Source organism: Macaca nemestrina, chromosome 8 (assembly GCF_043159975.1).
Source record: "Macaca nemestrina isolate mMacNem1 chromosome 8, mMacNem.hap1, whole genome shotgun sequence".
In the NCBI taxonomy this organism is placed as follows: Eukaryota; Metazoa; Chordata; class Mammalia; order Primates; family Cercopithecidae; genus Macaca; species Macaca nemestrina.
The window spans coordinates 5,964,620-6,108,798 of NC_092132.1; the positions used below are offsets into that span (position 1 = coordinate 5,964,620).

Sequence of the window (144,179 nt, forward strand, 5' to 3'; positions counted from 1 at the left end):
TCCTATGTCCCCAGCAGTTACAGTAGTTAGAACAATGTCTAGAATACAACATTTCTTTGATAAATATTTGTTGAATGGATTAATGAACAAATGTTGATGCAAGAGACATATCTCAAGAATTAATGATGTCAAAGAATATCTATTCTCAGAATGATGACTGCATAGACAGTTGGGATTAATGAAGTAGGCACCCTGGGGACAATTCTGGGCAGTTTTGTCCTCACTGGGGTGAGCTGCTGTGTTCCTCCAGAAGCTTCTGCTTCTGGTTTTTTAGGCCAAACTCAGGGTGGGTGAGAAGTTTACATCAATTGATCCAACAGCATGGTAGAAGTTTGCATCCAGGAGGAACAACTTAACACATAGTTTAAATAGTCACAAAAACTAGGAAGACAGACATGCACAGAGGCCCCTCCAGACAAGCTGGATGCAAGGTCAACAGTAAAGTCCCTGTATGTTACTGCTGTACCATGTGGTGTGGAAGCTGAAAAGCACGCTGACCCTGCGTTAGTCTCCTAGGGCTGCATAACAAAGTACAACAACTGGGTGGCTTAAAGTAGTAGATATTTATTATTATTATTATTATTATTGTTATTATTACTATTATTATTGTTTTTGAGGTAAGTTTTGCTCTTGTTGCCCAGGCTGGAGTGCAATGGTGTGGTCTCAGCTCACTGCAACCTCCATCTCCTGGATTCAAGCGATTCTCCTGCCTCAGCCTTCTGAGTAGCTAGGATTACAGGCACGCACCACCACTCCCAGCTAATTTTGTATTTTTAGTAAAGATTGGTTTTCACTCTGTTGGTCAGGCTGGTCTTGAACTCCCGACCTCAGGTGATCCTCCCACCTCGGCCTCCAAAAGTGCTGGGATTACAGGCGTGAGCCACCACGATTACAGGTGTGAGCCACAAATTTATTATCTTATAGTTCTAGAGGCTAGAAGTTCAAAACCTAGGTGTCAGCAAGTTGGTTTCTTCTGGAGGGCTCTGAAGGAAAGGGTTCCAATCCTCTCGTGGCTCCTGGTGGGTGCCAGCAGTACGTGGCCTTCCTTGGCTTGTAGTTGCGTCACTCTGGTCTCTGCCTCTGTCACCACATGACATTCTCCCTGTTTCTGTCTGTATCTCTTTTCCTCCTTCTATAAGGATTTGAGTCATGTTGGATTAAGACCCATTCTGATGACTTCATCTTTACCTGATTATATCTTCAGAAACCCTAATTCCGAGTAAAGTCACATCACAACACTGGGGGTTAGAACTACAGTATATCTTCTAGGGGGACAGAATTCTACCCATGATGGACTAGGACTTCCTGGAGCCTAAGTATCATTGTGGAGGCAAAAGGAAAAGGCCGTTGTGTAGACATGTGGTGGACTTCGTGTCAGTTCTTCAGAGAGGGTGCTTTGCAAGGCAGAGAGGAAGGTCACCCAACCACAGAGTAGGGAGGGAGAACTTGAGATCAGAAGGGATTCTGAAAGCAGAAGATACCCAAACTGAGTCTGAGAAGATGAGAAATAATTAGCCAGAGGCTGAAGATGGGTGTGGCAGACAGGTCTTGCGGGAGTCAGGCACTGCTTGACTGCTGGGCATACTGAGAAGAGCAAAGTCACAGTCTCTTGAGGAAGGTGGCACTGTGGCAAGTGTCAGCTGGAGGTGCTTACAAGATGCCATGGGAACCTAGAGGAAAGAGAGAGACCTGGCTGAGGGCTTGGGCAAGGCTTCCTGAGACAGAGGTTGTGTGCTGACTTGGAAAAGTTCTAGAAGCAAAGCTGGATATTAAGGGAGGAAAGGATATTCCCAGCAGAGGAAAGGTCAAGAACTAAAGCCTGTGACCTAAAACCTTGGTGTAAAGGAAAGTAAAACTATCAGGACCCCCAAACTTCTTATGCAAAAGGGAATGTTAAGCCCAGAGACTGAGTCACTGCCACACCTTCTTCCAAAGGAAGCTGTTATAACATCATTCACCAGCTGGATCCCCATGTAAAGGTAATAAGGCCTTGCAGATCATTCCTAAGTAAATTCTTTGCAGGTCTCCCATACATAAGGACATGCCAATTTAGCTTTAGGTTTACAATCTACATCTAGTTCCTAAAACTCAAGTCTACTGGATTCCACACTGATAATATCCATTACAAGCTTATCTTCCCAGGTACAGAACAAAGACACGACTCCTTCCACCTATCCAGAGACATCTGCATAATTGACTTTTACTTTATTCCCTTTTTCTTTTCAAACAGTGTCCTTATCTTCACCTTATCTTATATAAAATGTAGATTTACTGGGCACTAATTAAAATCTCAGAGGATTGTTACCATTTGCCTAACTGCCTACCAGCTCCTCTTCCTAAATGTCTTCCCTCCCTTAAAGGAAATGTATAAATACCAAACCTCCTGAGAAACTCTTCAGAAAAACAGTCACAGATGTGTCTGTGGCTCGTATTTTTGTGAGATGCATCCTAGAGCTGGTGCATGCCTCAGTCACTCATTTCCGTTGTCACTGGCTTACAGGTGAACTGCAAACATCTTGGTTTTAATAGAGCCGAAGAACTGGGAAGAGTATTAGTCTGTTTTCACACTGCTATAAAGAACTGCCTGAGACTTGGTGATTTATAAAGGCAAGAGGTTGAACTGACTCACAGTTCAGCATGGCTGGGGAGACCTCAGGAAACTTACAATCACGGTGGAAGGTGAAAGGGAAGCAAGGCACCTTCTTCACAAGGCTACAGGAAGGAGAAGTCCCAAGTGAAGGGGGAAGAGCCGCTTGTAAAACCATCAGATCCCAGGAGAGCTCACTCACTATCATGAGAACAGCATGGGGGAAACTGCCCTGTGATCCAGTGACCTCCACCTGTTCTCTCCCTTGACACATGGGGATTGGGGGATTATAATTCAAGATGAGATTTGAGCAGAGACACAAAGCCTAAACATATCAGTAAGGGACCCTGCGAAGAAAAGCAGGTGACAGCTTTGAGGGCCAAGTTTCAGAGCTTTGACTTTATGGTGCAGGAGAAAGTGAGCTACTGATCCCTTTTGAAATTGTGGGGTGATAGGTGATCTGATATGATCTGCATTTGCAATAGACCAAGCCAGCTGCCCTGTGGAAGCTGGAGTTAAAGCCCCTGCCCAGGGCAGAGAGAGAGAAGATGAGAGTCTGTAATTGAGACAAAAGGAAGTGAGGCACTAGCCCAGAACAATAGTGGTAGAAATGAAGAGGCAAGGCTGCACACAAGAAATGCTGAAGCAGGCTAAATGATCAGCGAGAAGAAGGAAGGACTGGGGGGCAATGAGGCCAGTGGTTCAGAAAGAGGAAAAGCATCAGGAAGAGGATGTTGTGGTCCAGACCAGTTGCAGGAGGACGTATGGAAGCTCCATGTGGAGATGAACAGGCAGTTGCCTATTATAGCTTCTTCATTTCAGAGCTGCAAGTGCAGACTGGAAAAACATCATTTTTGATCAGTGGTGCTGAAGTTTGCCCCTTAGAGGACATTTGATAATGTCTGGAGACACTGGGGGTTGTCACAACTCTTGGGGGCTTAGTACACGACTGGCATCTAGAAGGTAGAGGCTAGGAATGTGGCTAAACATCCTGCAATGCACAAGGCACTGCCCCCACAAGAAAGACTTATTCAGCCCCAAGTGTCAGTATTGCTGGAATTAGGAAGCACTGGCTGAGAGGTAGCTCTTGAAACTCTAGATAGGCACCATGATTAAGCCCTGGAGAGTGTGAGGAGGAGAAAAAAGTGCTGACAAAGAACAAAAGCAAAGTAATCACCAGCATTTACCAGGCAGACCAAGTACAGAAGATCAGAACATGGAGTAGGGAATGAGAAGAGAAGGAGGGAATTTCCTTTGAGGGTCTGAAGCACTTTCAAATGGAAATGATTATCAGTTGGGAGAGAGCTATTGTATCGTGCTGAATGCTTTTAAAGCAAAAGCTACATGTTGCAACAATAGGATTATATATATATATATATATATATATAAATATATGAGATGTATTATATTATGCCTAATCCATAATGTATATTATATACTAATAATATACATTATTAATATAGTATTAATTGAACACTCGATTTCTTGCAAACCAACCTTATTCCCAGGTTCAATTTTGAGATAGGAAATTCACCATGTTAATTTCACCATGGAAACATCCTCTTTCCAAACATAAGTCCTGGGCTTGCTCTTTAGGTCAACCTTTAGGAAATGAGGGGAGGAGAAGTTGAGGAGCAGAGAGATCCTCCTGAATCCAGCTTGACTCCAGAGACACCAGGGCTTAATTAGCAGAGAACATAATGTGGGCACGAGGAAGGCAAGGCTTCAGGGATGGACTGAAATCAGTATGGTGTCTGTGCAGAGACCATTGCCGGTCCACATAGTGCTAGAAAACTACAATTAGACAAGAGAGCTGAATTGCTCTGTGGACACACTTTGGTTAACATTCCAGGCAGGGTTTCTATCAAGCTCACTTGCAAGACCACAGATGACCCCTTGAAAGAGGGACTGTCTTACAGAGAAAGAAAGTCTTGTCAAGGGACAGGAAATAGAATGACCTAGAAGACTTGCCCTGTGCCACTCCAGGGAGAAAGCGTATCGTAAATTACAACTATAATAGGATATGACTGGTCTTCAAACTGGTGCTCCAACACCCAGATGCATTGTGTCCTTCAAAATATTGCCCTTTGGTCAAAACCCTTACTCCAATGAAACAGCCCTGGCAGGGACAGCTTTGGAAGCTCTTCTCCAGCCAAAGGGTCCCATTTGCAGAACTCCTGTTGGTCCCACCTCCCCAAGAAGCTTTTCTGACTCCAGTACCTACTCTCCTTTTCTTTCTCTGAAATCGTATGAAATATAAAGTCTACAATTCAGAACTTATTTCCAAGGAGGTATTTAATTTGTAAATTAGTCCCTCATTTTATTGTAAGCCACCAGGATTCAGTGGCAGGGAAGAGCGAGTTTTTTCACGGCTACTACCACTGCTGCTACCTAACACCTCTCAGTGATTTAATAACTGCTGGGCCCTGTTCTAATCACTTGTACTAACCCAAGCTATCACCTCAAACACCCTCTGGAGCAGGCAGAGGGTGGTTACATAACTTGTTCAAAGTCATCAGGCTAGTAAGGGACAGTCAGGATTTAAACATGAGCCAGATGACTGCAGTGCCCACATTGTGAACTCCTCTGCCACACTGGGCGTGGGACCTGACACTGTCCGTCATGACAGAATGACTTGAGCTAGCTCCTTCAAGCCCTTGAGCTGCAGGTTTGTATCAGGCCGATCCCAATCTGCCTGTAGTGCTCAACTTCTTTATAACAGCTTTGTTTGTATAAATGTATGAGGTACAAATGTAATTTTGTTACATGGATATATTGTGTAGTGGTAAAGTCAGGGCTTCTAGTGTAACCACCAACCAGATAATATACATTGTACCCATTAAGTAATTTCTCATCATCTACCTTCTCCTTCTTCTTCACCCTTTCAAGTCTCCATCATCTATCATTCCACTCTACGTCCAAGTGCACACACTGCTTAGCTCTGCCTCACAAGTGAGAACATGTAGCCTTTGTCTTTCTGTGTCTAAGTTGTCTTACTTAAGATAAGAGACTCCAGGCCGAGTGCAGTGTACTCTCATGCCTGTAATCTCAGCACTTTGGGAGGCCAAGGCAGGTGGATCACTTGAGGTCAGGAGTTCGAGACCAGCCTGGCCAACATGGTAAAACCCCATCTCTACTAAAAATACAAAAATTAGCCGGGTGGGGTGGCAGATGCCTGTAATCCCAGCTACTAGGGAGGCTGAAGCATGAGAATTCCTTGAACCTCATGGAATCGAGGAATTGATAGGGGGAGGTTGCCATGAGCCAAAATCGTGCCACTGCACTCCAGCCTCATGCAGCCTCGGTGACAGAAGGAGACTGTCTCAAAAAACAAACAAACAAACAAACAAAAAACCAGATAATGGTTTTCAGTTCCATCCGTGCTGCTGTAAAAGACATGACTTCATTCTTTTTTAAGGCTGAATAGTATTCCAGTGTGCCTATATACCACTTTTTCTTTATCCAATCCTCCATTGATTTAGGGTAGTTGTCTCTGCCCACAACCCTGAGTATGGAGTGGCACTGAGCCATTTGTTAGGTAGTAGTGTCTGAGAAACAGCCAATAACTTGAAAGGCTGTGTCAAACCAAGAAGATCAGAGCTCCTTCCTTGTGAATTTGTATTAGCAAAGACATCTGTTTTTGGCAGTTGAATTTCAGTGGTAGGGCCTATTTATCCTGGTTGCCACACGCCCCTGTCTAAGAGGTACTGACTAGCTGGAGAGAGTACATGGAGCTTGGACCCTCTGGACAGGTGAGCCAGGTCGACCATGTGTGAGGCCATTCCTGGAAAGGAAGGGGGCTGTGGTGGAAAAGAGTGGGGTGAGACAGAGAGTCCAGGGGCCAGAGCCCTACTCTCCCTGCTTTCTGATAGGCAACTGAGGAACCTGAAAATTCTAAATTCAAATGGAGCCTGGTAGGTGGTTATGACTGCATATTTGTGAGTGTAGGAGAGTAGAAAACATCTCACTAACAACTTGGGCAAGTAACTTGTAACGTGGCTTGTAATTTGTAAATACTTAGACTCAGGGGTCCTCCTTTGCAGCCTTGCTCTGGATCTAGTGCCTGTTGGGGGCTGGCTTGGGTAAGAGCTGTGAGGAAAAGTACACCAGGGCCGGTAGAGAGTAATGGTGCAAATGACTATTTTAGACAAGTTGGTCGGGGAGGATCTCTTTCTAAGTAGAGACCTGGAGGGAGGGAAGGAGCCATGCTCAGGCGATCTGCAGAAGACAGATGCCTGGCAGAGCAAGCACCAGGACTCTGAGATGAAGGGAGGCTTGGCAGGTCTGAAAAGGAACAGACAAAGCAGCTGTTGTGAGTGTGGCCAGAGAAAGGGAGAGAAGGGGCAGGTGGTAAAGTATGTGGGAAGCAGTGCATTTGGAAGTGAGCTATTACACACAGCATTGAGGAGGTTGGTTCTGTATTTTATTCTGAGTGGGGTGGAAAACCAACGGAACGTCTCTTGTTGTTGATTTTTTACCATTTAGCTTTCTAAGTCATAAGTCAACAGAGGAGAAGCGAGCAAAGTAAAAACATAACCCAGCACAACAAGAAAGTAATTATAGACTCACAAAGGGCTTTTGAAACGATGACTTCGGCAGGCAATGTTTCAGTGGTTGGAATAGAAATGATTCCAACGCACATTATGAATTTAATTTCTCACTATCAAATTTGATAAATTAGGGGCAGGATATTTGGGGCAAGATGACTTTTGGAATTTAGGACACTGCTTTATGTAGATTCAGAATTCTTGGTGTTGCCAATTATCTTGGCCAGTCAACAGGGAGGGAACTCGAGCAATGAGTCCACACAGGGGACCTGACTTGTGAACATGGTCTCTGAGCCTCATATTGCTTTACTTGTGGTGTATTTTAAAGGTGCAGGAAAGAACAGAAAGCAACATTAAGAAACAGATGTGTACTCACAAGCCAGTTCTGTTAAACTGGAACATCTTGCCATATTAGCTACAAAGGACTTTAAAGAAATGAAATGTTGTAGATAGAGTGGAAGCCTCTGCATTGTAACAACAGTAACAACAGACAACCGTGAGTCTCTTGAGATGTGCTGGACACTTCACAAATGTTGATCGGCTCATTCAATCCCTGCAACTGTTTGAGGTGAGTGATCATAGAATCCTTATTGGGTAGAGGGAGAAGACGAGGTACACAGAAATTACAGAACCACCACCATCTCACTTGTTGGCAGGGAAGCTGATATCTGAAATTGATCCTGAGTTCTTAACTACTATGCTCCACTGACTCTAAATATGTAGATTTTTACATCTTTGCAAACTCTATAAAATTGATATTATACTATAATTTTCTTAATGCAAACTGTTCATTCTATGTGAGAGTCAACCATGTCAATGCTTTTAGGCATATGTCATGCATTTTAAAACATTGTATAGTATTCCAATGTTGAATGTTTTATTGGTAGATATTTACATCATTTTCATTTTTTTTCTCTTACAGGTGGTACAAAGAACATTCTTGTCACCCTATAAACATTTGTAAGTGTTTCCACTGTGCCGTGTTTCTCAACAGAGCTGTACATTAAGGAAGAATTTAAAAATGAACATACCTGCAGGCACCACACCTGGGCAGTCTAATTTCATTAATCTGTTTTTTGTTTGATTTGGTTTGGTTTGATTTCTAGCTTGCCTGGCAATTCTGTTTGTTAGTTTTCCTTCTAACAGTCAGGACCCTTAGCTGTAGGTCTGTTGGAAATTGCTTGAGGTCCACTCCAGACCCTGTTTATCTGGGTATCAGCAGCAGTGGCTGCAGAAGATAGAATATTGCTGAACAGCAAGTGCTGCTGTCTGATTCTTGCTCTGGAAGCTTTGTCTCAGGGGTGTACCCTGCCGTGTGAGGTGTGAGGTGTGAGGTGTCGGTCTGCACCTAGTGGGGGATGTCTCCCAGTTAGGCTACTCAGGGGTCAGGGACCCACTTGAGCAGGCAGTCTGTCCGTTCTCAGATCTCAGCCTCCGTGCTGGGAGATCCACTGCTCTCTTCAAAGCTGTCAGACAGGGTCATTAACATCTGTTGCCTGCCAATTCTAATGTGCATTCAGGTTTCAGAACCATTACCTCAAGCAATATACTTCCACATGGAATTACATGATCTTCACATTTCATCTATATGACCAAATTGCCCTTTAATGTCCCAATTCGTACTGCCATCAATGATGTGTGAGGACCTGTACTTACTGCCTCCCTTTTGGTTCTCGATGTTGTCATTCATGTTCATGCTCTTACTTTCTCTGATTGGAACTGCTAGAAAATTGCTCATTTTATTAATATCTCCAAAGAATAACTTTTGGCTTTGATTTTCCACTGTTTTACAATTGTTCCTTTTTCATTGATTTTGGTTATTTTTTCATTTCTTCTTCTATGCTTCCTTTTTTTTTTTTTTTTTTTTTTGAGATGGATTCTTGCTCTGTCTCCTAGGCTGGAGTGCAGTTATGTGATTTCAGCTCACTGCAACCTCTGCCTCCTGGGTTCATGGTCTCTGAGCCTCATATTGCTTTACTGTGAGATATATATATATATATATATATATATATATTTTTTTTTTTTTTTTAGTAGAGACAGTGTTTCACTATGTTGGCTAGGCTGGTCTTGAACTCCTGACCTTAAGCCATCCACCCATCTCAGCCTCACAAAGTGCTGGGATTACAGGTATGAGTTACCAGGCCTGGCCTATGCTTCCTTTTGTTTTCCCTTTTTCAATCTTTGTTTTCTTTCCTTTTTTTTTTTTCCCGAGAAGAATTAGATAAATTATTTTTTTAAGCTTTCTCCCTTTCTAATCTATGCATTTGAAGCAATATATTACTCTCTAGGGACTGCTTTAGTTGCACTGCAAAAATTTTGTTATGCAAAACCTCTTATCTTTAATGTTCAGTTCAAAAATTTCTATTATTTGCTGTGATGGTTTTTTCTGTGACTCATAGATTATTTAAAAGTGTATTGCTTAATTCACAAGTAGTTGGTGATTTTAAAATTCTCTCAGTATTTCTATCTTAATTTTACTGTGATCTGAGAATACAATGTGAATGGTTATAATTCCTTGAACTTTATTGAGGTTGACTTTGCAATCCATTATATGGTCAATTTGGGGACATGTTCATGTACACTTGCCCAATAATATGGTCCATGCTGGGCACAGTGTTCAATGTGTCAATTTGTCATTTTATTTTGATTTTCTTTATGTACATTTTTCCTGTTTGATCTATCTGCTGTTGTGAGAAGTGCGAAATATTCCTATCATCGTGAATTTCTCTATTTCTTCTTTTGGCTCTGTCAGTTTTGCTGTGTCTGTCTTGAAGCTATATACAGATTCAGAATTCTTATTTCTTCCTGATAATTTGACCCCTTTTTCATTATGTAAATGTTACTTTTCTTTAGTAGTGTTATTTTGCCTTAAACTCCACCTGATGAGTAGTATATGTAGCTAAACCAGTTTTCTTTTGGTTAATATGGACGTGGTACACATGTTCCATTCTTGTATTTTGTATATTTCTGTGTCTTTATAATAATTGCATGACTCTTGTAAGCACAAAATGTTGTTCAAATTGCTTTTATATCTAATCTGATGGTCTCAGGGTTTTAATTGAAATATTTAATAGGTCTTAAAATAAGCACAAATATACTTGAAGTTCAATCAACCTTCTTAGTATTTGCTTTCTATTTGATCAAACTATTTATTTTATATTCCTATTTCTCTTCTTCTCTTGGCCTTTCTTTAGATTAACAATCCTTTAGATTATTCCCTTTGTCCCTCTATTAAGTTGTTTAATTTGAGTATCGCAAGGTCCTAGCACTATGAAGGAACTAGTAAAAGGAATAGTTTGTATTAGATTTGTAGTAAGTCAAGGATGTGTGGAGTAACCATTAAAATGGTGAAAGGAAACAACTACTGTCCTATAATTCCAAGTCCAGCAAAAGTAACTTCAAAGATGAAAGCAAAATAAAAATACCTTTGGTAAAATTAAGCGCTAACTTACTATCAGTATACCTGCACTAAGCACCAAAGAAGGCTCTTTGGGCAAAAGAAGATGATCCCACATGACAATATGGAAATGCAGGATAGAATGAACAGCCAGAGTTTCATATAAATGTCGAACTGAAATTCCTAAACACAATACTGCAAAACATGGAGCCAGGGGTGGTGAGTGGGGCACGGTACAAAGTCAGAGCATTTTAAGTTTCTCTGTTTATGGGGAAGTAGGATGCAACTAATTTAGCATTTGAGCTTTCCAGCTCATACAGCTTCAGAATTCAGCAAATGTCTTGAGCAGAGCAGTGCTTTCAGGAAAGGGTCAGACAGTAAACACTCCAGGCTTTGCAGGCCATATGGTCCCTGCTGAAGTCCGCTGTTACGGCATGGAAGCAGACATGGACAATCTGTACATGTATCGACATGGCTGTGTTCCAGCATCACTGACTTGAAATGCCATGTTTGGTAGATTTAGTTTGGTGTGTATATATAGTGCTTATATCTGAGCGTGTCTATTTCTGAAAAAGCTGTGTCTTTGGACTATTTGTTTATATCTTAGTTACTATGGCTTTAAAATTAATCTTTATAGCTGTTAGATAAAATCCTCCAACTTGTTCCTCAAAATTGTCTCAGCTATTCTTAACTTTTTGCTCTACCGTGTGTATTTTAAGATCAGTTTTGCCAAGTTCCTAAAAAGCCCTGCAGGGCTTTTCAAGGGTAATGGAAGTCTTGCTCGGGGTGGTGGTTACACTGACCTGGATGTTTGTCAAAACTCATCCTACTGTACACTTGAAAATGGGTAAATTTTATTTAATGTAAGTTAATCTTAATAAAATTTATTTTAGAAGAACAACCAACCTAACTAACTAAACTTGTGGGGATTACTATTGGAATGGCAATGACTGTATGCTTAATGTATGGGAAGAACTGACATATTTCCAATGGATTCAATCTAACTAAGATATAGGGAGAACCTAGTATATATGTTAGACAATTTTGCAGGTCCTGATGATAAATCTTCCTATTATTGATCATGTATATATGTGTATATGTGTATATATACATACATATATATCTCCATTTGTGTCTGTAGATGTGTGTATATGTCATATACATGTGTATATACATAGACAGACAGAGAGGGAGAGAGACAGAGACAGAGAGAGACAGAGACAGAGTCTTGCTCTATCGCCCAGGCTGGAGGGCAGTGGTGCAATCTCGGCTCGCTGCAACCTCCACCTCCCAGGTTCAAGCAATCCTCCTGCCTCAGCCTCCTAAGTAGCTGGGATTACAGGTACACAGCACCACGCCCAGCTAATTTTTGTATTTTTAGTAGAGATAGGGTTTCACCACATTGGCTAGGCTGGTCTTGAACTCCTGACCTTGTGATCTGCCCACCTCGGCCTCCCAAAGTGCTGGTATTTTATATTTTAAATAGTTTTCTTATATTTTTGTGATGAACTTGCATGTATTTGGTTAGATTTATTCTTAGCCTAGGTTTTGTTGCTGTTACTGACTGAAGCCTTCTTCAAATGTAAATGTCTAATTAGTTTCTATTGGTGCTTGGAAATGCTATTGATTGCTGAGTGAATTTCTTTTTGAAGTATCTATTTCTCAGGACTTCGTTTCCTGCAGTGGTAAAATACTCATGTTGGATTGTTTGAACTGTAAGGTCCCTTTCAGCGACATGATCCTATTTTTCTCTTTTCTTTGGGCCCGCTAAAACCTTCACGAATGTCAAGGACACATTTAAAATGACATCATCAAAAGGCCTTTCTATTTATGTTTAAAGCATGCCCAGTTCCAGTCTGGGTCACATTAGGGCAATTTCCTTTGCAATTTATTCCTATTGTCTGAGAAGGCATCATCTGCAGAGATTTTGCTTTTAAAAAGGAAAACAAAACACACTTTATTTTCTTCTCAGAAAATGCAAAATGTACTGATGTAAAATATCTGTAAGATATAGAAATGTATCACAGGAAAGTCAAAATCCTCCTGAAATCCCATCTCACGGAGATAGCCACGTGAATCAACTCAGTATCCACTTCTCCCCATGTTTTTGTTGCTTATCCTACTTATGCATATTTCAACAGTCAATAGGCATTTGTTGATTTCTCATCTTGAAAGGCAAATTTTGGTCTCATTTCACAACATAGAGTGGATCTGTGAGTTTAAATACGTCCCTGTACTTCTAGTCCAGTGTGGTGATCAGCAAAGATCCTAAGTAAATATCCAGCCAACATTATCAACTTATCAAGCCTCTTCTCAAATTATTATTTACAAAGGATGAGAGGTTTCGTGAGATGATTTCTAAGGTACTTTTAGATTTGGAGAATCTGTTCTGAGACGCTGGGCCTTGGGTGGACCCCAGGCCTTCCTAGACATAGCTCAACCCCTACGCTGAACTGCTTCCAGCAGAGAATGGGATGGGGGAGGATGGAGCGTCAGCAGCTGTGATTGTGTGATGGCAATCTCAGGTCTGCTTGGCTCTACATTGTTTCTCAGACAGTGCCCCATGCATTGTAGATGTTTTCATATGATGGCTTTCATTATTATTTTCTTCCATCAGATAGGGCTGCCACCTTATTGTGACCCTTGCTTAAAGCCTCAAGTGGCTTCCTATTGATTTGGGATGAAGCAGACATCTTTCCAGGGTCCAGCACTTGACTCTGTAGCCTCCTCCATCCCCGGCTGTTGCTTAGCCTCCCTGACTTCCCTTCAGTCCCTTGCATGTACCATGACCTACCCAATGCAGGGCTTCTGAGCTTACAGTTTCTCTCCCTTAAAGACTTCCCTCTTGTACTTCTTTCCATCTTTAACTCATGTCAAGCCTTCAGGCTTCAGCTCAAGTGTCATTTCCCCAGCTTGCAGTCTGGTATCTCTCTTACTGAACAGATGTACCATTTGATTTCTGAACTCTGCTAGATCCAGCCGTCCCTCCCATCCCATCCACCATTGGCCTCAGCCTGAGACCTCATTCCTGTTGTTACCTGCTGACACATGCCCCGATGCCTTCCTAAATGTTACCCCCTTCTAGAATCCTCATGACTTCTTTGGCCTTTTCTGGACTGGGATGCTCTGTCTCTAGTACAATCATGTGCCTCTCACTGGGTGCCTTAAGGCTGGGGAGAGGTTTGATGGCAATCTCAAGTCTGCTTGACTCTACATCGTTTTTCAGGCAGTGCCTCATGCATCATACATGTTTTCATATGATGGCTTTAACTATTTTTTTTCATCAGATAGGTCTACCACCTCTTATAGGCAGGGTTAGGGGTCAGCCCTGGACTCTTCAGTTAATTCTTTATAGCCTCTCACAATATGACACATCATCTAAAAGCCAGGTGATCCCTGACATTGGCATCTGGGATTTGCCTCTGGTTCCTGCTGTTGAGAGAGGCCCAAGGCTACTTCTCAGGAAGGCAGAATAGCCAACCTGGAGTTGCCCAGAAGTTGGCAGATCGTGGAATCATTTTTGTATTTTCTGTTGACTTTGGAGAAAGGCTATAGTCTACACACACTTCTGGAGTTTAAAATACAAATCTAATTGATTTCAGGGCCAGAGCAAGAGATTATATGTTATACATTGCCAAACCTTTGTGGTATTTTTAGATCCATCTCTGTCTTGCAATGGCAAGAGCTGAGGTCCAGGAGACAGGCAGTTGAGGTGGGGGGAGCTTCTGCCAGGAGGCAGCTCAGCATAGGGGGCTGAGCTGTGTCTAGCAAGGTCTGGGGTCCATCCCAGGTCTTCTGCCTCAGAACAGATTCTCCAAATTTAAAGCTACCTTAGAAATCATCTTGCTAATCCTCTCATCCTTTGCAAACAATAATTTGAAAAGCGGCTTGATAATGTTGGCTGGATATTTACTTAGGACCTTTGCAGATCACCATGCTGGACTGGAAGTCTAGGGAAGTATTTGAACACAAGGATTGGAAGGTAAAAATGCTACATTAAATCTTGCCCCCACCCCTCAACTGTGTGACTTTAAGCATGTAATATACCTTTTCCAAGTTTGTTTCCTGATTTGAAAAATAACAGGAATAATAGTGGCTTCCTCATAGGGTGTTACGAGGATAAAATAAGCCAAGTGAATATGAAGCATTTTGCACAGGGCCTCCTGCATAGTAAGAGAAAGCTGAATATTAGTACTCCTATTTTCCAACATTTAAGAAACTCGCCTCAATGCCCGATTTTCCTGCTCAGTGGTTTTCAGATGTCCTGCCTAGAGGAGCTGCACAGGTCCACCAGTGAAGGCAGAGGAACCTGCAGTGTTTCCTGCAGGAAGTGAGAGCAAATGGTGTCACAATAACCAGAGGACACCCACACCCAGGGTCAGTCTCACTCCAGAGGCACGTGGTGTGATCCTCTGAGCCCTGGAGGAGCACTCTGTGGAATTCTCAAGTAGAGTCTGAATGGATAATTTAAATGTTGGATTTTGCATATATCAGGTCAGCAGGGAAACAACTCTGCACACTTGGAAGGGCAGATGTTTGCAGGGCGTCAGATGTTTGCAGGGCATTTGAGCTGGAAAGACTCTTGAGAAACATCTAGTTCAATCCAGTGATGCTACTGAGCACAGAAAGGAAAAGTAATTTCCCTAAGAGTGCACAGTAAGATACAGAAGAGCCAAGAGTAAAGTATACATCTCTTGATTCCAAATCTGGTTTCCCTAGCATCATTCTTCATAGCTTTGGTTTTCTTGCTCAGATAATTCATGCCATGATTCTTTGGCACATTGAATAATCCTAAAGACAATGTAAGGTTTTAAATGAGAATATCTAGGTCCTAGCATTGGATCTGTTGTCAGGAGCTGTGTGGATTTGGATGCGGGTGTTAGCACAGTATATTGGAGGGGACACTGGATAAGAAGTCAGAGGACCTGGCTTCTAATCTTCATCGTGCCCTACATGCTGGGTGACTTTGGGCAGGTTGCCTTGTCTCTCTGATCTTGAGTATTTTTATGAAATGAGGGAACTTAGTTAGCTCTGAGTATTCAAAGATCTTTCCGACTTTCTTAGCATTTAAAAAGCCCTATCAATATAGCATGTGCCTAGAGTGGAATAATCAATTTTAAGTGCGCAATTCTATGAGTTTTGATAAAGGTACATGCCCATGAAACCAATGAAGACACAAAAAATATTTCTCACACCAGAAAATTCTCTTATTTTGCCATCTAGTGAGTGCCCATCTCCTGTAGGCAAATGGTGTTACGATTTCTATCATCACAGACTTATGTTACTGATTTTGAACTTCATATGAGTGGAATGGTACCATGGACACCCTTCTTGTGTGTCTGGCTTCTCATTGAGCACATTACCTGTGGCATTGATTCATATTGTTATATATATATATATATATATCAGTAGGTGATTACATTTTGTTGCTGAGTAGTTTTCCATTGTAGGAATATATTACAATATGTTTCTCTTTATTGAATATTCTGGTTGTCTCTAATTATTGGCTTTAATGAATTAAGCTTCTATAACTACTCTTGTACAGACACTTTTTGTGAACATACTATTTCATTTCTTTAGCTTCTAGGAGTAGAACTGCTGAGTCATATGGTAGCTATGCATAATTTTATAAGAAACTGACAGTTTTCCAAAGTATGTCAACCATTTATATTTTAACCAGAAATATATGTGCCACATACTCACTTATATTTCGTGATATCAGTTATTAAATTGTAACCATTCTAGTGAGTAGGAAAACATATCACTTGTGATTTTAATTCACATTTTAATGATAACTAATGATGTTGGACATTTTCATGTGTTTCCCCGCCATTTTTACCTCTTCTTTTTTTGAAGTGTCTGTTTAAGTTGTTTGCCCATTTTTAAATGAGGTTTTTTTGTCTTATTGATTTGAAGTTCTTTATATATTATGGTTACAAGTCCTAGGTGCATTTTGAATACTATTTTCCTAATCTGTTATTTATTTTCATTATGTTAACACTGTATTTGATGAGGTCAAACTTTTAGTTCTAATGAAATCTAAATTAAATCTAATCCAATTAATTTTTAAAAATTCTTGATTACATATATCTTATTCAAAATATTTTCTTATCTCAAGTTTATAAGATTTCTTCTATATAGTCTTCTAGAACCTTTATAATTTTAGCTTATGTTTATGTCTACAATCCATCTTAAAATAATTTACCCATATAGTAGGAGGAAGGGAGTTGATACTTTTTTTCGTATATTTATCCCATTCTTCCTGCCCTTTACATTGAAAAAGTATGTATTTCCTCCTTGGAATACCAAATAACGTGTTATATATGACTTGACCTATTCCATTGTTCCTTCCTTCATCCATGTGTCTATGTTTTTTCTTTTTTCTTTGAGACAGAGTCTCACTCTGTTGCCCAGGCAGAGTGTGGTGGTACGATCCTGGCTCACAGCAACCTCCCTGCCCTGGGCTCAAGCAATTCTCCAGCCTCAGCCTCCCAAGTAGCTGGGACTACAGACATGTACCACCATGCCTGGCTTATTTTTGTATCTTTAGTAGAGATGGGGTTTCGCCATGTTGGCCAGGCTGATCTCGAACTCCTTACCTCAGGTGGTCTGCCCACCTTGGCCTCCCAAAGTGCTGGGATTACAGGCATGAGCCACCACACCTGGCCCATGTGTCTATTGTTATACCAATTCCACACTTTCTTGAATACTGTAGCTTTATATTTAGTTTTGTTATTAGATAGTTTGAGTACTCCCGCTTTTTCTTCTTTAAGATTTTTGTTTTCCTATTTTAAGTCTTTTGCAGTCACATATAATTTTAGAAACAATTTAGCTCATCTTAACAATAACCTTAAAATTAGTAGCACTAAATATTAATAACAAGTATTCAATTGAAATGTTACTATGTGCTGGACAATACACTAAGCACTTCAGATACATTATCACATTTAATCTTTAATATGATCCTTTGAAATAGGTAATATTATTGGTATGATTTTACAGATGAGAAAACTGAAAGTTAAAACAACTTTCAAGTTTTAAAACCATTTATCTTTCTCCAAATCCAGTGTTCCTAAATCCTATTCAAAAACTCATCTGGAACCTTCAACCTTTTCCATTATTTACTATTTTAACAGGGACTTGATTTTATTAATCTCATGTAAATGGAGTATCACAGCCATCAGGGACAGAGAAAAAGTCAATGAAATTAAACACCTCTGAGGATCTTGAAAAAGGTGACAATAAACAAATAGGTATCAGCAGCAGTAATTAGCACACTCATTGCTGAAGAAAAGTCAATGATGATAGTTTGTGAATTTCACTGTGAAAATAAAACATATTCTTTTTCTCTCATAATTTGTGCAGCAAGCCTGTTTCCACTTTGAGCCTACATTTAGAATTAATCTTAATTCTAAATCACGGAGAAGGTTTTCATGATAGTTTTATGTAAGTTAGTGAAGGGCTTATAGAATAAATAGTGGCAGAAAAATAAAGTTCTTAAAAATGATTTTAAATTCAACCAATAGGTAAAAATCTGGGATTTTTTTATTCTAAACTTTTAGCTTTGCCCAGGCCTCTGTTCCTTCCAGAGTGAAATATGATTAAAGATTTTGTAGAACCAAGTATTAGCACCATAATGTATTTTCTAACGAGTTATTTTGTAGGATAGATTTCATTTTCCATTAGCTCCATGGGGTATTTAGAGGACACACACTGTTTGGAAACAGCACATATACTTGCAACCCGTGGAAATGACTCCTTACAGACTGCAATAAGGAAGGGAAACCTATTTCCAAACGCATACCTGCTAGACGCAGAGTTTGGAAATATCCTGTTGAAAACCAAGATCTCTCCTCTAAAATACATCTGAGAAGCCAAGAGGCAGATACTTGAATCTCACCACATTGGTCTGAACTTCTACTTTGGGTGAGCTCTCATTGTGAGAACATTCTCCCTTCCATTCATCATAGGTTTATGGTGAATGGAATCATATAATATGATATTTCTTATTCTGCCCCTTTGGATGGAAATGATAAAGACGACTACCTTTCTACATGGCAGGCCTTCTCCTTCGCTGAAGAGCATGATCAGGCTTCCCAAGACGTCTGTGTGGCCCCTTGCCATACACCATGGCCTTTTTCACTGGGTATTTCATTTCCTACTCACAAATACCCTGTGGCATGCTTAGGTGGTGTCATAATTCTCCCCATTGTATTGATGGAAGGGGGTGTTTTTGGTTGCAGAAACATGTTTGAGAAAAATTCTGGGCTAAAGATATAAATTTGCGAGTAAGTAGGGCATAGATGTTACTAGAGTATGGGGAACCACCGGTGTCTACAGACCAAGGGTTTAGAACTCCCTGCGATGGTGATCTGCAGTTTCATATATGCATTTATGGCCTTTCTTGGTGAGGGGACCAATATTCCATCAGATCCTCAAGAGGGGAGCCATGAGCCCGAAATAGGAGAGGAGAGTGCAAAACTTGGAAGCCGAGGGGCACAGCATTGAAGGGTCAGGCGGAGCAAGGATATGAGGCAAGCTGAAGTTTGATCCGAGAGGTATTTATTAAAATGATTGTTTTTTTTGTAAATATGAGCAAGGAAATGGGCAGGCATTCCTGCTCCTCCCAGCTCCATCATCCTCTTAGTCTGATCCTAGATTTCCTGACATCAGACTCCTCTCTCTTGACCCTTATTCTTTCCTCTTCCCTCTCCTAAACAGCTCAGGTGATGGTGGCACTAAAAGCCTAGACTTTGTCACTACTTAATATATCCATGTAACAAAACTGCACGTGTACTCCTTAAATGTAAACAAATTTAAAAAAAGAAAAGGCAGATATAAGCATACTTTCTTTTTTTTTAAAAAAGTTGCCTCTAATAAGTGACCCCAAAGGGAACATATCTCACCACCCTTGGTGGAAACTCTTTCCAGCCACCCCCATACCATGCTGGCCGCTGATCTCTGCCACCAGCCTCCTCCTCATCAGCTGGGTGGGAGACTGGAGTCAACTCCATTATCTTTTATCTTCACCCTGCATGGCCCGGCAGACATGTGTTCAAGGAAAGAGAATAGGATTCTGAAGCAGCACTTCAGTCAGACTCCAGCTTCATTATTGGCGGGTGCACCTGAGGAGGAACCTGAACCTGTGAGGTTGCATCTTCGCGTGTCTAATGTTAGCACTGTCTGCAGTGGCTGTGTGAGTTGTTTAGAATTTAGAGCCCAGCGGCTTCAGGAATCAGAAGTCAGACCCTTTCCCCTCTTTGGAACTTACCTTCCTTTTCTGTAAGGTCAGAAATTGAACTAGATGTTCTCTAAGATTGCTTCTAGCTCTTAGATGCTATCTATTTTAGCCATGCCATCGTTGAGATTAAAAAAAACAGACAGGATGAGCAATTTTTCCAAGATTGCACAGCAAGTTAGTAGAAAAGCCTGTATGGGAACTCAGGTATATTAATGGTAAGAACTGACTTCTGCAAAGAGAGACACTAGACAATTAGCTTGGAGAGTTGAGTTTTCAAACGAGCTGAAGCACTTCCATTCTTGTCCTCACCTTCTCAGCATGCAGTCAACTTTATTATGAGAAAAAAAGGCAATTCCCATAGCAAATGATCCCCACATCTCAGCGACTTATTGAAAAGCTTCTGGTCTACAAATTATCTTTTTCAACAAGATGAGACCCTCAGTGAACTTTCATGATTGGAAGATCCTTTATTCAGATGTGACTGTCTTTAAAATAGTTTCTTCCTGCCCAGCAGCCACACCACCTCTAATTCATTTAGTAAAGGGAACTGATGCCGGCCAGGGATGATGTATGAGCTATCAACAGCTAATAATTTATCTTTTTAAAAATTTTGAGATGCAGTCTCACTCTGTCACCCAGGCTGGAGTGCAGTGGTGCAATCTCGGCTCACTGCAAACTCCACCTCCCAGGTTCAAGTGATTCTCTTGCCTCAGCCTCCACTACAGGTGTGTACCACCACATCTGGCTAATTTTTGTATTTCTTTTTAGTAGAGACAGGGTTTCACCATGTTGTCCAGGTTGGTCTCGAACTCCTGACCTCAAATGATCTGCCCTTCTCAGACTACCAAAATGCTGGGATTACAGACATGAGCCACTGCACCTGGCCCAGAGCTAATCATTTATCTTAAAGGAAGGCATGGATGTTGACTGAGTGAGTTAACTGTGCGATTCCCCTCTCATTGCCTCATTTTGTCTTCACAGAAGCCCCCAGGGATGCTATTTAAAATGCAATAACTACCTGTAGGAAACACACAAACCAATCAGAATGGATGCCAGCCTTAAACCATCATCAGACTTTACCAAAGGGAAGAGGACAAATATCAGGCCTCCTTATGCCCACCTGAAAGATGAGGAAATGGGGTCAGAGAGTTTTCTTGGCAAGGGGATCAACAATTTTCAACAGATTTCCAAAGGGGAGATCCATGACTCCAAAAATAGGAGAGAAGAGAGCAAAGGTTGCCAACACCCCATGGGGAGGCAGAGGGCAAACTGAAACTCAGGTCTACCTGAACTGAGCCTGCGTTCTCAGCATGACCCCACCTGCCTTTCTGAGAGCAGAGGAGGTTGCGTGTTTTTTTTGCCAGGCCAATACTTTCTGGAGGATTCAGGGCTGGGAAATTTGCTAATGAGCTTACTTTTTAGCTACTGTTCAGTTTCTCTGCTGGATACTATCTCATCTCAGGCACCTGAGGACATTTCCCCAAGTGCCAGCTTCAGAGTAAAGGAGATATGGACCCTGCAGCTACGCTGTTTTCCAAGCCAGCTTCTCAGAGCCTTTGCCATTGCTCCTTCATCTTTAGGGGAGAGAGAGCCCTTCTGCAGGTCTCTTCTGAGGCTGCTATGACCTTACAGTGAGCTCCACCAGGGAGCTCCCATGTTCTGAGTAGACAGGATTCCAGATTGCATGTCCCTGCATATCACTCTCCCTGGAACAGTGACCAGGAGTGAGGTGAGCAGGGCCTCCTGTGCGTACTGATGCAATAAGTATACCAGACCCTCTACCCTATACAAAGACAGCACTTTACAGCACACAGAGCACTTCACAAGCTCCTCATAATGCTGTGACTCCCATTGTGACACCAGGGCATCGTTATGGGCTCAGTCCCACATGGGTGAAACCAAAGCCCAGGGAGACCAACGGACTTACCCAATTTCACAAGGGAAGTAAGACCACACTTGGAACCTTACAGCTCCGGATAGCGTGATTTACAAAAGAATAGGGACAGCCTGGAGTTTGACTGGAGGAAGGAAACTAGGGTTATGGTGGATGGGTGAGCATATTCGGTTCATTCATTCTTTCATTACCCACCAAAGCCCTTCTCCTGGGGTTCAATACCAGTGTGTTGGGGTGAGAGGAGGACCAGGCATACACAGACACATACATAGTTAGATGTCAGGCAGAAATAAGTTCTGTGAAGGAGAATGGGGTGTGCGGAGAGTAGGGGAGGGAGAGTGCCACCTCTGCCGGGTGGTCAGGCAGCCCCTCTGAGGAGGTGACATTTGAGCAGGGGTCTGAGTGAGGACAGCGATGGCAGGGAGGACAGAAGACCTGTGGGTCCTGAATGCTGGCTCTGAAGATTCCTGGAGCAGCGGGAGCCCAGGGAGGCTGGATGAGAGTGAGGAGGGAGCAGTGGAAGGGATGGTGTCAGAGTCCGCTGGAGCGGGTCACTTGCAGCCTGGTAGGCCAAGGCAGGGACTTTGGAATCTGTTCTGGGTCACTGAGAAAGCTTGGTTGGTCTTAAGCAAATGTGGATAATTTGGAGGCACTGGAGTTGAGGAGTTGGACATAATGAAGTGTCTCAGCTCAGTGATTGCTACTGCATACACCTGATGCTCATTTACCAGACAGGGACTGGGCATTCTTTTAGGTCCAAGCAGCAGATAGAGGAGAAAGGCAAGAAAGCCACAGGGAAGCAGAATGTTCCTCTCTCTGTTGAACCCAAATCTAATAGTCAGACTTGTCAAAGATCAAATGGGTGACTTCAGGAATCAGTCACAAGCTGTTGCCCATCGGAGATGTTCCAGCAGAGACCAGATGGCCCCCGCTAACCACCTAACAGAAGTAGTAGGGCGTTTCTGAATTGAATGGGTAGTCAGGTACAACAGTCTTACATTTCTGGCCCTATCCATGGAATTTCAATAGAGTTCTCCATTCAAAATCCCTAAATCACATTCTTGGGATGCATAGGTTGACTATTTTCCTTTGTCTTGTATTTCCAAACACATGGCTAACAGTCCTAACTACCTGCTGCTAAAACAAAAGGTAACTTATTAATCAGACAAAGGCAGGAACAATCCACATTACATGCACTCTAAAAATTGCAAATCAACTGTCCTGACCTCTACTGGCATTTCCTGTTTGCCACTGTTTAGAAATCACTCATTAGCCATAGCCATCTGCCAATCAAAGCATAGATGGATGAGGTCAGCCTCTTGCTGGCACATTGATTTCATTGTGCCTTTCCAAGGGATAAAGGCCACCATCTGTCCTGAGTGGGGTCGTTATGAATTCTGAGTGTGTGTTTGCCTTTTGCCCTCAGTGTCTTAGCCAGCATCGCTGCCCTAGAACTCCCTCAGCATCCGGAGTTATGATATAAAACCCTGCAGCACTGCTTCAGGCCAAGGACCCACTGTTTAGTAAGGAGACAGAGCAGTGGGTAAATGGTTCATAGAATTTACTGGTCCTGTTATGTGCCATGCCATCTAGAAATGGCCTACCTCACAGAGCCCTCCAATGACCTTAAGAGATATTGGAGGCACCAGCTTAGAAAGGCACCTCTAACCCAAGCCAACAGCCATGATATGATGCTGCACCTCCAATATGTAGAATCCATAGCTCAGGGAACCTAGGGGTGGAGGTAGGAGTGGTTCTGCTCACTATCACTCCCCATGACCCATCTGGGAAAAATGTCCTCCTGTTTCTGAAAATTTAGGCTCTATGGGTCTAGAGGTCCTGGTTCCCAGAGAGCAAAAGCTTCCACCAAAGGATGCAATGAGTCCGACTAAGAGCTGTGGTTTCTGCTTGGTCACATCAGATTCCCGTGCCAGTTGATTAGTGAGAGGACAGGTGTGATTGATGCTGACATTATGAGATGTGGTTTTGTCACCACATAGGGCAGGGAGGAATATGTTAAGCACTCTGGTAATCTATTGGAGAATCTCTTGGTAGTCTCATGCCCAATTTTAACTCTGTAGTTGAGGTGGGAGGCCAGCAGGACTGGTCTCCAGGCCAGAAGTTTGGCCAAAACTGGGAAGAGGTGCCGAAAGCACCGCCATTGGTCTTGCTGCTGAAGACACTCCTGCCAGCTCCATGACAGTTTACCAATGCCATGGCAACACCCAGAAGTTACTAGCTCGTGCCACAGCAACACCTATATGGTACTGCCTATTTTCCAGCTATTCCTTAATAACTCCTCCCTTAATTAGCATGTCATTAAAAGTGGGTATAAATATGACTACAAATTGCCCATACACTGCTAGTCTCCACACACTGCCTGTGGGTAGCCCTGCTCTGCCAGGAGCAGTCACACAGCTGGTGCCTCAACAAATTGCCTTCCTCCACCACAGACTTACTCTTGAATTCTTTCCTGAGCAAAGCCAAGAACCTGCCCTGCATCATGGTAACCATGGCTTTACAATGGCAGGCTAACTAGGAACTCAGTCTGCACATGGTGAGGCTCTGGATCACTCCACCAGGGCAGCCATGTAGACCAGAACAAGCACTAACAGAGGGAGAGAGGAATCTAGAGAACATGGCAGAGGAGGGAGATCATGAAAGTGCTTTATGGCCTTGGGACCAACTCCATCCTCAAAGGCTTTGCTTGTCCCATTAAACTTCCTGGTTAAACTTTACCCAGAAATTATAAGCCATCAGAACTCTGGAGAAGTTGTTACAACTTTGAGTGGTCCTGATGTGGGAAGAAAGTGGACATGAGTGGTGCTAGGAGTGGACTGGAGTAGATGCTTTGAAACCTCCCCTCATCCCCTGCCCACATACCCACCTCCATCTGCCATGATGGTTGTCTGCTTGCAGCTCAAGGGACGCCATTCTCTAGCAAATTTCCCTTGGTCTGTGGGCTTCTTTTGCCCAGGTGTACCTTGCCAGGTATACCTTCCCCTAAGGGTGCCCAGAAGCCGGTGACTGGCCGCTGCAGGGGTGAATGCACGATGCTCTTGCCTCAAGGTGGGACGAGCCACCAACGCTACCTGCAGTGTCTGGTTGAGGCTGGACTGCCGTTGAATTGTTGAATTCATGCCTTTGCTTTCCTGGCCTATGCTGCTTCCCTCACTTCCTTACAGTTTCTTACATGAACCCTTGCTGCTGCTCTGTCTGTCATCCTGTTGTGCTAACTAAATCGCCCCAGCTTTCCCTCGAGACTGGTAACCAGGGCCCAGGCAGTTAGGAAAGGAGAGAGACTGAGGCTGCAAAGCCCTCTCTTACCACTTCAGGGTGCTGCCCTATTTGCACACTGATTATCAGAGTGGATGATACTGGGAGGTGGTACCGGTCCATGGCCCGATAGGAACTGGGCTGCACAGCAGGAGGTGAGCAGCCAGTGGGCGAGCAAAGCTTCATCTGTATTTACAGTCGCTCCCCATCACTCACGTTACCACCCGAGCTCTGGCTCCTGTCAGATTAGTGGCGGCATTAGATTCTCATAGGAGCGCGAACCCTATTGTGAACTGTGTATGCGAGGGATCTGGGTTGTGTACTCCTTATCAGAATCCAATGCCTGGTGATTCACTCTCTCCCATCATCCCCAGAGGGGACTATTTTCTTGCAGGAAAACAAGCTCAGGGCTCCCACTGATTCTACTTGATGGTGAGTTGTATAATTATTTAATTATATATTACATGTAATCATAACAGAAATAAAGTACATGATAAATGTAATGCACTTGAATCATCCTGAAACTATACCCCCTGCCTCCCCTCCATGGAGAAATTGTCTTCCACAAAACCAGTCCCTGGTGCCAAAAAGGTTGGGGACCGCTGTACTAGGAGATGGCCATGTGGTCTTTGGTTATACGTTTTCTGTCAGCTGAATCTAAAGGGCAAGAAAATCGGGTTGCACAATTTCCCTGGGTCTAAAAGAAATAGAGTTTCCTAGTGTACCTATAGAAAGTTGGAAATTCTGTGGTTGTAATTACTCAGGCCTTCTCCTATTTAAGTGTTTAACCAACTGAGGACAGAAATAAGAGGGTAATGACAATCGGAGTAGAGAATTGGTGGTGTTGCTGGCTTGGCAGGAGCAATAACATCCAAATACGGTGTTCCTTGTTTTTGGTGTTGGACAGCACAGCTAAAGCCGGAGGCTAAAAGTGAGTCTTGTTACTTACCCCAAAGCTAGACCTTAGGCCCTTTCCCTGGGGAGAACTGAAACCACACCCACTCCCTGCTGTCTACATGGCACTTTCCAGAATACCCAGCAGAAACACGAGAAAGGCCAGAGCCAAGCATCAGGGCCTCAGAATGCTGCAGCCACATCCCTGGCTGATGCGTCTTAATGTCAAGGTCTGTCTAGTTTACTGACGAGGTGAGTTACTCCTGCTCCCATGGGGAGGGGTGTGAAGAGAAACTAAAGCTGTTCCCTGCAGTGCTGTCTCTCCCGGGGAATGCCATTTCCTTATGGAAGTGAGCCAAGTGGATGATGGCTTCCCCCACCACGGCACCTGACTCAAGTGAGATGCTCTGGAGCAGTCACTATGAGACTAAGTGACTAGGATTATGAATAATGGCCTCAATTGTGTTTCCATTAAGAAACACTGCTGAACAGTATAATTTCATCTTGACCCTCTATAAGAACTGAAAGTGATACAGCAGTGAACTGTAACATCCTTAAGTTACTTCGGCAGGACCCTCAGACGACACGTGGCAGAGAATGGCTTCTCTGGATCTGACTTAATGTAGTCTCTGACTTTTCTTGGAGGTCATGATGGCCCTGCTGCAGTCCACTTGTTCTTGTGATTGAAGCTCCTCCCAAACCATTCTCTTTTGGCTCTTCGACTCAGTGCGGAGGAAAGTTCATAACCTTTTCCTCCCTTCTCCTCCATGCCTTTGCATGTGCTGTTTGTCCCAGCTGGGATGACTCTCCTCCAATTTTCCAAAAGTGAATGTCTTCTCCTATTCTAAGACTCAACCCCATAAACTAATCATCCCTTCTTTCCTGAAGTCTTCCCTGAGTTGGAAGCTGTGGTGGGCCGAATAATAGCCTCCAAAGATCCAGATTCTAAGCCCTGGAACCTGTATGTGTTACCTTATGTGGCAAAGAGATTTTGCAGATGTGAAAATTTTGAGATGGGGAGATTAGGTGAGCCCTGAATACAATGATAATTGTCTTTATAAAAGGGAGGCAAAGGGAGATTTGACATAGATGGAAGTAGAGATGTGGCCACTGAAGCAACACACTATGCTGCTGGATTTGCAGATGGGGGAAGGAGCCTGGAGTCAAGGATGCAGTTCTGGGAGCTGCAAAAGGCAAGTTAACGGATTCTACCCTACAGCATCCAAAGGGAGTGGGCCCTCCCAAAACCTCGGCTCTAGCCCATAATACTGAGTTCACGCTGCTGACCTCCAGAATTCTAAGAGAGTGAATGTGTGTTGTTTGAAGCCACCAAGTTCGTGGTGATTTTTCACGACAGCCACAGGAAACCAACACAGAAGCATTCTTCTCTGAACTTTCAAAAGATGCATTTTTTTTTTCTTCTATTTCTTGCTTACCATAGTTTGAATCAAAAGCACTGTCAGTATCATGTATTGAGTCCATGCTGCATGCCAGGCGAAGAGCAGAATGCTGTATTCTTACGGTGTTGTCTTATTGCATCTTCACACCAATCCTGAGAAGGAGATAGTGTCAATTTCATTTGCAGGCGAGACAGTCAACAATCACAGCTGCTGCTGAGGGTCCCACAGCCAGTCCATGACAGAATACTCAGCTGATGTGCTCAGTCCCAGAGACCTGCTGCTGGCCCACATGCCCTACTGTTCATCTGGTGCCCCTGCATCACACTCCCTACAGCCTGGGACCTCCTCGAAGGCAGGAAACATGTCTTTTCCAGGTGGGCGTCCCCAGATCCAGTCCATGCTGGAAGGAATAAATCAACAAATCTTGATTGATTCAGGCTGAGCTGAAGGGACCCGAGGTTCCAATTAGGAACGCCTCATGGAGGGCCTCATTGCTTTGTGCCTTCTGAGGCCTCACATCAACAGCTCACCACACGTGAGGGTGGAATTTGTCTCCAAGGGGTACGGCATCTGGGGAGAGGCTCAGATAAAACTGTCGAGAAGGCAATTTGGCAGAGCCATCCAGTGATGACATAGAGTGCCCTAGGGCAAGCCTCACCCTGTGTACGTTTCTGCCTGTGTCAGAGCGAGCAGCCCTTTCCCAAGCCGTCTCCTGGCACACTGTGTTAACGCCATCACAATGCTTAGAGAACTATGCTGGTCTAAATATTTTCTTTATGGTTTCCCCAATAGTCTTGGAGCCCTGAATTCATTCATTCTCTCATCCATCCATTCATTCATCACATTTGCTGAGCACAAATTTTATGTCAGGCACTGGTGTAAGCACTGAGGCAACACCAGTGAACAGAAAAGACAATTCTTGTGCACATGTAGTTAATATGAGGAGGTGGGGGGAGATGGCCAATAAAAACAGAAAACATATGTAGTATTTTGACTATACAATAATAAGCAATGGTTGGAATGAAAATTATAAATGCAAAAGAAGAAATAATGTGGGATATGGGCTCCTGGAAATGCAGGGAGGAGGCATACTGTTTTCAAGTGTGCTCAGGGGCCGGGCATGGTGGCTCACACCTGGAATCCCAGCACTTTGGGAGGCCGAGGCTGGTGGATCACGAGGTCAGGAGATCGAGACCATGCTGGCCAACATAGTGAAACCCCATCTCTACTAAAAATACAAAAAAATTAGCTGGGCATGGTGGCGGGTGCCTGTAGTCCCAGCTACTTGGAAGGCTGAGGCAGAAGAATGGCGTGAACCCGGGAGGCGGAGCTTGCAGTGACCTGAGATCGCGCCACTGCACTCCAGCCTGAGTGACAGAGCGAGACTGTCTCAAATAAATGAATGAATAAATAAAGTGTGCTCAGGGTAGGTCTTTTGAGACAGTAACCCATAGCAAATATGTGACTGAGAAAAGAGAGTTGCACCTGCAGACATCTGGAGGGGAACCTTCCGAGCACAGGGACCAGTCAGTGCACAGCCCTGCTATGGGACAGTGTGTGAGGTGTTTTAGGCCAAACAGGGAAGTGGCCACAGGGGAGTGAGAAAAGGGACAGCAGTAGGAGATGCATCAGAGAGAGAGCACAGGGCTTTCCAGAGATGAATCAGAGAGCACAGGTCTTTCCAGGCCCTTGCAAGGACAAGGGATTTGAATACAAGAGAAAGCTTGAATTAAAGAAAGCTTGAAAGATTTTAATCCAAGAGAAAGATTTATTTATTTATTTATTTATTTATTTATTTATTTTATTTATTTTGAGACAGAGTCTCGCTGTCACCCAGGCTGGAGTGCAGTGACGTGATCTTGGCTCACTGCAACCTCTGCCTCCCACGTTCAAGCGACTTTCTTGCCTCAACCTCCCGAGTAGCTGGATTACAGGCGTGCACCACCACGCCTGGCTAATTTTTTTTGTATTTTTAGTAGAGATGGGGTTTCGTCATGTTGGCCAGGTTGGTCTTGAACTCCTGACCTCAAGTAATCTGCCTGCCTTGGCCTCCCAAAGTGCTGGGATTACTGGCATGAGCCACCGCACCCAGCTAAGAGATTTTAATCCGAGAGAGCTTAACAATTGGTATTCTTGACAGAGAAGTGACCTGCTTTTAGAGGAAGCCATGTGAGTCGGGAACTAGCAGGAATTAAGCTTCAGGAGTGCCCTGGCAGGAAGTCTCCCCTAATGCAGGTGAGGTCCAGTGTCCCTCTTCGGGCCCCCATTCCCCTGGATCAGGGTACCACATGGCCATTCCATGCCGTACCTCTGCCTGTGCCTGTCACTCTGCAAGCCTGACAGGCTGCCCTCTGAAGGGGGCCCCATGCACCTCCTTGCCTCGGGGATGGCCATGGTGCTCAGAACATAGTAGGTCCTTGGCACGTGGCAGGTCCTCAGGAAAGTGGCTGTCAGTGAAAGCAGAGTGAAGAACTATTAGCAGTGACCTTGGACTCCAGGACAGAGGAAGCATTCTCGTGAAAGATGAAATGGAGAAGGGGCCTTTCTAAGAGAAGAAATCCTCACCTTCATGCAAGGGCTGTGGCCTCATCTCACCCCCTTCCCTCCCAGCTGGACTGGAAACCAGATTGGGTAAGTGGGAGACAGTCCGGCAGTTGTGTTTCCCCAGCTCAGAGCTCCATAATTAAAATGTCACTTGTGTGTGCAGTAAGAGAGTGAGCATAGCAGGAAAACGCAGTTGTGAATTCTGCTCTGTAATCTTTTTCCACGTCACCATTATGGCTCCAAGAGTCACTTGATTCCAAGCAACTGTGTTGATTTCATTTCCTCCTTTTAAGTTGTTATTGTTTTTTAAAAACAACAGGAGACTATATGACGTCTCAGTTTTTCTTCTGTGATTTTGGGGGAAAACCTCAGGAATAATAATTTTTTAACAAATGCATAAACTGAGCTGCTGCAGCATTCCAGGGAAGTTGGTGAACTGTTTTCCAGAATAATTATCAACCCACGCTGCTGTCTTGCTTTCCTTTACCCCAGCACAGACACTGAACTCAAGGAGTATTTCCCCAGCACTGTAGTTCAGAGGAAACGGACTCCCGGGGGTGCCACACTCAGGACTCAGTGTGGAGAGTCAGTGTGTGGCTGCCAAAATTCAGCCCAGTGCTTCTCTGAGTCACCCAGGAAGAGGGTGCCTTGGGGGAGTTCCACACCCCTCCCCAGGTGCAGCTCACAGCCCGTGACTCGTCCACCCACAGGGCTAAAGGGCAGATCCCTTGGCCTCAAGTGGAACAATCTTGAGAGTCATCATCCTAGTTCCAGACCTCACTATGGATACAGGGACCCCATGGAGCCCACACTGCATTTCCGTTTTTCTCTTTGCCTAATCCTGTTCTCTCCCCTTCTCACATGGGGTTAGATCCTGAGAACCTGTCCTGATAAACTTCCTGTTTGCAAATCCCCATCTCAGAGACTATTGCTTGGGAAACTGTCCTGAGACCAAAACCTCAGTTAAATCCTGGAATTGCCACTTTCTAGCTGTGGGATCTCAGCCCACCAGATGTATTCTGAAGGACTGTCCAGTCCACAATTCTTGGGTGCATGCTACTATATGTGCTAGGCATGGTTCTCAGCACTGGAGAGTTGGCAGTGGAGTAAACAAACCCAACTCTTTGCCTTCATGAAGATTACACTATCATCTAATTCCATGATGTTGGGTCCAGACGATTGGACAGAAATAAATATGCACCAGGTGGTGCTGAGAGTCATGCAGAAAAACAAAGCCAAGAAGGCCAAGACGGGGCACAGTTTTAAGTGGAATGGTAAGGAAAGTCCCCAGTAAGCAGGGCACACCTGAGCAAAGATCCAAGGAAAGTGCCAGAGGAACGTCGATGGGGCCAAGTATGAGGACGAGGGAGATGGGCATGCAGAGGTTCTAGGGGGATGCCCGCTGTGGGAGGAGCTCTTCTGGGGGGGCTGGAGGGGCTGGCAGGCAGGACAGTATGGTAGGGGAGAGGGACCAAGGTAGAAGGGTGGAGGCGTAGGGTGCCAGGACTGTGGCTTTTTCTTGGTGGGAAGGGAAACCTCTGGGGGAGGGCGGAGGTGTGAGCTGTGGATTTACATCATAACAGAATTGCTTTGGTTGTAGTGCTGAGAATAGCCTATTGGATGGGTGTGAAGTGATGGCGGTAGGGAAGGTGGTTGGGAATCTATAAATGAACAAATTCATCCCAACATTTTAGTGGCTAATCAAGAGTGTGCAGGTGCACTAGTGGCCCTGTTATATCTGACATGGGGAAGGCCATCCTCCTTCAACTTTTAGAGCCACCCTCTGGGACACACACCTGGAAGGGAAAGAAGCCTCCATGGAAGGGAAAGAAGGGAGCAGAGCCCATGTCTATTCTTCAAGGCCACCACCTGGAAGTGGCATGTCATTCCCATGTACAGTCCATCAGACAGAATTAGTCTCTGGTGCCACCTAACAATAAGGGGCTGCGAGGCACAGCTTCTCCAGGGGACCACGCAGGAGCAGAGGACTGGTTCTGTGTGAGACCTAGCATTCACCACCTGAAAAGGCATGTCAGGGGCCTAGCACAATGCCTGACCCATGGCAGGAACTTACCAATGGCCGTCCCTTCCCTCCTTATGTCTGGTTTCTGTCCCTCAGCTTCCTGTTTCAAGCTGCTCTGGGTCTTCCTTCACCCTACCTACCAGAATAACCCACTCAGAGCTGCTGAAAAACATGTCATCACACACATTCAGGGTAATACTAGCAACTCTTAAAATGTGCACAACAGTTTACATTTTACATTTTCCCAAGCACAATTGTATTTAATCCTTGTAACAACCCCACCCCATATATATATTTTTTTTTCTTTTTTTTTTTTTTTTTTTTGAGATGGAGTCTCGCTCTGTTGCCCAGGCTGGAGTGCAGTGGCCTAATCTTGGCTCACTGCAACCTCTGCTTCCCAGGTTCAAGCGATTCTCCTGCCTCAGTCACCCAAGTAGCTGGGACTACAGGTGCATGCCACCACCCCCAGCTAATTTTTGTATTTTTAGTAGAGATGGCTTCACCATGTTGGCCAGGCTGGTCTCGAACTCCTGACCTCAAGTGATCCACCCACCTTGGCCTTCCAAAGTGCTGGAATTACAGGCGTGAGCCACCGCTCCCGGCCAATAACAACCCTTTAAAGAAGGCAGAGACGGCATCACCAGCCTTCAGCTCACAGCTCTGGTCTTAGTGTCATATATATAGCATGTACTTCACGAATTTGCTGAGTAGATATTTACGAAGAGAAATCAGAGGCTGAGAATAAGGTAGGGATTGATTGACCCACGGACCTGTGATTTTGGATGAAATGTTGGGACTAGAAATGAAAAAAAATAAAAGCAAAAACAAACCTGAACGTTTAAATTGAACTAACTCTGTGCCAGGTACTCTTCTACGTTTCACAAATGTTAATTGGTTATTCCTTACAATAACCTAGTAAGGTGAGTTTGGTGATCCTCATCCCTGTTCAGAGATAAGGCAGCAGGCACAGAGGGCACTGATTGCTGAAGGTCACAGAGCAGGCAAGGGGCAGACCCAGCTCTGGCTAAGAATCCATGCTGTCCTCGCTCATGGTGCTGCTCCTTGATCAATCACACAGCTTCCATCAGAGTATTGGCAGATTCCTTTATGCTGGCAAAGGGTTAATCGTTATCATAGCAGCTGCTTATCATTTGTGCCAAATTACGAGGCATGGACAACATCGATGGAGTGTGTCATGGGCATATGCGCGTGTTGCAAGATCACAGGTCAAGCGAGTGTGTGCTGGTCCTGGAAGGGGGTCCCCTTTGTGGCGCTGCTGCCCACTCTCTGCTGCACAGCTGCTCATCAAACATGGTTTATTACTGGTTGGTGAGTTTGCCTTCCTCCCACCTCCCTCCAGGCCTCTTCTCCTAAAGTCTTGTGTTTGTGCCCTTTGTACACACCTATGTCTACCAGGCTGGCTGCCAGCCCTTGTAGCCCAGTCCTAGACCAAACGGCACCTCAATCTAGGATCCTACTGCTGGTCTAATGTGGTGAATAGCTGTGTGGATGGCAGCAAACTGCACCGTGTGTGGATATCCATGTGGATAGACCAAACAGCACCTAGACCAACAGCATCTAAGATCCTTCCGTTGATCTAATATGGTAAATATCCACGTAGATAGCGGCAAATCAGACAACCCCACAATGATGGTGTTACGGGCTGAATTTTGCCCTTAAACCCACAAATTCCATGTTGAAGTCCTAACCCCTAATACTTGAGAATGTGACTGTATTTGGAGATAGGGTCTTTTAAGAGGTCGTTACATTAAAATGAGGTTTATGGTGGGCCCTAACTCAGTATGACTCGTGAACTTATAAGAAGAGGAGATTGGGATACAGACACACTGATACAGAGGGATGAGCATGTGAGGACGCAGGGAGAAGACAGCAGTCTACAGGCCAAGGAATGAGGCCTGGAACAGATCCTTCCCGTGCTGCCCTTGGAAGGAGCGCCCCTGCCAATACCTTGATCTCAAGCTTCTAGCCTCCAGAATTGTGAGAAGATAAATTTATGTTGTTGAAGCCACCCAGTGTGTGGTAGTTTGTTAAGACAGCTCTAGCAAACGAACAGAGGTGACTTAGACAAACACAGGCTTATTTTTACTTGGAGGTGGCCCGCCCAGAGCAAGGGTCACTAGCCATCAAGGACCCAGAATATTTCATTCCTTTTAGCTTTTATTCTTATGGTTGCCGGATGCCTGCTGCTTTTCTGGTAGTTAGAAAGGGACAGAGAGGAGGAGGAAGGGTTTCTTCTAGTGTGGCTTTATCCATTTTATCAGAGAAGGTCCAGTCAGATTAGAGACTTCTCAACTTTGATTGGCCAGAACTAAGTCACATGGTCACTGTTGCTATAAGGAGTCTGTCCTCATTCCCTCCCCAAATATCATAGAACTTCCCTAAATAAATAGGGGCACAGTTATGGGGCAGACAAATGACAGGGTCTGCAGTGTGAGTTAAGGGTACCTGCTAAAACACTAAGCTCCTGCAGCAAGACCTCGCCATGGGGTTGGGGCTGCCTGTTAAGCTCACAGGACCATCTGCCTGTGAAGCGGGCTCAGGTGCTCTCGTGGCAGGTGGCAGGGCCAGGGGTTCACCCATTGGGGTCATCTGACTGCTAAGCTGGGCCGTCTCTTCCTATGTGATTCTGGCCGCAGGCTCCCTTGGTCCCATAGGATAGTGAGCCACATTTATTTGCACATGAGAAATTCAAGCCCAAGGGAGGCTCTCTCAGGACTGGAAGAGAGGAGGACTGGCATTAACTTTGCTCTAGCTCCTTTAGAGTTTTTGGCCCCTCATCAATGTCCAGTTTGGCCATTTATCCTCCTGAAGCATATCCACTCACACTCAGGTGAGACAGGGTAAGCTACTCAAAAGGGAGGTTTTGGCAGAGGCACGACCCTGTCTACCCTGTCCCCAAGGTGTCCCCAGGATTAGAAAAGCTCCTCTCTAAGCTCCAGAGTGCATTAGGGCTGATGCAGGGAGACAGCCACTCATGAATAAATAGGACCATTAAGTGCGGTGCCCACTGCTGGCTGGGTGTGGGGGTTGGGGAGCCTTCGGGGTTGGTGTGGAGTTGGAGATGGGATAGAGGTTGGGATCCCCACAAACTTACCCGAAGTCCACTGGAGTTCAGAGAATTTCCGCTCATGAATGCTGCCTTTTGGGTCATTTTAGCACTCATCCAAGTGACGTTTGCAGCAAAGAGAGGGCAGCAGCATAATGCTCCCTTACTTCTTTTGAGAAGGGTGGAAAGAGCTTCTTATTATCTAGTTTGATCCTTTTTTTTTTCTTTCTGAGACTTCATCTTGCCAACTAGATCATCTTTGGGCAGTCTAGTTGTCATCCCATTTACATAACTGGCCCGGTGTTAGGCTTCTCCATTTGGATGTGAATTTGCAACAAGCAAATTCTTTTTGGTGTGTCACTGTTACCTGCCATTGAAGTGAAGCGCAGGTCTTCCATAAATCTCTAGATTGCATTACCTGCCCCCTCTGTGCTCCCATCAAAGCTTCCATCTCCCTCTGTCACCACATCTCACGGTGTTCTCACTCTTGGCTCTGTATGTATCTTCTTTTCTGGGCTGGAATTCACCATGGCAACCTGGGAGGCAGCAGCCAAATCCCGTCACCTTGCTGGATGTCACCTACAAAGTGGAGACAATAACAACACTGTTCTTCCTCCTTTCCTTGTAGGTTTCTTGTGAGGATTAAATAGAAGAATGTTTATGAAGGTAAATGGAGAATAAAGTTAAAAGAAGAGAAAGGATGGATTTGCAACCTCTGGGCTTTAGTTCCGTCTTTTGAAGTTGGGATCTACTCAGGTTTCTCATCCTGAAGTCCACATTTCACTGGGAAATAGGGTAATGTGTTCAGCAGCTCATGACTCTAACAGAACAAATATCCAGTGTGGATTTATATGTGGAACATCAATTTTTTTTTTTTTTTTTTTTTTTTGAGATGGAATCTTGCTCTATCGCCCAGGCTGGAGTGCAGTGGTGCATGGTCTCTGCTCACTGCAAGCTCCGCCTCCCGGGTTCATGCCATTCTCCTGCCTCAGCCTCCCAAGTAGCTGGGGCTACAGGTGCCCGCCACCATGCCCAACTAATTTTTTGTATTTTTTTTTAGTAGAGATGGTGTTTCACCATGTTAGCCAGGATGGTCTCGATCTCCTGACCTCGTGATCCACCCGCCTCAGTCTCCCAAAGTGCTGGGATTACAGGTGTGAGCCACCGTGCCCGGCCAGAGCATCAATTTTATGTGTAGATTTTGGTGGAAAAAATTTAAGGGATTTAAAAATATTACCTGGATATGCCAAATGAAGGTTGACATATTTTGAGTGAAATATCAAATATGTATGCATTTTTCAAATAACAGCATACTCTGCTTAAAAATAATTTACTTTTCTGGGTGGTCCTCTTAGGTTCCCCAACCCGGATGCAGGGGAGGTTGTGACCCCCTCCCCGCACTTCAGTTGCAGGGCTTTGCAGGAGGCTGTGGGAAGCAGTGGAGGGAGGGGACGTGGATTCCAGCTCCTATGTTCCGGGATTCTTCCAGCAGGTCTTTGCCATCTGTCTCTGATTGCTCCCAACCCAGCCTCGTGTCTGTCGCCACAGCAAGAGGCAGCATCCTATGAACATGACAGAGTGAGAAGAGATAAAAATAACGGCAGGGAAAGGGAGTTGAGATGCTGGAATTTTGCACCATTTTAAGGTTACCATAAAGACCTGACTTGGGAGGAAAATAATGCTCCTCACATTCTTGGCACAGAAGTGGCATCTTGCATCCCCATAGTCCTTACTGTACAAAGAGAACCAAAGGAAGCCCTTGAGAACTCAAGATGCCTGAAAGCTGTCTAGGATCACTGGGCTCTGGTGGAAGGGACAGGGACAAATGTCGGTTGAGCACTAATGATGTTCAGTGCTGGGCATGTGTATGATTCATTATATCATTTAATCATTACACCCCTGAGTAAGCACCGTTGCCTGCCCTGGCAGATGAGGAGCAAGAGGATTATAAGAAATTCATTAGTTTGCTGGAAAGTCACACTCCTGTGGTGGTGCAGCTGGGATTAGAACACATATGAGTCTGACCCTTGCCTACCTCATCCCTTCCCCATGGCTGTCTCCAGTGCTCATGTCCTTTCTTTCCCCTTCAAAGAGAAGGAAACAGTCTTGCAAGTGCCTGGCACATAGCAAGCACTCAATGCATGGCACTTTCAAGATCTGTTGGAAAGAACATAGATGTAGCTGCCAATGTTCCTGCATTTTCTTTATTCTGTGCTTTTGTTCACATTTTCCTCTAGACTTGGAATATCCTCTCTATTGTCTCCCTGACCAGTCCTTTCTTCTTTCAAAGTTTTGGTCAATTGCTTTCTTTACCAGGAAGCTTTCCCAGTTCCTTCAGGCCAAAGGCACCTCTCCTTTGCTTATTCTTTATTCATTTTTTTTTCTAGCACACATTTTCTTCCTCCTCCTAGTATCCAGCCATTCATCACGTGTTTTGGGGTGCTCTTTCTTGTTGCTGGACACTGTGCTGGTCACTGGGAAAGGTACAGTAATGAGTGAGACTGTGCCTTATCTCTGGAGGGTGGCAGGTCCCCGATAGAGAGAGAGGATGGGCTAAGTAAATTCAGGGTCCCTGCTGCTCAGGGTAGAGTTCAGTCAAAAGCAGTGACTTGCAATAGTTCTCAAAAATGATCTCATCAGCATTTTCATACATTTCAAAGGCCCCTATCCTGGACTTGGACAACGTCATAGGCTTGCATTTTACGATATCCATACTGGAAATGAGGAAAGCAAGCTTCCATAAAAAGTTTGAGATCTTTATCAGGAAGGTGTGCAATGGTTCAAAATCCAAATCTTTCTTGTTAGCTTTAGCTAATGTGTTAAAAGAACCAACAAATCGTCTAAAAAGTACTTTTACGTTTTCTCTCTCACTTGAGCATCATAAAACCTTGCACATCACACAATTGTATCTCTATTCCATCTAGGACAACACTGGAGGCCAGATGTTCACTTGTGGCAATAGACAAGGTCCACGGTAGAGCAGGGACAATGTTAGAGGGATTACCGATTTGCTTTCTGAGCTGCTTTCCTGTTCCACACTCCCCCAAACCCATTCACCTCAATTCAGTGCTTCATCTGATGATAAAAGCAAAAATTACAGTCCATCTTTTTAAAAAGTTTTCAGCCTTTATTATCCAGCATCTCTTGCTGCCTTTGAAATGGCCACTCAGGCCTTTGAAAATTCTCTTCTACCCTAGCTTCCTTCATTCCGCCTTCTTCTGATGATTATCATAATTTTTGAACATTTCTTCTCAGTTTCTTGGATGGGTTCCTCATCCCCTTTGTTCCTTTAAGCATCAGGGTTCCCCACGGCTCTATCTTGAGCCCACTGCACTCAGCCATTCTCTGCAGCTGTCCTGAGGATCTCACCTGTCCTCAGGGCTTTGGTTCTCCATGGGAGCTGGATTCTACCTCCAGCTGTCTCACCATCTCTAGTTCTGCCTAATGAGCACCTGCACCTGGGTGTGCCAGATGTGGAACCAACCAATTACTACCCTTTCCCTAGACCTGCTCTCTGTGCCTTACCTTTCCTTGAGTGTGCAGGAGTGGGTGGGGGTCTGCTTCATGACTTGGGACACCTTTTTTCTGGTCTTTGTTTTTCTATCTGAAATGAGTTCTTTAAATCCCATGATTTCTCATTTTCCTCTTCAAGTTAAAGGTCTTTGTCTGATGCAGCATAGCAAAATCAAAAGTGAGATCTTTCCCTATGTTTTCAGAGGGACATGATGATCATACTCCTGAATTCACAGAATACCATCATTATCTCCATCACTGGCTTCTACAAGAACTCTTCCCTGATTTTCCTGCCTGGATGTATGCATGTATAGATTGTTCATTCATCCATCTCCATTTATTCATAACTTACATTCCATTCCCTTCGCCACTGCACTAAAAACCTGCTTGAGTTTCGTATGTATCCTTGAGGAGGCTTTTGCTATGGTGAACTTGGTCTTTTAGAAAAAAATCCTAATGAGTGAAAAAAAAAAGGAGGGGGGCGGAGCAAGATGGCCGAATAGGAACAGCTCCAGTCTCCAACTCCCAGCGCGAGCGACACAGAAGACCAGTGATTTCTGCATTTTCAACTGAGGTACTGGGTTCATCTCACTGGGGAGTGCCGGATGATCGGTGCTGGTCAGCTGCTGCAGCCCGACCAGCGAGAGCTGAAGCAGGGCGAGGCATTGCCTCACCTGGGAAGCGCAAGGGGGAAGGGAATCCCTTTTCCTAGCCAGGGGAACTGAGACACACAACACCTGGAAAATTGGGTAACTCCCACCCCAATACTGCGCTTTAAGCAAACAGGCACACCAGGAGATCGTATCCCACACCTGGCCAGGAGGGTCCCACACCCACGAAGCCTCCCTCATTGCTAGCACAGCAGTCTGTGATCTACCGGCAAGGCAGCAGTGAGGCTGGGGGAGGGGCGCCCGCCATTGCTGAGGCTTAAGTAGGTAAACAAAGCTGCTGGGAAGCTCGAGCTGGGTGGAGCTCACAGCAGCTCAAGGAAACCTGCCTGTCTCTGTAGACTCCACCTCTGGGGACAGGGCAATAACAAACACAGCCGAAACCTCTGCAGACGCAAACGACTCTGTCTGACAGCTTTGAAGAGAGCAGTGGATCTCCCAACACGGAGGTTGAGATCTGAGAAGGGACAGACTCCCTGCTCAAGTGGGTCCCTGACCCCTGAGTAGCCTAACTGGGAGACATCCCCCACTAGGGGCAGTTTGACACCCCACACCTCACAGGGTGGAGTACACCCCTGAGAGGAAGCTTCCAAAGCAAGAATCAGACAGGTACACTCGCTGTTCAGAAATATTCTATCTTCTGCAGCCTCTGCTGCTGATACCCAGGCAAACAGGATCTGGAGTGGACCTCAAGCAATCTCCAACAGACCTACAGCTGAGGGTCCTGACTGTTAGAAGGAAAACTATCAAACAGGAAGGACACCTACACCAAAACCCCATCAGTACATCACCATCATCAAAGACCAGAGGCAGATAAAACCACAAAGATGGGGAAAAAGCAGGGCAAAAAAGCTGGAAATTCAAAAAATAAGAGCGCATCTCCCCCGGCAAAGGAGCGCAGCTCATCGCCAGCAACGGATCAAAGCTGGACGGAGAATGACTTTGACGAGATGAGAGAAGAAGGCTTCAGTCCATCAAATTTCTCAGAGCTAAAGGAGGAATTACGTACCCAGCGCAAAGAAACTAAAAATCTTGAAAAAAAAGTGGAAGAATTGATGGCTAGAGTAATTAATGCAGAGAAGGTCATAAACGAAATGAAAGAGATGAAAACCATGACACGAGAAATAAGTGACAAATGCACAAGCTTCAGTAACCGACTCGATCAACTGGAAGAAAGAGTATCTGCGATTGAGGATCAAATGAATGAAATGAAGCGAGAAGAGAAACCAAAAGAAAAAAGAAGAAAAAGAAATGAACAAAGCCTGCAAGAAGTATGGGATTATGTAAAAAGACCAAATCTACGTCTGATTGGGGTGCCTGAAAGTGAGGGGGAAAATGGAACCAAGTTGGAAAACACTCTTCAGGATATCATCCAGGAGAACTTCCCCAACCTAGTAGGGCAGGCCAACATTCAAATCCAGGAAATACAGAGAACGCCACAAAGATACTCCTCGAGAAGAGCAACTCCAAGACACATAATTGCCAGATTCACCAAAGTTGAAATGAAGGAAAAAATCTTAAGGGCAGCCAGAGAGAAAGGTCGGGTTACCCACAAAGGGAAGCCCATCAGACTAACAGCAGATCTTTCGGCAGAAACTCTCCAAGCCAGAAGAGAGTGGGGGCCAATATTCAACATTCTTAAAGAAAAGAATTTTAAACCCAGAATTTCATATCCAGCCAAACTAAGTTTCATAAGTGAAGGAGAAATAAAATCCTTTACAGATAAGCAAATGCTTAGAGATTTTGTCACCACTAGACCTGCCTTACAAGAGACCCTGAAGGAAGCACTAAACATGGAAAGGAACAACCGGTACCAGCCATTGCAAAAACATGCCAAAATGTAAAGACCATCGAGGCTAGGAAGAAACTGCATCAACTAACGAGCAAAATAACCAGTTAATATCATAATGGCAGGATCAAGTTCACACATAACAATATTAACCTTAAATGTAAATGGACTAAATGCTCCAATTAAAAGACACAGACTGGCAAACTGGATAAAGAGTCAAGACCCATCAGTCTGCTGTATTCAGGAGACCCATCTCACACACAGAGACATACATAGGCTCAAAATAAAGGGATGGAGGAAGATTTACCAAGCAACTGGAGAACAAAAAAAAGGGGGTGTTGCAATACTAGTCTCTAATAAAACAGACTTTAAACCATCAAAGATCAAAAGAGACAAAGAAGGCCATTACATAATGGTTAAGGGATCAATTCAACAGGAAGAGCTAACTATCCTAAATATATATGCACCCAATACAGGAGCACCCAGATTCATAAAGCAAGTCCTTAGAGACTTACAAAGAGACTTAGACTCCCATACAATAATAATGGGAGACTTCAACACTCCACTGTCAACATTAGACAGATCAACGAGACAGAAAGTTAACAAGGATATCCAGGAATTGAACTCATCTCTGCAGCAAGCAGACCTAATAGACATCTATAGAACTCTCCACCCCAAATCAACAGAATATACATTCTTCTCAGCACCACATCGTACTTACTCCAAAATCGACCACGTAATTGGAAGTAAAGCACTCCTCAGCAAATGTACAAGAACAGAAATTTTAACAAACTGTCTCTCAGACCACAGTGCAATCAAACTAGAACTCAGGACTAAGAAACTCAATCAAAACCGCTCAATTACATGGAAACTGAACAACCTGCTCCTGAATGACTACTGGATACATAACGAAATGAAGGCAGAAATAAAGATGTTCTTTGAAACCAATGAGAACAAAGATACAACATACCAGAATCTCTGGGACACATTTAAAGCAGTGTGTAGAGGGAAATTTATAGCACTAAATGCCCACAAGAGAAAGCAGGAAAGATCTAAAATTGACACTCTAACATCGCAATTAAAAGAACTAGAGAAGCAAGAGCAAACACATTCAAAAGCTAGCAGAAGGCTAGAAATAACTAAGATCAGAGCAGAACTGAAGGAGATAGAGACACAAAAAACTCTCCAAAAAAATCAATGAATCCAGGAGTTGGTTTTTTGAAAAGATCAACAAAATTGACAGACCACTAGCAAGACTAATAAAGAAGAAAAGAGAGAAGATTCAAATCGACGCAATTAAAAATGATAAAGGGGATATCACCACCGACCCCACAGAAATACAAACTACCATCAGAGAATACTATAAACACCTCTACGCAAATAAACTGGAAAATCTAGAAGAAATGGATAATTTCCTGGACACTTACACTCTTCCAAGACTAAACCAGGAAGAAGTTGAATCCCTGAATAGACCAATAGCAGGCTCTGAAATTGAGGCAATAATTAATAGCCTACCAACCAAAAAAAGTCCAGGACCAGATGGATTCACAGCTGAATTCTACCAGAGATACAAGGAGGAGTTGGTACCATTCCTTCTGAAACTATTCCAATCAATAGAAAAAGAGGGAATCCTCCCTAACTCATTTTATGAGGCCAACATCATCCTGATACCAAAGCCTGGCAGAGACACAACAAAAAAAGAGAATTGTAGACCAATATCCCTGATGAACATCGATGCAAAAATCCTCAATAAAATACTGGCAAACCGGATTCAGCAACACATCAAAAAGCTTATCCACCATGATCAAGTGGGCTTCATCCCTGGGATGCAAGGCTGGTTCAACATTCGCAAATCAATAAACATAATCCAGCATATAAACAGAACCAAAGACAAGAACCACATGATTATCTCAATAGATGCAGAAAAGGCTTTTGACAAAATTCAACAGCCCTTCATGCTAAAAACGCTCAATAAATTCGGTATTGATGGAACGTACCTCAAAATAATAAGAGCTATTTATGACAAACCCACAGCCAATATCATACTGAATGGGCAAAAACTGGAAAAATTCCCTTTGAAAACTGGCACAAGACAGGGATGCCCTCTCTCACCACTCCTATTCAACATAGTGTTGGAAGTTCTGGCTAGGGCAATTAGGCAAGAGAAAGAAATCAAGGGTATTCAGTTAGGAAAAGAAGAAGTCAAACTGTCCCTGTTTGCAGATGACATGATTGTATATTTAGAAAACCCCATTGTCTCAGCCCAAAATCTCCTTAAGCTGATAAGCAACTTCAGCAAAGTCTCAGGATACAAAATTAATGTGCAAAAATCACAAGCATTCTTATACACCAGTAACAGACAAACAGAGAGCCAAATCATGAATGAACTTCCATTCACAATCGCTTCAAAGAGAATAAAATACCTAGGAATCCAACTGACAAGGGATGTAAAGGACCTCTTCAAGGAGAACTACAAACCACTGCTCAGTGAAATCAAAGAGGACACAAACAAATGGAAGAACATACCATGCTCATGGATAGGAAGAATCAATATCGTGAAAATGGCCATACTGCCCAAGGTAATTTATAGATTCAATGCCATCCCCATCAAGCTACCAATGAGTTTCTTCACAGAATTGGAAAAAACTGCTTTAAAGTTCATATGGAACCAAAAAAGAGCCCGCATCTCCAAGACAATCCTAAGTCAAAAGAACAAAGCTGGAGGCATCACGCTACCTGACTTCAAACTATACTACAAGGCTACAGTAACCAAAACAGCATGGTACTGGTACCAAAACAGAGATATAGACCAATGGAACAGAACAGAGTCCTCAGAAATAATACCACACATCTACAGCCATCTGATCTTTGACAAACCTGAGAGAAACAAGAAATGGGGAAAGGATTCCCTATTTAATAAATGGTGCTGGGAAAATTGGCTAGCCATAAGTAGAAAGCTGAAACTGGATCCTTTCCTTACTCCTTATACGAAAATTAATTCAAGATGGATTAGACACTTAAATGTTAGACCTAATACCATAAAAATCCTAGAGGAAAACCTAGGTAGTACCATTCAGAACATAGGCATGGGCAAAGACTTCATGTCTAAAACACCAAAAGCAACGGCAGCAAAAGCCAAAATTGACAAATGGGATCTCATTAAAATAAAGAGCTTCTGCACAGCAAAAGAAACTACCATCAGAGTGAACAGGCAACCTACAGAATGGGAGAAAATTTTTGCAATCTACTCATCTGACAAAGGGCTAATATCCAGAACCTACAAAGAACTCAAACAAATTTACAAGAAAAAAACAAACAACCCCATCAAAAAGTGGGCAAAGGATATGAACAGACATTTCTCAAAAGAAGACATTCATACAGCCAACAGACACATGAAAAAATGCTCATCATCACTGGCCATCAGAGAAATGCAAATCAAAACCACAATGAGATACCATCTCACACCAGTTAGAATGGCGATCATTAAAAAGTCAGGAAACAACAGGTGCTGGAGAGGATGTGGAGAAATAGGAACACTTTTACACTGTTGGTGGGATTGTAAACTAGTTCAACCATTATGGAAAACAGTATGGCGATTCCTCAAGGATCTAGAACTAGATGTACCATATGACCCAGCCATCCCATTACTGGGTATATACCCAAAGGATTATAAATTATGCTGCTATAAAGACACATGCACACGTATGTTTATTGCAGCACTATTCACAATAGCAAAGACTTGGAATCAATCCAAATGTCCATCAATGACAGATTGGATTAAGAAAATGTGGCACATATACACCATGGAATACTATGCAGCCATCAAAAAGGATGAGTTTGTGTCCTTTGTAGGGACATGGATGCAGCTGGAAACCATCATTCTTAGCAAACTATCACAAGAACAGAAAACCAAACACCGCATGTTCTCACTCATAGGTGGGAACTGAACAATGAGATCACTTGGACTCAGGAAGGGGAACATCACACACAGGGGCCTATCATGGGGAGGGGGGAGGGGGGAGGGATTGCATTGGGAGTTATACCTGATGTAAATGACGAGTTGATGGGTGCAGCACACCAACATGGCACAAGTATACATATGTAACAAACCTGCATGTTATGCACATGTACCCTACAACTTAAAGTATAATAATAATAAATAAATTTAAAAATTTAAAAAAAAAAAATCCTAATGAGAAAGTGAGCTCATGGCAGTCTGCATTCGTGTAGGACAGATAGCAATATGCATTTACATTCTCACCCAAAGCCATGTGAATCTTACATCTCCTTCCATCATACAGTCTGAAGGGATCTAGATCATTCGGAAATCCCAGAGAATGTGACCTTCTTGACTATATATTGATGACATCAGACCAATCAGACTGGTTGAGCAAGAAGCAGCAAGTGTGTTTTAGACATCGGTAAGATAAATGCATTCCATATGGTGAACGTTCGGTCAATGAAGATGGAAGAGCCTGCCGTAACAGTCAAGTTTCAAGTTCAGTATATACCCTTAATCAAGGTTTGTTACTCTTGGGACTATTCACATTTAGGGCCAGATAATTCTTTGTCATGAGGAGCTGCTCTGTGCATTGTAGAATGTTTAACAGCATCCCTGGCCTCCACACACTTTATATGAGTAGAAGCACCACCTCCCCTAGATATCCCTTTATGGTTGAAAACTATTGCCTGAAATCAAGTACCATTATACGGTTCTGTGACCCAATGGGGAGGCTGAGGGTCTGGGAACCAATGGGGGAAGATGGCTGGCTCTGCTTTCCAACACTCCCATTCCCACCACCCTGGGCTCTGTGCATTTAGAGGGTTTGGCTCCTAAAAGGGAAATGCTTCCATCAGTGGTCATAGAAAGAGCTGCATGTTTAAGTCATAATTGCTGCTTGCAGGACCAGCTTCATAGCATATAAACTGTGCAGTTGCAAAGGACCCCATGCCTAAAAGGGCCTGCACTGGATTAAGGTTCTGCCATTGCCAGTTTGAAATTCTTTAAATAATTTTAACAATTTTGCACTGCCCCCCGCCTGCCACTATGTAACCAGTCCTGCTATCTAGTCACTCATGACAAAAATCTCTCTCTCTTCTTTCTCTCAGTATGTCTTTGATTTGGTTTTAAGGGTGGGGGAAGAGATCTCACTTTCGAATTTGCTATGTGGCATCACACAAAGACCTTTGGCCTGAAGAGGAGAATGAGAAATGATGGGATTTAAAGAACTCATATTCCAGTAGGAACATAAGGAGCAGAAAGAGGAAGTAAGGTGTCCCAAATCACGAAGCAAAGCCAAGATAAAGTCACTATTTTTCAGGCTTTCCTGTTGAGAGGCATTTCCATTCATTCATTCAAACCAGAATGTAGGTGTTTTAAACATAGGACCAAGAGAGTCCTGTTATGTGCCATCCAGCAAGATAGATGTGGCCAATAGGGAAGTGAATGAGACATTATTTCAAGAAACTCACAGTCACCTGGGCAGACAAACACACACTTAGCTAATGACGAACACAGCATGAGGTGCCCCAGGGTAACATACAGGACAGGAGAGGTTCAGATTCTGCAGCTGTCAGTCAGTAGCTGGACAGACTTTTGCAGGTTGACTCAACCTCCATGAGCCTCAGTTCTTATACTCATGTAAGGAGATGATGGGACATAAACTCACGAGAGGGTTTTGTAAACCGTAAGGTGCTTCCCAGGATTGGAACTTACCTTGAAGCTTCACTTTTGAGAATTAGGGATGCAAAGCAGGCAGAAGTGTGCCCACCTGGCCGGAAATGCCCAGGTTAGAGTCAAGTTCATGGTGTATGGAAATGAAGATTGAACATACCTCTGATAGTCAAGTTCATGGCGTATGGAAATAAAGATTTGAACATATCTCTGATAGTCAAGTTCATGGAGTCTGGAAATAGTTTTGAACATACCTCTGATCCAAGGTTAAGTGCTTCAGGTCTTTTCTAAATAACCATATTTTAAAATATTTTAGTTTAAGTTCTGGGATACATGTGCAGAATGTGCAGGTTTGTTACATAGGTATACGTGTGCCATGGTGGTTTGCTGCACCTATCAACCTGTCATCTAGGTTTTAAGCCCCACATGCATTAGGTATGTGTCCTGATGCTCTCCCTCTCTTTGCCCCCCACCCCCGACTGTCCCTGGTGTGTGATGTTCCCCTCCCTGTGTCCATGTGTTCTCATTGTTCAACTCCACTTACGAGTGAGAACATGCAGCATTTGGGTTTCTCTTCCTGTGTTAGTTTGCTGAGAATGATGGTTTCCAGCTTCATCCATGTCCCCGCAAAGGACATGAACTCATTCTTTTTTATGGCTGTATTGTATTCCATGGTGTAAATAAGCACTTTTAAACAAATTATGCATTTTTAAAAATCTGCTTAGAAGAAAAGGTCTCCCTGGAAAATCATCGGTATTTTTAAAGGCACCTTCAATTAAACTTTTCAATAATTTTGATGGTTCTCCTCCCTCCTATGGCCCACAGTGGTTTATTCCAAAGTGTTGATGTATTTCATCTTGTGCTTTGGTTCTGGGCCCTGCAGGATTAGTGGAAGAGGGAGATAAAATGAAAACGGCATCCCAGCTTTGGGCCCCGACTGCTCTAAGATCAGGACTTGGACATCTGTTCATAGCAGTCATTTCTTATGTGACAGGAACTCAGGAAGAGAGGTTTTTCTCAGCTTCTTGGGAAACTTTGTTTATTCTATTCTCCACCATAAAGAAGTTAGAGGTCTGGCAGTGGAAACAGACACCTTCCTAGGCCATTTGGCTGTTGTGGCTTCATTTAATTAACTGAGTGTCTGAGGAGGCTTGACATACGAGGCACAGAGATCAGAGGCTGCTTGTGAAACTTGGGAGAGGCAAAGCAATCAGTGATTCAGGTTTGTGGGTACTTCCCCTCCTTTGCTCAGAGAATTACAATGCAGACAGTTCCTTCACACTGTGTCCAGGCAGGGGCTCCCCCTCTTTCTTCTTCTCACCTTATTTTGGGGGGCTCATGCTATAGAAGAAATCCAGGGTCAGGGTGTAGGTGGCCCTGCCTCTAATGAGACATTTGATCTTTGGCAAGTCTCCTTGTCCCTTAACTTCAGTTTCCTTAGACATACCAGGAAGGAGTTCGTCTCTGTGATCTATAAAGGTTCTTTCACCTCTTACCTTCAGGAGCCAGGCCCTGGGGTGGAAGCTGGAGGTTTTGTTGCAGTGGAATTTACCTTTTTAATGTGGGGACAGAAAACACAAGAGTAGTTAAGTTAAGGTAAACAGCATGATTTGAGGGTGTGGCCTGTGCTCTGAATGAAATAAAGGAAAGAAAAGGGAGTCCAGCAAATAGACACCTGACTTCACTCTCCTTCCACCCTCTTACCTCCTTTCAGCTAGCAGCCAGCGGGTCACAGAGCCAGTTGACATAGTTCTCATCTCTCAGTTTCCTGGACAGAGAACAGGGTGAAGGAAGGATGGCGCATAGACCTGAAGGGGCAGACAGCTGATAACTTCACATCCCCAGAAGAATCTGAAATTAAATCATGTTCTAAATAACTCATGGTTTAAAGAAGAAATGGCAATAGTAAATTGTCAATATTTTATAAATTGCTAATAATGAAAGTTTTACATATGAATGATGGTATTTTACGTTGGGAAAAAGGAAAGCTTTACTGTTGGTGAGTTAAAGCATCAAGAAGTCTAAAAAAAGGATAAGAAAGTAACTCTTCCCTTGCCCAATACATAAGAAAAATCTAAATATGAGACTGAAAAATAATGATGTAGGAAATAAATAGAAGACAATCTTTGTTTCTTTGAAATACTAATAATATGGACATCTGATAAGACTGATGAATGAACAAATGCTAAGATATTAATAATAGTATAATAAGAATGCAGTATGTTAATAAATTTTAAAATAGACACAATGAAACATTTCCTAGAAATATAGGACTCAAACGTCTCCACAGCCCAGAATCTACCAAACACTGAGGAATATATAATTCCAAAGTTATACAGATGCTTCCTTAGGTTAGCACTTATTCCCCTAGCACATTTGCAGGACATGTGTCATCTTGGTACCCAGCCAGATAAGGACACTGTAGGAAGGAAAAATTCAGATCAAATTCCTCATGAATATAGATGCAAAAATACTAAATAAGATATTAGTAAACTAAATCTAGATGAGGAAGTAAGGAAGAGAGAAAAATTTAGTAATTTGTCCAAGAGCTCATGGATTACAGGTGATCAAACCAGGACAGAACTCCAAAGTCAGGGCCTTAACCCTACCCCTTCCTGCCTCTCATGTTCAGCTTGACGGGGGTGGAGAGATCTACACTTGTGTAAATCAAGAAGAATGAGTTGTATTCTCACACAGAGACAAGAGTTCAAACAGATTCTTGGTTTCTGATACTAGCTCTTTCCCGGTCCATTTGATGATGGGATAGGGGACCAACTTGTCCCCATTTGCCTGACACTGCTCCTGTGTTAGTACAGAAAGTCTCACAGCCTGAGATGGACTCTGTCCTGGGAAAACTGGACTATTGGTCGCCCCAGATGGGGCAATCTAGAATGATTTTCCTGATAAGTTTCTCCAGCAAAAAGGATAGAGTCTAAGGAAAACTCAGTTTGGTGACTGATAGCTGGAGAAAAAGACAGAGACTCACCATGAGAGCACTTACAGAAAAGACCTCCAATAATGCCAAGTCTACTACATGCTTTCTGGGCCAGAACGTGGGGCAGGCCACCGTGTACCCTGGCAAGGATCATCACAAGGGACCCATTGAGCTAGGCACTGTCACCCTCATTGTGTAAAGAAAAAGGAAATGTTAAATGGACACAAAAGTAAAAGGGAGGAAAGTGAATGAATTAATCAGTGAATAAAGTATTAACTTCACTACTTCCATTAAAGTGACAGCCCTGACTCATATGGTGGCACATGGCCTTGCCTGTGCTCATAGAGATCACCAGAGCCTGAACAATGAGCTGCAGCTCCCCATGGATGAGGCATGATTTCCCTCCCTGGGCCCGGCTGTCACCTGAGGCCCTCCCTAAAATTTCCCCTCTGTTCTTTCCTGAAAGTAAGCAGGTGGCCTGGCCTGTTGCTGGCTGCAAATCAGCAGAAAATGTTTCCTTCTCCTTAAACAGGAAGAGGTGGCCAGGCAGCTCTGGCAAAACTCCAAGAGTTCCTGGGACACCTGGCATGAAACCCTTCTGCCTTGTGGATTCGTGCTATCATCCCGAGGACTCACAAGTACTTTTTCTATGAGGCCAGGGCTTGGAATTTTTCAGAATCATCTGAATCCCTTGGAAACTCAGGCCTCTACCCATTTTACCGAGAAGAAAACTGAGAGCTAGCAGTACCTGGAAGCCTCCGATGCCATCGTTAACTCAGTGACTGCTACCTGTCTGTGAGGTTTTTTTAAATGTCTGTCATAGCAAACAGTTAATATTCAGCAACCAATTCAAGGGGACATCTAGGAAGGTTTGGAGAATTTTTTTCTCTATGTAGCTCCATCCTTTCCACTCTATCCCCCAAATACCAGCTGCTTCAGCGTTCTCCAGTTGGGATCTCTGTCTCCTCGACTCAGAGCCCACTGTGTTCTGCCTGAGATCTCCGCCCTAGAACTTGTGCCTTTAGGCAGAAAGTCTGGGTGATCACAGGGCCCACCTCATTTGTTTCCCCTAAGCGATCACTGTTGTCCAAAGTCTGAAAACCAACTTTACATATTATGTGTAGTTTTCTACTTTCAAAATGCTGATAGCAGAAGCTTCTTCTCACCAATTTGCGCCTATTTTATGCCAATTACTGAGAGGGTGGTGTTAACATCTCATACTATGATTGCACATTTATCTTTTCCTCTCTTTCGTTCTGTCAGATTTTGCTTCCTATATTTTGTAGCTCTGGTGCTATGTGAATATACATTTAAGATGATAACATCCTCTTGAGAAATTGGCCATTAATCATCATTAATTGACCCTTTTTACCTTTGGTAATCCTACTTGTTTAAAGACAATTTTATCTAATTTTCATAGAGCGATACCACCTTTCTTATGATTACTGTTTGCCTGCTTTATCTGTCCTTTTAATTTCATTGAATTTGAATAGTTATTTTTAAGTACATCTCTTGTAAACAGCATGTAGCGGGTCGTGCTTTTCTATCCAAACTGAAAACACTTTCCTTTTAATGAGAGTGCCTAATGTTTGCATTTAATGTTATTAATGGTATGCTTGGATTTATTAATATCTCTACAATTCTTTTAAGTATTTTCTGCTTGTTTCTATTCTATTTCTTTCATTTTCCCCTGCCTTTTTTGGGGTCAATTCATTATTTTAAACATCTCTTTCTTCTTTCTTTCACTTTAAGCTATGTCTGTTTGCACTTAAAAAAAAAATCTTGCTCTACGGATTACAATATGCATGCTTATATAATTCACCTTGCATTCATATGATACAACTTCAGGTATAATGTGAGATTTTCACACAAGTATAAATCTATTTCTATTCTCTTATACCTGGTGCTACCGTGGTCAGATATTTTACTTACACATACATACCCTCAATGCCTTGTTATAATTTTTGCTTTAAGTGATCAATCCTGTTTTTAAAAATTAACACATTTTTGAAATATTTATTGTACACTTAATCTTTCCAGTGTCTTCTAGTTTTTAGACCCAGATTTCCATTTGGTCTTGTTTTCCTTCACCTTGAAGACGTTTTAAATCATTTCTTATAGTTGGATCTGCTGTCAGTAAATTTATTTATTTTATATGAGAATGTCTTCATTACTTCTTCATTTATTTTTAAAGAGTATTGCTGGATATAAATTCTAAATTAATAAATTTTCATTTAGCTCTTTATAGATTGTGTCCATTATCTTCTGACTTTCATTGTTTCTGATAAAAAGTTAACTGTCTAGTTTATATTTTCCCTGTATATTACATCTCTTTCTTTTTTATACATGTACTTCGAACACTTTTTTCTTTTATCTTTGATTTTTAGGAGTTTTACTAGGTTTTCTGTAGTTGTTATTGTCTTGTATACATACTACTGGGGATTCACTGATCTTTCTGGACAGTGGGATGCTATTTGTTTTACCACATTTGGATAAAACTCAGTCAATAGTTCTTCAAATATTTTTCTTGCCCTACTCTTCTTCTCCTCTTCTGTAATTTCAATTACACCTAGATTAGTGTACTTGATGTTGTTTTACAAGTCATTAAGTGTCTTTAATTCTTTTTTCAGTGAGTTTTTTTCTTCTTGAGCTTCAGTTTGGATGATTTTTTTTTTTTTCTTTTTGAGACGAGGCCTCGCTCTGTCACCCAGGCTGGAGTGCAGTGGTGCGATCATGACTCACTGCAACCTGCACCTCCTGGGTTCAAGTGATTCTCCTGTCTCCACCTCCCAAGTAGCTGGGATTATTGACATGTGCCACCACACCAAGCTAATTTTTGTGTTTTTAGTAGAGATGGGGTTTCACCATGTTGGTCAGACTGGTCTCGAACTCCTGACCTCAGTTGATCCACCCCACTCAGCCTCCCAATGCGTTGGGATTACAGGCGTGGCCCAGTTTGGATGATTTTCATTCATCTCAAGTCCATTGATCCTTTCTTTTATTATTTCCAAAGTGCTGTTCATATCATTACAACTTTGGGTTCAGATGTATTTTTAGTTCTAGGTTTTAAATTTTGTTCTTTTTTACAGTTAAAGTCTCTTGTGAAATTATCCACGTTTTTTGTACTATATAAAAATATATGTATGAATATATATGTGTATGTATGTGTGTGTATCTGTATATATTTATATAGATTTATTAACATATTAATTATACTTATTTTAAAATTATGTAAGCTAATCCCAATGTGTCGATCATTTTTAGGTATGTTTCCATTGACTCGATTTTTCTCTTAGTAATTCTATGCTTGTTTTATAATTTTATAATTTTTGATTATCTTACATTGTATCTAAAAGAACAATAACAGCTGGGGCAGATTATATGGGGGAAGAACTGATCATTTTGATGTAAATGGAAGGTTAGCAGTTTTAGGTCATGGTTTTGTCTTTATTTCCTCCAGAAAGGGTGTGACTTCAAGCACAAGAAATATAAGGAGTTTATTTGTTATTTTTTTACCCCAACCAATTCCTGTACCACCAAGGAACTGGTATTTTTTATTTCCTTAGAAGTTTAATTGGGTAGAATTTGATTGGTCTTTGATTAAGTGTAGTTTACTACTGGCTTAAAACAATTTTAAAGTGAGTTCAGGCCTCTTTCTCTGGTAAGTCTTTGGATTCAAACATTGTAGGACTGAAAATCCTTGGAATTGAGAGGGCTCATATTTGCTCTACCGCAAAACTGCTAGGCTGCGAGACACCTAGATATTTAAATCTCAAAGATCCTGTGGCCATGAGAATTCAAGATATTGAGACTATAAGATTTCTAATCATGGGTCTTTGGGATTTTGAGACTATCGGCTGCCAGACTTAAGAGATCTCAGGAATAGGATACTATGAGACTGTGAAATTACAGACTAAGGAACATGGGGCCTCAGGACCATGGGATCATAAGACTAAAAGATCATAAGACTAAGGCATCAAAGTCAATAGACTTCGAACTGTGAGACTATGAGATGACAAGTGCAAGAGTCTCTGAGCTGGCAAGCTCTCTTTCTGCTTTTTAACACAATTCCTTATTCAGCAAAATGCCTATGTAAGATAATTATTTGAAGAATTATATTTGTGTTCAGGCATCTTCCAGATCCAAATCAGACATGCCAGTCCCCAAGTTTGTCAAAATTTGGCAAAGTTTGTTTTCTTTCTTGAACAAAAAAAAATGTCCTTCTCTGGCAGGTCCTATCTCTGTCCATACTACCCCAAATCTCAGAAGCTGACCCCAGATGTAAAACTATCCTCTGTCTCTTGCTCATGGGTTCATTCCTCTAGAGTTTAGAATTTGTAGATTTAATTTTGTCCACAGCTCTACAATGGCCTTAAAGTATGATTCTTATATCCTACTTCAACACTCTCAATATCTAATCTCACATAGCTCCACTCAACCATCCTGATCCTCATTTCCACTGCCACATTTTAAATTAATCCTGCAACTATTAATACTTCTGGATACAAGCTATTTCCTCCTAGGGTAGAGGCTTTAATTCCCTATACAGCCCATCCTAAAATATAACTTTAGTTATTTTCCTGGAGGCAATGAGGACATATGGGTGCAGGGCTTGATAGGGAAAAAAGTCTCTGAAAAAAGATACCTTGTAAGATACATGCCTCGACTGATTTTTTTTTTTTTTTTTTAGAGACAGGGTCTCACTCTGTTGTCCAGGCTGGAGTGGAGTGACATGATCATAGCTCACTGCAGCTTCAATCTCTTGGGCTCAAGTGATCCTCCTGCCTCAGCCTCCCAAGTAGCTCAGATTATAGACATGTATCACCACACCTGGCTAATTTTAAAAATTTCTGTAAAGATAGAGTCTCTATGTTGCCCAGGCTAGTCTTGAACTCTTGAACTCAAGCAATCCTCCCATCTCAACCTCCCAAAGCACTTAGATTACAGGCATACTCCACTACACCTGGCTCAACTGAAATCTTTTTTAGGGTCCGTGCTAGGGGGAGCTTCTCTTCTGTAGCAAGTGGAAAGAGCTTCTTCTACAGGCTTAGAGGATTCAGGAAAATCTGGGGTTCAAGTTTTGTATGCAAATTATTGAACTGTCCCATTTCTTGCCTCAGTTTATCTTCTTATATGAGTCCTAACTTTGACATGGGAGACATGTAGAGACTGTGCATTCAAGGACCTTTATATCTACTGTTATTCTTACCACTGGTCCCTAGGCTTGCCTTTTAGTACACTATGCCTTGCATCTCCTGAAATAAGAATTATCTTAAGTTGTAGACTGGAGTCTTGAACTCATGTTTGGTTGACCCAAGTCGGTCATTTTCTTTACAAGGCTTCCAAAGCAGTTAACAAAAGTGAGTTCCCTTGACAAACTTTATAGTCACCGCTGCTTTCCTATCATTCAAATGTCCTAGCTGTTACATGATCCAATGCTTCTCCCTGTATCCATACCTCATCCCAATAACAGCTACACGAATACCTTTGCAACTGTCATTGTACTGTATGCTGGTGGGTTACCAGCCACCAACTTACCACCAGCAATGGGGTCCTGTTTCCATCTGGGTGGTGAGATGCCCAGGTCAGAAATCCTATTCTGAGGGTTTGTGTTGAAATCCACTCCTTTCTAAGAGAAGATTAGCCTGATTTCCATAAAAAATAGAATCAGAAACAAAAGATGATGTGCAAATGTTTTATTTGGGATTTTGATCGCATTGTGCATGAGTGAGGGACAGCAGGAAAGAGGGAAGGGTTAATAGAAGATCCCAGGAAGGTTGACTACATCCTCTACCTGTCAAGCATCCTGCGAGGGGCATCTCAGGCCCGTCTGCCTGAGGAATGAGCCTCGGAAGCACTGATTCATTGGTTTCCATGCTCCACTTGTCACGGAGTCCCCCAGAGTTATGTCAGCTCCTCCAGAGTCCTGGATTCTGAAAGTATGAATAGGAAGCATTGACTGTCCTTACCCCATTCACTGAATTGGTGAAGCCCTGGGCCCAGAAGCCAGAGGGGTGACATATACCCCATGTGGGGCCTGGGGTGCTGCCAGGCCATGTGGCAATGAAGACAGTGGAAACCTGTGCCATAGCTTCAAGTGGAACAACATGTGAGGCCAAGGGCTTTGAAATGGAACACAAGAGGCGTCCCATGCAGTAATACACATAATTGGAACATCCAGGGGATGCTGCTTCAGGACAAGACCTCTGTCTCTTGGCTCTGTTTTCTCTGCATTGGTTCTACTCAGGCAGACTCTTCCCTTATAATGGCAAGATGGCCAACAGGAAACTTCAGCTTTCACATCCCATCTGCTCAGCAACCTCAGGAGAATGACAGTGCCTTTCCAGGAGCAGTTCTAACACCATCACCAGCTGCACACCTTCCTCCTAGTCTTACAAAGAATGACTGGAGGGAATCACCGTAGGGAACCACGGGGTCCAGCTTTCTACTTCCTTTTGTTCATCGACCGTCCAGAATCTTTGAGTCTCCTATGCCTAGTCCTATATCTGAATTTAAATAGACACTTGATAAATGTGAGATGAAGTAACAAATAAAGGAAGAAAACACTCTATAGTTCTTATGTGAATTTTCTTTTCATTAAGGAGCAAAAAGAAACCCCAGTGATTTAGGCCAAATCACTTTGGCAGAGTGGGTCAATTCTTTGAGAAACTTCTCAAACTGTATTGACCCTTCCAAGCTTTGGGCACACTATTGTATATAATTTGTCAAATTATTGTTCATTGTGTAAATTACTATCTATTTCGTAAGTTCTTGGCCGTCCCAATAGCCTTCTCAGATATCAAACGGAAGCTTGGATTGGGGTTGATTCATCTCATTGGGGCTGATTATTTTTAAAATGACATTTAAGGCAACATCTGGAGAAAGGCTCAAAATCACCAACAGTTATATTTAGAGTGCTAATGAACAATTACTCTAGATAAATGGGGCACCTGTGCTAGGTCAAATATAATGAACCAGGACTAGTGACCAGCGTCAGGTCAAAGGGCAATTTGGATGCAAAGGAGGCAAACACAAAGTGTTAAAGCCAAGAATCCAGCTTGTCATCCCAGGTAGGAAGAACAGCCTCAACCAACCGGTCAAGTCATTGCCTTAAGGATTTCCTACACCAGAAAGAAATAAAAAGTCTGGAGGGACTTCTGGAAAGGCCAATGAGGGAAGAGGCAAAGACTTCCATCCTTATTCCAAATTCCTTATTTCCAGATGAGCAGAACTACACACTCATTCATGGCCACTCCACGCTTTTTCCAAGTCTTATTCTTTGCACAAGAATTGACAGTAATTTTTAAATTGTCCCAAAGTCCAAAAGAATAAACTGATTTTCAGATGTTTTTCAGCAAAGTAACCCACTCCACCTGCCTGATGTGCTCCACACCACTGGAATCTTACTACTCTTTAAGAAAATAAACTCAGGTAGTACTCTAGAAGAATGTGTCGTTCATTTCTTTGTCTTTTCACCCAGGATTTATTAAGGGACTATTTAGCCAAGTACTATACCAGGCACAGTGATTCAAGGATTCGGGGATATCAAAGAAGGAAGGAAACAGGGTGGTCAATTTCCATGAATCTCGAAAAACGTTTTAAGGTTCCTGGGTGGGAAAGCAGTTATTTGGGGGGCAAATGAAGGTACACAGCTGGTGACACTTGTTGGAACTGGTCCTAAAAGGGCGTTTTCTCTCTGCTGGGGTTGTCGAGTAGACAGCATGTGTAAGCAGAGGTTTCGTGTGCCATCTCACTGAGGTCTGGGAAGAGCCCGCCTGGCTGACACCAGCATAGGAGATGGGGCTGAGAGATAGAGCTTGTCGGAGTGATGCTATTTTTGCTTGGACCCAGTTTGAGTGTTCCTTCCTCTCACTGTCTACACGGTTGAACTTAGCTTTCAGAACTTGGGTTTAATATGACCTCCTCCCTGATGCCTTTCTATAACTCTTTCAGAGTTGATTTCTCCACTGAACTCACTAAATTCCCTATTAGATGGTTGTAGATGTTAAAGGAAACTGCTTAGCACCAGTACTGCATTAGAACACTGAGACTTGCTAGTTCCTATGGAAACCCTACATAGCGGGTGATGCTCATTATATAGAAAGAGAACAAGAGATGCTAAGTAACTTGCCCAAAGTGGCACAGAGAGGGAATGGTGTGCTCAGAACACCAACCAGCACATAAAGGCATTTAACAAGATTCGGGACTGTCTGTATCCAAAGCCTGTGCTTTTGTGACAAGCTGGTCATTCACGTCTTTCTCCTACCAGGTGGTGAGACTTCTAAGAGTAAGGACTAGGATATTTGCATCTCTGTGTTTTCCGAGTCAAGCACAGCGTCTGGTGCCCAGGGATGCTCAGTAAGTGCTTACTTTCTTTTCTGTCCCTCTTCCCTTCCCCACCTAGTGTTTCTGGGTGTGTGGGCCTGGAAAGCAGCCTCCACATAGCAAGGGTGAGGCATGAACTTGACCTATCTGTGCAGGTGCAGACCCTGCCATGCTACTGTCGGGGGCCTGTGGAGACTGGGGAGCACAGACTTTGGAATGTGGATTCAGTTTTTAGGGATTTGCTCATAGACCTCAGAACAATCGCTGTAGATCTCATTTTTCTTATCTGTGATATGGAAGCTACCTACTCAGTTTTTAGAATTAAAAATATTGCATTGAACAAAAGTTATTCCACAAATGATTTCCACTTTTGAATAGGTTTAAACTTAAATAACTTTTTAAAATGGCGTGATTTCTCAGTGCTTCTCACAGTCTAGTGGATATTATAAGCATACAAAAGGAGCCTATAGTGAGTCACACATGCCCTGTGGACCTGGGCATTACAACCATTTACCAAGGAGCATCTCGAAGGACTAGTGCTCTTGGAGCACAATTTAAAAATACAAAACCCTTGATAGGCACTAAAAGCAGTAACTTCTCTTAGTATTATTGTCATAGTTAACACTGTGATTTTATTGTTGTTTATCAGCTGAAATAATACAGGGTACCTGGAAGTAAACTACCCCAAGATCATATTTCAAAATTCACAATTTTCTAAGCAGACATTCATGCTGGATTCAGCCAGGCCCATTTCCTATGAATTTCTCTCTAGCTTTAGAACACACAAATTGAAAGTAGACCAATCCCTTCTCTCCTTGCTAATTAGGATGACAGATTGTGGAGATGGGATCATGCTATGTTGCAGCAGAGAGAATGCCATTACTTTTAATTAACTGTGCAGGGATTTGAGGGGTACAAAAATGTGGAGATGACCCTCCAGATGCACACTGCATACTCACATCCCAAACACACCAAGCCTTTAAGGACTGGTGACAAAAGAAAACAAGGCATTTCTAATCATCTCTCTTTCCAGGAGAAGCAGCAAATAAATACAGAGAGAAAATGGGAGCCTCACAGCACTCAACAGTGCCGGGCTTTCTCTAAGGCCTCCTGGGCGGGGTGGTCTCTACTCCTCACACAATTTCAATCACTAATAGTCACTTAACTGATATGTGATTTTCCATTATCGACATTCAACATTCTTGTGCCTAGTCAGTCCTGCTGGCCTTTAAGTCCATGTCCAACATCTCCAGGTCTCCAGCAAGCCTGGAATTCTAGAAACAAGCCCTAGGCTGGGAGTTCATTACTGGGTTCTCAGCGAGAGTCGGCTATTAACTTGCGGTGGGATTTGGAAAAGTCCCTTCGCCATTCATCTCCCCTTTCCTGGGGGTTGGGATTGATTCTGTTGTGAGAGTGCTTAGGCTGTGGCTGATGTGGAAGCCCTGACTAGTTTATCTCAATCCAATAAATATTTGATGATCTCCTCCCTAGGTTCTAGGCCCTGGGATATGTGGAGAAGCCTCTGAGTCTCCTGACCTCAAGGAGCTCACAATCTTGCTGTCTAGGTAAACATGGACCCATGGATGTCATGTGTGTGCTACGTAACTCCAGAGGGGCTCAGTTGTCAGAGAAGGTGTCAAAGAAGAGGTTAACACCTGAGCAGGATTCAGAGAATTTATGGGCATTTGTCGGTGGGAGCCGGTGTTTTGCCACATCCTCTTTCCGCCCATCCACCAGCTTGAACACTTCCTGAAAGGGACAGGCCCCTGTCTTAGTCCTCTCTCCATTCCTCTGCAGCTACTCAATTCAGGTTTGGGGAGTGAATATTTCCTCCATGCCTCATTCAAGGACAAACCAGGAGAAATAACAACATTTTGTTATTATCGGGATAGGTGGAGGTTAAGGCTTCCTGGATAGCGGGAAAAGAAACTGCAAAGGAACAGAAAAATGAGAAAGTGTAATTTACGTGGAGAAGTGAAATCAATCATGTATTGCTGTGACATCATGTGTGCCTGTATGTGTGTGCACACGTGTGTGTGTGTGTGTGCATGTGTGTAGGGGAGTGGGTATGTGGGCATTGTAGGGACAGGTAGTTGTTGCAGAAGACAAGATGCACCCACAAGCAGAGGCACGATTTTAGAGGTCCTTAAAGACCATGGGTTGAAAGGTCCTTAAAGATCCTGAGGCCAAGTGTGGAAGCCAGAGAATGGATGATAGGTGGATTGAATTAGAGCCAAGGGTGGAGACAGTGAGCAGACAGGGATTTGGGCTACATTTGAATGAAGCATGTCTCCTAAGTTTTCTACTAGAGTAGATGCCATTTACTGGGCTGGGGATATTGGTGTGGGAGCAGGCTTAACAGAGTTTTAGAACCAAGAGCTGCTTGGATTTGTTAAGTTAAAGTCCGCAGCTAATTGCTTTGTTTCTGAGCTCTCAGCCACTGCAGAGGCCCTGCAGAGACTCATTTTCAGCAAAAACCTTGCACGCATCCAAGCCCACCAGTTCTGTAAGGGTAGACAGCACCACTTTGGATTCTTGCCTTCAGTCTTGCCTCCTCTGTGTTTGCTGATATTGAAGAAAATGAATCAAACTTCCCACATTCAGTTGAAAAAGCAGCCAGCACGAAGGAAAGATATCTGGGGAGATGGGGACTTAGCTGTACTTTCAGTTGTGGAGAAGGCAGGAATGTAGATCAGGGAAGCTGACCTTGTTTCAGTAGGCACCAGGAGCCTTGCACTTCATGCACAAGTGAGCACCTTCTGTTTACCCCCCACCGTCTCCAGTGTTGGAAAGTGATGTTTCAAAAATGCAGTTCTGGCCTTTGAATCATTTCTCAGGCTTCTCCTTGTTTTAACCAGTGTAAAGTCCAGACTTCTATGCTGACATACCCTGATCTGCCCCCAACCCCTCACCAGCCTCATCCCCTCTCACTGCTGACCTCATTCCCCCAGTGCGGGGTACTGTCCACTCACATCTTCGCTCTTTGTTCCTTCCACCAAGTATGCTTTCCCCTTGACCTCCACTCACCCAGTCACTAAATGACCGCTCAAGTTGAAACACGGATGTGTCTGATCCAGGGCCCTTTCCCAAGCCCCTTGTCCAGGTTAGCTATGAGTGAGGTGATCATAAAGGGTTGTTGGCCCTCCCCTCCTTCGACGGCGTCCCCTGCAAGGGTCTTCCATTCTTAGGATCCTGTATTTCTTTATTTTATTTATCCATTTTTCTCTCCCATTGTCTTGCTAGAGGAGAGCTCACCCTGAAGGCCCCACCTGCTAGAGATCTTCCGGAGGAACCTCTTAAATACATTCAAGATGGCGATGGATGAGAACTTTAGATTCTGAATTAGGAGGTGCAGAGTGAAAGCAAGACCAGGAGATAATAAGGAATACAGCATGTTTTTATGTGATCTCTGTCTCACCAAGGAATGGTAATGTCCCTGCACCCCATGCCCTGTGAACCCCCACCCCAGTCTTCCTCCCTGTGAAGTTAGAACCCAATTACGATCCTCTTGATAAACTGACTTCCTATTTCAGTTTCTTCTGTCCCCTGCAGGGGCCTGGAAATCTCAAATATCTTCTGAATGCATGAAAGATGAATCAGTCTTAAAAGAACAGCCATAGGTGAAAACTCTCCTGTTTTCACTCACGGTTATTTATTTATTTTTCTTTCTCCAGGGAGGTCTTTCTACATCATCTCTCATAGCAAAACCCATGGATTGTTCAGGGCCAACTCAGATATCCCCTCCTCCACACCCTCCCTGCTACCCAAAGGCAAAGGTTCCACTCCTTCCTCCCTCTCCCAAAGGTTCCACTCCTTCCAACCCTGCCGCAAAGATGAGTGGGCACAGCCCTGGCTTTCCTACAATGAGAGCAGAAACACGATTGCTCTCTTTTGCCTTCTTCACTGTGTTCATCAGCTCTGGCTGCCATAACAAAATGTCAGACAGTGGCTTCAACAACAGACATTTATTCCTCGTAGCTCTGGAGGCTGGAAGTCTGAGACCAGGGTGCCAGCACGGTTGGGTTCTGGTGTGCGTTCTCTTCTTGGCTTGCAAACGGCTGCCTTCTTGTCCCTATATGGTGGAGAGAGACAGGCAGATCTCTTGGTCCTCTCTCTTCCTGCTCTTATAAGGCCATAGTCCTGTGGAATTAGAGTCCCACCCTTATCACCTCCTTTAACTGTAATTACCTTAAACTTAATATATCAGAGCTTCAACATATGAATTTGGGGGGTGGGGGCGGGACACAGTTCAGTTGACAGCACTCATAGAGGCTTTGTGGCAGCACTTGTACCTCAGCAATTAGCTGGAGCCACTTGAGTGCCATTTGTTTTAATCCTTATGTGATTACTAACGCCATCTATTTAGTGCCTTCTATTTTCAAGGTACCTTGCTGAATGCTACAATAAGAGCATCACTCAGAGAGGGTGTCTAGGGACACTTAACATCAGTTCAAGCTGCCTAGGATCAGTGCTGATCCTATGATTCAGGACTCATAATCCTGTCTTGTTTCTTCTGGAATAATGCTTCCACTTCATCCATAGATTCCCAGCTTCTGCCTGCTAGGGTTCAATCTTTGCTTCCAAAAGCCCATTCCTCTAAGGGACTAGGGTCTTGGTGCTAACCACTGAACTTTCCTGGCTGCTGAAACTGCAACCTACAGCTGCCCATTACCCTCCCTTCTTTCCTGCCCTCCTTCTCTTGCCCCCATGCCCTGACTTTGCAAGAGTCAGGTCTCTATGACCCCACATTTTCAGTTATCAGAGATGAAAGAGCATTGGCTAGGGAGGAAAGAAGAAGGCTCCGGCCTACACTGTCCCAGGGGCTCTACGTACCTTAGTTAACGTACTCCTCACCCTGACACTGAAGGTTATGGCCAATTGAAGCTCAAAGAAGTTAAACATTTTCCTGTAGTCACTCAGCTAATAAGTGGCAGAGACTGGATTTGCACACGGATGCCTGACTCTGCCATGGACAGTATTGATGCTCAGCTCAGATCCCTATCAGCTGTAACTTTTGTCAACAGAGGGCTCCCGATGTCCTCTCCTCCTGAGATGTATCCTTTCCAGAGAGAGAATGCCCCCTCCCCAGGGAACAGCCTGCAGCCAAGTACAGGCTGGTAATGGAGCACATGGGGCTGGCCCCCTTGCCTAAAGGGAAAGGGGAGCAGATCGGCTGAGGCCTCCCCTAACCCAAGGATCTGGCTCAACTCTCCCTTCCATCCTGCATCCCCCGCTTGCTTTGCTGAACATTATGAGAAGAAGCCATGTCATTGCACATCCCTGCAGTTAAGGAACTCAACCTGAGAAGACTGCAAACCTGGACCTTTTCCTCGCGCTGTGTTCTGGAGACTCCATGCTCAGACTTTCTCTGTCCTGCCCTGTGTCCTGGGTGGGGAGGGGTCTGACTGGCCTCAGGGAAATATGTCACCAGCTGTCTACTGCCTCCTGGCTTCCAGGTGGGCTGGAGGCTAGAGGGCAGAGGAGACAGAGATGGGGGGGGTGTGTTTCTCTGCTCCTGCCCTGCATTGGTTGCCCAGTTAGGACCATGCCTGTGTCTGTCTTATCAGGTGGCCCTCTTCATGGCTCCAGCTTTAAACCCACTCTTCAGGCTGATTCCCCACCTGCTTCTTCTCTAGGGGTAGATCCCCCAACCCCAGTGCTTCTAGTCTCTGGTGACTGGGCAGTCTGTGTTGGTTCTCCTGACCCTGATCACAGGGTTAGGAGCCCTTGTGTAAAGAGCACCTTCATTCAAAGCCTTTTCAAACATTCCAACTGGGTGGGACATCTGTTTCCGCCAGGCATCTTGCTCATGGCTGCCTACAGTGGTGTGTTCTGAAAGAGTGCTGTGATCTATTAGTGATGCCTGTCAGTGTGCAGCAGAGGAGGAGTGGTACGAGTGCCAAGTGTTGGCTGTTCCTGACCTTGATGATCCCATTGCTGCCGCTCCTTTCAGCTTTCACTTCTAGAATCCATTTATGAAGGGATGAGCTTTCCTAACCAGAGAAGCCTAAAGAAAATGATGGAGTTAGTAGCTCTGGCCAGCAGGCCGACAGTTTTTTGTCAGAAAAGCCTGTGTACTGTGGGAAATCATCTGTTCTGTGTGGCTTATTGATCTTGACTTTGTAGCTTTTGCAGTGTTGGTGCTGCTGATAGTAGAGGACCGCCAGGGGGCGGCCTTTTACAGGCTGTTAGATGCCAGATGGGGGTAAAAAGACAGACCGGGGGCAGGTCACATGCAAAGCTTTCCTGTGGTGGGCAGATTTAGACCGGAGATGGTGTGGTTACTTACTCAATGCCACACAAAGGCAGTGCAGTGTTGTCACAAGGGCACACGGTCAGAGCCAGAAACTTATTTTTAGGTTTTAACCATACCTCAATTCTTTGTAACCTTTCTTTTCTTCTTCTTTTTTTTTTCGAGACAAGAGTCTCACTCTGTTGCCTAGGGTGGAGTGCAGTGGCATGATCTCGGCTCACCGCAACCTCTGCCTCCTGGGCAGAGACAACAGGTGTGCGCCACTACACCAGGCTAATTTTTGTATTTTTAGAAGAGAAGGGGTTTCTCCATGTTGGCCAGACTGGTCTCCTGACCTTAAGTGATCTGCCCGCCTCGGCCTCCCAAAGTGCTGGAAGTACAGATGTGAGCCACTGCACCTGGCCTCTTTGTAACCTTTCTAAATACATATTTTTATTTTAAATATTTTTTGATCAGTTACTTTGTGCTATGTTCTCTGAGGATCAGAGACCTTAAACAAAGATCACACAAATAGATGTCTAATATCTGAATTTGATTTAAATTATAAAGCCAGAAGTACTTTAGATAGAGTGATGTTTAAGCTGTGAAAGATCTGACCTCTGTGTAGGAGTAAGCTGGCTGGTAGATTATCGATCGGTCCAGGCAGTGGGAACAGTAGACAGAAACACCCTGAAGTAGGAAGACAAAGGATTTGGAAAACAGGTTGGAGTGTTCATGCTACAATAGGAATGAAGCAAATCAATCAGGAAGTGGGGGGCAGCGGGGACAGGCAGGGCAGATCATGCAGGAGTTGAAGCCGGGAGCACACACAGGAGAGGGTGATCTTGGGTATCCAGCAAGCACCTCCTGAAGTTGGGAGCCCTGGTGGACACGTGGGAGGAAGCTGGGTGCAGAGCTTCCAGAAGGTGTGTTCAGACAAATCAAAGGCACAATCTTTTTGTTTTTGTCTGCACAATGCAGGTATATAATGGTTATACCTAAGGGGTGTTGAGAAGCTCAAATGGGGTTCAGAGTGGAAATGTGTTTTAGAAACTTTAAGGTACAGTGGTGTTAAAATAATTAATTGGAAGGCCATTAGGCTGAGACCTCTGCAGTGTCTTGCATTACTACATGAGCAAACAAACCCGCTCAATGTAAACAGCAAAATAAAACTAAATCTTCACCAATCTCAAACCGCCAGCTAGCCTCTAAGGTCTTTAGACCTTAACGAATCGCATATTTTCTTTGATGTGCATCTGTGAATACCTTGTAAAAACCGACCCTTTTGCCCTCTGGAGGAGCCCTGAACGGCTTGTGGTCTGGCGCTGCCTGGTTCGTGAATCACGGAATGCTGAAATAAACTCATCGAAATTTTAATGTGCCTAAGTTCGTCTTTTAATGGTTTGCTTGGCCATTTTTTATTCCAGTTGCTAGTAAGTTAGCACTAGGGCCATAAATCTCCTTAGAGGCAGAAGTGCACTATTGGTAATGCCCACCCAACCTCTCTAGGAGCCAGACGTCAGCAATCTGGAGAGGAGGTAACGTTCAGCTCCTCTCCTGCTCCCTACCCGGCATCCCTCTGACTGCTTGGCCCTGCTTCTCCTTCTTTCAAATACTCGGCTACATCGCTCTTTTCTCTTCCAGCCCACAGGCAATCTTTAAAACTCCTTTAGGGTTTCCTCTGGGTGCCAGATATGAACTCTCTGAACTCTGCTTCTCCATCCAGGTCCATTCATTCATACTCATTCCCATCAGCCACTCACTCTCCCCCAACATGGCACCCCTGGGCTTCCAGGCTCTCCTCTGGAATGTCCCTGCCCCTTCTTTACTCTCTGAACTTTTACTCAACCTTCAACACCTGGCCACTTATCCTCCGAATCCCAGGATGATCATTTTGTTCTCTCCCAGCCCCTCCGCGGCCCCTGTCGTCACCTGTAGAGAACCACACATGAGGCTCTAGGATCCTTTTCTGTTCACCACCTGTGTCTCTCCCTACACTGTCAGCTCCCTGAAGGCTGGAGGTGTCTGCACCCCACAGGACCCAGCACAGGCGCACACTTAGTAGGGGGTCAGTAAAAGTTTATCACACTATGAGTGAGAGCCACTGAATCAACAAATGAGCACAACACTAAGGGGGCAAAACCCCCATCAGTTTCAGCTCAGCGTGCTGAAGGGTAAGCCCACCACCCTCTAGGAAGCACTTCCTATGCTGCAAGAACAATAATAAATGCACACAAATATCATTTTGCCTTCATCCTTCTGCTCCCATATGAGGCAGCCATTGAGAGTAACCTTATAACACCACATGCATTCCAATTAGCAGCCCGGGGCCCAGAAACCGAAGGGTGTATCTGCTCCCTGCCATTGTGAGCAAGTGAACCAGTAATAAATCCCCAATTAGCAAGAAGGAAAATGGACGGAAGCTGTTTTCCTTCTTCCTTCACTTTTGTTTAGTGCTCCCTGTAAACAGGGATGTGTGGCTGGCATCCAAGAGGAAAGGAAATTGAATTTAAAGTCATATTAAAGTTGCCAAGTTTAATGTCATGCCAGGTAAGCAATGAAAAAGCACACTAAAAGGCTACAAAAATACTTCTACTCGTAAGCCTGAAGAAGTTGTCTTCCTACGGGCATATGTATATATCATGTAGATCCATTTACAGTAAACAGATGTAGAAACATGGGCCTTACATGGCAGCATGCCATCTCTACTCTCATATGTAATGATGTCATTCATAGCACATCTGCTTTGAGCATAAAATACACATGGGTATATCGTATCTTAGAGAACACAGTGTGTAGAAACACTTTACAAATACATGGGAAGAACCAAAACAGTCAAAGGCAGGCAGACCTGTCTTCAGCATCAGACAACTAGCAACTCTGTGACCCTAGAGGCTGGACTAAAATGTTTACCTTCTCCAAAACCCACTGTCCTTATTTTTAAAGTGGTGATGCCAATCATAGATTTGTTAGAATTTTATGAGATACTGCACATGAAACATTAGCATAGAAACTGGCACCTACTAAATATTCAATTAACAATCATGGCTATATTTATCCATATCTATGGTATATATGTGTTTAAGTACACATTGATACATGTGTACATCTATTCAGACACATGTACCTTACCTACAAGGAAGAGTTATTTTGTGTGTGTGTGTGTGTGTGTGTGTGTGTGTGTATGGAGGGTATATATACGCATAAATTTGGTTTAAAATAACACTTTTAACAGTGTTTTTTTGCCACATACTTTTATACATGTTTTCCATCTAGCTATGATTCAAATCCAAGTTTGGTATCTGGATTTAGACAGATCTGGATTCATGTGTTTTTACACCGCTCTGCAAGACTCTTGACCTCTTTGAGCTTCTGTCTCCTCCTCTGTAAAATGGGGGAATTAGGAAACTCAGCTCAGAAAGTGTTTTGGGGATTGATAAAGTAATTTAGTAATTTGTTCACCTATTCCAAAAATGTTCCTTTGGTGCCTCCTTTCCCCAAGCAATGAAGGTGCAAAGAAAATGAGATGGGGTCCCAGCTCTCAAGGTGCTCACACTGTGGGCAGAACAAGCTGGCAGACGTGCCACTTGCTATAGTCTATTGAGTGCCCAGAGCCTGGCCCCTACTGTGTAGGGAGTGCAAGGAGAGGAGTCGCTGGCTTATGCTGATTTACACTGAAAAGTGGTCAAGAGGAGGTGAGCCTGGTAGGATTCTGTCTTATAGCTGTTCTTACTGATGGTTCTTAAAATTGCCTAACTCCATGTTTCCCTTCTCTTTAAAATAGGGGGAGATGTTGTAAGTGGCCCCATAGGTGGTGGGAGACCATCTTTTCAGGATGATCTTTTGAATTTTTGTAAGCCTCTTGACTGGTCTCCCTGCTTGTACCCTGGTCCCAACAGTTGGCTTCAACCCAGGAACCAAAGTGATTTCTATAAAATGTAAGTCTGATATCATGTAATGCCTCTGTTCATACTCCTCTAGTGGCTTCTTACCTCTACTAATGTACTTTCCCTCAAGTTATCATCCATTTCTCTAACGTTCCCCTTCTCTAACTACCGTTCTATCCTTGCTCATTTAGCTCTAGCTACCCTGGCTCCCTCCTTGTTCCCAGAGCTAGCTGAATGTACTGCCACCTCAGGGCTGGTCCTGTCCCCTCTACCTGCTATATCCTCCACTGGAAACACTCAAAGTCCACAGAGATGGTCACAGTTACCTTCAAGCTATTCTCATGATAGTGAGTTCTCATGAGATCTGATGGTTTTATAAAGGGCAGTTCTTCTGCATATGCTCTCTTGCCTGCAGCCATGTAAGATGTGCCTTTGCTCCTCCTTCACCTTCTGCCATGATTGTAAGACCCACCCCCCGAGCCATGTGAAACTGTGAGTCCAGTAAACCTCTTTTTCATTACAAACTACTCAGTCTTGGGGATGTCCTCATAGCAGCTTGAGAATGGACTAATACGGATGGCTTCCTCCCTCCCTTTGGGTCTTTCACAAGAGTGGAGAATGCCTGTATTTGGTGATGGTTTCCAGAAAAAGAGGCTGAGAAGAAGGTTTGCACTCAGGAAGTTTACTCGAGACTGCTGGTAGGAATAACACCTTTAAGAGTGTGAGGGAAGCCAGATGAGGCAAAGTAAGGTGTTGAACCACAATATAGTTGCATGAGGCCTCACCTGGCCCTGTGAAAAGATCTGTAGCAAGTGATGGCCCCTCACTACAAGGCATGTGGTCTGGGTCTTTGTACCCCCATGTCCACTAAGTGTTAGAGACTGGTGCTGGGGAGGGCTTGTGCCTCAGGGTAGGCAGCTGTCTCCAGGTGAGGAGGATCAAATAATTGATGAGCCCTCTGAATAAGTCCTGGCCTTTCTTCTCCTCTGGTCATAAAGGAACTCCTTAAAAGTGGCCATATGTGTGAGCTGAGAGAGGTGCCCTGGGTAACACGGACCCGGGCTGGATAACATGGACCATTGTTTAGGGGGCTTTGCTTGTATCCTCTAGCCCTGCTCATGACCAATCCTGTATGAACAACTTTCATCAGTGCTTTGGGCCTGCCTACCATGACTTGGAGGGCCTGGTACAATCCATGTATCTAAGGGAAACTTTGGCCACAGAGTTTGTTGCTGCCCTGTGATCAGGTATTTCTTTTCTATCAGGGCCAACTTCCATCCCAGGATCTGTTTATTGGCATGGTCTTGCTCCATACACATAATGTCTACTCTTATGTGACCTGTGATTCTCCTACTAGGACTTGCCATAGCCTCACATGGCATCTTTTCCTGCCACGGATACCTTTAGTACCTTAGGGTCTTCCAATTCATAGGGCCCAAGTGGCAGGGCACTGGTACAGCAGCCTGGACAGGCTGCAGAGCACTTTCTTGGTCTCATGCTGCTCAAAGTTGCAGCCTTCTGTGTCACATGGTAGATAGGCTGGAAGAGTACTCTGAAGTGCAGGAGATGCACTTCCTCTAGAACCTGATGAAGACTACTGGACATTATGCTTGTAGTGGTGGGAAGTCCAGATGCAATAATTCAGCATTTTCTTTGATGGGAAAGTCCCAGAATACCCCAGACCACTTGACCTCCTAAAAATGTCACTGATATGGCAGACCCTTAAATCTCAACATGGTTTATTTTCTGCTCTTTGGAGCACATTTCTTACAGAGATCTTCACCATTCTTGCCGTATCTTCCTATCCAATTAGCAAGATGTCACTGATGGATTGAGTTAATGTGATGTTATGTGGAATGTCCAGGTAGTATGGGTCCCTTCAGACTGTAATATTTTAGGCCTGAGCAAGGCCGTCATGCTGTAATTATAGGCAGGCGTCCTTCTCAGATGATTCAGAACGGGTTTAACTGTCATCCCTGATAGGATGGAGAAAATCAAAACCAAGGGCCACATGCCATGCACCTGAAGTACCACCAAGGGCAGGAAAAGGCAACCACAGACTGGGAGAAAATTATAAGGCATGTATCTTAACAAAGGACTCATATCAAGCAGATTAAAAAATACCCTCTAAAATCAATAAAAACAGAAAGTAAGCTCCATAGAAATGTGAGCCAAAGACTTTGACAGAGACTGCATAAATGACTAACGAACATAAGAAAAGATGGTCAACTTTGTTAGTCATCAAGGAAATGAAATTAAAGACACTGTAATACCACATACACACCAGGAAAGGCTAAAATGATTAATACTGGCATTACCAAGCGTTGATACCTATGTAGATCAACTGAAACTCTCATACGTTACTGTGGGAGCATAAGCTGGTTCAACCATTTCACACACTGACATACTTTATGACTCAGCAGTTCTAGTCTTACGTATGTTCCTGAAAGAATTATGTGTGTGTATATATGTCATATATATACACATCATGCATATATACTCACACACTCACAATATATATTGACATATATATGACACACACACATATATATGTCAAATCATAATAACAAGCATATTCAAAGCAACTACTTTTTGTAATAGCCCCAAACTGGACATTTACAACTCAAATGAGCATCTGCAGTAGAATGGATAAAAAAGGTGATAGGCTTATTAAATAGATTTTGTACTGAAATGAGAATGAATCAGCTATAACTATAGACAACATCATGGATAAATTTCACAAATGACTGAGGAGAAAAAAAACCCCAAACACAAAAGAAAATATACTCTATGATTCCATGTTTATAAAGTTAAAAAACATGCAAAACTCATGGTGTTTGAAACGAGCAATGCGAGTACATTTAGGGGATGGGTAGTGATTAGAAGGGGACATGAGGCATTTTTTAGATTCTGCTAATGTTTTATTTCTTTATGTGAGTGTTGATAACACGTGTTTGGTTTAAAATATCTATCGAGCTAGATATTTTCACTTTTTTGTATGTAGGTTGCATCCTGATAAAATCTGCTGTTAAAATGTGTCCTTACTGCATAAAGTTACCGCGCATTCCCCTGCTTTACTCCTTTCAGTGGTTTTATTATACTTAATAAAATAGGTAAACCCACTGGCCAGGTCTCTACTGCTTTGCAGGGCTTGGCCCAGCCTGACTCAGAATAATGAAGGCAGTAGAAGAGGTCAGACTCTGGAACACATTGGCTGACTTGGAATTCCAGCTCTCCCAGGCATTAACTGTGTAGCCAAGTCACTTAACTTCTCTGTATCTCAGTTTACCCTATTGTGAGATTAACTCTCAGAGTTACTGTGATGACTAAAGTGAGATACTACATGCTTAGAAAATGTCAGTTCATAGTAAATTCTCAATTAATATAACCAGCCTGGTTTCCTTTAATTTTCCTGAACACACCAAGCTCTTTTTTTTTTTCTCTCCGAAGATCTTCACAGTCTGTTCCCTCTGCTTGGAATCTTCTCACCCCATATCAGAAAAGCAAATCTTGTGGGAGCATGGTTTCCTCTTGACAAATAGCTCATAGAGGCTAAATAACGTATCCAAGGTCATATGGTTTGAGTGGCAGAATTTAAACTTGAACTCTCATCATTGGTGTTCTAGTCCAGTGCTCTTTCTGTAGTCACATGTTCATTCCTTGAAGGAAAAGACAAGTTCAACTTGTTTTATAAATTTTCTTGTGGATTAAAAAAGCATAGAAAGAATTTTGATGAATTGAACAGCTTTCTTGAATTGACGTGGTCCCTGAATGAGCTTTCTGTTTGGTTTAGGAAACAATATGTAAACCCTCAAAATAAAATTACAAATTTATGTTTCAATGCCACCATAGAAGATGTTTCTTGCAGCATGATTAATTGGCAAGTGACTGATACAGACAATGTTCAAGTTCAGAGCAATGAGAAATCTTTGTGGGCTGGGCTGCTCAAGGAAGATTCCCTAGGGGGACTGGGACACTGAACTACATAGGATGAGGAGGAGTTGAAAGGGAGCCCCAAGGGAAAACAACTTCAGACAGTTAACTAGCAGGAAGCAAGAAAGCCCAAGGGGGTATTGTTGGAATAGTGCAGGAACTAGTTTGGCTGGAGCCAAGTATTTACCCCAGAGAGTAGATGGGAGATTGGGTTGGGAAGTAGGAGGAAGCCTAGTTCTTGGAGAAAGGATGGATGATGGAAAAAGAAGTTTAACATTATTGTTGATTTATACATTTTTGTTTATTTTATTTTTCTATATTTAATCAGCCATACTGAGGTAAAATTGACATGTGAAAAAACAGTACATGCTTAATGCATACGATTTGATGAGTTTGGACATATGCATGCACCTGTGTGATACTATCATTACAATCAAGATACTACACATGTCCATCACCTCCGAAAGTTTCCTGTTGTCCCTATATAGATATGTGTGTGTGTGTGTGTGTTTGGGGTGGGGGATAAGAATACTTAACTACTTTCCTAACAAATTTTTAGTGCACGATACCATGTTGTTAGTACAAGCACTGTGTTGTACAGCAGCTCTCTAGAACTTACTCACTTTGCATACATGAAACTTCGTATTCATTGAACAGCTCCTCATTTCCCCTCCCTGCCTCCTAGCTCCTGGAAGCCACCATCCTATTCTCTGCTTTTATGATTTGACTATTCTGAATACTTTATAAAAGTGGAAAGCCTCCTTGACATTAGTCTTGGCAATGATTTCTAATTTTAATACCAAAAGCAAAGGCAATAAAATCAAAAATAGATAAGTGGTACTACATCAAACTAAAAAGCTGGACAGCAAAAGAAATAAGAGTGAAAAGAAAATCTATAGGATGGGAGAAAATATTTGCAGACCATTTATCTGGTAAGAAGTTAATATCTAAAATGTATTAAAAATTTCTATAACTCAATAGCAAAAGCAAAACAAAACAAGAAAACCCAAATAAACTGATTTTAAAATGGGCAAAGGACTTCAATAGATATTTCTCCAAAGAACACATACAAATAGCTACCACATATTAATATATGAAAACGTGCCCAATATCACTAGTTATGAGGGAAATGCAAATCAAAGCTACAATGAGATATCACCTCATACCTGTTAGAATAGCTATTATTTAAAAAAAAAAAAGCAAAAGGTAACAAGTGTTAACCTGTGGACACTGTTGGTGGAAATGTCAAATGGCATAGCCACTATTGGAAACAGGATGGAGGTTCCTCAAAAAATTAAAAATAGAATTCCCATAGGATCCAACATTTTTACTTCTGGGTATGTATACAAAAGAATTGAAATCAGAATCTGGAACAGAAATTTGCATGCCCATGTTCATTGCAGCATCATTCACAATAGTCAAGATAGGAAAACAACCCAAATGTCCATCAACAGATGACAGATAAAGAAAATGTGGTATACAAATAATGGAGTATATTTGCTATGGTTTCAATAGCAAACTCATATTGCTATATATTCAATACCAAAACTCACAGTGAAACTTAATTCTCAAAGTGGCAATGTTGAGAGATGGGGCCTTGAAGAGAGATTGGATGGAGAGGGCATGAATGGATTAATCCATTCATGGATTAATGAGCTATCATGGGGAGAGAACTGGTGACTTTACAATGGGAGAAAAACATGAGCTAGCATGTTATACAGTATGCTCAGCTGCCTCGCCATGTGATGCCGTTCCTGCCTCAAGACACCTCAGAGAGTCCCCACCAGCAAGAAGACCCTCCCCAGGGGTGGCCCCTTGACCTTGGACTTTCCAGCCTTCAAAACTATAAGGAATATAGTTTTCTTTATAAATTACTTTTCTTTATAAATTACTCAATTTTAGGTATTCTATTATAAGCAACAGAAAATGGACTAAGACAATTATTCAGCCTTTTAAAAGAAGGAAATCTTATCATTTGCAACAACACGGATGAAGCCCGAGGGCATTATGCTAAGTGAAATAAGACAGTCTTAGAAGGACAAAAATGCTTCTTTTGTTTTTGTTAATTGAAGCTTCAAACAGATCACATTACAAAGTCTGTCCTGATTTGAGTATTGGTAAAAAAAAGTAGAGGTGAATTGGGCTGAAGTTGCTTTTGCTCGACATTACAACTACACCGGCCACAAAGCAATGCAAAGGTATGCCAAGAACAATAGTAACTCACAGTTGATGACTGTAGGCTATGTTCCAGGTACACAATACTTTACACCTTACTATTATTTTTTAATTATTTTTTCAACCTTATGAGATTAGGTAGTGTAGTAATGAAGAGAGTTGATGTTGAGGCGTGGTTGCTTGGGTTAAATCCTGGCTTCACCACTTACTAATATCCCCAGTTGTTGCATCCTGAATCCAACCACAGCTTTTTTACTAAGACCACATTTCCTATGAGCTTCTACCAACTAATTAGTGAGGGTTGCAGGAATTCTACTGCAGGTGCATTCCTGCAAGAGGCACCACTCCTCTGATGGGTAATGCTGGCTGGAGAGCATGTGTTGCCTGGCCTAATTTTTCTTATAACTGTGCTGCGGTATGGACCTCTTCCTACCTCAGCTGCAGTAATAAGAGACAAACTGGCCCTTGCAGTAATGGGAGAAAAACTGGCCCTTGTACTTTATTTTTTTATTATTATTTTTATTTTTTTCGAGATGGAGTCTCGCTGTCATCCAGGCTGGAGTGCAGTGGTGCGATCTCGGCTCACTGCAACCTTTGACTTCCTGGTTCAAGCAACTCTCTTGTCTCAGCCTCCCAAGTAGCTGGGATTACAGGCACATGCCACCATGCCCAGCTAAGTTTTGTATTTTTAGTAGAGATAGGGTTTCACCATGTTGGCCAGGATAGTCTCAATCTACTGACCTCGTGATCTGCCTGCCTCGGCCTCCCAAAGTGCTGGGATTACAGGCGTGAGTCACTGTGCCCAGCTGCCCTTGTACTTTTAACAATGAAACCTAGGTGAGAGAATTTAAGATCTAAATATTTGTGAGATATACCAAATTCATAATTGGAAAACTCAGTATGGCCAATCCCCAAATTATCTGGAGATTCAATGCAATCCCAAAAAGTCATCATTTATATGGAAATGTGAAGGACCTAAAATAAACCTAGACAAATTTGAAAAATAAAGTTGGAGGACTTATTATACATTATTGTAAGACTTATTTTAAACCTAGAGTAATTAATACAGCATGATATTGGTACAAGGATAATTAAATACACAAATGGAAAAGAAGAGTGTCCAGAAATAGACCCACACATATATTGTCTCCATAGGCTTTTAATATTATTGGCCATATTATCTGCTTTGTGAAATACTAATTGTAGTCTATGTCCATTTTTTATTGTCTATTTTCATATTAATTTGTAAATTTTATTCATACTCATGAAGGTGTCTCAGCATTTCACTGAACAAGAGATTTTTTTTTTTCAATAAATGATGCTGGAACAACTGGCTATCTATAAGTAAAGCAACAAACCTTGATTCCTACCTCACACCATACATGAAGATAATTTGAAATAAATACATCCAAAACCTTCATGTAAGATGTAAAATATAAAGCTTTTAGAATAAAACAAAAGAATATGTTCATGACTTTGGGTTTCTTGAACAGAACACAATAAAGCATTAACCAAAAATGAAAAAATACATGTATAATCATTTATATATACACATGATTTAACTTACATGTGTGTATACGTACAGTCATAAATTGCTTAATGGTGGACATCTGTTCTGAGAAATGCATCATTAGGTGATCTTGTCATTGTATGAACTTGGTAGACTGCACTTACACAAACATAGATGGTAGAGCCTACTCTTCTCCTAGGTTATATGGGGTAGCCTATTGCTCCAGTGCTACAAACTTGTACAGCATGTTACTGTACTGAAACTACAGGCAATTATAACACAGTGATAAGTATTTGTGTATCTAAACACACCTAAAAATGGAAAAGGTACAGCAAAAATATGGTATTATAATCTTATGGGACCACCATCATATATGTGGTCCATTGTTGATCAAAATATTATGTGATATATGTCTGTACACACACACAGCCACACACACAAGCATGCATATATGAAGTGCTCTGCTCAGAGACATAACTAAATGAGAAAAAAAAAAAAAAAAAAAGACAAGCCACAGAGGAACAGAAGATTTATAGTACATATATCTGACAGGGAAATATTTCAAATATATGAGTAAGACCTACAAATTAATATGAAAATAGACAACAATAAAACATGTACAAAGACTTGAATGAGTACCTCACAGAGCAGGATATGCAAATGGCTAATAATATGATAAAGATGTCAAACACCAATTATTTTTCAGGGAAATACAAGTTAAAACCATTTTAGACAATAGTTTGGCGTTATCTATTAAATCTAAGCACATACCTGTTCTATGACCTAAGACTATTACTACTAGGTATATACCCAAGAAAAATAAATACATGTGTTCATATAAGAAACGTACACAAATGTTCATAGTATTTTGATTTACAATAGAAAAAATGGAAGCAATGGAGATATCTAATAGAATGAAGGAAATTAATTGTGGTATATTTATATGTTGGGAAACTGTATAGTCATTACCAGAAGAACAAACTTCTCCTACCAAGAACCTCATGAAGAATTTCACAGCCATTATCTTTTTTTAGACCGAGTTTTCTTCTGTCGCCCAGGCTGGAGTGCAATGCCACAATATTAGTTCACTGTAACCTCCGCCTGCCAGGTTCAAGCGATTCTCCTGCCTCCTCCTGAGTAGCTGGGACTGGGACTACAGGCACTATGCTTGGCTAATTTTTGTATATTTAGTAGAAACAGGGTTTCACCACATTGGCCAGGCTGGCCTCAAACTCCTGACCTCAGATGATCTGCCTGCTTTGGCCTCCCAAAGTGCTGGGATTACAGTCGTGAGCCACCACACCTGGCCACAGCCATTATCTTGAGTGAGCATGAGGAATGCTTTTGGGCTACAAGGTAGAGGTTACACAGGTGAATTCCCCTTGTGACAATTATTGGGCTAACACTTAGGGCTTGTGCAGCTCTCTATATGATGCATGATTGCCATGGGTTGAGTCAGTCAGAGGCTGACACTGAGATCGAGTTTTGAAGTGAGACCTTTATAAGGAATCACACCTGTGAAAGGAATTGTTAAGAGAAGAATTAGACAGACATAAAGAAGGTAGACAGCAATACAAGCCCAATGCAGCCTCCTCAACGCAGTGGGGCAATGGGTGCAGGCATGGAGATGGGTAATCCTCAGCTGGGGGTACCATATAACCAAATCTCATAGACTGTGTGGCTTATACAGCAGATATTTATTTTCTCACACTTCTAGAGGCTGGACGTCCAAGATCAAGGTACCAGTAGGGTTGATTCCTTCTGAGACCCATCTCCATGGCTTTCAGGGGGCCATCTTTTCCCTGTCCTTCACCCGGTCTTCCCTCTATACCTGTCTATGTGTCCTAAACTCCTCTTTTATCAGGACACCACTTAGATTGCATTAGGGCCCACCCTAACTGCCTCAATCACCTCTTCGAAGGCCCTATCTCCACGTACAGTCATATTTTGAGGTCCTAGGGGTTAGGGCTTCAACATATGAATTTGGGAGGGACATAATTCAGTCCATAAGAGGACCCTTACCATCTCTCTTCCATTCACCTGTTGGGCCTCTGCAATGGCCCATGCTGAGCAAAGTTGGAATGCCAAGTCCAGAAACTGGCCAAGGTGTTGTGATTCAGCCTCCTGGTCACATATCCTTACTTTGTTCTGCTGATACAAGCTGGCTGGACCCCTAGTTGGCTGCTGATCTATTTTGCCACTAGGAATGCCATGCTCTGTCAACCATCTCCACAGTTCTCTGAGGGTCCAACCCCATCAAGAGCCACCTCAGTCTTGCCAGTTATTGTGATGATTGTGACCCCCTGGTTTATGGTGGTCAAGGGCTGTCACATAACCCCAGATATGTCAGGGGTTCCATTATCACTGTTGCTATTAGTGACCCAAGTTCTATAACAGCCTCTGCTTCCATCAGACTTGGCCTGTAGGGGAGAAGCACTATTGGCATTTTTGGAACATGGTGCCCCTACTACTATCACATTCCTTATTGCTTTAGGAAGTGCTATGTCTCCTCTAGGACTGCTCTCGGAGTGTTGTCCTCTGGTGGGTCTTCTGTCTGTACACCATGTGTACATTCCAGCATGTACCTGCTTACTGAACTTTTCACCCTCTCCCTCTACAGTCAGCCACGAGCATCCTGACATTGCAGTGTTGTTCAGTGGGAGTCGTCCTGTTCTCCAGGTGTCTCAGAGCTATCCTTGCTGGAGTATGCTGTGCTTTAACCCTAGTTATGAGCTAGTGACCAGGAAGGGAGGTAGGGGTAGCCCCTGAGGGGTAATGTGTTCCCTTAAGGGCAGAGGTCTCTGCACTGTCTTCCAGCATGGGGTGTGTTGTCTTATAATCGGGAGGGGTGGGCCTTGTCTACAACCTCAGAAGATTCAGGGCAGTCTGAAAAGTCCAAATCTTTAAGAAACCAAAGGGACTGGGGACCAGGGGCCAGGGACCCAGGTTCTCCCAGTTAGCCTTACAAACCCAGCTTGCTGGAGCCTTGCACAGTCTTTGAAGTTCAGCTGCTCTGTTAAGTCTTGAACTTGGCCCTTGGCTTTCTCTACCCTCCTGCTGCAGAAGATGAGTTTCTTTGCCTCCAAATGAGGCTTTCTGGCTTCCACATCTGGCTTTTAGCTGCCCATTTCTGTTTCCAGCTATTTGTTTTGCTGCAGAACATCAGTGGCACCCAGCAACAGTCATTCCATTTGCCTATTCTTATAGCTTCTTTAGAGTCTCAAATGACTGACATATCCCATGAGCTCAGATATTCCCTTCCACCTGAAAACCCTCTCTGGATTTTCTCAATACACTCCCAGTGAAAACTAGTATGTTATTTTACAGAAGCAGATGCCAAGACAGAGTGTGGGGTTCAAGATGTGTATCAGGGACCCCCATGTGTGAAAGGAGGTGTAGGAGGCAGGATTGGAAAGGGAAAGGTCACACTGCAATGAACACCCAACAGTGTTCCTTGTCAACCCTTGGAGCTGTTGTTACTGCCTAGCCTTCTCCCCATAATCTCTAATCTTCTTGTGGGTTCCTTTCAAAAAAGGGAGGGAGAACGAGCTTCGGTTGACATAGCGAGTAGAGCGGGAGAACCGGAGTGTTGCCCATTGAAGTCTCCCATGGTGGGCAGGGATGTCAGGGCCTTTATGCTCTTGCCCCATTCAGTCATTGAGGATGCATTGTCCCCAGAAGGACATGGCCTTAGACAAGGTGGCTCTCTGCAGCTGGGGTGGACCCCAAGGGAGCCGAGAGCTACAGGCTGCCTGCTGATCACACTCCCTGATGCTAAGCAGGAAGTCTTGCCTTGAAGACCTCTGGGGGTGCGTCTCCATGTTGCCACAATGGTTTACTTGAATTAGATATTTTTCTTGCCAAAAAATTACATATCATCTCTCATCACGGTACCTGGAGTCCATATGAGATATGCATGATGTGTGGGTTCTGTGCATTCAGGCTGGAATCTTACTGAGCTCCTCTTAGGCAGAGTTTGCTGGTGATACAGTGAGTGTTTGTAGAAAGAGAGAAAAGTTTTGTCATGAGCTCTCAGAGCTGTGGGGCCCTTTTGAAGCATGTGAGAGGGAAAGTGAGAATGTCTGGAGGCATCGAGAGCAGGCAGAAATCTGTCTGCACTCAGGAAATTCTTTTGTTTCCTCCTCTCTTTCTCTCATTCTTCCCCTTTCTCTCCCTCCCTCTCTTTCTCTTTCCCTGCCTTTTTTGAAAGACACCCACAGGAAGATTAGAGATGATGGGAAGAAGGCTGGGCAGTAACAATAGCTTCAAGGGTTGACAAACCACAGAAAACAAACCTCATTAACTCTGCAGTGCTTCCTGACAGACCACTTGCAGGGCTGCCCAGGGCTGCCCAGGGCCATGGCTCTGTGGCTGCGCGTGCTGGGACCCAGGAAGATGTCAAAGCTCTTTGGAGAGGGGTGGATTTGAATAATGCCTCATCTAAATGCAGGCATTGGCAGTGCGTGGGATAATTATCCACCACCTGAGCACTCTTCAGCCCCAGGCTTTGGTGTACAGGGCGCCAGGCGACCAGCCAGGGAAGCTTTGGGGCCTGAGCAGCTGGTGTGAGCTTTGGGTCCTCTTGCAGCTAGGCTGGAGCTGCTGTCTGGAATTTGGCTTGCAAATGTTTTTGGAAGCATCAGAGTCAGGGATGGCTGGTGTGACTGCCAATTCTGCCAATCAGACTGGACACATGCAATGACTGCGGGTGGCCCAGATGTGGTGGGCAGAAGGGCTGGAGCTTTGGAACAAAATAATAGTAAAGATGATGATACTGCCCAGCAGCTACTGAGCCTGCCAGGCTGCAAGCCAAGCTTGTGAAACTCCCTTCACAAGAGCTGTGATGTGAGTGTTAACCCTACTTTAAGATGAAAAATGACCAGTTTATTGAATATTTACTACTAAGATGTACTGTGCTAGCCCTTGAGATGGGTTATCCTATTCAATACTCACAGCTCCATGATGCAGCTACTATTATGGTCCCGTTTAAAAAGACTAGGAAATCAAGGCTTAAAGACATTAAATAAATATCTGTAACTTAGGTAGATTTTGAAACAAGGTCCATGTGATTCTGAACAACTGGATGAAGTCATAGGTTGGTGAAGGATGTCATCCTGAAACCTGCCGTCCTGTGGAAGACTGCCTGGCTGAGAATGGCAGGGGGACCTCTGCTGTAAAGAGAGGCCTCAAGATAACCAGTTCACCTTTTGTCCTCTCATTTTCTTACTTCTTTAATGGCAGCAGTCCTAGCTGCCCTGACATCACCAAAACTGTTACTATGCAGAGAAGGAAGAAAAATTCCTTTCCATTTTAAGAACAACCACTGATCCTGCTAGATGTTCACAGCAGCACCTAAGCTCCTTGAGGAAAGCAGAGACCAAAGAAGTGTCACCCCGGAGGAGGGACCTGGACCCATAGGGAGACTGCTAGTGTCATAACCTCTACTCTTTGTCAGCTGATGCACAAGGCATCACATATTGGTTTGCCCTTTTAAAAATGGGGGAACTGGCTGAGCATGGTGGCTCACACCTGTGATCCCAGCAGCACTTTGGGAGGCTGAGGCGAGTGGATCACCTGAGGTCAGGAGTTCAAGACCAGCCTGGCCAACATGGTAAAACCCCATTTCTACAAAAATACAAAAATTAGCCAGCCATGATGGTGGGTGCCTGTAATCCCAGCTACTCGGGAGGCTGAGTGGGGATAACTGCTTGAACCCAGAGGGCAGAGGTTGCAGTGAGCTGAGATTGCTCTACTGCATTCCAGCCTGGGTGACAGAGTGAGGCTCCATCTCACAAAAAAAAAGCGGGGGACCCAAGGGTTGGGAGTGATGGGTCCAAGGAGTATTTTCATCAAAGGACCCAAGACAATGAAAGCTTCATATGCCAAAGCATATGAGAACATGTAGAGAGATTAGGGTTGTTTATTACTATTTATAAGAAACAGGTAATGACAATAATGATGATGATGAAGACGACAAAGATGTTCATGATGATGATAAGCATGAAGGTGCTGATGATGACAACATCATTAGCTAACACCAACAATGAAGTCATTGTATGTCAGGAGTATATTATGTAATGGAATTTTCACAACCACTATATAAAATAATCACAAGTATTACTATTTTGACAATTTTCTTGATGGGGAAATTGAAACTCAGAGAGGTTAAGTGATTTGCCCAAGGTAGTCTCAACCTATGTTATTTTCACTAGGGAGAGTAGTGAGAGTGGGAGGGTCCCTTGCTATACACAAAAGGGCTGTGCCCAGAAGTGGGTAAGCAGGCAGCCTTTTGGAGTCGAGGAGAAGGGCATGGGGTAGAACTGGGATGAGCAGTTATCCCCTCACAAAAGACAATCTCTGGCAGCTGCAGTTGTTCAGGAAGACAGTGGTCCTACAGGAAGCATAGTGATCATCCATCCCCTGTAGAAATGTACCTGAAGAAGGCCCCAGCACTGAGCAGGTAGGAGTTGAGAAAGGGACTCCGGAGGGTGGAGGTTAAAGTCCCTATGCCTCTTGCTCTCTGGAATTCTGCCCTAAGGTTTCAATGTCTTCAATGAAATTTCCTGTACTTTTTGCAGGAAGCAGAACTGGGGTTAATCTTTGCCACGAAAAGGCAACCATTTGCATGTTCTCTCAGGGAAAATGCAACATTTGCAGTCAAATCTGATTATGACACACAGACTTTCTTAGGGAAACAGTGATTATCCATCACGATGAAAGGATAAACAGAGCCCAGCATCTGGAATTCTCCAATTGTTTTTCACAGCTGGGCACACAAGTCCCCCTTTGATACCAAGTTTATTGTCTGTATGTATATGTTTTCCAAGTTCTCCCCCAGTGGCCTGACAGAAATGAATAAGAATCATTTTTTTAAAAAACCTGAAATGAAAAAGAGTCTCAGTCTCCCTCTGAATTTTGGCTTAGCAAAGGCTCGTGTCTAACACTGTTGTTACCCCAGGGTCTCCCCAGGGAAACAGATTTACTTCAGAGAAATTTATTGTCTTCTAAAGAAGAGGAACAGAGACCTCAGCTGAGTTGGGACATAGCTGTCAAATCAAGTATGCCATAATTAGATTAGTGGCATCAGATTTCTCACAGTTTCTCCTGCATCCCTGCTAGGACAGTGTTTCAAACCCCATAAATTCCACAGGGAGAAGGGGAAAGAAAAGAAGGGTATTCTTATTCTCTTCTGTGCTATCCTCTAGAGTTTGCACATCTACAGAGAAAGCCTTCGGAGCCCCAGGGACATGTGCTTGGGTACAGGCAGTGACTCTCCTCTCCTGAACTCCTGCCTGCCCTGGCCCCAACTGAAGGATTCTGCTCTTTCAAGCACTGGTGCACTGCACTTGTATAGCCTTTGATCTGTGACAAGCACCCAGATTCTCCAAATTCCTCCTCATCAGTCTCTCAACCCAAAAGTCCTAGTAGGCTCCGGAAGCCAGGGCTGACCTGTTCTGCTTCCTCTTCCTACTTCTCTCCCCATCCTCCTCATCTCCATACATTCTCCTCCCACCTGGGCTCCAGCCCTGCATTCAGGACTTGGCCCATGCCAGTCCTGCTTGGATGACTCTGGCTGGATCCTTTGAAATCCTGGCTTCTGCTCAAATTTCAGGCCTCACTGGTCTCACTTCATGGAAGACATCTTGCCATGGTCACCTAATCCAAAAATGCCTGCCCCATTATTCCCTCCAGTCACATCCACATCTGCTTCCTCCTGGCACAAAGATCCTTTACAGGGACATAGGGATTTGTATATGTTTGATGTCTATTCCCTCCAGGAGCCTCCAGTCAGCACTGGAGGGCAGGAGCCAAGTCTGTCTTGTTCTTTCCTCTTTTTTCAGGGTCTTCACCTCTGATCCGCCAGGTGAGCTTGGGTGTGTAGGCTTTGCCCTTGCTCCCTCTTCCATGGCGTAGGCATTATTATAGAACCTACTTCTCCTGGGGTGGTGGTATGGATTCAACTTGTTGAATGAGAGAGTGAATTGCTTTGTAGCCCATGCAGCCTCAAGGAGAGATGTAAGAAGATGGTTTCATGCCATGTTGCTCTCCTAGGGTGATCACTACTCACATAGCAGGGCTTGAGAAAAATTCTACAACATCACATGATTTAGGCTAAGGAACAGGCTTAATTTGGAAGTAGAGAGACAAACAGCAAGAGTTAGCAAGTATGGAGAAGACAGGTACCCCTCCCTCCTCCTGTCAGCCAGTTAAAATGATGAGCTGTAGGGGACAGTAAGCTGAGATGGCCCTGGTGCCTTCCCACACAAGCAAACAAAACTCAACTCAATTGTAAACCTCAACTTCATCAATCAGAAATCACCAACCAACCTGTAACTAGAGACTCTACCCATCAGAACCTGCCAACTAACTTTTAACTAAGGACTTTCTACAGTAACCAGTCACATATTTTCTTTGTCTTGCTTCCATGAACACCTTATAAAAATTCTTCCCTCTAACCCCCTTGATGGGATGCTGAACCATTTGTGGTCTGGTACTACCAGATTCATTTATCACTGAATGCTGAAATAAATGCATTAAAAATGTAAGGTGCCTAAGCTTATCTCCTTTTATTATCACATTTTTAAAATTTCAATAGTTTTTGGGGAAGAGGTGGTTTTTGGTTACATAGATAAGTTCTTTATTGGTAAATTCTGAGAATTTGGTGCACCCGTTTCCTGAGCAGTGTACATTGTACCCAAAGTGTAGTCTTTTATGCCTCAGCCTCCTTCCTGCTTCCGCCAGTCCATGATGTCATTCTTAGACCTTTGTGTCCTCATAGCCCTAAGCTTATCTTCTAACAAGACATGGGCCCAGATTTGGTGGGCCACACACTGTGTACCAGGGTGTCAGTGCATCCATAGAGAGACCTGGCCTTGACACTCTAACTTCTGACAGGACAGGAGCAAGAGCTGCTCTATCAGTGAATGGTCAAAAACCTGCTTTGGTGCCAGGGAGTCTGGCTTTGGGTGGCACATGTTTTCAGAGTTGCCTGGGAATACCAGCTGCCGACTGCTGCAGGCCTGAGGGCATGAGAAGCTTGGCAAAACCAATAGTCCTCTGAGAAGCTGAGCCTAGTGCAGTCTCTCCCACCTGGATGAGGGCCTAGGGTCCTAGCTACACCATGGTCCAGGCAACAGAGTAAGCAGCACGTGCTATTATAGTTATGGACAACCCTGTTCCTCACATCACATCACAATGGTTATTGCCCTACTCTTTATTTCCACAAGCTCCGTTTCTCCAATCAATTTAGTAACTTGGGCCTATCACTATCATCACCATCATCATCATTCTCTACCCCTTCTTGAGCATTCTGTGTTGGATGTTAAGGGACATGAGCCATCACTTATCTTCACAACACTTCTGTGAAGCTCCATTGTCCCTGTTCTCTCCATTGAGCCGACACTGGCCTCTCACCTGTGGGCCCACTTGAGGCCACATGCTTCCAGTGGCCCAACGCCATCAGTAAAGGTCATCCCACTCACCTGCTTACCTGCCTGTCTTATCCTCTGGAAGAGGAGACACCTGAGGTCAGGGATGGTGCCAGCATCTTCCCGATTCCGTATCACCCCTCTGTGGGACCGGCACAGAAAGGAAAGTGCTTTGGACTCCAAGCATGTTGGGATCGCCTTCCTGAAGATGAGAAAGAAGAGAAGGAGAGAGATCTCACAGTGAGAGGGTGACTAAAGGATGGGAAAGATGCCTCAAGAAGCCCCTCCATCTTCCTGGCTGGAGGCCATTGCCCACAGGCCTCTGAATCCTAACCCTGATCCCACCCTCTGCTCTTCAGCCTTCCTAATTTCAGCAGCCCCAGGGCATGGTCCTCAGTGGGAAGTGAGCTTTGATCTCAGAGTCTCAAGGTCCTCTATTCTTATGGATGTGCTGCAGCCTGAGGGACCACACTAGAGAAGTGAGACCCAGGTCAAGGGTGAGTTGGAAGAATCCAAGATCCCCTGCCCTGACCTTCCGTGGAACATCACAAGGTCTCTACAGAGTCCTGGCCTGGACTTAGAATTTCTGTGTCCTCAGCTCATAGTGACTCAGAGCCATTGCCAGCTCTAGGAATATTGGGTCTCCTGGGCGATGGGTCAGTATTCAGCATCCCCACACGTCTCCGTGGAGGCAGGGAGGTGCTATGGGAAGGCTCCCAGGTAAGGCACCCAGACATGAGGTCAAACCTGATTCTCCTACTTGGGAGTTCTTGATGTTGGGCAACTCCCTTAACTTCTGGGATCCTCAGTCTTCTCATTTGGAAAATGGATACAGCAAAGCCTTAGCCAGGTCAGGGGTAGCCAGGATAAGTGAGATCACACATATCAAAATCTTTCTGATGCTTTGCATGTATCAGGGGCTCAATAAATCATGATGCATTTTGTGGATTTTCTCTTCGGGCCTTGGCTGTTCCCTCCCTTGTGCCTTTATCATTTGTTCTCTAGATTTTCTTCTTCACCACTCTCTGAATTATCACGAGAGAGGGAATGTACCTTTTCACGTAGCAGAGACTGTATAGATCATTTTCCCAAATTTTCTGTCATTTACTTCGGCAAGAACCATGCGGAATAGAAATTACGGCCTCCCCTTTAAATGCAAGAAAATGGAAATTCAGAGACATTAAGTAACTTTCTCAATGTCCCAAGGCCAGTTAGTGATGAAGTCAGGATTTGAAGCCAGGTCCCATGCTAAAGACTGAGTTCTTTCTACTACAACAGCCCACCTGCTTTAAGAATTGGACAACATTTAATTTATATAATTCTCTCTTCCTAGGCCAACTCAGTGTCACACACATAGACATCAGCACTCACAGAAATACTAAAGCCAGCAGGTGAGTCATTAGCAAATGCAAATAGAGGCCACGTGGTTTTAACGTTTAGATGAGGAAGACAATGTTGTACCATGGAATGGTTTTGGAGGCATCGTGTAGACATGGAAATGGATCTTGAAGGAAAAGAAGGATTTGTGAAAAGGGAATTTTCCATGCCTGCAGGTCATGCATGCCTAATCCCAGCTCACTTCCCATTTCTGAGCTTTGATTTCTTTACCTATCAAGAAAGGGAATTGTTTTCAAGTGCAAGTTACAAGTTCAAATATATAGACGTGTTAGTTGCATCGTAAATGTGAGAGAAGCAGCCCTGATTAGAGGCCTTAAATACCAACTGACACTCACGGTTTGGGGGGGACTATGACAAATGAGGGGTGCCCCTTCCACAAGGGGCAGTGGCTGCAGCCTAGGGTGGCCAGTGGGAAGATACAGAAAGTGCTGCCAGAATGCCTTGCTTCTGAAGACAAGCTCGAAATCTGGATTCTTATAAGAAACCTTTTCACCATTGAATACTGGCCACTAAATCAATTTATTTTTTTAATATCCAGGACACATGAGTCCTAATCTTAGAGGCCAGTTTGACCTCCAGGCTGCCCGTTTTTGACTGGGACTATGTATTTCCTGTCCTAGAGGCTAGGAAATGAGTTTCTGCTAAGATGGGTCTGCTCCAAGGCCAGCAAATCTCCCAAGGACTCCACTGATCTTCTCTGCCTGTGGGGATGAGCTCATGTGTGTTCTGTTTTGCCCTTCTGGAATGCCGTGAGCAGGTGTGTGTGTACGCACGTGTGTATGCATCTCCTCCTGGACACAGGTGCACAGACTCAAGCCAAAGAGATTTCTACTCTCCCCTGTGTTTGCCAAGCCCCCACCATTAGTCTCCAGATGGCTGCTTAATTATTCTTTCGGTGGGCTTCAGGCAACATTTGGAGGAGCTGATGCCAGGTAACAGGGCTATGTCTACCAAGAGCTGATATTCTAAGCGTGCTGCTCAAGCTCAGTAAATCACCTGGGCTCCAGGTGGCAACCAGGAGAAAGCGGGTCAGAAAACAGAGACCAGAGCTGAGAAATAAGGAGAGGGTCAAGAAAGGTGAACGTGGGTGGCACCATCTGCTTACCTTACCGTGATGGTGATGCTAACAACATCAATGTCAATAACAGTATCTCACATTTATGAATGTGTCAGTACTCGACACACATCATCATAATAGATCTTCACAACCACCTCAGGAGTTAAATCGCATTACTATTCTCAATTTACAGATCAGCCCATTATTGATGTGTACCCACATATTAAGCCAACCCATTCATAAACCACGCTTGGCCATTTCCGCCTCTGTCACCTGGTCAGAAGGAACTAGCGTGTTGTTGCATGTATGAGCTGAGGAACAAGGCACCAGTGGGGGATAGCTGGGGCAAGGGGGTGGCTGGGCTGCCTGCTCGGGTTGTGGGCTGATGCCCTCAGTGCTGCTCCTGCCCATTCCCTCAGGGAATATCTTCCACCCAACTTTCCAACTTGATGGGTTTCATGATGGTCAGGTCTGGGAGTATCATTACTTCATGTCCCATAGACAGGCGTCTCTACCAAAGCCCAATTTCATGCCAGGGACTATGTTTTGAAAGATATGTGGTTCTCCACTAGACATGGCATGACACTCCATCGCAGACCCAAGAGCTTTTATTGTAATTTCTCTAGGGGCTTCCCACATACTCTACATAGTGTCTCTCCCCACTGCAGTTGCCTCTATCACAATGGGGTCTGCCAGTTCACATAGTCCACAGCACCTGCACTTCAGCCCATATCTGCTGGTGAGCCCCTTCCTGCTCTGACCCCACCTTCCAGGCTGGCCAGCTGCTGTGTCACCTGGTATATAGGTTGAAGCACTTAGTCCCAGGTGTGAAATGTGCTGCTGGCACAGGGAACTGCTCAGGTGTTGTACTTCCTTCTTAACAATAGGAGGTGCAATAATTTTATTTTGGAGGGGAATCCTGTCATGTCCAAGACAACTTCACTGATGTGAGGCCGTTGAATCTTCATGAGATTTATCTCCTTGCCGCTGGAGCATATTTGTCTGCCAAGGCCTTTAGTGTACTTGCCATTTCCTGCTCAGCTCATGCAATTCACACAGTGAAATCTTGGAGTGGAGCAACGTGATGATCTGCAGAATATCTGAGCGGCCCCCATTCCCTGGACTATCTTAGGACAGTGGGAGGTGTCAAGGCCTGGGGAAGACTAGAAATGCATACCTGGAAATGTCTGTTCCAACTGAAGGCTTTCAGGTTCTCCTTTCTCATAGGGATGAAATGGGAACCATTTGTCTAATGGTGACATCCTATCTGTGTAAATCTACTCTAATAGAGATTCTGTGCCCTGCACAGCAGCTGCGAGTAAGGCGAGCGTGTTGTGGTTTACTGTCACCCTCCTGGACCTTTTCCTGGAACCATACTGGTACATGAAGAGGGGATGTGATGGGGGCCATCCCCTGTATCCTTTAAGGGGGCCCAGACCTCTGCCATCTCCTGGGATATAATATTAGTTTTGTTTGCTTTCTTGGCTCAGGGTGAGGACCCCTTTCAGCAGCTTCCACCTGGCCCCTGCTGCTATGACAGCTCTTACCCCTCAGGCCAAGAACCCAGTGGCAGGGTGTGCCACCTATTTTAATTATACATTCAGAAAAAGGGGGAAAGACCATCAGGTGGGCCCAAAGTTCCAATCTTGATCCCAGGATGCTGTGCTCCATCTTCCATATCCATTGTTCCCTGCTGACCACCAGGGCTGGGACTAGGGTAAGGCAAGAAAGGGGCCCAGGGTACAAACTGTAGGGAGGAACTCCCTCCCAGGGCCACGGGGGCAGAGTCAGGCCCCGAGGGTGAGAGCCTTCTTACATTTTGCACTCTGAGCTTCTCTCTCACCTTGGTCTAGTCCTGGCCCTACTGCTGGGTAGAGTTCCATGCTCCTTCGCCTCCCTGACCTAGGGTCCAGCACCTACCATGCTTCTGTTAGCTGTGGGCTACCACCTGGACTGTTATTTCAAAATCCTACCATGAAAGCATCTCTGCCCATGAGCCGCAGCCCAAAGAGAACCCCACGGGAGGTGCACCCTGACTGTGGAGTGCCGCTCCTGCAGTTCGGACCTCACTGCTTTGCCAGCCTGAGGCCCATGCAAGCCTTTCCATGCGGCAGAGCCTCTTGGTGGCTCCTCCTGACTCCCTTGGTCATGAACTCCCCCTCTCCCTCCATCTCCAAGGCAGTGCCGGCTTCTCTCTTTTGCTCAGTGTGGACATCACTTTCTCTCTGCTTTTAAGAGGCATCCCTGCAGCATTTTAGCAGCATCTCCCAGGGAGTTTGCTATGGTGTTAAATCCTGCATCCCAGGGGTGGGCATCAATGTTGATAAACTTTCCCTTATACTACTTTATGTTCTGTCTCCTTGCCGAAGCAGCCTGAGGTCCACTCTCAGGCACATGCCCAGGGTCCTCTCAGCATGGACCCTCTACAAACACCCGGCAGCTCCTCCGCCTTGGTGGGCAGCCCCATGCTGGTCAGGGTTAGGGATGTTGTCAGCTCCAGCTGGGCTGGTTGAGTAGCCCTGTCTTTTTCTGGGGATCAGTACTCTGAAGTCCCCCAGGTGCCCAAAGACAGAAGTCGCCTTCTCTTGTGTCAGCCTTGGCAGTTGTAAGGCCATGTTGTGGTTCTTCATCTGCTATCTATTTCTGTTTCATTTTCATTTGGTTCAAAACAGGGCGTGGAGAAGAATTTGCTATCCTACAACAGTCTGCTTTTATCATGCAACTTGCTAATAATGTCTACCTTCCGGGTGGTTATGAGGGTGATGATATGGATTGTGTAAAGTGTCCATATATAATAGGAGACATGACAGGTACATTTTAGACTACTTTCACCCCAGTAGCAAATTAAACATGAGAGTGGAACTACCTAGGCCACCCGGGGCCTACACCAAAGCCTAGAACTGATCAGCTACTGGCACCAGAATGGGGTGAACCAGGACCCAAAGCTAGAAGCCAACTTGCTCTCTGGAGGAACCAGGTCTAAAGAGACACAAGCCTTGACATAAAGGAACAGAGTGGGCGTCTTCTGGTCTGGCCAGCAGAGTCTGCACTCTTATTAGCTTCTAATTTTATTTTATCTTATTTTATTCTACCTAATAAACTACCTCAAAATCTCAGTGGCCTCCAGAAGCAACTATTTCTACTTTTCACTCACAGGTTTACCGGTCTGCAGATGTGCTCAGCTGCAGGCTGTGGTGAGGCTTAGCTTTGCTCCGGAGTCCCTGTCACCCTTAGCCCAGCAGCTGCCCACCGAGTCTGCATTTTAGGATAGAAGCAGGGGCATGAGAAAAGCAAATGGAAACTCGCAATGTCTTTTTAATGCCTGGTGCTGAAACGGATTGGCCACCATGTCCCACATTCCAACAGCCAATTTCAAGGCAGGGGTCAGCTCTCTTCCCCGTCTAGTCAGTGAAATGGTCAGGTCACATGACAAAGGCATGAATGCATCCTTCTGATACCGAGACAGGTGGAAAATCAAAGGCAATGGTCCAACTCCCTCAATATTCCGTCATGCAATAACAATACACCTGCCTCTAAGAGTTGGAAGGACCCTCTTGACTCCCCACATCACAGCTTCTCCCACTGTTATAATCCTCTGTGCACCGTTCTGGTGACTCTTTGAGGCAGAAACTGGTATTCGAATGTCTGTTTCTGTGGCCCCAGAGCCCAGTATGATTGTGGGGGAGAGGCCAGTGTTATAAGCATTGCAATTACGCCCTCAAACCAGCTGGTTATATTTGTCTCTTTCTTTTTCTGTTACTCCTTCCAAACTGAGAGATTATTCCCCTTGTTTGCACATATTCTGAATCACCTACTCGAAATGAAATTTTTCTTGCTCAGATCTATGCATCTTTGTATGCTGCTTAAACCTGAACAAATGAAATGACAAAAAACTGTGAAGGTATGTTTTAAATGGCTTGGCACTCCTTAAAAGCATGCTCTGCATGTCTGACTGCTGCATTCTCTATGCTTCTGCTATGGGCTATTACTCAGGATGAAATAATACGTGCCTGGTGAGTGTTATTATACAGAGGAAGTGACCCTCAGGGTGGTACGGCCACTACACTATGAACTGCTGTAAGCCTCTGCCTCCATCTGTATAAAGGGAGCAGAAACACGCATCTCAAAGTGGGCCTGTGATAATGAATAAAAGACAACACAACACAGTGATAGGAGAGTGGTGTTGGAATCAGACAAAGAGTATGAATCTGGGTGGGCAACTACACCATGTCTCCTTGCGTTAATTTTCTTATCTATCAAACAGGGATAATAGCTCCTAATGCATACAATTATTTTGAGTCCACAAGACTATGACAGATTTGGAAGAAATTTTGCAGAGCAGTAAGTGTGAGGCATTTCTGATGGGATTTAGCAGTATTGATAAAATTGTCTCAATTTATTTTTTAGATCAAAACCAATAAACTGGCTTGCAAATCTGTGGTGAGCAGTGAGGGTATTTGTTTTGTCTTTTTACTGATCCAGCTGCTGGTGACAGTGTGCCCCAGGCAGGGACTGTCAAAAGAAGTGTGATGAAATCAGCTGGCTTTCAGTCACCCCGTTCATAACCTGCTGCAACTCTTGTCTTCAGGGTTCGGTAGATGGTAAAAATGGCTGTAAATTCTTCCCTTTTTGGTATCCACACCCTCACAATGTGATGTTGAGCCATGTATTTCTCCATTCCTTGAACCTGAATGAGCCCTGTAACCTGCTTTGACTAGTGAGATATTAGCAAACACAATACAAGCAGAGGCTTGAAAAGGGCTGCACAGTGAGGCTTGCTTCCCTGCTGACCTTGGAATCCCGCTGCTCTGTGGCAAGCCAGAGTTGACCTGCTGGAGGGAGAAAAGCATATAGTCCAGTTTCTCCCATTGCCATTTCTGGGTTCCAGCCAACCCTCAATGCAGAGCCACTCTGGCAACAGAAGGAGCCCAGGGAGCAGAAGGACAGCCTGACTAAGCTCAACTCAGATTGAAAGATACAGAATCATGAGATAAATAGTTATTGTTTTAGGCCATTAATTTGGGATTATTATACAGTTGAAGTTAGCTGATATAATCAGTATGCTGGTCTAGACCATGTGCTTTCTGTCTCAACAGAGCACCTCCACTGGCATATAACATGGAGCAGAGGGCTGTGTCTGGGTCTCCAAGACACCTTCGGTTTTGGTGATTCACTATAAGGACTCACAGAACTGAGAAAACTGTATATTCATGGTTACAGATTATTACAGCAAAAGGATACAGACTAAACTCAGCAAAGGCACATAGGGAAGAGTCCAGGAGAGACCAGATGCAAGCTTTCAGGTGTCTTCTCCCAGTGGAGTTTTGCAGGCAGTGGTTAATTCTCTGATCAATGGTGTGTGACAGCCTGTTCTGATTGACGTCAACCAGGCACTCTCACCTGAGTCTTGATATCCAGAGTTTTTATTATGAGTCAGTCACATGGGTGTGCAGTGCCTTTCAGACTGATCTCCACTATTCAGACCCTCACCCTCCTTCCCCAAGGGTAGACTGATAACAGTGTGCCCCAAAGCCTCAAGCATACACAAATGGCTATTCACAATAAATACCCATCATTAGCCTGACCTATTTGGCACGACCCAAAGCCTTAAGCATATAAAAAGACTGGTCAGACAGGATACTCCAAGGACTTCCTAGGCCAAGGGCTAGTCCTGAATACTTTGGGAATGTGCAGGGTTTGAGGAGCCCAGGTCTGCCAAGTTAACCCTTTCCTGCACAATGACCAAGGTGAGAATGTATCCTGGTTAATGGTAAGAGAATTTCACTGGTAGGAGATTAACTCAGACAGAAATCTTAGACTGCTCACAGCTTCAAAGAGGGCAGGCATTGCTGTTTTTAGGAGCTTCATGTGGTTGGAGCACAAGTTCCTGTGAATATTATAGAATGCTCTCATTTAAGTGAGAGCCAATAATCCAATCTCCAGGGCGGTTCTTTTCAAAACTTCTTTCACCAAATCTCCTCTCTCCTTGGCCTCAGTCCCCTCTAGTATAGAATGAGTAGATTAAATGAAATCACTTTCATGGCGTCATTTGGTTCCGTGATGCTACGACACTCCAAACTTGCTAATATCATTTGCAAGAGACATTGACTTGAGGCCTCAGATTCCTGATAGTGCCCTTTAAATCCATAGATTGAATTTCCTCAGTCATTATTCTAATGATCTGCTTGTCTTCTTGTTCATTCAAAATAGAGATGGAATCTGATTGACAATCCCCAAGATAACCAAGCTTTTAATCACACTGTGGAAGAATGACCCAGTAGCATAAATAACTCCATACCTCTGTCATCCTTGAAGGTGTGAGAGATGTGATGATCACATTTGATCATTCATTCATTCACCACAAGCACATATTTATCCCCTATTACGTGCCAGGCACAAAGCTACATTCCAGGGGCATGTAGACCAACAGACAGAGCTCCCAGTAGCTTACAGGTTAAAGGAGAAGAATAGCAATGAGTGAGTAGCTGCAATGAGTTAGTAGCTGCAATGTAGGGTGATCAGTGTTCAGCTACAGGAATCATTAGGTGCTGTGAGAGCCTGGATGAGGCTGCCCGGTCTGGGAACCTGGAGGAGGCTTCCTAGAGAGACAAGCTGAGTGTTCAAGATGAACAAAGGCCAGCCTGTGTGTTGGGTGGGGAGGTGGATGGGAGGCTACACCAGGCAGGGAAAGCAGCAGGTGACATTAACACCAACATCAACCCAACTGAATGTGAATGGGGTACTTACAATGAGCCACACAACACTCTAGGTTTCTTACCAGCTGTAATTAATCCTCACAAGAATCCCAGGATTTTGGTGCTCTTGCTATCCTCTTCTTAAGGAAGAATAAACTGAGCTCAGGGATGTTAAAAATAGAACCCAAAGAGACCAACTAACATACATTAAGTACTTGATGCCAAGATTCTCTGGCTCCAAAAAAGAGCAAGTACATATTTAGGAAAGTGCTTCCATGAGGCTAGAGAACAAGACCGGAAAGAAAGGAGAAAAGTGGAGCAACGTGAGGCTAAAGAAACAAGCATGGGCCAGGAGAACGGGAGGGGCTTCTATGAAAAGCTGAGTTTCCTGGAAACATTAGTGCAGAGCGATGAGAACAGAGCAGAGTCCAGACAGACACCTGTTGTGGAATCCCAGGGGAGAAGCCAGTAATTCAGTGGCAGTGGGTATGAAGAAGATGCAATGGATGAGACACGTAACCAATGAGTCAGGTTTGGGTTTGAATATAGACTCAGATAAATCATGGTCCAGAAGGCAAATAGGATTCCTGGATTCTAGACACAGCTCAAAATATACTGGATCTCTGAACTTTACAAAGTTACTTGAAATCTTCATGCCTAAATTTCCTTATTGATAAATCAAGCTAATAGACTCTATATAGGATTTTTGAAGTTTAATCTATGTTAAGCAGGGCATCTATTAAATAGTGCAGAAACAGGCTGGGCGTGGTGGCTCATGCCTGTAATCTCAGCACTTTGGGAGGCCAAGGCGGGCGGATCACCTGAGGTCAGGAGTTCGAGACCAGCCTGGTTAACATGGCAAAACTCCATCTTTACTAAAAATACAAAATTTAGCTGGGCATGGTGGTTGGTGCCTGTGGTCTCAGCTACTCAGGAGGCTGAGGCAGGAAATTGCTTGAACCCAGGAGGCAGAGGCTGCAGTGAGCCAAGATCCTGCCACTGTACTCCAGCCTGGGCAACAGAGGGAGATTTATGTCTCAAAAAAAAAAAAAAGAAAAAAAAAGTGCAGAAATAATATAGGACAATTAAATAAATCAGTATGTTGATGGGTGAATGAATGATTCAATGGATGAAAACTCTTGAAGGGAAAAGAACCAAGGATAGAACCTTGAGTCACACCAAAGACCTCCCTCCAGGTCATCAGTGATACATTAGTCAATATCCTGCTTTTTAATTTCAGCTGCAATATTAAGAGGCTATCTGGAATTGCTCCTAGACTCTAATGCTTGGTAGCTATGTTACCTTTGCCAAGAAGCTACCATTTCTATAAGGTTCAGAGAACAGGATTGTAATGGTATCTATTTTATAGGATTGCTGAGAAGATTAAATGACATGGTATGTGTCAAGCACACAGCACAGCAGTCCTTAAATGCACACTCCTTTAGAGACCTAAAAATACTTTGCCAGGGTGGGTGTGGTGACTCACGCCTGTAATCCCAGCACTTTGGGAGGCCGAGGTGGGCAGATCACAAGGTCAGGAGATAGAGACCATCCTGGCTAACAGGGTGAAACCCCGTCTCTACTAAAAGTACAAAAAAATTAGCCAGGTGTGGTGGTGGGCTCCTGTAGTCCCAGCTACTCGGGAGGCTGAGGCAGGAGAATGGCATGAACCCAGGAGGTGGAGCTTGCAGTGAGCTGAGATTGTGTCACTGCACTCCAGCCTGGGCAACAGACCAGGATTCCGTTTCAAAAAAATAAAACTTTCCCAAACATGAGCTCATGTGATTCTCACAGGTTCTCTTTGGGGTATGTAGGTCAGAACTTACCATAGGTGAGAAACAGAGGAGCATGTGAAAGGTATTTCCTCTAAGGTCAGGAACACCAGGATGAGGTCCTTCATTCCTTGACCCCCGCAATGTGTCTTTTAGCAAGTTCTCCTGGCGAGACAGTCCACATGTCATATCTAACAAATTCCTACTTATCCTCCAAGATTAAAGCCTCAGGTCGTTTCTCCTGTGAACCTCTGTATGACACCCCCAAAAGAAGTAATTTATCCAAGGTTCACATAGATAAAATGGGGAATCCAGGTCTGGAATTCAAATCTTCTTTCTCCATAATCAGTGCTCTTCTAATTACACTGCCAGGAAGAATTATGAAAGACCATCTCATGTTTTTTTTGCCATGAAAGACTTGGAAATGGGAAACAAAATACTAGGTCTTCTTTCACTAGAATGCCGGGCATTATTAAGCATTATCAAAGTGGGGTTATCTAATTTTATAGGGCTCTGATCTCTCTAGGGTCTTTAAGTGGGATATATCATAGTGCTGTAAGTTAATTTTAAAATCTTGAGAGTAAAAAATACAATTTTTCCATAGAGATGCAAATGAATTTTGTCTGGTAGTGAGGGCAATTAACCCCCTACCCTGTCCCAGTGGAAGAGTTTATTTCAAAAACAGCATTGTAGATAGTGACTAGTGTTGTATCTAGTATGGAATTCATGTCAGCATTCCCAATTCCTGGTTATATGGGTCTCTTCTTTGGATCATCTCTTGAAAAGTTTTAACATCTTACTGGTTTCCTCATTAACTGATTATTTGATTACATCTTTGACATGGGTTTATTTTATATTTGTATGAAAGTCATAATTTTTTATTATTATTTTGCAAATTATTATTTAACAACATCAGAGCTGGGTAGGGTGAAAGGAAACAAATGTATAGTTGAAACAGATTGGTACAGGTCTATGTTACAGAGGCACATACAAATAAATATTTGCAGAAGAAATATGTTCATCTGTGCGTATCATTAAATGTTTATTTAGATAAATACACACAGATGTCTCTAAATAATAAGCACGCTGCCTCAAAATTGATTCTTTTTGGTCAAAGATTGCACATTTTATTGTCTAATTGACATTGTTCTCCAAAAAAAAAAAAAACTGTGATATTTTATGTTCAAATAACAATGAAATAAATGTATGCTTCCTTACACCTTGGCATAAATTTCTGTAACTAAAATATGTTTATACATACATATATACCTTGACTTTATGAAATTTCAGCTCTACTTACAAGCCACAAAGCCAATATGCAGTGGCTATCTACCTACTGAACTTTCTGGAAATGAATTCTGATAGCCATATCCTACCCTAATTTATTTTCACCCCTTGGAGACCTCATGAATGACTCTGCCTCCCTTCAGGTCAGGAGTTGTTCTTGGTCTGGAGCTGAAGTCAATTGGCTCTGACCTTCTGTCCCAGTTCCTAGGGAATCCATTAAATGTAATCGAAACTGCAAGGAAAGTCATTAATCTGGGAGAAATGAAGAGAGAACAGAACAATGGTTGGGTTCACTGTCACTCTTCAACTCCACCCAGCAGACAAGGATTTGAGGGTGTTTTTCAGACACAGGAGTTTTCATACCCTCTGAACTATTAAAGACAGGGATCTCCAGTCTTCAGGACACATAGATTCTGGAAGGGTACTCAGACTTTGGAGCACATCCAAGTATGTTAGAGGAAAGAGAATACAAATGGAAGAAAATCACGCATATGTCTTGCACAACTTCTGTGGCCAGGCCCTGAGAGAGACCTTTTTTTCTATTATCTCAGCCATCCATCTCTCCATTTAGACATGAGAAAGCTGAATACCTGTTACCTAAATGATGGTGTATCCATGTAATAAGGTGCCCAACAGCTATAAAAAAAAAAAAATCATGTCTGCTAAGATTTAGTGACATCAGAAAATGCGCATGACATCATCGAAGGTGATAAAAGTCATGATGTAAAATGACTACAATATGATTTCAGTTTTGTAAAATATGAGGAAATAAATAAAAAGTCTACACTTTTTATAAGGAGAAACCTCCTCCTTCCCATCTTCATATCCTATCCCAGCCTGAAGAGGACAAAGGCTCATCTTCCACAAATTTTATCTCATATTCTTTCTTCTTCTGAACAAGCCTTAATGGTCAGAAGGAGACAAAAATATTTCAAACATTTAGAAGAAATTTTAAGAGCTAAGCACTTCATGCTTGGTTATTAAAATGGTAAGAAGGCCATATAAACATTTTGAACATTACTTTCTCAATAAAACAGTCTGTTTTGTGAGGTTGTTGTCAGACACTATAACCCTTTTTCCCATGTGGAAGCTGATTATAAGCCCTTTTTAGCTTTGTGTTCCTTCTAGAGAAAATGCTAATCTAAGAGTGAAGATCATACTCAGATGAGGAAGGATAAAAGCATATTAATAAGCTTCAAGATATGTATTTGTTATGGAGACATACTTAGCTTTTCTTTTCTCGAGATGGTGTCTCACTCTGTCACCAGTGATCTCGGCTCACTGCAACCTTTGCCTTCCAAGTTCAAGCGATTCTCCTGCCTCAGACTCCTGAATAGTTGGGGTTACAGGCATGTGCCACCATGCCCAGCTAATTTTTCTTTTTTTATTTCTAGCAGAGCTGGGCTTTCACCATATTGGCCAGCCTGGTCTTGAACTCCTGGCCTCAAGTGATCTGCCCGCCTCGGCCTCCCAAAGTGCTGGGATTACAGGCATGAGCCACCGTGCCTGGCCTTAGCTTTTCTTTAGTTCAAAAAATATTATCTTATGCCTGTTATGAGCCAGACATTAAGTTTGGAAGTACGAATATAAGAAGAAAGCTTACCCATCATCACTTCTTGTGCATAGCCTGGGGGTAGTACAAAGAAGTGATTTAAAAAATTGAAGTAATAAAAAGCTTGAAAGACACTTGGTAATTGCCATGACAAAGTCCTCTGGGGGCAGAGCAGACACTTCAATTTATTTGGGAGGTCATATTAGGCTACATTTCCTGAAACACAAATATACAATGTAAATAAATCATTATAGTCACTAGTGTAGAATGTTGAAGGAGGGAAACTGTAGAGATGAGCTTGGACATTAAGTAACTTTGCATTGAAATAGGTATAAAATGCTATTAACCCATGAAGACAAATAAATTGGGCAGGCTTATGATCAAGACATTTCCGGAAGAGGGAAGTCAGACAGTTGAGTGGTAGGTAATATAACAGCATAAGAAAAGCCATAGAAGGAAAGACTAGTTAATAAGGGATGCAATTTACCCTTTCAGAGAAGCAGAGAGGATTGAGCTATTGGGTGACAGATATGCTGAAGGTCAGTGAGGAGACTGGAGCTTAAGCCAAATCTATTAATTGAAAGTAGATATTCAGATAGTTTGTTTCCTTTTCATAGGAAGTTGCTGAAGGACTATCATCCAGAGATACTAGGAAAAAAACAAAGAAGATGGCAACACATTTAGGAAACGGCGGGTCAAATCCAGGGGGACTGTCAGAGAAACCACCAAGTAAACTGTGCAGCAGCCTGGGAGGCAATGAGACCCAGCCTGGAGCAGGAGTGAGTTTTCCTGAGAGTCTGATTTAGGAGACTGAGGAAAATAACCAAAAAGATGTGGCTTTGGGGAATCATAAAAAGGAAGATTAAGTAGAAGGAAGAAATTACAGGAAAAAAAGTAGAAAAGAAAACTCAGGAAAGAAAAATAGCTAGGTAAGGAAGTGTAATTCCAGCATACCGCTTAGTTCTGCAATGAGAAGCATTGCTAGTATAAATAATGTAATCAGGGTTTGTTAACAATAGTGCTAAAACAATATTAAGATAATGGAGATAAGTAAGGGAAGGTTTATGCTAGAGAGAGAGCCAAATCCTTATGGTTATTAGCAGGAGTAAAATCACAAGAAGTCCAGTTTGGGTAAGTCAAGGAGAAACAGAATAAGCTGTTTTTTCATAGGTAAATATATCTCTAGGTATGCATACCATGTGAACCAGCAATCCCACTTTTAGGTATTTACCCAAAAGAAATGAAAACATGTCCACACAAAGACTTTATTCATAATAGTTAGAAACCGAAAATGGCCCAAATGCCCATAAACTGGTGAATGGGTAAACAACTTATAATATATCTATATAATGAAATAGTTCTTAATAATAAAAAGAAATGGAGTATTGCTAGATGCAACAACACAGATAAATCTCAAAAGCATTACACTAAGTGCACAAATCCAGACACAGAGCCCATATATTGTATGATTTCATTTACATTAGCTTCTGGATAAGGCCAACTTATATGACAGAAAGCTGATTAGTGCTGGGGGAAGAAGGAGAGCTTGATGGCAAACGGCAAACAGGAACTTTTTGGGGTGATGGAAATGCTCTATAGCTTGACTGTGGTGGAGATTACACAACTTTAGACATTTTTCAAAACTTACTGCATTACACACCAGTTTTGCAAATAAAGTTGATTTTAAAAATAACTACAAAGATAAGGAAAGCTAAATTATTAGAAGTGAAAAGACACTTTTTGAAATTAAACAACAGATGAGAGGTTAACAGATTAATCTCTAATCGGGTCCCATGAGCTGAAAAAGAATTAGTGATTTGGATTATGGCTTCAAATGCAGACACGAGAAAAGAGGAAGAAAATACAAGGTGAGTTTATGGAATATGAAAGGTGGAATTAGAAAATCTAACACATATCTAATCAGCTTCCATGAGTGAGAGTAACAGAAAGTAATCTGAAGATAAAATGACTGAAAAATTTCTACATTTGAAAGACACTAATCCACATAGAAGACATAATTTATACCAAGCATCATAAATAAAAGAAAATTCATACCTAAGTGTATTGCATTAAAGCTATAGAATGACAAAGATGAGGTTTCAAACATCTATACAGACAAGGCATATCATTTACAAAGTGATTAAAATTAAGATCACAGAAGCAACGAGTGTTAAAATATGCTGAGAGGTAAAAAAAAATCTGTCATCTTAGAATTGAGTACTAACAAACTATCTCTCAAGAACAAGCATAAAATATATAGACATTTTTGGATAAAGGCAATCTAAGTTTATCTCTATCTAGATTTACTACAGAAATTAATGAAGAATATACTTTAGAAAGAAGAAAAAATGATCCCCAAAGGAAGGTTTAAGATGCAAGAAGAAATAATAAACAAACAGATGGGTAAACATACAGATAACCCTCAAAAAACATTATTTTTAATAAAAAGCAAAATATATGTGGTCAGAGAAGACGTAATAGAATACCAACAAAATTGCATGTAAGCCAGTAGGAGTTTATCAGAATCAAACTACTATAATGTACTCATATTATTTAGGAAATGAAGATGCGTTTTTTGGCCGGGCATGGTAGTTCACACCTGTAATTCCAGTACTTTGGGAGACCGAGGCCAGTGGATCACCTGAGGTCAAGAGTTCAAAACCAGCCTGGCCAACACGGTGAAACCCTGTCTCTACTAAAAATATGCAACAGGAGCAAAACTCCATCTCAAAAAAAAAAAAAATAAATACACACACACACACACACACACACACACACACACACACACACATTAACCAGGAGTGGCGCCACGTGCCTGTAATCCCAGCTACTCGGGAGCTGAGGCAGGAGAATGATATGAACCTGGGAAACAGGAGTTGCAGTGAACCCAGGTTGTGCCACTGCACTCCAGCCTGGGCAACAAAGTGAGACCATCCAAAAAAATAAACAAATAAATAAATAAAGAAAAAAAGAAAGAAAAAAATTCATAATTTTAATAAAAACAGTAATAAAATTATAACAATTAATGCATACATATAAATCATGACAATAAATGAAAAAATGCATTAATTTCACAAAAGACACAGGTTGTCAGATTGGATTATAATGAGATTATGTCCAGCTTTATGATGGTTACAAAAGACCCACATAAAAAACTAAAGATGTAGAAGTACTAAAAATAAAACAACATAAAGCATATGATAGGCAAAAAATAATCAATAATATGTCTGGTAGACAAAGTAACAGCATTACTTTGTTTGAAACAAAGTTTTCTTAAAACAAATATGTTTTAAGGAAAAAGTAATTGTTGGGGATAAAACAGCCATTGTGTAATGACGATGATAAACAGTAACACCAAACAATCACACACTTGTTTGTGCCTGAGAAAACAGCCTCAGAATAAATACAGTAAGATTATTTCTCCAGGACAGCGCCCAGAGAAATAGCCTCCCCCCACTGCCATTTTGGAAATTGTCTCTCATTAGCCAGTTTTAATATACCTTTTTCGTTATTTTTCAGGACTAAATGTGTTTAATCTCCATTATGATCTCTTGTTTTATCCATGAATTTATTAACCCATGACAATGTGATACTATCATAAGGAGAGATATATAGATCCATAAAATAGCATCGGAAGTCCAGAAATAAGCCTTACATTTCTGATAAAACCATAAAACTCCTAGAAGAAAATACAGAAGCATGGTTCAACCCGAGATTTTTTGACTTTGCAATGTTGCAAAAGCTCTATGCATTCAGTAGAAACTGTCTTTCCAGTACCCCTACAGCCATTCTGCTTTCCACTTTCAGTACTCCGTAAGTTACATAAAATATTCAACACTTTATTATAAAATAGACATTGTGCTGAATGATTTCACCCAACTGTTGGCTCATGTAAGTGTTCTGAGCACATTTAAGGTAGGCCAGGCTATGATGTTCAGTAGGTTAGGTGTATTAAATGCATTTTCTACTTAGGATGTTTTCAACTTTTGGTGGGTTTATCAGGATGTAACCTCATTGTAAGTGAAGAAGTCTGTGTTCAAATGGCCAGCAGACGTATGAAGTGATACTTAACGTCTCTAACCATTCAAGGAATGCATATCAAAACCACAGTGAGAGATCACCTCACACCCATTTGGGTGGCTACTATTAAAAAAAAAGAATAACAGAAAGTAACAAGTGTTAGCATGGAGGCAGAAATACTGGAATCATTGCACAAGGTTGGTAGAATTGTTAAATGGTGCAACTTCTATAGAAAACACTATTGTGGTTCCTCAAAAAATTAAAAATAGAATTACATATGATCCAGGAATCCCACGTTTGGGTACATAATAACCAAAGAAGTTAAAGCAGGGACTCAAAGAGATATTTGTACACCCATGTTCATAGCAGCATTGTGCACCACAGCCAAGAGGTGGAAGCACAGCAGCCAAGAGGCGGAAGCAACCCAAGTGTCCACTGATGGATGAATTAACAAATGTAGTATAGCCCCATAATGGGAAATCATTCAGCCTTAAAATTAATTCTGACATAGGCAAAACTGGATGAAACTTGAGGACATTATGCTGAGTGAAGTAAGCTGGTCAAAAGAGAACAAATACTATAGGACTCCATTTATATGAGATACCTAGATTAGTCAAATTCACAAAGATAGAAAGTAGAATGGTGCTTGCCAGGTGCTGGGAGAAGGGAGGACTAGGAGTCATCATTTAGCGGGTATTGAGTTTCGGGTTTGGAAGATGAAATATTCCAGATGGTGGTGATGCTTGCACAACAATACGAATGTGCTTAATGTCACTGAACTGTACACTTAGATGTGATTAAAATAAATTTTATGTTTTTGCCATAATTAAAAAATATTGTACAAGAGACACAGAAGGTATGTATATATATGTACACACACACACAACATATAGAGTACAGCCATGTTCCCTGCATAACAATATTTCAGTTAATGACAGTGGTCCTATAAGATTATAATGCTGTATTTTTTACTGTACCTTTTCTATGGTTAGATATGAAAATACCAACCATTTTATCACAATTGCTTACAATATTCAGCAGAGTTATATGCTATACATGTTTGAAGCCTGGGAGCAATGGGCTATATCATCTAGGTGTGTAGTAAGATAGACCACCTAGGTTTATATGAGTACATTCTATGTTTGCACAATCATGAAATTGCCTAATGAAGCATTTCCCAGAACGCATCATTGTCATTAAGCAATGCATGACTCTATAATAAACAGCCAGAACCCACCACCCTCCAAAAAAAAGAGTGACAACATTGCCAATACTATTGTGTCCACCTGTGAATAGAACTCTTAAGTCCCCATGCCTTGCATTTCAAATGTCAACATACTGTTTTTAAGAAATTTACCAAATATATTAATCCTGAAGTAACATCGTTCATTGTTTTTAAGCTTTACAAAATGATTTTTGTGTGAAATATAGCATTCTATGGTGTTCTACATTGCAACTTCCTCAGCATTTTAAAATGCTCACATGTAGTCATGTGTAGTAATAGCACAATCTCTACTGCTTTGTGTACTCTGTTGTGAAGTATACTCTTTTAAGTATCTAAATTTAGCGAGTTGTTTCCTGGTCTGTATGTTTCCTGCTGTGAAAAACGCTACCTAGCAGGAAGGTTAAGAGTACTGGGCTTTTTCTCTGCAATCTTTCCAGCATCTGTACTTTTTGACTTTTTAATAACAGCCATTTGACTGGCGTGAGATGGTATCTCATTGTGGTTTTGATTTGTATTTCTGTAATGATCAGTGGTGAGTTTTTCATATGCTTGTTGTCTGCATAAATGTCTTCTTTTGAAAAGTGTCTGTTCCTGTCCATTGCCCACTTTATAATGGGGGTTGCTTTTTTCTTGTAAATTTGTTTACGCTTCTTATAGAAGCTGGATATTAAACTTTTGTCAGAGGCATAGTTTCCAAAATTTTTGTCCATTCTGTAGGTTGTCTGTTTACTCTGATAATCATTTCAACCTAAACGCTTATCAATGCTAGACTGGATAAAGAAAATATGGCATATATACACCAAGGAATACTATGCGGCCATAAAAGGAATGAGAGCATGTCCTTTGAAGGAACATGGATGGAACTGGAAGCCATTCTCCTTAGCAAACTAACACAGGAACAGAAAGCCAAATACTGCATGTTCTCACTTATAAGTAGGGACTAAATGATGAGAACACATGGACACACAGAGGGGAACAACACACACTGGGGCCTACTGGAGGAGGGAGAGGATCAGGAAACATAACTAACGGGTACTAGGCTTAATACCGGGGTGATGAAATACTCTGTACAACAAACCTCTGTGATGTGAGCTTGCCTACATAACAAACCTGCACATGTACCCCTGAACTTAAAAGCTAAAAAACAGTGTACCACGCTTGAAGGATACCATGACTCTTCCTGCCTGCTGTGTGACCTTGCAGGCACTTTGTTTCTTCATCTGTCACCTGGGAGTAACAATAGTGGCTAACTCATAGCTTTCTTGTGAGGATCACTTGTGTGTGTGGTTTTTAATTTTATTTTTAATTTAATTTAATTTAATTTTTTTTGAGACGGAGTCTTGCTCTGTCACCCAGGCTGGAGTGCAGTGGTGCTATCTTGGCTCACTGCAAGCTCTGCCTCCCGGGTTCATGCTATTCTCCTGCCTCAGCCTCCTGAGTGGCTGAGACTACAGGAGCCTGCCACCACGCCTGGCTAATTCTTTTGTATTTTTAGTGGAGACGGGGTTTCACCGTGTTAGCCAGGATGGTCTCGATCTCCTGATCTCATTATCCGCCTGTCTTGGCCTCCGAAAGTGCTGGGATTACAGGCGTGAGCCACCGCGCCCGGCCTAAATTTATTATACTTTAAGTTCTGGGATACCTGTGAAGAACGTGCAGGTTTGTTACCTAGGTATAAATGTGCCGTAGTCGTTTGCTGTACCCATCAACCCATCATCTATGTTTTAAGCCCCACATGCATTAGGTTCTTTTCCTAATGCTCTCCCTCCCCTTCCCCCCCACCTAGTGATGTTCCCCTCCCTGTGTCCATGTTCAGCTCCCACTTATGAGTGAGAATGTGTGGTGTTTGGTTTCCTGTTCCTGGGTTACTTTGCTGAGGATGATGGCTTCCAGCTTCATCCATGTCCCTGCAAAGTACACAAACTCATTCCTTTTATGGCTTCGATCACTTGTGGTTTTACATATATTTTTTCAATGCTTCAAACAGTGCTTAGCACACAGTAAGTGCTCTGTAAGAGTGTGTTCCACAAACAAATGTCATTATGAAATTCAGGTGTGTTTCCAGCTCACCTACAAGAGATTCTCAAAGCTTTACAAATTGTCAGTTGTTTCGATTTGTGGTTTGTGCAATCAATTTAGTGAAGTATCAACCAGCTTTTTTTTTTTTTTTTAATGAAATGGTAAAGAATAATTTTAAAAAGACAGCACAGTACAAAGTAAGGATAAAGACTGTCACCGCATTTCTATCACGTGTGTTTGTATGTGTATGTGCGTTATGGTATAATTTCAAATGCATTTCTTGCTACAGACATGACCAAAAATGGTTTGAAAACCATTCTTGTAGGTGAATGACTCTACCATGGCTTCCAGGCAACCTTGCCTGTATCACGTAGGCCAGGCAGACAGAGGCTTAAACTGCAGCCAGCCTGAGGCTTAGCCTCAGACCCTGCCAGAAAACCAGAGGCTTGGAAGCCGGGGAGAAGCGGCCCTTCGGCCTTCTCCCAGTTGCCTCCCCTCTCCCTGGTGGCAAGACAGTTTCTCGTGGCCTCCTGGATTCTGACAAGATCTGGGAATTCCTGTCCCACTCCCTCTGAGCTACAGAGCTGCAGTCCAGCATCAGTTCCTCAGCACCGAGGTGCCCCCAGCTCACACAGCAGCCACACAGTGCTTCTGTTTCAGCACCATCCTTCTTAGGGTGTGGAACAAGAATTACGGGGAGCTGGCATCTTGCTGTACTTTCCTTTCCACTGCCTATATAGATAACAAACCATATATTGTATTAGCATCCTGGGGGCTGTCCTAACAAAGTACTATACACGGGGGGCTTAAACAACAGAAATTTATTTTCTCTTAGTGCTGGCAGTCCAAAGTCTGACATCAATGTGCCAGCGGGTTTGGTTCCTTCTGAGGGAAGTAGGGAGAGTCTGCCCCTCACCTCTTCTCCTAGCTTCTGGTGGTTTGCTGACACTCTCTGGCATTCCACGGCTTATGGCAGCATCGCTCCAACCTTCACATGGTGTTCTCTCTGGTCCAAATTTCCCTTTTATAAGCATACCACTTACATGAGATTAGGGCTTACCCTAACGACCTCATCTTCACTAAGTACATCTGCAATGCTCCTAGTCCCAAATAAGGTCACATTTGAAGGGACTGGGAATGAGGGCTTTGATGTGTGAAATTTTGGGGGGCCTGTTTCAACTCATAACACTCTCTAACTCTAGAAGTTGCCATTGTTACTTGACCTCCATTGAATCAGCCCAGTCTTGAACTTGCCTTATCTTGTGTGTGAGCTGGACATGGCTCTTGGCCACGATGTCTGGATCACCCTGTAGATACCTGGTCACCTTTATGAGATAATGCCAACTTATCCTGCGAGACTGTGGTCTTAGTCCATCTGGGCTGCTATAACGAAATACCATAAACTAGGTGGCTTCTAAAGCACAGAAATTCATTTCTTGAAGTTCTGGGGCCTGGAAAGTCCAAGATCAAGACTCCAGCAGATTCAGTGTCTGGTGAGGCCTCCCTTTCAAAGCCATAGGTGGCAACTTCTGGCTGCATCCTCACAAGGTGGACGGGGTGAGGCAGCTCTCTGGGGCCTCTTTATAAGGGCGGTAATCCCATTCATGAGGCCCCAGCCTCACGAACTAATGACCTCTCAAATGCCCCATCTCCTAATATCATCACACTGGGGACTAGGGTTCAATACTCAAACATCCACAAACATCTAGAAGCATAGCAGCAGTTTACTAATGTGTTACCACCAGCTGCATACAAGTCTTCATGACTCCGTATCTTTCCCAAGCCTTGGTGTTATTAGATTTCTCACATCTTGGATCTCAGACTAAGACAGTGGGTGGTCTTCAACTGCATCTCCCTGATGACTAACAAGACTGTATTTGTACATCCTGTTTTATGAAGTGCCCATGTATATTTTTTGCTCATTTTTTTTTCTACTTAGGGTTTATTTTAAGGATACATGTGCAGGACATGCAGGTTTATTCCATAGGTAAAGGTGTACCATGGTGGTTTGCTGCACCTAGCAACCCATCACCTGGGTATTAAGCTCCACATGCATTAGCTATTTATCCTAACACTCTCCCTCCTCTACTTAGGATTTGCTGTTCTGTTTTTGAGATGGAGTCTTGTTCTGTTGCCCAGGCTGGGGTGCAGTGGCGCGATCTCCCCCTCCCAGGTTCAAATGATTCTCCTGCCTCAGCCTCCTGAGTAGCTGGGACTACAGGTGTGCACCACCACGTCCTGCTGAGTTTTGTATTTTTCAGTAGAGATGGGGTTTCACTATGTTGGCCAGGGAGGTCTTGAACTCCTGACCTCAAGTGATCCATCCACCTTGGCCTCCAGTGGGCCTCCCCTCTCAAGTGCTGGGATTACAGGTATGAGCCCCCGCACCCTGGCCACCTTGTCTTAGATAAACTCTCTCACACACCTTCCCCTTTCCCTGCTTTATATCTAGGCAAAGAACAATCATCTCTGAATATGGCATATAATTGACCTATTTACATTGTCATCTATTGATTGTTTCTTGAAAGCTTCATTTTACTTGCTTACAAAATAATCAGAGCTCAGAATCTTAAGGGAAGATTTTTACCATAAATTAGATTTTCCTTAATACAGATAGCACAATTAAAATTTCTATTTCTCGTTGGGTGAATTTTGGAAAATTTTTCAAGACTTGTCTTCTTGGCCTCATTTAAAAAATATGATTGGCATGAAGTTGTTTATATATCCTTTTAGCTTTATGTAATATATTCTTATCACAAAAAGCACATAAAATTACCATCCTGACCATTTTTAAGTGTTTAGTTTAGTCATGTTAACTATATTCATGTTATTGTGGGACAAATCTCCTAAACATTTTCATCTTGAGAAACTGAAACTGTATCTATTAAACCACTCCCTCTGCTCCCCTCTTTCCAGCCCTTGGTCAGCACCATTTTATTTTCCGTCTCTATGAATTTCATGACTGTATTTTTATTTTTACGATTTTTTGAGACAGAGTCTTACTCTGTCACCTAGGCTAGAGTGCAGTTGGGTGATCTTGGCTCACTGCAACCCCTATCTCCCAGGTTCAACCGATTCTCCTGCCTGAGCCTCCCACGTAGCTGAGACTACAGGTACCCACCACCACACCCGGCTAATTTTTGTATTTTTAGTGGAGACGAGGTTTCGCCATGTTGGCCAGGCTGGTCTTGAACTCCGGACCTCAGGTGATCCACCCACCTTGACGTCCCAAAGTGCTGGGATTACAGGTGTGAGCCACCATGCCAAGTGAATTTCATGACTTTCGATACCTCATATGAGGTGACTCATCCAGTACCTGGCCTTCTGTAGCTGATTCACTTCACTCAGCATCATGTCCTCAAGGTTCTCCATGTTGTGGTGTGTGACAGGATCTGCTGCCTTCTCAAGGCAGAATAACATTCCATCATTGTACGAATGGACCATGGCATGATGCGTTTTGTTTATTCGTGGCTGAGTGTTTGGGTTGCCTCTACCCTCATGCTTCCATGTGGATTGCTGGATCATCTGATAATTCTATTTTTCCTGTTTTTGAAGAGCTGCTATACTGTTTTTCCATAGCTACTGCACCATTTTTCATTCCCACCAGCAGGGCACAAGGGTTCCCATTTCTCTTGCGTAATATTGCTAAGGAAGGATTCCGAGGCTTTCTTTAGTGACAAAAGAAGAGGAAGCCACAGTTGAGTGGAGCCATCTGCCACAGCCATGGTAAGGGAAGCCGCGGTGTGCATGTAGGGGTGTGAAGTTCCTGCTTACAGGCACTGGCTTCTCCCTCCTGCACTACCACGGTGACCTTACCAGCTGCTGCCTCAGCAGCAGGAGTCAGCTACATGCCCAACCTCACTCAGAGTCAGGGACACAGGAACATAATTAACTGTGAGATATGACTTCTTACCATCCAACTGATGAAAATTAATAGGATTTATAAAATTCATGGCTGGCAAGGGATTAGAATAAAAGGACTTTTCATATATTACTGATAGGATTATAAATTACTCTAGTCATTGCAGAAAGTAATCTATTCTATGAAAATTAAAAATGCATCTAACTTTTGACCAATGATCCACTTCGGGGAATATATACTACAGAAATAAAATTGCCAGCATGTAAGAATATATGCACGACGATGTCTTTGTAGCATTCTTTGTGTCAGGACAAAAACTCAGAAGAATGTAATTACTTATTACATTGCAACTTGCTTATTTCTCTTGATAGAAAGCAGCCAACTTGCACATCAAACAATGTGCATCACAGTATATTGATTATAGATTAGCATGATTATATAAGCACAGAGAAAAGTCTAGAAGGTACACACACAACTGTTAAAATAGCACCTGAACGTTGTGCTCTTGGGCTTACGGTAATGAGTTTGCCTTACCAGGGGCTAGATAGTGAGTAAAAATCCAATATCCACTGTTAAGAAATGGGTGCCCATTACAGAAGTCTCCAGCATATGACATAGAGGGGGTGGGCTGTAGTCCTTGGCAAAATGTCCTGATTCAAATCCTAAATCAGCTACTTATTAAGAGATGCTGCCTACTTTCTGGGACTATCCATCCTTAGCTTGCCAACTTTAACATTCCTTTTCACCCTTGCAGTCCCAGCTGGAGCATCTCCTTCCTTGTGAACATCTCTTGACTCTAGTTTCAGACAGAGATTATTCCCTTCAGAGAAGGCTCCCTCTACCAAATCCAGGACTCAGCCATAGCCCTGACTGCCCCAAATTGCAGCATGAATCTTTTATGTAAACTTCATGGAGTATTTTTGCCAAAATGGCACTAAAACCCCACAAACTAATCCTCAAGGTGCCAACTGCATTATTTTTTCCTGAGCATATTTGGAAAGAACAACAACAACAACAACAACAGCAACACAAGGGAAGTGTGAAGTGGGAATTCCTCACCATCTCTTCTCCCCCATTCACAGGACCGGGAATCACTCCCCCAAATAACTGCAGAAATGGATGGAGAAGGAAGGCCTTTCACTGGCAGGGGCCCCAGCAGCTGCTCCATTGACACTGGACAGAAGGGGCCTTGAAGCGGATGAGACAGGAAGCTGGTCATTGGGGAAAACAGAAACGAGAGAACAGAAGGACCTCTTTTTTTTTTTTTTTTTGGGACAGAGTCTTGCTCTGTTGCCCAGGCCAGAGTGCAGTGGCCGGATCTCAGCTCACTGCAACCTCCGCCTCCTGGGTTCACGCCATTCTCCTGCCTCAGCCTCCCGAGTACCTGGGACTACAGGCGCTCACCACCATGCCCAGATAATTTTTTGTATTTTCAGTAGAGACAGGGTTTCAGTGTGTTAGCCAGGATGGTCTCGATCTCCTGACCTTGTGATCCGCCCACCTCGGCCTCCCAAAGTGCTGGGATTGCAGGCTTGAGCCACCGCGCCCGGCCAGAAGGACCTCTTTCTGGACCAAAAGGTCTAGTAAGAGGTCTCAAGCTCCTGTAAGGGATGGGGAGATGCAGTAGCCGGAACAGAGGTGGTACAGCAACCAGAATCTTCTCCTCCTTGTCAATGGTTTGGTTTAGTTCTGGAACCTTTGTGGCCAGAACTTCTTATTTCAACTTAATGGTGGCAAAGGCCATGTTTGGCATAGGGAAGGGCAACTGACTTTCTTCAACATCCCCAACAGGCTCCCCAAACCCCAACAATCGAGTCTGGGGCAGTTATAGACATGGGAAGGTTGGTACCTCCTGAGCCTGCCCTTCACCAGGGCTTACCAGAGACATGCCCTGTAGGACACATAACAAATGAATCACAATGAAAATGACACTGTTTCAGTATTTACTATTTGCCAGAAATGGACCCACATGGTGGGGAGAAAAGATAGATATCTAGGGAGCATTTATTTCATTTCCTCCTTGTTTCTGGTATTAAGAGGCATCACCTCTCCCCTACATTCCCAGGTGCCAAAAAAGGTGCTGACTCCAATCTCAGCTCCAGGGCAGGCTCTGGTCCTTCAGGACAAAACCATATACTATATACTGTGCTTTGCTGGTGATTAGTTCAAGAGGAAAGGACTCAGCCGGTCCACAGTGTGATTCCTCTGGCTAAAGGATCTGTGACTAGTTAAAAACTATTAGCTGTGAAGAGGATGCTTTTCTGGATGCTTTTGAAAAAGAAACATCTTTGTTCTTGAGGGGGATACCCCATGAACCCACAGTCACTCTTTCTCTGGATGTGGCCACCCTCTACCCCTGTGGAGGGAGTGTCTCCTGGATGCGGCCAGGGATGACCCTGAGCCAGTGCTCTGCCTGACCCAAGCCTGACCATGTTGATGCTGCCTCTGAACATTTTCTGTTTTGTGGCCAGGAATTCTCCCTGTAGAATCAGGGAGGGTGCAAGGAATCAGTAGGTAAGGAGGAACTGGGGAGATTTGAATGCAAATCCAGTGGGGTGAGTACTCGAAGGAATTCAAAGGAGGGAATAGAACGGGGTGAATCAGAGAGGCAGGGAGAGTGGAGCTTAGTAGGCACTCTGTGTTTGTTTAGGAAATGAGCTTTAGGCTCCTGCCTTTCTCCCTGAACTTCAGTCTTCTCCTCTACAAATGGGGAGAATAGTTCTGATGTCATACAACAAGCAGGCAAGCGCTTCTGGGTTCCCCAGGCACACAGTAGGTGCTCATAGGACAAGCCCCAGGTTGGGGCTGCCTACACTGAGCAAATGGGACCAGCACTTTCCAACCTCATGTTCCCATCTTGGACAGAAGGCTCTGTTCCAGGGCTACTGTGTAGTTGTAGGCTAGGGCTCCTCTAGGGCTTGTACCTACGGTAAATGTTGAACAACAGCTCTTTAGAAGAGACCTATTTGTAGCATTTGCCAATGTCTATAAGGTACATGTTCCCACCACGGACAAATTCAAGCTCCTAACAAGTTGTCACTGGATATGGGAGTTTGGAAGAGATGCATCCAATGGCCCTTTCTGAGCCTCTCCAGCTCATCATGGGTTCCATAGTTCCATCCCTCTTATTCTCCATTCTCTAAATGTTTTCAAGAGCCTTTCCTCCTCCTGGCAAAGGTGGGTGAGTGAGAAGCCAGGCCGGAGATGCCAGCTCATGCAACTTGTCAAATAATCAATACTGCCCAGCCAGCGGACCAGGGCAAAGGATGCTTGCACAGCAGAGAGAGGAGGAAGAGTGATACCTACAGTACAGAGAGGGATGTGCAATTTAAGAAAGTTGATTTTCTTCTTGAGCAAGAGGGATGAGTTATGCTACTCCATAGCTCAGGGCTCTCTTTGGAAGTCACTGACATGATTATGACTCTTTCTTGCTCTCCTGGCTCTCACTCTACAGACTTCCATCACGAGAGGGCAGAACTGCAGGGAAGCTCCTACTCATCTCCCAGCACCAGGCTCCTTCCCTCTCACCTGTCCTGCAGGTGCCCATATTGGCCTCTGGACAGCAACCCTGTCATGGGCACTGATATGGTTTGGCTGTGTCTCCACCAAAATCTCATCTTGAATTGAGATTCCCATAATTCCCGTATGTCATGGGAGGGACTCAGTGGAAAGTAATTGAATCATGGGGGCAGGTTTTTCCCGTGCTGTTCTCATGGTAGTGAATAAGTCTCACAAGATCCGATAATTTTATAAAGGGCAGTTCCCCAGGCCGGGCATGGTGGCTCACGCCTGTAATCCCAGCACTTTGGGAGGCTGAGGTGGGTGGATTACCTGAGGTCAGGAGTTCGAGACCAGTCTGACCAACATGGAGAAACCCCGTCTCTATTGAAAATACAAAATTAGCTGGGCATGGTGGTGCATGCCTGTAATCCCAGCTACTCGGGAGGCTGAGGCAGGAGAATCACTTGAACCTGGGAGGCAGAGTTTGCAGTGAGCCGAGATCATGCCATTGCACTCCAGCCTGGGTGACAAGAGTGAAACTCTGTCTCTAAATAAATAAATAAAGGGCAGTTCCCCTGCACATGCTGTCTTGCCTGCCACCATGTAAGATGTGCCTTTGCTTCTCCTTCACCTTGCACCATGATTGTGAGGCCTCCCATGATTGCGAGGCCTCCCAGCCTTGTGGGACTGCGAGTCCATTAAACCTCTTTTTCTTTATACCCAGAAGAAATACCCAGTCTAGGGTATTTCTTCATAGCAGTATGAAAATGGACCGAAACAGGCAGTCTGGGTAGGACTGAGCAAGGTTTTCACATGTTGGCTTCAGGGTCCTCACCTGCAGAATGGAGAGAGTAACGTATCTGACACTGGTTCATTTAAAACTACTTTTTTATATCTATCGTGTTGCTCCATCTGTTGAGAGGCAAACATTTGGTAATCTATGAAACATGCCAAGTACTTAATTTGTGCTTATTACGCAGTAGTTTCCTACATTTTCTTTTTGCTATAAGCTCCACTTTACAAACCAAATTCTCTATTCCAAAGTCACCTCCCTTGGCTTCTTCCTCTGCATAGGAAAAAGTCCATGGTTCTTTATTGATTGAACTCTACCAGGGAAGATGTTCGGGGGAAAAAAGTCCTGTTGAAGTTGAAGCTGTGTTTACCCTCTGACCAAATGTCATTTCTAGGACTTTATCTCAGAGACATACAACAAAGCAATACATGTGTGCATGCATGGTTGACTGCTGTGGTATTATTTGTAACAGGAAAAGATTCATCAATAGGGGAATAGAGAACTAAATAACAATGTATTAAACTGTCTAAGAACAGCTTTCTGGTGCTTAATGTGGCCTCCGACAAGAAATTGGCAATATTCCATAAATGCTGGATAAATACATCTATAAACATATAAAGTACAATGTGGCCACTTCAAATAATAAGGTAGATCTAAATCAGCTGAAACTGGTGCCCAAGATGCTTAAGTGGAAAAGGCGAGTGGCAGAACAGTGTGTATATAATCTGTTCCTACTTGATAGTTTCTCTCTTTATTGCTCCTGTGTCTGTGTCTAAATAATTTCAAACACTCTGAAAATACCTGTATAGCTATAGAAGATACACACTGGTGTTAACTTCTAGACAACAATATGGAGGGACCTGTTCTCTAATTGGTCTTTTACATTCAGCAGTACGCATTAGACAAATTCACATGGAAATCAGCACAGTGCTACATCATTAGTCCTGATGACTGCTCAATATATCTTTATAGAGAGTTTTCATTATTTGTGTTGATGTTTAGGTTATTGCCAATTTTTCATAATTATAAATAGTGCCAAGATGAACATTCTGCACATATGTCTTTGTCTATATAGACTGTGTTACTAGGTGCTAGAAAAAACAAGAAGTTTTCATGTTTACATTTGACATTCTGTGTTTCTTGATTAATTTCAAAATCATGAAATGGCTCAGCCACTTATTAGCTGTGAGACTGTGGGCCAGATAACCTCTGAAACTCAGTTTCCTTCTCTTAAAGTAGGAATATTCATGCTGAGGGGTTATCATGAGGATAAAATACGATTAATGAATGTAAATTGTTCAGCTCACAGAAGGCTCACAGTAAGCATACCAGGGACAAGAAGAACCAGCTGATGAGAGCAAGTCACGCTGTATCCCTCCGAGTCTTGAGGCTCAAAAAAGGGTAGGAAAGAGTTCAGATGTGCAGCATGACCCAAGTGGCAAAGGTGGGACTGGAAAGGGAGCCAGAGTGCAGATGGCGGCCACCTGGTCCTCCTGTCTTCTGCACAGACTTCCTCCTTCTCACGTCTAAAGAGAGAGGCCCACGAGGATCATGGGGATGATGTCCTTGGGCAGTGGGGATGAAACTCTCACTCAGGGAAGAGCAAGGTCAGGGCACCATGGCAGCTTGGATAGCAGGAACCGCATGCCAGAGGCCACAGAAGTCTCATCATCACGGCATCAGGTCCGGGTGCTGTGGAGGTCTGAGGCTGCCAGTTGGTGGTGAGAAGGGCAGCTGATCCATAACATGTGTAGGTTACTCATGGGGATGCCAGAAATCCCAGAAGGAGGGAACACAGTCAAGGGCAGGAGTGGGCAGGGGGCTCAAGATCTCAGAGTCTTTTATTTATCTTGATGTATCCTTCTATCTCCTTCTTCTTCTTCTTCTTTTTTTTTTTTTTAAGATGGAGTCTCGCTCTGTCCCCCTTGCTGGAGTGCAGTGGCGCGATCTCTGCTCAACGCCATTCTCCTGCCTCAGCCTCTTGAGCAGCTGAGACTACAGGCACCCGCCACCACACCTGGCTACTTTTTTGCATTTTTAGTAGAGATGGGGTTTCACCATGTTAGTCAGGGTGGTCTCGATCTCCTAACTTCATGATCCACCCGCCTCGGCCTCCCAAAGTCCTAGGATTACAGGCATGAGCCATCGTGCCTGGCCCCTTCTATCCTCTTAAACATCTGGGCTGCATGTGGGCAAAGAAACTGACCCTGAGTGTGTCCAGGTGGCTTTCAGAAGTGCAAGTTAGTGGCAGTCCCTTTTGGTTCAGTTAAATTGAATGGGAAATAGAAAGAGACACTATTTTTTCTTCTTCAGGGCAGAAGGGAACTCTGAACTGCTTGAATTTTATTTTTCAGCTTTCTGTCGCACAAACTTTATAGAAATCAAAGAATCTTAGAACAAAAAGAGGATCTTTAAAATCTTCTTTCAGAATTAGCTGTGTGTGGTGGCGTGTGCCTGTAGTCCCAGCTACTCGGGAGGCTGAGACAGGAGAATTGCTTGAACGTGGGAGGCAGAGGTTGCAGTGAGCTGAGATCGCGCCATTGCACTCCAGTCTGGGTAACAGAGTGAGACTGTGTTTCAAACAAAACAAAACAAAAACTAAAAAATCAAAAAACATATTGTAAGAAGTGATGATTACTGTAAAGCAAAGACAAACAGGGTAAGGAGATGGGGTATGAGGTGGGTGTTGGTGAAAAAGGTGGTCAGGGAGGGAGACCTGAACAAGGTGAGGCGGGAGACATTGGAAGACAGAGCAGCAAGCAAGACTCTAGAGCCAGGAGAGATTGGTGTCCAGGAAGAACAGTGGGGCTGGAACAAGTTGAGTGTGATGAGGTTGAGAAGGGACCAGGGAACAAATCACCAGCACCAGCTCTTAGGGATCTCACATTCAACTGGAGATTTTAGATGATAAAAAACCTATTGTAAGAGGCCAGGTGCACTAGCTCATGCCTATAATCTCAGCACTTTGGGAGGCCAAGGCAGATGGATCACTTGAAGCCAGGAGTTCGAGACCAGCCTGGCCAACATGATGAAACCCCCGTCTCTACTAAAAATACAAAAATTATCCAGGTGTAGTGGCAGGTGCCTGTAGTCCCAGCTCCTTGGAAGGCTTGAGATCTGACTTTCTTTGAAAAAGGAAGACTCTGAATGGTTTCCACTAAGGGTGATGCAATTTGGTTTATATTTTAAAAGCATCCCTCTAATGGATGATGAGAGCATGGCCTGGGATCGAGTAGGGGTGAGGGATTTCCGTGACTTGATCATGATCATCCATTCCAAACCCTTCTCATGCCCCACCTCCAGAGGAAATTGAGGCATGTGTGCCTTTTATCCCATTAAGGCTAAGACAAAAGATTTCTTGTCAGGTCCCTGGAGAAAAGCACTTTATTCAGGATGTAGTCATAACTTCTTTTTCCCCAGACATCATCTGAATTCTCTGCTGCATCTACCTTTATGTGGGCCCTAACATGAAGATTGGTGGAGGCTGCCCCAGAGCCTGTGAAGGATGCCTTCCCCATGGCTGACCGCCTGTGAGCTGCTGCCTCTGACCCAGGCATGGAGTAAGGCCCTGGGCAGATGAAGGCTGGATGTGCATGAGATCAAGAACTCCGGATAACTGATTATTTGCTCCAAACTGGAAGAGTCCAGATTTCAGGCACAAAGAGGCATTGCAAATCCGACCTTATATTTTGCTAGACATAGACGTAGTTTCTTAAAAGAAGGGTGCAATTTTCTGGAAAGAAACAAAGGGATTTGAACCAAAAATCTCATCTTTATGTGCAATTTTCTCTACGCTTGAAATGAAAAGAAAATGTAGCAGAGAGGAAGTTGGTATTATCAAGGAAAGCACTGAAATCATGGGCTTGCGAGATTCTGAGGCTTAAACAAGATCCTCTGTATAAGATCCATTGTTTTAAAAGGGAATTACCTTTGTTGAAGCCCCCACGCAAAGACCACCAGGGGAACTGATAGCCATCTAAGCCAGGCTTAGTGTGAGTACCATGGGAACAAAACGTCTGAACTGTCTCAGAATGGGGGAGCTTACAGGTGGTTTCCAGACAAGGCTTAGTTATAGAGTGGTTCAGAAACAGATTGGCTAGAGTTTGTAAGTGAGGCAAGTTTATATGAAAGCAATTTATGGTTACTTTGTGTGGTATTCATAATTCAAATAATTCATAATTTGATAGAATTTGTCAATTGGGATACAGTTCATTTGTAAATTGTGGTTTCCATGTCACTTCTTGCTATATTAGGGAGATTCGTTCAGCTTATTTCTTGATTTTCCCTTCTATAAAACAAGGGGGAAGGATGATTATATCTGATGTCTAAGAAACAACCCATGCATCCTAACGCATTCTGCAAGTTTGCTAAAAGTAATAGGTTTCAAGTTCTTACGAAGCACCTGCTGTGTACCTGGCAGTTTTGCTAAGTGTTTTGGGAGATGTATGCCTTCCCTCTTCTATATGGCTCATGAATTTATTGGGCTATGTCATAGTCATAGATGTATAAGGACAGCAAGATATTAGAGGCTGTCAATTGAATATGCCATTGATTAAGTTCAATCACTCATTCACTCAGTTGTCCATTTATAGAGTAATTATTTATAGACAGGTCTACCCTGTGCCCAACTACTTTGCAAGTACTAAGAATACAGTAATAAGGAAAACAGCCACCTACCATGTGAGGGGACAGATATTAAAGTAATAAGTGCACAAATGGATTGCATCATAATTGCCAGTAAAGGCTAAAGAATAAAACAAAGCAGGTTGGGGGCTAAAGAGCAAATAGGGTGGTTTTACGAAGGTGCTGTTTTATGAAGGATGGTATTTGTGCAAGGCCCTGCCCTGAGGCTGGGAATTGGACCTGGAAGAAGGAAAGGCCCCAGTCTTCCATAACTCACAGCCTCACAGACACAAAGGACAGTGGTGGGCAGGGGGAAGGTTGACGGGGTGTTCAGATGTGGCCATTTTACCTCAGCAACAGGGCTGTGTTGATGCCATCCCAAATAAACAAAGTTTGTGGTTCATTCTTCCCTTTTTACCTTTAAGTCTTACGTGCAGTAGACATTCCACTGTTAAAGCCTAGGCAGGGGTAGGGGATAGACCAAGAATCAGGAATGGAGAGAGGGTGGGTTGGGGCACCTAAGAGTAGACACAGCAAGAAAAGTCAAAGATGAGATGGTGTTTTTTCCTGCAAAGGTTGGGGTCAATGTGTCTGTGATATCAGAGCTTCTCCACATGGTCAAACGTCCTGAAGAGGGTGAAGGTGCTGGGGCAGGGGGGTTCTGGACGTGTCCTCTTGTTACAGGGAAGGACTGAGCTGGGTGGAGACAGTGAGGGCAGTGCTGGGGGTGATGGAGGAGCCAGGCAAAGAGACTTTGGGGAAGGCAAGCTATGGCTTAGGGGGCCCCACGCGGAGGCCCACATCCAGCGTCCCTGTTCTCCCCCAGGCCTGTGCGTCTGCTTGCAGAGGTGCAGGGCGGCAGTGCGGGGCTCCATGAAAGGTGGCATGGAGCGGTGCCAAGGTCTCTCTTCTGCAGTCCGGGCCCCTCTGATCTGTCGCTTGCTCTTGGGCCCCTCTCTTCCCCTCTCTGCGTTCTGGGATCCTCATTTGCAAAACGAAAGAAACTAAAGTATTCACAGGGTCACGTCAGGAGTGGCCAAGCTTCGTTCTCTGAGAAGTGTCTGTTAGGCTGACGTTCTCTCCTTTGGAAGCTGCCTTAGTGTCCACCAGTTAGAACCACTGGGGCCCAAACACGGAACCTCTCGCTTCTGCTCCTACCATGGTGAGATACTTTCCTTCCTGTTCCCCCTTCCCTGAGAAACCTGTTACAAATTAGGTATGTCATAGAAACCTTTTCCTATGAAGTTGTGAATAGCTAAAAGGTGAGGCTTGGCCAAACCCTGGCAAGACCTAGATTTTACAGAAGACAACCTCTATCCAGCAAGCTTGATGAAAAGCAGAGCCCACTGTATAGAGGGGCTGGGTGCTGCAGTAAAGACAAGGGTTATCTATGCCATTTGAATATTATTTAATATATGGAAATGGTCTACAAGAGTATACTACAAGCCAAAATCATGATTTACCTTTTGGTGATGGGATCTGGGTGGGATAATTCTTTTCTGTCTGAATTTTACAATTTTTCTGCGATGAATACATATCACTTTTAGTTATGCTAGTGAATGAAAATAATTTTAGAAATTTCTAATGCCTAGAATTTGTATGATGGCTTAGAAGTGAATCTAATCACATTTTTTTTCTCCTTGTGTGTCTTAGCACCATTGCTGATTCCAGATAATCTACAACTGTTTGAACCAAATGTTGTCTTTGTTTTTTAAAACATGAAAATAAACTCATGGGGAAATTGCACATATGTTCTATATGTTTGTAATCATTTCATGTATATTTTATCTTTTTCACTGACAAGATCACAAGACTCCAAAGAAGAGGTGAATCATTTATTTTGGATGTGGGGCCCTAGAAACAATTTATATTGATCTCTGGGGTTTCAGCTCCTTCCCCCAGTAACAGGCTCTCTTATAAGCATTTCAAGTCAGTTTCACCAATCAATCATTCTGATTTTAAGCCTGTTCTGTTCTTTTAAAGATCAAAAATTCTATTTTCTTCCTATTACTACATCTCCATTCTTCATTTTTGCAGGTCCCACATGAATTGACAAACTCATGGAATTTCTGGTTCCTAACCCTAGAAATACATATACCATTTTACTATGGAAATTTCCAAACATGAACAAAAGCAGAGCTACTAGGACAGTGTTCCCAACACCAAGCTTCAGTGATTATCATTACTCATCTTGTCTCATTGTCCCCCTGATTTTTTTGAGTGGGGGTGTGGGGGTGTGGGGCTGTATTGAGAAGCCAATCCTAGACATTGTATCCTTTCACCTGTGTATTTCTCCAATAGACAACCAGTCCATGGCATTTCAAAACTTAGATTTCTTATTAGATTCAGAGTCCTCCTCCTCTCCTTTACCCCCAGAGTAAGAGAGTGTGGTCTCTGCTGGGGTCTGTCCTGCAGACCCTGACCCAGCAATGGATGAATAACATACACTGACACAGATATTATGCTTATCAGTCCAGCTGAGGGTCCAGGCCACTTACAGACTCCGAGGAGAGTGCTGTAAAGAGTTGCAGCTGCTGCCCCGACTAGCTGGCCCTGCTGGCATTTATTCAGCATACATTCAATGACAAAGACTTTGAGTCAACACCATTAGAGGGTAATCAACCTTCAACCTGGTCGCCTTTCCCCTCCCACCTCCAGCAACCAACCCACCCCGAGAGAGCCATCCTGCCTGTGAATGATCAAAGGTTAGTTTTAGGGCCACCTGAGTAAACAAGTTATTTAGATAAACTCCTCTACATTCCTATGCATCTATTCTAATTTATTTACTCAAGGTAAGGATTAGGCTGCTTTCAGCCATAACCCTATCCCGAGACTTTTGCAAAAACCTTCCAGCCTTCCAAGAAGATTTGTGTCTATATCCTGTAACTTCATCTTAAAAATTTTCCCACTAGCCTGACTGAACTCCCACAGGTCTCCAGCAATTTGGCTTGGGAAGAAAGAACATGCCCCCCAACCCTCCACCATCGACCCCATAAACTCTGCTTGTGTCCTTCCTCCCTGCATGGATCCACAAGGAATGCAGGAGTGGGGCAGGAAAGAGGGAGGGGGAAAGTCAGGTGACTGCCTGCATGGTCACCCTTGACAAAGGCATCTTTTCTCTGCTGCTTGTCCCTGCTCCTTCTTCCTGGCACCAAGGGCCCTCTGTTCCCCCCTCATCATGGGCATCTGCATGCTGTCTCACCAGGGACAGTTACCAAATGTCTGTTTTCTTTTGATACTGTAACAAATCACAGGCTCAGTGACTTAAGCCAATACATATGTAGTGTTTTACAGCTCTGAAGGTCAGAAGTCCTAAATAGGTGTCACTGGACTGAAATTGAGGTGCTGGCAGGGCTGCACTCTTTCCAGAGGTGTGAGGTGAGTGGCAGTTTCCTTGTATTTCCATCTTCTGGAAGGCACCTGTATTCCTTGGCTTGTGGTCCCTTCCTTTAGCTTCCCCATCAGCCTTAGCATCTTCTCCCTCTCTCTGGCTGCTGCTTCCATTGTCACATCTGACTTCAACCCTTCTGCCTCCTCTTTATGAAGTCACCTGTGATTACACTGGGCCACTCAGATAATCCAGGATAATCTCCCCAACTGCAAGATCCTTAATCTGGGAGAAACAGAAAAAATGTACATTTGTTGGTATCTCCTTTTGCTTTAAGAATATATAGGTTTTTTATTTTGCTTTAATTTGTAAGTTCTGGGGTACATGGCAGAACATTCAGGTTTATTACATAGGTATACTAGTGCCATGGCGGTTTGCCGCATCTATCAACTCGTCATCTAGGTTTTAACCCCTGCACACATTAGGTATTTGTCCTAATGCTCTCCCTCCCCTCACCCTCCACCCTCCAACAGGCCCTGGTGTGTGATGTTCCCCTCCCGGTGTCCCATGTGTTCTCATTGTTCAACTCCCACTTATGAGTAAGAACATGCAGTGTTTGGTTTTCTGTTCCTGTGTTAGTTTGCTGAGGATGATGGCTTCCAGCTTCATTCATGTCCCTGCAAAGGACATGAACTCAAGGAACATATAGTTTTTAATGTGTACCTGTGTGCACACACACATAGGCACATGATTTTTCAACGGAGATCAGCCTGGAAGGAGGATGTGAGAGGTGTATGCCCTGGTAAGGAGGCACCTGTGGCTGTGCTCCTCTGCGTTAGTTCACAGGCACAGACAGACGCTGCTGGTGCCAGCAAGGTGCGTGCTTCCAGGCACTGTCTCCCCAGAGGCTGCCTGTCTCTGCCTCCTGTCTTACCAGCTCTCATCAGGGAAGAGACTGAGATGGACAAAGTAAATGTCTCCTAAAATGTCAGGATATTTTCAGAACCTGTGGCTCCATTTTTGCAGGGAAATTTGATTTTGCAGAGAGAGGAGTGAGTAGAGAGCGCGTGGACGGTGAACATACCCCAGGCCTTCAAGGAGCATCTCTCTTTGGCAGGCCTCCAGTTACTCACTGGTGCAATGGGGAGGAGAGGCTAGGTTTGGCTCTGGACCTTGGTATCTCTGTCTCCATGGGAACAGGGAGGAACAGTGGCTCGTAGACTGTTGAGGGGACTCGAGCTCTGTCCACAGCAGGGCCTGGACATGCACAGCCAGGATGGAGAGGTTGGGACCTGGGGAAGGGGAGAGACCTGAGGGCATCAAGCCTGCAGGAGCCTCTGGGAAAGAAGCCGCCCTCCTGTGCCCTCCTGCTGTGCCTGCCCTGGCATCAGGGCACAAGACCTGTAGAGAGGAGACACGTCTCGGGCACCCTGTAGTAGATGCTGCTCAGACAGGGCCCAGACCATGCCCACACCCTCTGCAGGCCTCGCCAGCCACCACATCTGTGCCCTGTTCCCCACTCTAGCCTCATCCCCAGCCATAGCCCCGACAACCTCAGGCCATGAGGTGTTCTCAGCTCAGCGCTCAGGTCCTGCTCTCTGCTCCAAAGGCCCCAGCCCTCTGTCCACTCCCAGTCACCCTCCAAGCCCTGACTCCTCCTTTGCAGTGGGGGCTTCCCACCATTCATTAATTTAGTGTCTCCTCACAGAGGCCTTTCCTGGGCCTTGAATTTAAAGTCCCCATCCCACCCCTTTCTGGGTTCTCTATCTCCACTCTTCCTTCTTTATACACAACACACATCCTACGGCTTGGAGTTAGTCGATGGGTGGGACTTCTTTGCTGCCTTGTTTTCCATCCCATCTCCCCATCCTGATGCCAGCCTCCTTCCCAGGGCACCCCAGCGTCTGACTCAGCCTTTGACACAGCTGCACAACAATGACCTGTGCAGCCCCTGAACGCGGACGGAGCAGGTGTAATCACACCCCACCTCTTGTCCCTCCACAGGTAACTCTGATAAGTTGGGCACTCATCTGTCAGCATCACAATGCCATGTGCCAGTGCCTGTCTTCGCAGCACACTGTACAGGCAAGACCTGGCACTGAGCCTGGCATGAGTCTGGAACTCTGCAAACCCTTGTAGGATGAGTCGTCAATGAAGTGGCTGGAAAAAAGGCAGGAGAGGATGGCAGAGGCCAGATGGCAGAGAATTCTGTGTTCACAACATGAGCCCACAACATCTACTCGTGAATCTGTTGCCATGCAGCAAGCAGTCAAAAATAAAAAACAAAAACAAAAACAAACACTTATGATTTTAGGAGCCGGATTGCAAGTGGCATGGGCTGGGAGGGTCATTTCAATTAAGCCATTTGCTCATCGAATTTAAAATGCTTCTAGAGGCTCCTTTTAAGGACTGATAGTTGAGGACAAAAGTACCCTGAGGCCATCTGTGTGTGTCCTATTGGAGGAAGTCCCTGCACTGCTGTGTGGCTCCAGAGGTGCTGTCATGGCTCTCTCTGACCCTTAATGTCCTTATCCAAAACTAAAGGTGTGGCATCTACCCTCCCCTGCCCCAGGCTACCCATAGGAAGAACCCCTGGCAGACAGCCGGTGCCCTGTACATGGGTCAGGGCAGCCTCTCTTCACTCTGCTCTGACAAACAGAGGCTGCAGAGGGGCTGGGATTGGGGTTCCGAGGCCCAGGTAAAGAGTAGATGCCCCCCACCCCCTTGTTTCCTAACCACCTCATGCTGGCCTCAAACTTTCCCGTGGCCTGAAAAGGAAAAGGTCATTTCACCCCAGGCTGAAAAAGGACCCAGACTACCACTTGACAGGGAGTTGTTACCCCTCTCTCCAGCGTCTTTGGGGTGACCCACTCCCCTGATAACTCATTCCCTCCCTTTCCTTCCCTGTTTCTTTCTCAGAGTCCTGCCCATCTTCCTCCACCCCACAGAGGCCCACCCCTGCCCTGAGCAGTTTCAGGACCAGCCAACAGCCTTCTGCAGGGCTCAGCTGCCCTCTACTCCCAGCCCCTCCCCATCTCCTCTGCTTTCTCCAGATCCTTCTGAGGATGGGCTCAGCTTTGCTCTCTGGAGGGTGGTAGCTGATGCTGTTGCTGCAGCTGCATTTCGTCAAGGGAAAGGTTTTCCTCTTTTTCTTAAATGTGTATGTTTTTGTACCTGGTGCTCCTGCTCTGTGTCTCTGAATCCTTTTCCTGCATTTTAAACCTACATTCTGTGCTTAGTTCTTAGGTTTCTAAGCTATTTCTCTCTGTGTACCCTGTTTTAGGGAGTACTTACTAGAAATTCTCTTGAAAGGTGGAGTTTGCAAATTTGAAGGTGGTGGGGGATATTGCAGCAGGTGACTCCCCAGGCAAACACCTGTCTCGGGCTTACAGCCTCCCCAGGATACTTCCTGCCAGGCAAGACCTCTGGTTTCTCTTTTTTGGAGAGATGAACTGGGACATCTGAAAGTGGTTTTGCGTGTTTGTTCTATTGCTGGGCTGTCCACACCCCAGAGCTGACCAGTATATGCCTGGCATAAAGTTCAGGGTAAAGCGGAAACTCGGTTGGGGGAAACGCACCCAAGTATACTTAAAGAAGTGAACATTGCTTCGAAGTCTCCAGTAGGAAATTTAGAGTAAAATTTTGAGAGGTGTGCCAAAAAGAAGAATGGACTCTCCTAGATTTAGGGTTTATTTTCAATGCACTTTGCACGCTTTGTCTAAGTTGCGAGCTCTCACCTAAGAGACCCTCCCAATGGTGTCTCAGCCACAGAGCTTTCTTGTACTGTTTCTGAATCATCATCACTGTGGTTGATCAGAGTATCTGGTGTCACAAGGCACAGGACACTTGCCCTGCCACCTTCTACTCATGCTGATACTTCAGGAGTGACCTCGAAGGCTATGTTTTGGGCCAGTCCCCTGGTACAGTGCTGCCTGGCCTGCCTCTACAGGGTGGAATTCGATTTGGCCACTGTCAAGGCACTACCAAAGGTAATACCATTGACTATCTGAATCATATCAACCCCAAACCAACCTGACCATAGTTTCCCTTACATTGAACATTTCCATACCTGCAGAAATATAGAAAACCAGACTTCCCCCTGTTGGAATAGCCTGGCTTCTTGATCTGCTGATTTCTTCTAGTTTAATTGGAAGAGTTATATTGGAGAAATTTTAGACTGTAGAGCTTCCCATTTGTTGACCAACTTCTAATTGGTGTATCCAGCCACAGACCAGTAGGATACAATCAAATGAACATGAGTTTGAACTCTGTCTTTTGTTAGCTTGGAGACCTATCTTTACATCTGTGAACCTCACTTTCTACGTGTACGAAATAGAGGTAATGTAGCAAGGAGGGAAATTGAAAGAGAGTGGAGGGTCCATAAGTGGTCCTGCAGCAAATGTTTTCTTCATGATTCAAAAGTCTGAGAGCTTCCACCAAAGAATATACACAGATGGCAAATAAGAGAAGGAAAAGATCCTTCACATTATGTGCATTAAGGCATTGCAGATTAAAGCATTGAGATACAATTATACACTTGTTAGAATGGCTAAAATCCAAAATGCAAAATGCTGGTGAGGGTGTGGAGCAACAGGAATGCTCATTTGGTGTTGTGAATGTAAAATGGAATGGCCACTTTGGAAGACAGTGTGGCAGTTTCTTACAAAACGAATCATGCTTTTACCTACAACCCAACAGTTACGCTTCTTAGTATTTATCCAAATGAGTTAAAAAGTTATGCCCACCTAAAAACCTGCACAAAAATGTTTACAGCAGCTTTATTTATAATTATGAAAACTTGGAAGTTACCAATATGTCATTCAATAGATGAATAAACTATGAAACATCCAGACAGTAGAATATTCAGCACTAAGAAGGAATTAACTATCCAGCCACAAAAAGACATGGAAGAACCATAGGAGTATATTGCTAAGTGAAAGAAACCAATCTGAAAAAGGCTGCACACTGTGATTTCAACTATATGGCATTCTGGCAAAATAAAACTATAGACATAGTGAGAAAGATCCGTGTTTTGCTGGGGCTTTGAAGGAAGGGAAGGAAAGGAGGAGAAGAAGGGACAAATAGGTGAAACACAGGATGTTTAGGGCAGTGAAAGTGTCCTGTACGATGCCATAAAGATGGAATCATGTAGTGTTTGGTTTTCTGTTCTTGCAATAGTTTGCTGAGAATAATCGTTTCCAGCTGCATCCATGTCCCCCTTTTTTATGGCTGCATAGTATTCCATGGTGTGTATGTGCCACATTTTCTTAACCCAAACATCGCATGTTCTCATTGAACAATGAGAACACTTGGACACAGGAAGGGGAACATCACACACTGGGGCCTGTTGTGGGGTCAGGGGAAGGGGGAGGGATAGCATTAGGAGATATACCTAATGTAAATGACGAGTTAATGGGTGCAGCACACCAACATGGCACATATATACATATGTAACAAACCTGCACATTGTGCACACGTACCCTAGAACATAAAGTATAATAATAATAAAAAAAGATGAAATCATGCCATTATACATTTGCTTGAACCTGTAGAATACACAACATTGACTATGGACTTTGAGTGTTGTTGATGTATCACGGTCTGTTCATCAATTGTAGCATATATACCACTCTGGTGCAAGATATTGGTGATGGTATTGAGGGGAGTGTGCCTGTGGGAACTCTACTTTCCTCTCAGTTTTGTGCTGAACCTAAAACTGTTCTAAAGAAATAAGCTCTATTAAGTTAAAAACCAAACCAAAGCAAACAAACACATAAAAACTAGCTATGCTTGTTCTAATCACTTGATACACGCTCAATACTAGAAAGCTTAGTTTTAAAAAGGAAAAAATTTAACAGTATCAATTTAACCCAAATTAAAGCTTTTTTGTTTAATCAGTAGGCAGAATTAGTTTCCAGAAATTCCACCAGTAAGGAGGCAAGTTCCACAAACCATAAAGAAAGCCAGTAATTAGAGTGTAGAGAATCAGACAGCTGATCTGAATTACTCAGGTTTTAAAAATTACACTCCACTGAACTATCAGATGTTAAAATGTATTTATATAACTGAGTAAATTGATTGTTAGGGAGTAGCGTTTCTTTAACCCTGGAACCAAATCTAAAATTTAAATGCCATTGTTTGCTATTAGTAGCATAAGCTAAAAATCAAGCTAAAAATATAATATCCTAATTAAATGTATCATCTTGATAGCTTTTTGTAACAGCTATGGATACACTTTCAACAACATATTTATGAAAGAATCTCTTATGACCCCAGAATTCATGGTTAAAAAATAGTCACCCGCTGAATAGGTAAACAAGTTGCGGCACATCCATACAACAGAATATAACCTACTGAGAAAAACAGATGGAACTACTGACACACAAACCCCGTGGATGAATTTCAAAATCATTATGTTGAACAACAGAAGCTGGACATAAAAGAATACCTATTATATGACTCCATTTATACTCAACTAGGAGAACAAATCAAATTTGTAGTGACAGAAGGCAGATCAGTGTTTGCATGGGCTGGAGGGCATAGAGGGGTGGGGATTAACTGGTTAACTAGGTAAGGTCAGGAGGGTGCCTTTGGGAGAGGTGACACTCTTTCATGGCTTGGTCGTGATGATGGTTACATGACTATCCATTTGTTTCAAGACTCTTCAAACTGTATACTTAAAATGGATACATTTGATGTAAACCATTTCCCAATAAAGTTTATTTTAAAATAACAATTAAAAAACTCTAGAATGAGAAATATCATTAGTGACCCCATCCCTTTTACTGAATGGTTACAGTGTATCAGGGTTTCTCTCTTATTCTGAGGCTCTTCGAACCTTCAATTGTATTTAAAGTTTGGTGTCATTTTGGGAGTAATTTCTCCCCTGGTGATTGCACAAAGCTTTCATCAAAGAGTAGATAACCTCCCCAACTCCAAAATAAGAAATACTGGACTAAAGGCAAAGTGCTAACGGCTTCACAGGCTGTCTGAAAATTTTTTAAATATACGGCCAATAGTTAACATCCAGGATATTTCTTATGAAGTTTTTGATGAGTCAGATTTTCTGACTCATCTTGAAACATCAGATTTGCATTACTGTGTTCTAATTTCTCAAAGCCAGCAGCCTGCTGGAGCTGAGAAACTACTCTCACTGTTGTTGAGACCAAGTGCTCTCCATTATCAGAACTCTCCACTCTTCCCTATTGCATTGCACCAAGCAGCTTCACTTGCTCCTATTACCAGCTTTGCCCCTATAGGTAGCTGAGTCACACTTCTGGGTTAGATGATCTTGGTTATGTCTTTCTGGTGAAGTCACTGCATCTGGTGGTGGAAGAGTGTGGAACAGCTTAGAAGAGGAGAGCCAAGATGTCCTGGGTAATATAAAGCCAGGGCTTTTGAGGTGAGTTGAATAGAAGACTCAGGGCTCTTTGAATGTGGTTGTCACGGAATGAAGGGCTGCCAGGTAAAATCCTTATTCTTAGCCTCTGTCTTATGTGGGTTTCCTGAAGCTGAGCCTGCAGTGGGACTTTTGTACAAGTGACTACTTGGTGGAATGCTCAGAGGAGAGACTTTGGGGCATGAGGGTACAGAGTAGAGCAGGGATGAAGTTAGGGTGGTGTTTCAGCTGAAATCCATCCTCACTGTGATCCTGTGGAGGGCTCTGAATTATAAATGTTTCTTCAGAACTGTCTCAATTGTGGAGACATGGCCAGGTATTTGAACTGCTACCTCAGTGAGTGACTGCACATGTGCCACTCACTCCTGTGGGGTGTGGGCATGACCTCCCAGGTATTTCCAAGACAGGTGACTTCTATCAACAAAGGTACTACTTAAGAAGGATGTAGTCATTTCAGCAGCTGGGGAATAAGTGTATCAGCTCCACAAACAAGAGCTGTTCAGAGCAATAACCTCCTCTATTTCAGTTTCCAAGTAGAAGAATCAAGGCCATCGTCAGATGTTTATTGGCAAATGGCTTCAGTTCAACAGGTAAGCTATTACAAGGAGAGCTGCACATAATTGAAGGGCCAACCTCATAAGGTGATGAGCATCCAATAACTGATGTCCAAAGAGATGCCACAGGACAGCTTGGAACTTGGAGAGCTCTTTGAGAGGATGATCCTCATCATGGAGACTGGACCAAGTGTCCAAAAGGAACTTCTAGAATGTTCCTTCCAAAGAAGAGTCACTTTGATTCTGCTACCTTCCCTATTCTAGTGCCGCCTTCTTCCTTTAATCATAACAATGACGATGTGAACAGCAAAAACTGGCCGTGCCATTCCCACAGACCAGGCCCATAGCTTCATCTCATGGAAGCCTCATGACTGCTCTGTGAGCTAGAAATTGGTACTCACTTTTCAGATGATGTTACACTGTGAGCCTACCGAGGCTAGAGGCAGAACCAGCTTTGAGCAACACCTGATTCTTTGCCCAGAAAAAACTTATGCTTCAAAAAACAAACAATCAGAAGTTCTCACTAAAGAGCATAATGACTTCACATGGTGCATAGTCATGAGGATTATCAAAGGTAAAAGAACAAAATGAAGACGACCAGATGAAGAAAACAAAAACAATAACTAACTAAAAACCAATGCAAAGTCAGAAGAAACATCTTAGTGAAGATGTTACTTGATAAAGAGCCAGAAGCCAGGGTAAGACTGTACCAAACAGGGAAAATCACAGGCAGCTATCTCAGGAGTTGCACAAGACAGGCCAGCCTCTGCCATGTCTGTTAGGGTGTGCCTCCTTGGCTGTAGACAAGAAACAGAGATATATTTTAATCCATCTTGCTACCCTCATTCCAATTCTATCAGTTGACCCATAATGTCCTTTATAGCAATTTTCCCCTCCAGGATCCAGTCTAGGGACAGGTATTGCATTTAGCTGTTAGTTCTCAATATCTCTTGATTTACTGGATTGAGTGATAACCTCATGACTGCCCATCTGCCACTCCCCATGTGCTGATAGCCATCTCCATGGCTTTCTGTGGGTCAAAGTCCCTGACACTGCTTATTATAATCGTTTCTACCTTGCTTATGACAGTTGAGCACTGCCATCTGGCCTGTCTTATTTAGGAATCCTATGATTTATTTTTGAAGTGTAACAGTATTCTTACCATCATCCTTCCCTTAGAGGACAGCCAAAAACTTCTTGAGGACACGAGGACCTCTTGGCAGGCCACATCTCACTATGCGGTTAAATGAATTGTCCTCCAGTTAGCAACTTTTCCATACCTGCATTGTATGTTCACTCGCACACGCCCACTTCTCTGAGCCATTTCCAATGTCTGCCATGACTTTTAAAAGAAAGTTCAACAGTTTTGGGGGAACAGGTGGTTTTTGGTTATGTGGTGTATTAGTCCATTTTCACACTACTGATAAAGACATACCAGAGTCTGGGCAATTTACAAAAGAGGTTCAATTGAACTCACAGTTCCACATGGCTGGGGAAGTCTTACAATTATGGCAGAAAACAAGGAGGATCAAGTCACACCTTACGTGGATGGAGGCAAAGAGAGAGCTTGTGCAGAGAAACTTCCGTTTTCAAAACCACCAGATCTCGTGAGACTCATTCACTGACACGAGACCATCACAGGAAAGACCCGTCCCCATAATTCAATCACCTCCCATCAGGTTCCTCCAGCGACATGTTGGAATTGTAGGAGTTACAATCAAGGTGAGATTTGGGTGGGGATACAGCCAAACCATGTCACATCAATACGTTCTTTAGTGGTGATTTCAGGTTTGGTGCACCCGTCACCCAAGCAGGGTACACTGTACCCAATGTGTAGGCTTATCCCTCATCCTCCTCCCCCGAAGTCCCCAAAGTCCATTGTATCATTCTTATGGCTTTGTGTCCTCATAGCTTAGCTCCCACCTATAAGTGAGAACATATGATATTTGGTTTTTGATTCCTGAGTTACTTAGAATAATGGTCTCCAACTCTATCCAGGTTGTTGTAAATGCCATTATTTTGTTCCTTTTTGTGGCTGAGTAGTATTCCATGGTATATGTATGCCACATTTTCTTTATCCACTTCTTGGTTGATGGGCATTGGGGTTGGTTCTGTATTTTTACTATTATGAATTGTGCGGCTATAAACTTGCATGTGCAAGTGTCTTTTTTGTATAATGACTTATTTTCCTGTGAGTAGATACCCAGGAGTGGGATTGCTGGATCAAGTGTTAGTTCTACTTTCAATTCTTTAAGGAATCTCCACAGTAGTTGTATAGTTTACATTCCCATCAGCAGTGTAAGTGTTCTCTTTTTACCACATCCATGCCAACATCTATTATGTTTTGATTTTTAAATTATGGTCTGCCATGCCTTTTCTACTTTACCATGGACACCCATTTCTTCAAGGTTCCAAGAGCCATGCTGGCAATGTGGAGTCCCTGCCAGTGTGCTAAATGTTGCATTGTGAGTGCACTCATGCTTATCGGTTCTTCTCCAGGCTTCTGTTTCAGCCTTCTCGATTCAGCACCATCAGCATCCAGTTCCATGATGTTCTCCTGGTTCCCACCAGTATGTGTCAGCAGGTACTGCAGTGGTTGTAGGGTACAGGCCCCCTCCATTCCTAGCAGAAGCAGCAGTCTTGCAGCTGTGCTATGCTGTGGCTTAACCCTAGTTATCAGTCTGACAGCCCTCGGGGAAAGCGAGGTACGTATTTTGTTGCATCGTCTTCAGGCCTTTAATAGGGAGAAGGGAACAAGTGTGGCAGCCCAGAGGTTTTCAGCAATTTTGAGATGAAAGATTTAAGTGTATTAACCAAGACTTTCGTATCCCATATCATGGTGTAGGCTCCCGCTTCTTAATCCTTGTGGCATTGCTATAGAAGGCTTCCCGAGGTTGAGAATGTAAACTCCTCTAGAGCTCTGCTACTTTGCAATTAAGTCCTGTGCATGATCCTCAGCTTTCATCCTCATGGCTGCAGGAGAAGAGAGTATCCACATAACTCTATAAACCATTTCCAAAGGTTCTGGGAACTCCAATTTAAAGATGCCTCAATAAGCTAGTCTGCTTGCATATCACATGGCCAACTGTTAAATCAGGACATCCTCTAGAATCTGAAACACCCTGTTGTTTCCATGAGTGGTGTCTTATTATATTCATGTCACAGATATAGGAGCTAAAGGTCAGAGCTGCAGTGCATATCATGTGGCTTTTAAGCATTTAAATAAGATCATTCCGAATTGAGATGTGCTCCAAGTATAAAATACGTGCCAGATTTCAAAGCCTTGGAACAAAAACGTATGTGAAATAATTCATTAACATTTATATTGATTGCCGTTCACATAATATATTAAACATACCAAGTTAAATATACTGCTAAAATTAATTTCACTTTGTTTCTTTTTACTTTTTAAATGTAGCTTCCAGAACATTTAAAGATACATATGACTCACATTATATTTCTATTGGATGGCGCTGGTTTGAGAGAGTTGAAATAGGTTGCCTAGGTGAGCATAACTGGTAAATTGTAGAGTCCAGACTGAACCTGGATATATTAGCTTCCTAGGGCCACTGCAAAAAAATGCCACAACCCGGGAGGCTTAGACACAAGTGTATTGATTTACAGCTGTCAGGGCTAGGACTGGGGTCCAGCCTCAATTCCAGGTTAAGGTATCGGCAAGGCTGGTGAGGGAGAAACTGATCCACCCTCTCTCCCATGTTGGTAGTTTCCTGAAACCTTTGGCATTCCTTGACTTGTAGAAGCATCATTCCAACCTCTGTCTGCATGTGGTGTCTTCCCTCTGTCTCTTCACATCCTCCTCCTCTGTGCATGTCTGCCTCTATGCCCAAATTTCCCCTTGTTTATAATGACCCTGCCATATTGAATTGGAGCTTACCCTAATGACCACATTTAAACTCAATTACCTTTTTAAAGATCCTATTCACAAGTCAGGTCACATTGTGCGGCACTGGGGGTTAGGACCTCCACGTACGCATTTTGGGGGACACAATTCGGGACAGGATACCAGGTTTTTCTGGCTCCAAGGCCCATGCTTTATGATATAAAAGTAAAACTAAGGGAGTGATAAATTCTGAGAGGACACGAAGGGATGGGGTCAGAGAAGTGCTAAGCAAAACTGGCAGGATTGTCAAGGGCTGTGTGAGATGTGCAGGAATTTCCTGGCAGATGATGGAATCTGGGGAATGGCTCTGCTTATCTCTTCTCAGCATCCAGCCTTATACCTTTCCCAGGTTTACCCCTTCTTAGTCTACACAGCAGGGATTTATGGATCATAGTTCTGCAGGCAGGAGGTCCAAGATCAAGGCACTGGCAGATTTGGTCTCTGGTTCATAGTTGGTGCCTCCCAGCAGCCTCCTCACATGGTGGAGGGGATGAGCTAGCACTCTGGGACCTTTCAGAAGGGCACAAATCGTATTCTCAAGCCCTCCACCCTCATGACCTAATCACCTCCCAAAGGCTCCTAACACCCGGCTCCTAACACCACCTTGGGGTATTAGGTTTCAACATACGAATTTCTCACCACCTTGGGGAGCTAGGTTTCATACGAATTTCTCACCACCTTGGGGAGCTAGGTTTCAACATATGAACTTCTGGGTCACATCAGCATTCAGTCCATTGCACCTACCTTTTTGGGGCCTCTGTATCCCATGTGAATTCGGAACCCCAGAATGCTTTGAAAATGCCTATCCCAACCCTGCTGCTGAGAAAGATTTACGGGCATTTCAAGCAAAATTATCTGGTCATACTCAACCCCAAAGCAACATATTTTTTCTGGAATGAGATACCCTCATGATCACTCGCTTCCCCTCTTGAATGCTTCCCAATATAAATTCATTTCTATGCTCGTGGAATGACTGAGGGGCTGTTGGGTAGCTGCTATTTTGGGGTAAAACAGAGATGTACGAGGAAACCCTGGAAAATAGATGATGCTATCTTTACCCCGTTTAGATGATGTTCATTACAGACACTCAGTGAATGATGAACGGGCTGCAAAGATGCCCAAGCCAGCTTAGTTCCCTTTGCTAATTTGGTTGTATTTTTCAGAATGGTGACAGATTTTGTGGGTCAAAAATCCTGTTTTTCTGTTGTGGCTGTTTGAGTCCATCCATCCATTCATTCAGTACAGCTGCAGGTAGCCATGATAAACAGTGGGTATTGGGGTGGGGGTCACTGGAGAAAAGAATGAGGCTTGTCCTCAGGGACCTCTCCTAGTGGACTTTACTTCTAGGGGGACTGTTGATTAAATGAAGGATTTTGCCAGGGGAGCAGATTATTCCTGGTGACAACATTTTCCCACTTGCCTGCTTCTCACCCATCCTTATAAGCTCAGTTCAGCCATCCCTCCTCCAGGAAGCCTTTCCTCATCTTCCTGGCCTGGGTTCAGTCATCCTTCTCTTGGGATCCATTGCACCGTGTGCTGCCTTCTAGCAGAGCATAGACTTTGTCATATTTAATGATCACTGTGCCCATCTGCCTCCATCACTGGGTTTCAAGCTCAGTGCAGACAGTGCCTTGTACAGTGTGTCCGGCACGTGACATGGGCCCATATTTACTGCATAAATGAATTAGTTAAAAAAAAAAAGAAAAAAGCACTGGAATTTCCAGTACCACCACCTGCATGCAGAGTCGCTCATACTGATATTCTTCTTAATGTCCCATGATGACAATGACAGCAAACCATCATATAACGTACTATTATAAAACATCCTTATTTTCATTATCTCATGTAACCCTCATGAACCTGTGAGGCTGGGGTTATTGATCACACTATGCAGGTGAAGAATGGAGGACTAGAGAGTAATAGAAGTTATAGAGCTAGAACCCTTAGGTGTGCTGGGAACTGGCTAAGCTGTTGGAGGACACCTCATTGAATTCCCCCCAACAACCCTATGAGGTAGCTTAGGATTCCATTTCACAGGTGAGGGAGCAGAGGTGCAGAGCGTTTCCAAGACTTCCTAAGTTTTCACTGCTGGTACACGGCGGAGTCGGTGTTGTTTTCATATACTTATTCTAGTGTACACATCAGCACATCAGACAGCTTGGAAAAAAGTGCCTAGAACATTGCTCATGAGTGTTTAACAAATGTTCATTGAATTAAAGTGACTTGCCCAAAGTCACATAGAGCCAGCTTTGAATCCAACCTTTTTACCCCAATTCTGCAGCTCTTACCCAGCAGAGAGCTTTGCCCACCCAAGCCGAGGAAGCTGGGACCTCTCTCTCTTGGACACAGCACAGGAAATTTGCATCATAATAGCTCAGCTGGGCTGGGGCAGAGCTCAGAGCCCAGTCTGTGACAGGCACAGCTCAGTGGTCTGGATGCAGACACACCATGTTTTTATGTCACTACCAAATTCTGACCCTGAGCACCACCCATCACCCAGCAACACATCAGGGGTGCCCACGTGCAGTGGGAGCAGCCAGACCCTCTGAGTCAGACAGAGCTTGAACTCTGCCCAGGCTGCCTTCACAGTGTGCTGAATCTCATCATCTCTCTAAATTGCTTCCTGGCTTATCACCCCTCCTTGTCCCGATTCCTGTACCATGAATGCTGGCTACCACGGCAATGGGCTAACTTCTAGAAGGAACCCTGGAAATGATTTCAATGTCTCTGGAGGACCAGTGCCAGATCTCTGCCCCCACAAGAAATCCAAGGTGTTCCCTGTGTCAGCTTCTGCCCCCACCTGCCCTCAGGAGGGAATGGAATGTGGAGCTCATACTTGCTGGACTGCATGCAACCTAAGGGTGTGGGGAGGAGGGCAGCAGCTAGGGGGACAGGAGGGCGGCAGACCTGACAATAAATTCACATTTCCTGAGCACCTGATTTGTATCAGGGTCTTTGCTGCATACTTCAGGTCCCATTGAAATATCCATGAGATATAGTCGTCTAGTTGTCTTTATTTTTATTAGAGCTCAGAAACAATCATGTTGCTACATAGTACCCCTATTCACTATCAGGCTTTTCTGAGTCATAGGTGATATGAATACACTGTCTCTATTAGATTGAATATCATGTCAGTCTTTTATTTGGACACTGTCCCCAGAAAATCTCATTTCTTTCCTCACATGAGATCCTAACTCCACCTACCCATAATTTTCTTCCCCAGTGAACCTCCCTCCAGAAACTCAGATTCACATAATCCAACCACATTCCCCTTCCAACTACCCCAAGCTCCTGCCACTGTCCCTGTCCTGAGGGTGTGACACATGCTTTGTCTGAAGTGCGTTATGTTAGCTTTATCTGCATTCAAAATCCAGTTCTTGCCTTATTTCTTGGGCAAGTTTCCTCACTGTGTGGGTCTTAGCAGTGCAATGACTAGTCCCTGGGGTTGCAGATAAAACAGAAATCAATGTATCGAGCACAGAGATTCTCCATCAATAGTGGGGTGTCCCCAGTGTGGGAGGCACCTTCCATCACGTGTGGCTTGGGAAGTAGGCAGGTCCAGATGTGCCTCCCAGCCCTGGCTTTGCATTAGCTCCATTTTTTTTGAGGAAGTTACATAACCTGAGTCACTGTCTTCTCCAAAATGCTGATAATAGTGCTTAAGTCATAGAATAATTCATAAATGGAAGACTAAAGGTAATTGTTGCCACCATCCCTAACCCTTGGCAACCAATAATTCCATCTCTATAATTTTGTCAAGAATGTTAGATAAATGGAATCATACTGTAGGAAATCTTTCAAGGTTAGCTTTTTTTTCACTCTGCATAATCAGTCCATGTTGTTGCATATATCAATAGTTTGCTCCTTTTCTACTGAGTGGTTTTCCATAGTATGGATAAAATACTGTCTAACCATTCAAATTTTAAAGGAGATTGGCTATTTCCAGCTTTTGGATATTACAAATGAATCTGCTATGAACATTCATGTCCAGATTTTTGTGTGGACATAGGTTTTTGTTTCTCTGGGATAAATGCCCCACTGTACAATTGCTGGGTGACATGGTAAGCATATGTTTAGGTTCTCAAGAATCTGTAAAACTCTTTTCTGTAGTGGTTGTACTATTTTACATTCCCATCAGCAATTTCTCTCTATCCTTTCCAGCATTTGGTATTGTCATTTTTTAAAAAGAGTTGTCTAACAAATGTGTAGTGATATCTCACCATGCTCTTAATTTCCATTTCCCTAATTGCTAATGATGTTCAAATTTTTCATGTGCTTATTTGCCATCTGTACATCCTCTTTGGTGAAATATTTCCTCAAGTCTGGTGCTTGTTTTCTAATTGGATTGCTTGTTTGTTTTTCTAGTTGAGTTTTGAGTGTTCCTTGTTTACCTTAGATATGAGTCTGTTGTCAGATACATGGTTTGCAAATATTTTTTTCCCCAGTACGTAGTTTGTCTTTTCTTCCTTTTAACAGAGTCTTTGGCAAATGTTTTTGTTTCTTGAGACAGGGTCTTGCTCTGTCACCCAGGCTGGAGTGCAGTGGCACAATCACAGCTCACTGCAGCCTCGAAACTCTAGGATCCAGTGATCCTGCCACCTCAGCCTCCCGAGTAGCTGGGACCACAGGTACATGCCACCATGACTGGCTAATCTTTTAATTTTTTTAACTTAATTTTTTCTTTGTTTTGGAGATACCAAGTCTCCCTATGTTACCTAGGCTGGTTAGGGTAAAAGCTATTAGTTCTGATAGTGCCCATGCATCAGTTTGTTCTTCTATGAATTTTTTTGGTCTCATGTCTGCACACTCTTCACTAGGCCCCTACCAAGGGAGATGGCACCTCTATACTATGAGCATGGGACACACACATGCTCCCCACATGGTGTCTTCACTGACACCGTGAGGGGGTCTCTACTGCCCGGTGCGGATGAAAGTTTTGGCTTCCTGCTTGACCTCCTCTGACCCCACCCTGGTAGGGAGCAGGGAGGAAGGAGGAGGACTGGGATGCTTCCCTATGTCCTGGCAAGAAAGGACTTAGGTTCTCCCGCTTGGACTTTGCTGGTAGGGATAGACATGAGGCCACAGCTTTTCCTGTGTTTTTTGGCTGGAATAGAGCAGTTGTCTGGCTTGCTAGGCTGCTTCTAGCCTGGTCATCAGGTTAGAGAGAATGGGCTTTATTGTTGTTGAGCTCTTTTCGTATATCTACTCACCGGCATTTCTGAGTTGCCAGTTTCTCCCATATCTGGTCTAAGATTTTTGAGTCAAAATGAAAACCTGGGGACCTCACTGTCACATTCTTGCTTCGGTCATGAGGCTCCAGCCAATTGAGTGCATGTGGATTTGGGAGAATGCTTTAAACAAAACATAACAAACCCAACATAACAAAACCCAAATCCAATGTTATATATAACATTCGGGGTTTTCAGGGTTTTCAGGGTTTCTTAGAGACAAGAAAAGGGAAAATTATGTTCATTCTCTCTTCCCAGCAATGGAAGTTTATCTGAAATTTTGACACAAACTGCAAAGTTTTGGAGAAAAACATTACTGCGTACAAACTGTTCCTTTAAGCAGAGAAGATGACATGCAATGTAGCTGCCATCTGATGAAGAGCACGGGCTATGGTTTTCCATTCCCTGGGTTCAAATCACAGTGCCTGTACTGCTTGCTATGTGTTTGACCTGATTATTTAACCTAGTTAAACAGTTAAGTATTTTTTGGCTATCAAATGAGGGAAATAGTGGCATTTTTCTCACAAGGTAGGACTGGGAATTAACTTAGATGATTTACAAAGCAAACAAAAAATAAAATATATATATCCATTTCTGGAAAAGCAATTACTGAGTGTGAGCTATTTTTGTTAAAAGAAAAAAAAAATACGGCAGTGGGTCCTAGGGTACTTGGAGGCTGAATAATCTTCCCAATTCTCTATTTCTCTGAATGGGCCAAACTTTACTCATTCCTTCCCTCCTGACCTCGCTTTCCCTCCTTCATTCCTCGCTGTCTCTTCCCTCCTTTCCTCCCATTAACACGAATGGGCTGAGCTCTGTGTTGGGCTCTGGTGGTATCAATCCCAGTGAAGCAGGGTCCCTGCCTCAAAGAGACCAGAGGCTGGAAGGGACGACAAACACAAACGAATCCTGGCAGCGTGTGTGCTAGGAGCTCCGACAGAGGCCTGGAACAGGTACCATGATGGATCTGGCTCTTCGTGATGCAGATAAATGCCATGGAATTCAAGCCTCCGATGACTGCAATGGAGTTAGTCACATCTACTTACGGGAAGGCATTCCAAATAAAGCCTCCCTGTAATGTTTATAGCCAAGCCCAGAAGCTTGAGGCACCAACCCCGCAGAAGCAACCGAGGATATAGGGAGAGAGAAGGGTTCTTGGATAGGCAGAACTCAGCCAGCTGATGTACAGAGCTGCCATCCAGATGGGGAGTGGGATAATAGAGGCTGCAAGCTTGGATCCAGCAGATATTTGACAAACCCCAGCCAATTGTGTGCATGTGGATTTGGGAGAAAGCTTTAAACAAAACATAACAAAACCCAAATCCAATGTGTTTTGCTAAGAACTGTGTTACACATTGGAACTTGGCAAACAGGGTGGATTCAGATGGCAGGGCTCTCCTGACAGAGTCTGGGTGGGGCGGGAGGAATTTGTTGGGCTGTGGGACCGACTTGCTGGGAGGAAAGGGCATCTCCCCTGCATGTGGCATAAGTATTTTACATACCTATAATATTGTATTATGAAGGCATGTAAATGATCCTTGTTATTGTACATGCCTATATGAGGCAGGCATGTAAAATGGCAAGGATTTATTTCCTACAGTTCCATGTGTTGGCTGGCCTCTCTGCTGGTTTTTCCTGGGTTCCCTCCTGTGGCTCTGGAGGAGTAACTGGGCTGGAAGGTCCATGATGTTTCACCCCTATGTCAGAAGTTGGTGCTGGCTGTTGGCTGTGCCCCTTGGTTCTCCTCCATGCGGCTGCTTATCTTCCAGTAGGCTGGACTGGCTTGATGACAAGGTGGCATCAGGGCTGAATTCCAAGACAGCACAAGCAAAAGCTTCAATGCCTCTCAAGGCCTGGACTGTAGGAGTGGCAGGGTGCTCTCTCCACTGCATCCTACTGGTCCAGGAAGGTAGCTCCAATCCACTGTGGGAGGAAACACACAAGTGTGGGGACTCTAGGAAGTGTGATCATTGGACTCTTTCATAAGAATTATTATTTTTTTACACAACATTAACACTTTAACATTATTCTCCCCACTTTGGGGAAGTGCAGAGATGTTTATTAATTTACACAGAAAACTGGATGAGGAACTCAGGTTAATGTTTCTTCAAGTTCAAGCTAGTATGCTTGAGCCTCAAAATAAAATGCAAAGTCCTCACATGTATGGATATAACTTAAACAGTTTTCTTATGATAAAAAAGTGACATGATGATGAATTGTTCTTTGAGCCTCACAGGCGTCTAGCTAGTGAAATCTGTGTTGTACTATGGACGTCTCTCTTGCATTCGTTTCCTTGGCTGCCACAAAGTACCACAAACTGGTGGCTTTTAAAGACAAGTTTAGTGTCTCCTTGGAGGCTACATGTTTGAGACGAAGGTGGCAGCAAGGTTGCTTCCCTTGAGGCTGTGGGAGAATCAGTTCCACGCTCACTGTCCAGCTTCCGGTGTTGTGCAAGCTTTGGCGTTCCTTGGCATACAGAAGCATCACCCTCATCGCTGCCTTCACTCTCACATGGCATTCTCCTATGTAGATGTCTGTGCTCAAATTTCTGCTTCTTATAAGGATACCAGTTGTATTGGATTAAGGGCCCGCCATGTTATAGCGGGAGCTCAACTTCTCTGAGTGTGTCTGCAGTGATCCTATTTCCAAATAACGTCATTCTGAGGTACTGGGGGTTAAGGCTTCAGTGTATGAATTATGGGGGATGCAATTTAATTTATAACACCCTCTTGTACATACAAGGAGACTTCATATCCAGTTTTACAAGAAAATTTAGAGAACTGGACCTTCTCACGTCGATGTGTGGACACAGTGTTACATACTTTCAAGGACAGTAGAGGCTGCCTTCTTCATAGAGGGGAGATGCTGGACTCCCAGAGGGATACACTGGGGTTTTCAAATCTCAAACCACCCCTGAAGTCAGCACAGGGGCCAGAGGCCAGGATGCCTGATTGGCCTCTTGGAGGAATGTTTTTGCCACTTTACGCTTTATTCGAACACACTCACAATTTGGGCCATTCCTGGGCCTCCAGGAAACCATTTTTAAAAACTCTAAAGAGTTCTTTGGCTATAAGGGCTTCCCAAACTCATGAACCCTTTGGAGGCTTAAAACAAATTTTCTCTAAGATTATCTAACCCCCACGATTGAGACCTGCCAGGCCCTCAGCCACAGTATCCTAAAAGCATTGGAGAAGTTATTCTCCCCAGGACAAAAGGATATGTTTTCTTGTCAAGAAGAAAAACTCAATTATCTTTCAACGTGATAGCTAACCACACTCAAAACACTCTAATTCTATCAATGACCAACTTTGCTAAAGGCTCTAGCTCTGCTTTACAGAATGTAGATGTTAACATGATTTGAACATGTTTACTTTCCACCTTTAACAACTAGACAAATGAATATATATGAAGGCAGGAGGGGAAAGGGGCATCCAGACAGCACCTGGCAGTCACACTAAGCTGAGAACACAGAAAGGAGTTTGGGAGGTGGAGGAAAAAACACCTGCAGGGCAGGATGCCAGAGGGAAGAGCGCTGCAATGGGACAACCTGCGGTCTGCAGGGGGAGCCCCGTCACTCTGGCTGATTCTGATCTGGGCAGGCATTTGAGGCTCTGTGCGAAGAGATCAGTGAAGAACCCCCTGGAAATCAGAAGAGCAGACAATCCCTGGAACTCAGACAGGTCTTGGAATAGGTTATGTTTCCACCAGCCCGTGTGGAAAGACCCCTGGGGCATTTGGAAGAATCCTCCGAAGGATATTGCTTTAGTAGTGCAGGTAAATTAGCTCTAGTCTAAAGGCTGCAATGGTCCTGCCATTACATAGCTGAAATGCAAGCTTCAAAAGGATTGAACTGATCTCAATACCTTAACCCCATCCCAGAACAAAGTCAAACACTATTTAAAAGTATACCACAATATTCAGCACCAAAGCAATGTCTAGATCTCAGAGAAACTCGCCAAGCAGGTAAAGAAGCAGGAAAATATAATCAAGACTGGGAGAAAAAAAAAATCAATCTGTTTCAACAGAAACAGACAAAAGAATAACAGATGACAGAATGATCAGATAGGGCCATTAAAACAGTTATTATAGATTGTGCCACATATTAAGGAAGAAAAACATGGATAAGGAGAGAAGTGGAAGATATACTAAAAATATCTTTACAAAGTGAAGAGTTGAAAACTATTATGTCTGAAGTGAAAAATATATGTTGGAATTAACAACAAAATCGACATTGAAGAAACAACCAGTGAGCTTGAATGCACAGTAGCAGCAACTATTCCAGGTGAGGCACAGGGAGGGAAAAAGCAGGAAGCAAGTGAACAGAGGATCAAGGGCGTTTTCTTTTTCTTTTTTTTTTTTTTTGAGACGGAGTCTAGCTCTGTTGCCCAGGCTGGAGTGCAATGGCCGGATCTCAGCTCACTGCAAGCCCCGCCTCCCGGGTTCACGCCATTCTCCTGCCTCAGCCTTCCGAGTAGCTGGGACTACAGGCGCCCGCCACCTCGCCCGGCTAATTTTTTTTGTATTTTAGTAGAGACGGGGTTTCACCGTGTTAGCCAGGATGGTCTCGATCTCCTGAACTCGTGATCCGCCCGTCTCGGCCTCCCAAAGTGCTGGGATTACAGGCTTGAGCCACCGCGCCCAGCCCCGGGCGTTTTCATAATAGGAATATGTTTCGTATAAATGCAATTCGAGTTATTAGAAGCAGCTAGAAAAAGTATTTGAAAAAAATAATAGCTGCAATTTTCCAAATTGATGAAAAACATAAACCCAAAGAAAGAGGATTCACAAACTCCAAAGCAAGAGAAAAAAAAAAAATGAGACATATCACCCAAATTGTTGAAAAATCAGTGATCAAGTGAAAATCTTAAAGCAACCAAATTTTCTAGAAAAGGGCTTCTTACACATTTCACACAAAGAGATAACAAAACATTTTTAACCATAAATTAAGCAGATCGGAAGACAATAGAGTGATGTCTTAAAATGTAAAATAAAATTTAAAAAATTAACCTAGCCTTGTATAACTGGC

At 43.6% G+C, this 144,179-nt stretch overlaps 1 long non-coding RNA gene across 4 annotated transcripts; it reads left to right on the forward strand.

Moving 5' to 3' along the window:
• Positions 1–21,687: 21,687 nt before the first annotated feature.
• On the forward strand, positions 21,688–61,345 carry LOC105475014 (uncharacterized). Of its 4 annotated transcripts, none has more exons than XR_011606434.1 (9): positions 21,688–21,823; positions 23,748–23,930; positions 25,317–25,374; positions 29,377–29,471; positions 29,668–29,867; positions 35,499–35,665; positions 57,719–57,807; positions 59,266–59,339; positions 61,018–61,345. It is a non-coding gene; the product is annotated as an uncharacterized lncRNA (long non-coding RNA). The 4 variants fall into 4 exon arrangements; XR_983064.2 differs by having other exon boundaries at positions 35,499–35,536; XR_011606436.1 differs by lacking the exon at positions 59,266–59,339.
• The last annotated feature ends 82,834 nt before the right edge of the window (positions 61,346–144,179 follow it).